The sequence below is a fragment of the Elephas maximus genome, chromosome 8, assembly GCF_024166365.1.
Source record: "Elephas maximus indicus isolate mEleMax1 chromosome 8, mEleMax1 primary haplotype, whole genome shotgun sequence".
Taxonomy (NCBI): domain Eukaryota; kingdom Metazoa; phylum Chordata; class Mammalia; order Proboscidea; family Elephantidae; genus Elephas; species Elephas maximus.
In genome coordinates this window covers 87,268,862-87,413,040 of record NC_064826.1, presented here as the reverse complement: position 1 = coordinate 87,413,040, position 144,179 = coordinate 87,268,862, and the positions used below count along the sequence as shown (strand labels likewise).

Genomic DNA, 144,179 nt, shown 5'->3' with positions numbered 1-144,179 from the left:
CATGAGACTGGCCTGTGATTTTCCCGTCTTATACTATCGGTGTCTGGTTCAGGTATCAAGGTTACACCAACCTCACAGAATGAACTGAAAAGTGTTCTTTTTGTATTCATTGGAAGACTTGTATTAAATTGGAATTACCTGTTCTTTGAAAGCTTAGTAAAATTTTCTTGTAGGACTGGTGATTTATTTTTTAAGCTTTAACTTTTTGATTTTAAATAGTTTATAGAAAGTTGTAGTACAAAGAACTCCTAGATACCTTTTACCCAGATTCCTCAACTGTTAACATTTTACTATGTTTGCTTTATCACTCTCTCTATATGTATATATACATATGTGTGTGTGTGTGCATATATATACATACACGCATATGTATATATGTTCTGAACGGTTTGAGAATAAGTTCCAGGTGTGATGTCCTATCACACTTTAACATTGCAGTGTTTCTTTCCTGAAAAGAAAAACAGTCTCCTACATAACCACATGTTGTTGTTGCTAGGTGCCACTGAGCCAGTTCCGACTCATAGTTACCTTATGTACAACAGAACGAAACACTCCCCGGTCCTTCACCATCCTCACAATCATTGTTATGCATGAGCCCATTGTTGTAGCCACTGTGTCAGTCCGTCTCATTGAGAGGCTGCCTCTTTTTCTCTGACCCTCTACTTTACCAAGGATGATGCCCTTCTCTGGGGGAGTGGTCCCTTCTGATTAACATTCAAAGTATGTGAGAGGAAATCTCGACATCCTTGATTCTAGTGAGCATTCTGGCTGTGCTTCTTCCAAGACAGATTTATTCGTACTTCTGGCACTTCATGGTATGTTCAAAATTCTTCACCAACACCATAATTCAAAGGCATCAATTCTTCCTCAGTCTTCCTTATTCATTGTCTACATGCATATGAGGTGATTGAAAACACCATGGCTTGGGTCAGACTCACCTTAGTCCTCAAAGTGACATCTTTGCTTACATAGGAAGAAGGACCTGGCAGTGCATTTTTGAAAAAATTGGCCACTGAATACCTTATGAATAGCAGCGGAACATAACCACATACAACAAGCAAAATAAGAAATTAAGGAAGATGTATTATTTTCATCTATCCATTCAAATTTCATTGGTAGTTCCAGTAATATCCTCTTTAGGCCCAGGAGCCAATCCTGGGTCACGATTGTACTGAGTCGTTGTGTCTCTTTGTTTTTTCAATCTGGAACAGTTCCTGGTCTTTCATGACCTTAGCATTTTTAAAAAAAGAACAGCTTAATCACTTTGTAGGATGCCACTCAATTTAGGTTTGTCTGATGATTGCTGCTGATTAGAGCGAAGCTCTGCCTTGGCAGAAACACACAGGTGACGTGCTATTCTCAATGCAATGTATCAGAAAGCACATAATGTCTATCTGTGTCATCACTGATAATGTTTACTTTTATCACTACATTAAGGTAGTGTCTCTCATGTTTCTCCATTCTAAAGTTAAATAAAACCACGCATCTCTCAACATCCACGACATGTTCTGTGAAATAGGACATTATGTGATTTGGACATTGTGCGAACATACTGAAATAGCATTCGCTGGTTTTCCACCTTCGTGTTGTTTAATAACCTTTTGTTTCACTTCCAAATCAATACTTCTTCTTTGCCTCTCACTGCTGCTATCGCTACCAGTGGTTTTGCTGTGTTTGGGTGCCATGATGCACTTCATGGTAATATTTTCCAAAGAAAATTAAATAGAGGGATCATGCTACAGCCATCAAGAGACACATGATACACAAGATTGGATGCTCCTGCCTGTGAGTCGAAGCTTACACTGTTTGTCATGAATTGAATTTGTGTCCCCCAAAATGTGCGTATCAGTTTGGCTAGGCCACGATTCCCAGTATTGTGTGATTGTCCACCATTTTGTCATCTGATGTGATTTTCCTATGTGTTGTAAATCCTACCTCTATGATGTTAATAAACCAGGGTTAGAGGCAGTTATGTTAATGAGGCAGGGCTCAATCTACATTTGGCATTTCAACATTCTTCACATGTGCAGTTCAGGGACATTAACTTATGTCATGTCATCATATTATTCAACCATCACCCTTATCTGTTCCCAAATTTTTCCATCACAGAAACTCTTTTCTTTACCTGACCAAGACTTTATTCCCTTTCCACTCTAATGCAGGTACAAATAAGACTCGTTACTATAGATTTAATTAAGATGCAAAGATGGATGTACAATGGTCGAAGGCAGTTTAAATGATAATAACAGAGTGCTGATTAATTGCTTATGGTGTATTATATAATGGGATACTGTGTACCTTTCAAAAACAATTATACAGATTTATGTTTATTGATATGAAAAAAGAAATACTTAGTACATAAAACAATATTTGGCACATTGTTAAGTATTCAATATATATTAGGTAAAAAATAAGTTATACAATTCTCTATCTATGAGTCCTGGTGGTGCAATGGTTAAAACACTTGGCTGCTAACTGAAAGGTTTGTAGTTCAAACCCACCAGGTGCCCCCCGGGAAAAAAGAACTGGTGATCTGCTCCTGTAAAGATTACAGCCTAGGAAACCCTATGGGGTTCTACTCTGTCATATAGGGATGCTATGAGTCAGGTTCAACTCAATGGTACACACAACAACAACAGCTATCTATACTTCTAATTTTATTTTTAAAAATCTGTCTTATCTGTGCTTCTCTCTGTCCTTCTGTTTCTCTCCTCCATCCACCATATAAATCTGAAAAAATCCTGGAAAGATAATGACTAAACAGTTGGAGAAGGCACCCTGGAGTGGCACAACAGTCAAGCACTTGGCTGCTAACCAAAAGTTTAGCAGTTCAAATCCACTCAGCAGTGCCTTGGGAGAAAGACCTGGCGATCTGTTCCCGTAAAGATTACAGTCTACGAAACCCTATGGACAGTTCTACTGTGTCACTTAGGGTTGCTGTGAGTCAAAATCAACTCAGCAGCACCAAACAACGACACCAGACAGTGACGGGTAGAGTTCGGAGAAGCAAGACTTTCACATTCCACTCCCTGGACTTCAGTAACAGGGGACATATACATTTTTTTATAATTAACGTGTATCAATTTTGTAATTTCTTATTTCAATTTTTGAAAGAGTTAATGTTGTGGTAGACTTTCAAAGAAATAGGAATTCTTATGCATGGTGGAGATAGAAATTGTTACAGCGTTTACAAGGGTAATTTGATATTATCTCTCAAAATCCTTTAAAAATGTGTGTATCATGTGATGCAGCAATTTCACTTCAAGGAAATTTTCTAGGGAAGAAAATTAAAATGCCCATCAAAATGTCCAATGATAAAAGGTAGTTAAGTAAATTATATCCATATGATGGAATACTATGCAGCCAAAATAATGTGATGTAATTATATTTTTGAGATAGTAAGAAAGGGTTCCCTACACTTCCTAGAACCATTTGCTCTCTCTCTGTTCAGTAAATGGTAGCCATTATCTCAGTGGAAAAGAAGAAAAAATATTTTCTAAGATTTAAAAGAAGAAGGGACTCAGGCAAACATGGCTCTAGTAGCTTGATTGTTCTTTTTCCCATTCTTCCTATTCTGTAATTTCATTGCATTCAGGCAAACATAGCTCTAGTAGCATGCTTATCTGTTTTCCCACTTTGTCTATTCTGTAATTTCCTTGGATTCGGGCAGACATGGCTCTGGCAGCATGTTTGTCCAGTTTCCTACTTTTGCCTCTTCAAATATATGCCAAATAAAACTTTCTTTTTGCTTTATTAATCTTTGTGATGTTTTTACCCTACAGCAATTAATGACACAGTCATTGCAGGATATTTTGAAGCTATGAATCCAGTGGACCTCAAGGAGACCTGGACTGCAAAGCAGAAGCAGGCAAAGAGAGGTCCTGTCTTCTGGACCCAAGCGTTTGCACTCCATGTCCCTTGGACACCAGCGGGGTAAGTGCTCTCGGAAAACGAGCCTTTGCTTACTCTTTTTTGTTCTCTTTCTGATGTTTTCTCAAGTTTTGTTCTGCATATTTGTTTGAAAATCCAGTTGTTTGATTAAGGAGAATCTTTCTTAGATTTTTGCTTCATCATTTAAAGAGTGATATCTAGTAACTATTGGTGACCTACAGTTCAGGTCCAGATTTGGGCATTTGAAACATTAAAGAGGTAATTCTATTTTCAAAGAGTTTTTGAGTCACTATAAGCTGCAAATTCGGGCACAGGTAGACGAATAAAAGCCTTAGGGGGGCTGCTGGCACTCATCATGAGCGTTAAAGACTCCAGTGACAGGATAAAGTGGTCCTGAGACAGGCTAGAGTGCTAGGCTGACTGCCACCTGCAAGCAAACTTTCACGCAGAGCAGGTACAAACCCTGTGACATTCCCCATTAGTTTTCTTTTTGTGGTTCAGAGAAAACCTGGAAAATAGTGCTCTTTTTTGCCAAATTCGCAGGGGGAGGTGGCAGCTCCTGAGACCTGTTTTGCAGAATTCTCAGGGGGAAGTGGCAGCTTCTGACCTGTTTTATGAATTCACAGAAAGAAGTGGTAGCTCCATACTTGTTTTATGATAGTTTCTCAATAAAGAACCACAATGTTAAAATTAAAATCATCAGTAGCTGTTGTAAAGTACTTTCCAAATCAGAGGAACTAGTGTATTTAAGGTTTAAGATAAGAGACTAGGTCTCTAGCCAGCAGAACGAATTAAGTTCAAAAACAAGGAAACCAAATACTTAAACCTTAGAGCTTAACATCTTCGATAAAGGAGCCTGGATTTCCCCCCCTGCTACCAAAACACTGGTTTGGGGTTCGTATTTAAAAACACTATAAACTGAGTCTACTAGTAGTATTTGGAATTTCAGTGAACACTTGGGAAAACAAGCTTTCAGTTGTGTTGCTTTACCTTTTGGGGGGAACTTTTGCTTCATGCTCAGGTTTTGTCAAAAGGTTTAATATTCCTCCATCTGAAGCTCTGGAATGTTAGTTTCTGTTGAGTTGATCTTACAGAAAATTGCTATATACACTTTAAGAAACTAGAATCCCCACATCCTTGCTTTGTGTTGTATTGTTCGGTGGTTTGTTTGGTTTTTCTTCTTTTGTTCCAAGAGCTTACTTCTCGTCTAGAGCATTGTGTCTAAGTTTCAGTCTTGTCTCAGGTTGGAGGCTATGGCTGAGAATTGGTGTTTTTTTAAGGTTCTCTTCCTCATCCAGAAAAACTGTCTTGTGTCTGTCTTATGATTTAGACTTTTGGTACCTACATTGAAAAACTTTATGCTTAAGTCAATCTCGAAAGCAAAACCTTTTAAGTAACTTAAGCTAGATATTATATGAAATATGCTTTATTTAAGGAAAAAGAATAATTTTGTCTTAAAATAAAAGTTCCAGAATAGTAATGGGTTTTTTTTAGTGGTAATGGGAAAGAAATTAGTTACCTTTTGCCTTTCAAAATGTCTAGGTGAACTGAAACATGTAAATGAATTGGAATGACCTAATCTTTCCTCTGCCATGAATTAAAAAAATAGGGAGGGTGGGGCAGGATCAGGCTTCCCCAGACCCCAGTCTCCAAGGTCGTATAACTTTTGAAAGACCCTTTCCAACTAGGTTGAGTCCTTTTTAAGACAAAAGAAAATAAGAAAAAATTCTGCTTTACTATAGTTATCAGAAATTGGGTGGATCCCAATCATAAAAGAACTGTAAACAAGTTCTCTCTATTGTAGGGGAACTTTAAGATGCCAAAAAATAGAAATCACAATGAGACACACCTGAAATGGCCTGGAAACTGTTTCCAACCCTAGCTAGAGGCTTACAGTTATATCCATATCAATGAATCAGTCAATTGAGCAGATACTTTGTGCTTTCCAAAGCCAGTTGATAAAATCTTTGAGGGCTAAAATTAGATTGGGAAAAATATTAGAAATAGTAAAAGTTGAATGAAAACAGAATGTTTAAACATACTTTCTTTCAACAACAGTTATGTTTTACAGTATACAGGCTTAAAAGAATTTCTAAGACCTTTTAGGTAATTTATTGATGTTAAATTGAGTAGATAGTCATCATAATTTAAGCTTATATACTTTCGCTTTTTATGCCACAAGAGAAAGAATAGATATACATATATATATACTTCTGCAAATAAACATGTTCATTTTTGTCATTTTAAAAGGATGCATTATAAGAGATATGCAACAATGACAACGTTTAAAAGGTTCATTAAAAATAAATTTATTTGATATGGTCAAAAGTTTTATCTGACTGAAGTTTAATGGTTTAATTTATGAAAACTTTAGGAGTTTAATGTTAAAATGTTAAATAGCATGTAAAAAAAAGAACTGGGCTTCTCGCTGTTAAAATAACAAAATTTTCTTTGATTTCTGAGTTAAAGGGTTAATTTATTCTTTGTGTAATCTGCCCTGAAGGCAAAGATTTGGTATCTCAATAGAATAAAATCCCTGAGTTAAAAACCAAACCACATGGCTTTAGGAAAAAAAAAAAAAGCTAAGGTTTTTACCTTTAAGATCTTTGGTTAACTATCTTAAGTATTATTTCTCAGTAACCTATAATCAACTCCTCGCAGCTTTGAAACTTCATGGAAAGCCACAAAAAATTTTATAAAGGAAAAGTGCTAAAAAGTTTTATTTAATAAATTACGTGGAATGTGTTGTCAAAGTCAAGAGAAAAGCCTGATTCTCTTTGGGTTAAAATTTTTATGTTTGTATTTCCTCTTATGTTTTTGCCTAATATTAGACAACAAACACATAATATTATGTCATAATTTTGTTATTATTTCTTTATTGTTAACTTGGTCGAAACTTTATTTTTTTTTTAATCTAGCATCATCAAAGCCAATGGTCTGATCAGGGAATTCACATCATTTACCTATGAAGTTTTGTCATTACTAATCAGGTGTTTAGAGATTTGATAATCTTGGTATATCTTGACTATATGATATTATGTCTCAAGATTATTACGTGTTATATCTGAAGATCCTGGCTGAAAGCAGAGAATACCAGAAGGATGTTTACCTGTGCTTTATTGACTATGCAAAGGCATTCGACTGTGTGGATCATAACAAACTATGGATAACACTGTGAAGAATGGGAATTCCAGAACACTTAATTGTGCTCATGAGGAACCTTTACATAGATCAAGAGGCAGTTGTTTGGACAGAACAAGGGATAGTGATTGGTTGAAAGTCAGGAAAGGTGTGAGTCAGGGTTGTAGTCTTCCACTATAACCATTTAATCTGTATGCTGAACAAATAATACGAGAAGCTGGACTATATGAAGAAGAACGGGGCATCAGGATTGGAGGAAGACTCATTAACATCCTGCGTTAAGCAGATGACACAACCTTGCTTGCTGAAAGTGAAGAGGACTTGAAGCACTTACTAATGAAGATCAAAGACCTCAGCCTTCAGTATGGATTACACCTCAACATAAAGAAAACAAAAATCCTCACAACTGGACCAATGAGCAACATCATGATAAAATGGAGAAAAGATTGAAGTTGTCAAGGATTTCGTTTTACCTGGATCCACAATCAACAGCCATGGAAGCAGCAGTCAAGAAATCAAAAGACCCATTGCACTGGGCAAATCTGCTGCAAAGGGCCTCTTCAAAGTGCTGAAGAGCAAAGATGTCACCCTGAAGACTAAGGTGTGCCTACTCAAGCCATGGTATTTTCAATCACATCATATGCATGTGAAAGCTGGACAATGAATAAGGAAGACCGAAGAGCTGATGCCTTTGAATTGTGGTGTTGGTGGAGAATATTGAATATACCATGGACTGCCAAAAGAACAAACAAATCTGTCTTGGAAGAAGCATGGCCAGAATGCTCCTTAGAGGCAAGGATGGAGAGACTACATCTTATATACTTTGGACATGTTGTCAGGAGGGATCAATCCCTGGAGAAGGACATCATGCTTGGCAGAGTACAGGGTCAGGGGAAAAGAGGAAGACCCTCAACGAGGTGGATTGACACAATGGCTGCAACAATGAGCTCAAGCATATCTACAATTGTGAGGATGGCACAGGACCGGGCAGTGTTTCATTTTGTTGTCCATAGGGTCGCTATGAGTCAGAACTGACTCGACGGCACCTAACAACAACAACAATATCTGAAGATCTTTAAAAATGAAGTTAATGATTATATTTGGAAATATTTTTTATCTTAAGTTTTTTTTTTGACTGATTTGGCCTTTGCGTTATGCTTGTAATTAACTTCTATCAGGTCTTTCACTATGACAGTATTTTTTAAAATAATTTTTATTGTGCTTTAAGGGAAAGTATACAAATCAAGTCAGTCTCTTACACAAAAACCCATATACACCTTGCTACACACTCCCAACTACTCTCCTCCTAATGAGACAGCCTGCTCTCTCCCTCCACTCTCTCTTTTTGTGTCCATTTTGCCAGCTTCTAACCCCCTCAACCCTCTCATCTCCCCTCCAGGCAGGAGATGCCAACATAGTCTCAAGTGTCCACCTGATCCAAGAAGTTCACTCCTCACCAGCATCCCTCTCCAACCCATTGTCCAGTCCAATCCATATCTGAAGAGTTGGCTTCAGGAATGGTTCCTGTCCTGGGCCATCAGAAGGTCTGGGGGCCATGACCACTGGGGTCCTTATAGTCTCAGTCAGACCATTAAGTCTGGTCTTATGAAAATTTGGGGTCTGCATCCCACTGCTGTCCTGTTCCCTCAGGGGTTCTCTGTTGTGTTCCCTATCAGGGCTGTCATCAGTTATGGCCGGGCACCATCTAGTTCTTCTGATCTCAGTTTGATGTAGTCGCTGGTTCATGCGGCCCTTTCTGTCTCTTGGGCTTGTGATCGCCTTGTGTCCTTGGTGTTCTTCATTCTCCTTTGATCCAGGTGGGTTGAGACCAATTGATGCATCTTAGATGGCTGCTTGCTAGCGTTTAAGACCCCAGACACCACTCTCCAAAGTGGGATGCAGAATGTTTTCTTAATAGATTTTATTATGCCACTTGACTTAGATGTCCCCTGAAACCACAGTCCCCAGACCCCTGCCCCTGCTATGCTGCCCTTTGAAGCATTCAGTTTATTCAGGAAACTTCTTTGCTTTTGGTTTAGTCCAATTGTTCTGACCTCGCCTGTATTGTGTGCTGTCTTTCCCTTCAACTAAAGTAGCTCTTATCTACTATGTAATTAGTGAATGCCCCTCTCCCACCCTCCCACCCTCCCTCCCCCCTCTCATAACCACAAAAGAATGTTTTCTTCTCAGTTTAAACTATTTCTCAAGTTCTTATAATAGTGGTCTTATATGATATTTGTTCTTTTGCAACTGAATGATTTCACTCAGCATAATGCCTTCCAGGTTCCTTCGTGTTATGAAATGTTTCACAGATTCCTCACTGTTCTTTATCAATGCATAGTGTTCCATTGTGTGAATATACCATAATTTATTTATCTATTCTTCTTTTGGTGGGCACGTTGGTTGCTTCCATCTTTTTGCTATTGTAAACAGTTCTGCAATAAACATGGGTGTGCATATATCTGTTCATGTAAAGGCTCTTATTTCTCCAGGATATATTCCAAGGAGTGGAATTGCTGGATCGTATGGTAGTTCTATTTCTAGCTTTTTAAGGAAGTGCCAAATTGATTTCCAAAGTGGTTATACCATTTTACATTCCCACCAGTAGTGTATAAGTGTTCCAATCTCACCACAGCATCTCCAACATTTATTATTTTGTGTTTTTTGGATTAATGCCAGCCTGTTGGAGTGAGATGAAATCTCATTGTAGTTTTGATCTGCATTTCTCTAATGGCTAATGATCATGAACATTTCCTCAGATAGTATTATTTTTATAAATTAATCACAGGCATATTAAGTTTTGTCATCTGCAGATAGGTTGTTACTTTGCTGATTTGCTGAAAATGTTTGACCAAAATATCTCAACAAAAGGATGGACTATATTGGACTTATGAGAAAGCCTGTGACTAGACTCAATCAAGATTTCCAGAACTCCTATGCAGAAGTTGCTAGGTTCACAGACTGGCTGATCCAGAGTCACATGGAACAGAAATGAATAAATTAAAGGATTAGTATGGGTTTTATGTGGGAATATTGCTGATGTTTTAACATCTTATTTTCTGGATATAAGGAACCATTTTCCTCCTTTCTCCTAAATTATCCAACTAATAGGTTTAAATATTTTAACTCTCAAATTAGAAGTTCCTATTGGTAAACTTAGTAAAGTTGTAAAAATCATAATCAGAGAAGTGTCTGAAGTTTGAGCTATGATTTTACAAAGTAGAGCAGCATTAGAGTTCCTGTGAGTTCCCTCAGGGGACAGTTGGTGCCGTAGTAGATAAACGTTGCTATGTTTATATCAGTACACAGCAAGGGTTTGCAGAATGCAGCTGCTGTTGAGGCACATAAAAAGCAATTACTGACGCTGCTTTTGCATAAACAAACACCCCATGAGATTTGTTTCCTTGGTTCAAATATCTTAGGGTCATAGTTTCATTGCTTATTTCAGACAATTGGCCTAATATTGTTTAAGTGTTTCAGTTCTGCTTCCTAGTTCCCTATATGGTGCCTAGGATCTTAAAAGCCAGAAGGTGCCCAATTATCATTTACTGAGCATTTTTGATCAAAGATTCTATAGCAAGATCGTGATCCAAAGGAGGGAACCGTAAGGGTTGTGTGTAATTCTCCTGGAATCCAGATTTCGGGCTTTTCATGGAGGCTAGCGTAACCGACACAGGCTACTGCCTTTGGGTGTCCTTTTTATCCTCGAGTTTGAGAAAAAAACTGGTTCCTGAAGCCGCTTTGAGTCAAACAATGAATGGTCTAGATAAAGTAGTAAGACCATTTTGCTCTGGGCATTGTGCTTTTTTTGAAAAGTTCAGTCTGTTTTGGGAAACTGACTGCAAAGATTAGACTTAGAGCTAAGTTTAAGGTAAATCAGTAATTAGTCTTCAAGACAACGTAGTATGAAACACTTGTCTAATGTTTGTAATCAAACTGTCATCCTCTTACTACGCAGAAAATTATGTATCTTAAAGAAACCAGGTTCTCAGAGGAGGTTGACCTCGTGGCTCAGGCTCTATTTTTCCTTAGTTTCCATTTTTGCTTCTGAGAAAGTGACCTGTGACTCTTGATAGGTAAAACAAGGAGGGGCAGCTTGCCCTCAGGGAGAACACTTAGTATGTTTTAAAGAGATTAATTGAAGACTTCCAACAGAACAGGTCCATCTCATATTACCTTGCTAATTTATGAATTCACTAATGGAAACTTATTTGTCACATGTAAATTTTCTATATTTTCTGTTTTCTCTAGACAAACTTCGCGTGCTCTTTACAGATATATATTTTGTGTGGTGTATCCAACTATACTACTTTAGGTGATCCCTTTCCAAATGACAGTGAAATTACATGGGCAATTTCTTGTTTAGATTCCTAATGAATGTGTGAGCTGTGTGCTTTGGGAACTTTAGGATTACCTTTAGATATTCATAGTAATGATGTTAGTAAATATTGGAAAGGTAATATTAACTTGTTACACATTTTAAGATGAGTCAGAAGAAAACTCATTGGTCTAACACTCAGGATATGGTTGGTAGCTTTAATTCTTACTTACGTATGGTTGAATTGGAGAAATCTTTAGGAAATTTATCAGTCACTATGGGACTAATAGCAGACGAATTTGCTAATGGAATAAAACACAACAGTCATCTTTGATCTCCCAAGTCAAGGTAACATGAAATAACAGAATAGCCTAAGATTTTATTTTTATTAGCTTAAGAAAGTGTAGTCTGTGCTGTAGCAAATACCTCTTGTTGCATTTGAATAAATAGCACAACAGAAGTAAAACAGGATATACATAGAATTAGACAACAGGCTACTTGGTTACACACTGTAACACCCTTACAAACACCAGATTTATTTAGTTGGTTACCACCAGGAATAAATACAGGGGCTAGATCACTACTGCAAAAAACTCCCCCCCAAAAAACCCCAAAACCCACTGCCATCAAGTAAATTCTGGCTCTTAGCAACCCTATAGGAGAGAGTAGAACTGCCCCATAGTTTCCAAGGAATGCCTGGTGGATTTGAACTGCTGAGCTTTTGGTTAGCAGTAGTAGCACTTAACCACTATACCACTGGGTTTCTAGATCACTACTGCAAGGGGTAGTAATATTCTTAGTCTGCATCCTGATAGTACTAAGCACGATCAAACTTATCTTCTATTGTTTTACACACCTAAAAGGCAAAAGAAGGCCTCAGGCTAAAATGGTGATGTACATTGAGTCTGCTCACTTCAACAGTGCACTTGGTGAAGGCATTGCTCTTACTTAAGATCCTGGTGAAGAACCAGATAGTATCCAGTGGAAAACCAGCACCATGAATTTAAACAGCCTGCCATGGTTGCCATCTAGGAGCTCCGCTACCTTCAGGTATCGGTCATCAAGGTGTTATATCTCCAATCTCTGATCAACAGGAGGGAATGATTTAGGAAATAATATTGGAGTCATTATTCTCTGTCCTTGAGCATAGAGAATGTGACCCAGCTGGAGGTGGAATCACAAGGACTCACAAGGACACTTTACCTGGGCACTGAGGTATAAAGACAATAACTAGGACAATTTTAGAATATATCTTTTAGGGAACCTTTCACATAAACCAATGAAACAGAATACAAAGGACTTCCCACTCTTATCTTTTTCTATTAGCATTTAGTGAATAGAAAATTTGTTGGACCAGTGAAGACCCTCCTGACTGTCTACTGAGACCTGTGCCAATAAAGATTGTTAAGAAAGACAATTCAAAATATAGGATCATAATATCTAGCCAATCTGTGAAAAGGTGAAGTTTTCAATGGTTTTGCCCATTTTGTAATGTTAATATATACTGATGATTCTGTAACATTCCTCAGACTCAGGCAGACAAGGCTGTAGTAGCACACTTGTCTGTTTTCCCACTTTTGTCTACTCTGTAATTTCCTTGGATTTGGGCAGACATGGCTCTGGCAGCATGCTTGTCCGATTTCCTACTTTTGCCTCTTTGAATATATGTCGAATAAAGCTTTCTTTTTGCTTAAAAAAAAAAAAGGGTTCAAAAGGTGAAGAAGCCAGTGTGGCTAGATAAAAATGAACTCACACCAGACACCAACCTCTTTCTGCCTTGCTCCACTGCCCCACGTACCTGGGCAAGAAAATGAGAGCAAGATTTAATTGACTGAATTTAATTTCTACTCCCAGATGGAATCGGGCTTGAAAAAAAATTAAGATCAGTTTCAATGAATAACTTAAAAAGTTGTAATTCTCGTATACCTGAGTTTGTGTCCAATATGATTCTAAGATTTTAAGAAACAATGTATGCATGAAAAAAATTGGAAGACTATATCCCAAAATATTCACATAGGTGAGTTTTTTTTTCCCCCTTTCTTTTTCATTTCGTTTCTACAATGAATAAATGGTACATTTGGAATTGGAAAAAAATAGTTCTTTAAAAAATACTTCTAAGCGTGACTTTTCCTGCTTTGCTTTTTTAATAACATACTGTAAATGCCAAATTCCCACTCCGCTGCAGATACAACAGTATTTGTACTAATAGATATTGACTTTGCCAAGCATATCTTTTTTACTTTGTATAAATCTAGTTTTCTGGGGATTTTTCTCTCAGTTATGCTTGTGTTTTTCCGTGTTCCCATGGTGAAGGCAGAAGTCAGCACTGGAGCCTGTTGTCATGGATATAGATGACACTAAGTTGGCTTAAATGTATGCAATGACAAGATAATGTAAAGCAATTATATAGTCTATGAGACAAAGTCCATTTTAGAAGAAAAATCAAGTCAGTGAAAGAAAATCTGACATTGGTTTCCACAGAGTATTTTATGCTTTCATTGTTCTTTATTTTAATTATATGGCTATGAGGACAGATGACTGGTGGTATGAAGGTTAAACCTTAAGACGACACAAAGCCCTGGACTGAATTCTGATCTTAGCTCTGTCACTAATTTACTGTGTTCAAGGCCCTTTGAGCCCATTTCCAGAAAAGTTTGAATCGGATGACAAGGTGAGGCTTTCAAGTATTTGGAATAGCGCCCTAACCCAAATTTGGAATAGTGCCCTAGATCTGAATAATACTACTTAACATCTTTCAAAATCCTTTTATATGCAGGTTAACTTCCCTACAACCACAGAGGCTGAATGAGAATTTTTATTCCCATTAAACAGATAAAGAAAGTGAGGCACAAAAAGCATTTGTGACTTCCATATAAACTACAGTTAATAAAGGCCAGAACTCAAGTACAAAACCAGGACTTCAGATTCTGTGTCAGGTGTTCTTTAGTGGAATCACTGTTTAAATATTTTAAACAACCATTAAAAACAGCGACATTATTGTTAAAGGAATATCTTCTATGGGCCAGGTGGTTGTTACCTCTGAGGTGGGGCTTGGGAGTTGACTAGAAAAGGATATGAGCGAACTCTGGGAACTAGGAAATGTTCTCTGTGGTTATCATATAGTTGTATACATATGCAAAATGTCATGAGCTGTGCATTTAAAATGTATGCATTTTATTATATGTACCCATTGTCCTGCCCCCAACCCTTTTTTATGTAATTGTCATCATTGCATATATGTGAGTACGTGGTGTGTTATTTTTCAGGTAACTTTATTTTGAAAACACTTTTTCCGTTTGTCTCATAGTCTACATATCTGTCATTTTAAAATAATGTGTTTTAGAAATACTTTCCTGTTCTTTCAGTTGATTCTTAAAGACTCCTGCCAGGTGGGAAAGACAAGCATCATTATCCTCATTTAGCAAATCAAGGGAAGTGTGAAAGAGCACTCTAAAACTGAGGCACTTGGCATAACTAAAATGACTGACACAAGTTTGGATCTGGGACTCCATTTTGTTTTAAACCCCTGTTGCTGGTGTGAAAGCATGAGCACAATTTTCAGGTAAACATGTCTTGTTTTGCAAACAAATGTGGTTATGATTGCTTGACTATGATTCCAGGAAGTGCATACAGATTCTTCTTGGAAAAAATGCTTGCCTCAGGAGAAATGTATTTGAGAACACATTAACTGATATGAAGAAATGTTTGTAGTTGCAGTCATGCTAGCCTTGTATAAAAACCCTGCATTCCTTTATGAATGTCAGAGGACTTCATATTTTTTACTTTGCAACTCCCAGCTTGAGCTGTATAATTCTTCAATAAAACTCTTCTTTCTCTCCTAACAGAGTACAAGATTTTCTTCCTTGGCATTTCTGGTGTTGGAAGTGGGACTTCAAAGGTGCATTATCTTTTATGATCCCTGTGACATCAGGAACTCAGACACAGTTCCAGTGAACCTCTTTGGGCTCTCCACCTCTGAATCCTCAGGAATCATTTAGGGTAACAAACAAACAAAACTCTCGAATCCAAGCTCTGCTCCTTTGTTTTGATAGCATTTTGAGTTTTATTGTGAAATTTGTTTTGGTTCTTGCAAGTAAAAATTTGTTTTGCTACAATTGTCATTGTAAAATCGGGAATGCTATGGAAACCCTGGTGGTGTAGTGGTTAAGAGCTACAGCTGCTAACCAAAAGGTTGGCAGTTTGAATCCACCAGCCACTCCTTGGAAACTCTATGGGGCAGTTCTACTCTGTCCTATAGGGTCACTAGGAGTAGGAATTGGCTCAATGGCAACGGATTTGGTTTTTGGTTTTATGTCTAACAGAGATCTGGAACAACCTTCTGGGACTCCCAACCACTACATGAATAAGGATTTTGGTCCCTTAATGTGTGTGTTCATCAAGTGTTTGGCATAACCCCATTTGGGACAGATTGGAAAATCAGTGGCCACTTTTGGATACTTTCCAATCAGAGAGATTAGTATGTTTAAGGTCTAAAATAAAAGGCTAGATTTCTAGTTGGCAGAATGAATTAGGTTGAAAAGAATGAAACCAGGTTTTGTATGGTTGTTATTAAGGAATCCCAGAGTTTCTTAAGTTACAGAATATGTGGACATGGATTTGAGCATCTTAAAAGTCTCCAGGGCACTCCCCACCAACAGAAAGGCACCTATGAAAGGATAAGCTGGAATATGAGATGGGCCATAGCATTAAGCTGCCCACCAACTGCAAGACAACTTTCATATAATGGAGGTACTCTGTGAAACAAAACACCGACAAAATCCCATGACAGACTCCCTGCTGGAATTTTATTTGACTCTGGGGAACCAAAGTTTCAACTTAATTCTTAACATTCTTGATAAATTAGACTGGATTTCCCCTCTACGAGGATGCTGTTTTGGGGTTCATGCTAGAAAACAAAAACTGTTAGCTGAATATATCCGCTGCTGTTGAGTCGATTCCGACTCATAGCAACACTATAGGACAGAGTAGAACTGCCCCCATAGAGTTTCCAAGGAGCACCTGGCAGATTCGAACTGCTGACCTCTTGATTAGCAGCCGTAGCACTTAATCATTTCACCACCAGGGTTTCCAAGCTGAATATACTCGAAGTAATTTAGAATTTCAGTGATCATTTTGTGAAAATGAGTTTCCGTTTGCTCTTTTCCCTTCCATTTTGGGAAAATGAGTTCCCATTTGTGTAGTCTTTTCTTTCCTTTGGGGAACTTTGTTTAATGCCCAGGTTTTGTCTGAGGGTCTAATATACCTCCATATGAGACTCTGACAAGAAAATAAGTTTTATCTAGAACCTCTTTTTCTGTTGCATTGGGTTGATATTACCAAAGAATTGCTGTATATATTACAAGAAGTTGGGTTGATTGTATTGTGTAGCATTGTATGACCCTTGTTTTTGAGCTGCCCTCACAGATCAGTGAGTTTATGTGGTTTTTCTGTTTTGTTTTGTTCTGAGAGGTTGCCTCTGGTCTAGAGCATTCTGTCTGAGTTTCTGTCTCTTATCAGTTTGGAGGACAGCTGGCATTTGTTGTTTTTCATGAGGCTGTTTTAAATTTCAATTCTTTTCTAAGAAAAATTGCTTCTTGCACATGGGCTTTATGATCTGGGCTTTTAGTAGCTACTCTGAAAAACTTTAAATTGGTCTGTTTCAAAAGTGCACTGAAAAAGGATGAATTGCTTATTTCGCTTGGTATAACAAGGCTTTTAAAAAGACAAATCATTCTAAATTTCTTCTCTAAAGGATCCTAAACCAAACCCACTGCTCTTAAGTTGATTCTGACTCATAGCAACCCCATACCGTTTCCAAGGCTGTATGGAAACCCTCTATGGAAACAGACTGACACATCTTACTCCCATAGAGCTGCTGGTGGCTTCAAACTGCTTACTTTTTATTTAGCAGTTGAGCTCTTTAACCAAAAGATAGGGTTACAAAAATGTAATCATTTCCTACCTCCGGATGGTATTATTAAATTAGATTATAATATATCTTCAAAAAAACATATTCTAATTGGTTTAATGATAAATAAGCACTTATATGATTTAATAGTCCAAATATCCCCAGGACTTAATGAAAGTGAATTAGCTCTGACAAAGATTTTTATGTTCTGTAATGTTAATCTTAAAAGCAAAACCTTTCTAAGTAATTTAAACTAGATGTTATATGAAATGTGTTTTATTTAAGGAAAAGGGGTAATTTTGTCTTAAAGTAAAACTAGCAGTTCCAGAATGAGAAGAGGGAGGCATAGGACAAACCTAGGGGAAAAAATGGCTAGCAAGAATTTATATACAAAATTGCTAAAGAGCTTTGGTATTTAGTGGGTAGATAAAACAGAATGTAAAACTTGTTTACCAAAAGAATAGTAAAAGGGAAAGAATTTGGTTATCTTTTGTCTTTCAAAATACCTAGGCCCGGTTAAACATAGGTAAATGAATTGGAAAGACCACTTCTTGTCTTTGACCTTGAGCCAAAACATAGAGAGAGTGGGGCAGGATCAGATCTCCTTGGCACCCAGCCTCTGAGGCCAGGTAGCTCCAGAGAAGCTGCACAGGCCCATAAAACAAACAATAATACACTAGCTCAACCACTAAAAAAAAGACTAGTTATTAAATAGTATTAGTTATCTTCTGCTGCCTAACTTAGATCTTAAAACAACAAATATTTGTCTCCACAAAGATTGAGGAGAGGAATTTCAGAGGGTCAGGAATTGGGGAGTGGCTTAGCTGGGTGATTCTGAGTTCTCACACAAGGTTGCGTCATCTCAAAACTTGAATGGAGTCAGAGAATCTACTTCTAAGCCTAGTCACATGGTTGTCGGCAAGCCTCAGCTCCTTGCTGGCTGTTGGCTGGAGGCTTTAGTTTCTTACCAGGTGGGCCTCTCCATAAGGCTACTCACCACATGGCAACTTGTTTCCCTCAGAGCAAGTAATCTGATATTGGACGGTCAGGAGGGTGGACAGAGAGCACCCAAGACAGATGCTACAGACTTGTTTAACCTAATCTTGAAAGTGAAATACCATCTTTTCTGCTGTATGCTTTTGATTACACAGACCAAAATGTGGGACTACACAAGAGTGTGAATATCAGGAGGCAAGGTCTTGGGGTGGGGGACCATCTTGGAGGTGGTTACCACAGCATCTAACCAACATATACTGCCTCTGCAACCTACTCATACCTCCTGAATGAAGATCAGTAGAAACAAAGGAAACACCATTTCATTTTTAAACAATGAACGTCCTACCTAAACCACTCTGGGGATTATAAATGTGCCCATGATTTTCCAAGCCCACATGTGATTTGTAGAGGCATATATTGCAGGGAGTGGAATGTTCTTTGGTCTCTTGGTGATATTAATTGGCATTTTACCATATTTTCTGTTGTGCTTTTCTGACATTCAGACATTGTACACAATGCACTGCCAGTAGTATTAGTTTCTAGCTATTACTCCATTGTCACTCTTTATTTCTCTATTGAAGTAATTAACTTTATCTGAAATTTTTCCAGCTCTCTACTTACAGAATTACTGGTGTTTCTGACATTAAATGCTTTTAATCCCTGAGGGTTTCCAACTTTATATTAACAATTATGACATATTTTCATAGTCCTTGTTTTACTGTGGGCTCAAATTCACATGCCCTAGCATATATTAGAAATGAAACACATACATCAATGTGGGTGTTTGAATGAATATAAAAATGCAGCTATATAATTTACTTCTAAGTTTGCCTATACCTGAATAAAAGCTTTTAATAGTTAACCTACAATTTAACTCAAAAATGTAGGGATAAAAAGTATTTACAACTAATATCCAACAAAAATGCATTTTAAGGAATAAAAGATCATGAAAAAAATAATAACACTTTTGCTTTCACATTGTATCATATGGTCCTAAGTATTTGGTTTCTCAATAAAAGATACCAATACTAAAAAAGTCTATTCGCTGTGATGGTAATAATGCAATCTTGTGTAATTGCTCTTCACAATTAAAAAAGGAACCTATAAGTAGAAGCTAAGACATTATTTGATTTATGGTTTAGTTTCCTCTTCTTTTCCTTACAAAGATTTTTGTACAGCTCAAGTACTATTCCATACTGGCCAGGAAAGTATACACAATGCTGCAGGCCTCAGTGAATTCTTTCCTTGGCCTGTATGCAAATGGAGAAGTGACTTCTAATGCCTTTTGAAACACTGAGCTGTGTCCCAGGTCTGGAGTTCTGTCTTACAGCCAAGAGTTTGTGGCCTTCCACACCAGAGTGGGTCTAGTAGGACACCCACTCCTCTGAAAACTGAAACAACCTACAATCATCATCCACTTTTAGCTTTTTCTTCCACTCCCCCATTCCTACTTTCCTCACTAACTTTAATAACCTCATCACCCCTTCACTCTGCCAAATCATCCTAAGATGAGGGGGTAGAGGAAGGCAACTTGCGGTCTTCTGCTTTAGTTTCCACCCTCCCTATCCAGTCATTAGCAGGTCTCAAGGATCCTTATCCATCCCTGCCTCCAACAACTAAATCCAACAACTAGAGCTCTATATTCCCTCTTTCCTCACCCCCCCGCATTGTATTGCAACTACTTGCAACACAGTACGTGTAGTCCCCAACTTACCATGTATTCCAGTTACAAAGAGCCACGCTTAGGACCATCTGGTTTTTGTTTTTTGTACACCTTATTGTTAGTAATATGTACTACAATGTTGCGGCACATAAATTTGCTGATGTTATCACTATCTGCAAGCTTATATGTAACATTTCCAACCCCCAAAGACAAATAAAGTTTGGATTTAGAAAGATACTGATAATAAAAGGCAGTAATAATGAAAACTAAAAAAAAAAAAATGGGGTATTTGACTTATGTCAGAACCGACGATGGAGTTACAATGGAGTTGTAGGAACTGGTATCTGTACTCAGTGTACAATGTTCCTCCAACTCCAAACTCAGTCTGGCCTCCTCATGATGGCCATGCTGACACAGTTCATACCTGTCTTCCTGCCACCACAGAACTCATGTCCTCACTTATGATGGTAGATACACAGCTTGGTCCTGCCTTTCCTGTGTGTTCTCTCCCATAAACTAAGCCATGGTCTCTTCAAAGCAAGAAGCATTAAGAGAATACTACAGGCCAGGGGCTGTGATAGACATTTCATATACACCAGTGTTTCTCAATCAGGGAATATTTTGCCCTCCGGGGAGATTTGATAATGTCTGGAGATATTTTTAGTGATCACAACTGGGGAGAGGGATGTTTCTAGTATCAAGTGGTTAGAGGACATGGATGCTGCTTAACATCCTACAATGCACAAGACAGCCCCCACAACAAAGAATTAAAAGGCCAAAAATGTTAATAGTGCCAAGACTGAGAAGTTGTGATATACACTGTCTCATTTCATCCTCACAAAAACCCTGCAAGGATATTATTATTCTCCTATTTCAAATCAGGTTTTCCTTTCTTCAGTTTCCTCTTTCAGGCAGCTGAGGCTGAGGTAAATTCTTTGTCCAAGGTTACCCTGCTAGTAAGTGGTGGAACTAGAATTTGCACTCAGGTCTGTCTGTGTAGAGAGACCATGCTCTTTTTTTCTACTACCTCATGCCTGGCACAGGCATCTACTAATGACAATCGGGAACAGTTACGGCAGGATTGAGCATGCTCTATGCCTGGACTGTTAAAACTGAAGGTTCTGATCTGTTAGTGGGTTGTACATGAAATTAGCGGTGGTCTGGAAGGAGCAAAAAAAAAAAAAGAAGAAGAAGAATAGCAACAATGATAACAATAATGAAAGACAAAAAAGGTTAGAAAATATCAGAGTACAGTTCATGTAGCAGTGTTGTCTCATGAAACTTTGGTTTCAGTTATATATGTGTAGGGTATATACTGTATTCTAACGTAAAATGTGTTTGCTGTTAAGATCAGCCATCAAAATGTTTGAAAAACCTGCTTTATACAGTTGCAGAGTTGGGAGTGCTTCTGCATAATCTATTAAGAAAAACTCGCTTAGCCATGATCCCTGAGGATATATGATTTTCTGCACCCTGAAGCCAACTTGATCCAACCCATGGTATGTAGAAGGAAAAGGTGAAATTGAGTTAATTTTGTGCTGGAGACTCTATTTCCCCAGTAATCATCCAGTCATCTGGGTGAATTCTAGGCAGTAAAGATATGGTGGAGAACAAAACAGTTAAGCTGTAATGGAGTTTCTGTTCTGGTGGGGGGTAGGCAGGCAACAGTCAGGTAAATAGACAAAGAGAAGAAATGATCCACCTAATAGAAACTGCAGTCACTTCCAGAGCTGCTGTCCACGTGGGCACCTCCTGTTCCAACACTCCAGTCAGTATTCTATTCACAGGCTATACATTGGTTTCTAACAATTCCAATTCGTATCTCCCTTCAGAAGCAAAGCAGTGATTGACTTCAGCATGTGCAGAATTTAGAAACTGGAAGTTTTTTTAAATGAAGAAGGGCTGGGGATAAGGGAGATCAGATAATGATATAATCCTCAAACTCTACTATATGCTAGAGCTTTCGAAATACTGTAAAGAAGCTCCTGAGTGCCCATGAAGAGATGGCAACACTTCATGGGGCTTTTAGCTCCATAGTGAAAGTATTATATATTCAAGCAATGTATCTTGCCTCCCTATTTGTTTTATTGAATAGTGGGTAAGATTTTTCTATAGCTTTTTGGGAATCCATTTCATGTTTATAGATGTTGGTGCTTCCTGAACAATGGACTCTGTATGTTGCAGCAACTGGGCTATGAATTACTGATATGGAGTCAATAAGTAATCACACTAGTGCTTCCTTTGTTGCTATGATATAGTTACACAGTATAATACAGATTAACTGTTATGATACAATTATTGTTAGAGATATTATTTGTAATTTTACCAGATGTCATGTACATACATGGACCCTGTCTGTCTAAGGATGGAAGAGTCCAATTTGTGAAATGAGTTGACTTTTTGGCCAATGGAAGGTTAGAACATTGCACAGAATCAACCTGTGAACTTAGGTGGAAATGGCCATTAGGCTCTGGGGACACATGGATGTGACTAGTGACTGGTTGAGATTTCATTCATATCATCATCAAACAGTTAAAGAGAACTGACTGTGTATATACTGGGAACAGAGGCTAAAACAGTGAGCAGGACACAGGCCCTTGCCCCAAGGAGTTTATGAGGGGAAGACAGGTGGATGAACTGGCAATTATAATGCTGAGATAAGAAGTGTGAGGGAACAGAGACAGGGAGCCATGGAAGCTCATGAGAGGAAGTCTCATAAATTTCTTTCTGGGGGAAAAATGTAAATTACTAGGTAGATGGTGATTGAAGGCAGGAGGTATTAAGAAAGGAGGAGGCAAGTAAAATGGAGAAATCAGAGGAGAGCAGCAGGACAAGTCTAAGAATAAGGGACTATATGAGTGTTCTGAGGGGCACCATGAGCCCTCCAACCTAACAGAATACCTGTCATTCCAATGGTATCATTATCAGAACACTGTTAAAGTGATACACATTACGGAGACAGGGAAAGAGGGCAAAGTAGCTCCTTAGCATACTTATTTTACCTTGGCAAGCAGAATCCACAGTTCTGAGAAGATGGGAAACAGGACAGATGGGTTTTGAAGAATGTTGCAGAAGAAAACAAAAACAGCGGTTTTAAGCCAACTTTAGGCCATGGAATTCCTTGAAAATATGTTGCAATTATGGACCATTTTCCAAGAAAAAAAATAACACATACACATATGCCCTAAAGTTTTGCATTAAATTTCTTGGGGCCTCTGGTATCATCAGCTTAAGAATTTCTGGTCTAAAGCATAGGGATTTTCTTGCTATGTGTACTCTCTAGAAGAGTACCATGGGAGGAGTCCCTGGGCAGCTGGGGGAGACAGTGAGAAATAAGGAAATTTTCAGGAAGAGAAAAGGAGGGACTCAAAAAGAAACATCACAATATTCCAAACATTGGACCTGGCTAAGGACCATAGTCTCAGGTGGCATCTAGGACAATTGGCATAACATAGTTTATAAAGAAAATGTTGTACATCCCTGTTTGGTGAATAGCATCTGAGGTTATAAAAGCTTGTGGGCAGCCATCTAAGATACATCTACTGATCCCATCCCATCCAGAGCAAAGGAGAATGAAGAAAACCAAAGACACAGGAAAATATTAGCCCAAAGGACTAAAGAACCACATGAAACAGAGACTCCACCAGCTCAAGACCAGAAGAACTAGATGGTGCCCAGCTACCACCAACGGCAACTCTGACAGGGATCTCAACATAGAGCTCTGGACAGAGTGAGGGAAAATGTAACTCAAATTCATGAAAAAAGACCAGACTTACTGGCCTGACAGAGACTGGAGGAACTGCCAAAATTATGGCCCCTGGACACTCTGATAATGCAAAACTGAAACCATTCCCAAAGCCCACTTTTCAAACAAAGATTAGACAGGTCTATAAAACAAAAAATAACAGATGTGAGGAATGTGCTTCTTAGTTCAATCAAATATACGAGACCAAATGGACAAAAGCAAGACGAGAAAGCAGAAAGGGACAGGAACTGGATGAATGGACATGGGGAACCTGGGGTGGACAGGGGGAGTACGCTGTCACACTGTGGGGATTGCAACTAATGTCACAAAACAATATTTGTATAAGTTTCTGAATGAGAAATTAACTTCAGCTGTAAACTTTCACCTAAAGCATAGTAATAATAATAGTAAAGAAGGTAAAACAAACAAACAACAAACGAACATTGGCGCTGGAAGGTAATGGTGTACTGTGACAAAAAGGAGTTATACCATGTTGGTAGTGTAAGGTAAAGATTTCTTTCTTTTTTTTCTTCTAAATTTTATTTATTTTGTTGTTGCTGAGAATATACACAGCAAAACATACACCAATTCAACGGTTTCTAAATGTACAACCTAGTGACATTAATTACATTCTTCAAGTTGTGCAACCATTCTCACACTCCTCTCCTGAGTTGTTCCTCTTTCACTAACACATACTCACTGCTCCCTGAGGTTCCTATCCAGTCTTTCGAGTTGCTATTGCCAATTCAATCCCATATAGATAGTTCTTAAAAGAACATAATGCTCAAGGCAGGCTTTTTTTTTTTTTTTTTTCTTACTAGTTTAGCTAAGCTATAGTTCAGTTTTAAGATGACTTCAGGGGATATTTTTGGTTTAAGGTTTAGAGGTTATCTTAATGCAATAATTTCAGGGGTTCATCCACCCTCCATGGCTCCTGAAATTCTGGGGTCCATGAAAATTTGAAATTCTGTTCTGCATTCTCCCCCTCCCCCTCCCTTTGATCAGGACTGTTCTATAGAATCTTTGATCAAAATGCTCAATCATGGTAGCCACCACCATCCAGTTCTTCTGGTCTCATGGCAAAGGAGGCTGTTGTTCATGGAGGTAATTAGCTACACATTCCATTTCCTCCCCCTATTCCTGACTTTCCTTCTTCCTTTGTTGCTTAGGCAAAAAAGAGACCAGTTGTTGTACTTTGAATGGCCACTCGCAAACTTTTAAGACCACAGGCACTACACAACAAGCTATGAAGTACAACAGAAGCACTAAACACGTTATTAGGCCAATTAACTAGGATGTCCCAAGAAACCATGACCCTAAACCTCCAAACCAAGGAACCAAATCCCATGAGGTATTTGGTTGTACGTAAGCAGCCTTGGCAGCTACCCCCACTCCTTTTTTTTGGAGGAGGGTCATTGTTGTAAATACATCTATCACACAACTTTTGCCAATTCAACTTTTTACATGTGTAAAACTTATTGATAGCAATTACAATAATCTGCTGTGCAGCCCTACCCTTAATCAATGTGATTTTTCCATCACTGCTAACTGCGCCTTTCCCTGACCCTGTCCTTGGTAATCAATAACATCTGGTCTCTATACATTTGCCTTTTCTTGTCTTTTTATATAAGTGAGGTCATAAAATATTTGTCCTTTTGTGATTGGCCTATGTCTCTCAGCATAATGTCTTCAAGCTCCATCCATACTGTAACATGTATCAAGACTTCAGACTACATGAAAGATTGGAGGAAGACTCATTAACAACCTGCATTGCAGATGACACAACCTTACCTGCTGAAAGTGAAGAGGACTTGAAGCACTTACTGATGAAAATAAAAAACACAGCCTTCAGTATGGATTACACCTCAACATAAAGAAAACAAAAATCCTCACAACTGAACCGATAAGCAACATCATGATAAATGAAGAAAAGATTGAAGTTGTCAAGGATTTCATTTTACTTGGCTCCACAATCAACACCCATGGAAGCAGCAGTCAAGAAATCAAAAGACACGTTTCATTGGGCAAATCTGCTGCAAAAGACTTCTTTAATGTGTTGAAAAGCAAAGACATCACCTTGAAGACTAAGTTGCACCTGACCCAAGCCGTGGTACTTTTAGTCGTCTTGTATACACGTGAAAGCTGGACGATGAATAAAGAAGACCAAAGAAGAATTGATGCCTTTGAATTGTGGTGATGGCAAAGAACACTGAATATACCACAGACTGCTAAAAGAATGAACAAATCTGTCTTGGAAGTGGTACAACCAGGATGCTCCTTAGAAGCAAGGATGGCGAGACTACATCTCTCATACTTTGGACATGTTATCAGGAAGGAACAGTCCCTGGAGAAGGACATCAGGCTTGGTAAAGCAGAGGGTCAGTGAAAAAGAGGAGGACACTCAATGAGATGGATTGACACAGTGGTTGCAACAATGGGTTCAAGTATAGCAACGATTGTGAGGATGGCGCAGGACGGGGCAGTGTTTCATTCTGTTGTACATAGGGTTGCTATGAGTTGGAACCGACTGGATGGCACCTAACAGCAACAACATTTGTCTGTTGTTGGGCATTTAGGTTGCTTCCACTTTTTGTCTATTGTGAATAGTGCTGAACATTGATTACAACTCTCTTTTCGAGTCTTTGCGTCTTAGTCATCTAGTGCTGCTATAACAGAAATACTACAAGTGGATGGCTTTAACAAGGAGAAAGTTATTTACTCACAGTCTAGTAGGCTAGAAGTCCAAATTCAGGGTATCAGCTCCAGGGGAAGAATTTCTCTCTCTGTCAGTTTTGGAGGAAGGTCCTTGTGATCAATCTTCCCTGGACTAGGAGCTTGTCTGCACAGGAACCCTTGGTCCAAAGGACACGCTCTGCTCCTGGCACTGCTTTCTTGATGGTATGAGGTCCCCAACTCTCTGCTTGCTTCCCTTTCCTTTTATCTCTTATAAGATAAAAGTGGTGCAGGCCACACACCACAGAAACTCCCTTTACATTGAACCAAGGATGTGACCTGAGCAAGGGTGTTACATCCCACCCTAATCCTCTTTAACCACAGGCAGAGATTATGATTTATAATGCACAGGAAAATCACAAAATGGAGGACAACCACACAGCCCTGGGAATCATGGCCTAACGAAGTTGACATATATGTTTTGAGGATACAATTCAATCCATGATACTCTGATTTCAAGTCTTTTGGGTGTATACCTAGGAGTGGATTTGCTGGATCATATGGTAGTTCTATTCTTAGTGTTTTGAGGAACTGCCACACTATTTTCCACAGTAGTTGTATCACTTTGCATTCCCACCAGCAATGGTTAAGGCTTTCAATTTCCCTACATCCTTGCCAACATTTGTTACTTTCTTTTTTAATCTTAACCATCCTAGTAGGAGTGAAATGGTATTTCCTAGTGGTTTTGATTTGTATCTCTTTGATGGCTAATGATGCTGAGTGTTTTTTCATGTGTTTGGTGGCCATTTGAATATCCTCTTTGGTGAAATGTCTATTCAAGTTCTTTGCCCATTTTATGCTTGGGTTGTTTGTCTTTTTGTTGTTAAGTTTTTGGAGTTTTATATAAATTTTGTTTATTAGATTCTTGTCGAATGTACTGCTTCTGAAGATATTCTTTCATTTGGTAGTTTGCCTCCTCACTTTTTTGGCAAAGTCTTTTGAAGAATGAAAGTTTTTTAATTTTTACAAGGTCCCATTTATTTATCTTTTGCTGTTTGTACTTTTGTTATTATATGATTCATTGTTGAAAGCAAGGCCTGACAGTGTTGCCCCTCTGTCCTTCTAAGAATTTTATCATTTCAGTTTGCACATTTAGGTCCTTAATCCATTTTGAAATTTTTTGTATGTGTTTGGTGTGAGGCATGGATCATGTTTCATTTTTCTGCATATGAAATACAACTTCCCAGAACCATTTATTGAAGATACTCTTCTTTCTGCATCAAATGTACTTAGCACCCTTGTCAAAAATCAGTTGACCATAAATGTGTGGGTTTATTTCTGCACTCTCAATTCTATTCCCTTGGTCTATGTGTCTATTGTTATACCAGTACCAGCCTGTTTTGATTACTGTAGCTATATAACAAACAAACAAACCCTTTGCCATTGAGTCAATTCCAACTCACAGCATCCATATAGGACTGAGTAGAACTGCCCCATAGGGTTTCCAAGGAGCGACTGGTGGATTCAAACTGTTAACCTTTTGGTTAGCAGCTGTAGCTCTTAACCACTGCACCACCAGGGCTCCATAGCTGTATAAAAAAAATTAAAAAACCCATTGCCATCAAATCGATTCTAACTCATAGCAATCCTATAGGACAGAGTAGAGTTTCCAAGGAGTCCTGGTGGATTCAAACTGTTTTGACCTTTTGGTTAGCAGCCATAGCACTTAACCACTATAGATAGCATCAAGGTTTCCCCATAGCTGTATAGTAAGTTCAAAATCAGGAAGTGTGAGTCCTCCTATTTTGTTCTTCTCTTTCAACTTTTTTTTTTTTTTTTAGCTATTTGGGGCCTCTTGCCATTACACATAAAGTTGAGGCTTCGTTTCTCTATTTCTGTAAAGAAGGCTGTTGGAATTTTGCCTGGGATTGTGTTGAATCTGTAGATTGCTTTGGGTAACATTGACATCTTAAAATATTGTCTTCCAATCCATGAACATGGAACATCTTTCCATTTATTTAAGTCTTCTTTAATCTTTTCAACAGTGCTTTATAGTTTTCATTGTATAAGTCCTTCACATCCCTGGTTAGTTGTATTCCTAGATATTTTGTTCTCTTAGATGCTATTATAAGTTGAATTGTTTCCTTAATTTCCCTTTCAGATTTCTCATTGCTGGTGTATAGAAACCCAATTTATTTTTGTTTGCTGACCTTGTAACCTGCAACTTTGCTAAATTCCTTTATGAGCTCTAGAAGTTTTCTTGTGGACTCTGTCATTTTCTGTATTTAGGATCATATCATCTGCAAATAGAGAAAATTTCACTTCTTTTCCAGTCTGGATACCTTTTATTTATTTTTCTTGACTTGTTGCTCTGGTTAGGACTTCTAATACAATATTGAATAGGAGTGGTGAGAGCAGGCACTTTTGTCTTGTTCCAGATTTCAAGGGTTAACCATTCTATTAAAAGAAAGTCTTATCTACATACCTTAATCCTATAGAACAAGGACCATCAAATTTCCATCTTTGGGCCAAAGCCGACCCTCTGCCTATTTTTGTGCGACTTGAACGGAGAGAATGGTTTTTATATTTTTAAATGTTTGGGAAAAAAATCGACAAAAGAATAATGTTTTATGACATGTGAAAATTATATGAAATTCAAATTTCAGTGTCCGTAAATAAACTTTTTTTTTTTTTTTATAATAACTTTTATTAAGCTTCAAGTGAACGTTTACAAATCCAATCAGTCTGTCACATATAAGTTTACATACATCTCACTCCCTACTCCCACTTACTCTCCCCGTCTTGAGTCAGCCCTTTCAGTCTCTCCTTTCTTGACAATTTTGCCGGCTTCCCTCTCTCTCTATCCTCCCATCCCCCCTCCAGACAAGAGTTGCCAACACAATCTCAAGTGTACACCTGATATAATTAGCTCACTCTTCATCAGCGTCTCTCTCCCACCCGCTGACCAGTCCCTTTCATGTCTGATGAGTTGTCTTCAGGGATGGTTCCTGTCCTGTGTCAACAGAAGGTCTGGAGAGCATGACCGCCGGGATTCCTCCAGTCTCAGTCAGACCATTAAGTTTGGTCTTCTTATGAGAATTTGGGGTCTGCATCCCACTGCTCTCCTGCTCCCTCAGGGGTCCTCTGCTGAGCTCCCTGTCAGGGCAGTCATCGATTGTGGCCGGGCACCAACTAGTTCTTCTGGTCTCAGGATGATGTAGGTCTCTGGTTCATGTGGCCCTTTCTGTCTCTTGGGCTCTTAGTTGTCATGTGGGCTTGGTGTTCTTCATTTTCCTTTGCTCCAGGTGGGTTGAGACCAATTGCTGCATCTTAGATGGCTGCTTGTTAGCATTTAAGACCCCAGACGCCACATTTCAAAGTGGGATGCAGAATGATTTCATAATAGAATTATTTTGCCAATTGACTTAGAAGTCCCCGCAAACCATGTTCCCCAGACCCCCGCGCTTGCTCCGCTGAGCTTTGAAGCATTCATTTTATCCCGGAAACTTCTTTGCTTTTGGTCCAGTCCAATTGAGCTGACCTTCCATGTATTGAGTGTTGTCTTTCCCTTCACCTAAAGCAGTTCTTATCTACTGATTAATCAATAAAAAAACCCTCTCCCACCCTCCCTCCCTCCCCCCCTCGTAACCACAAAAGTATGTGTTCTTCTCAGCGTAAATAAACTTTTATTGGAACACAGTTCTCATTCATTCCTATATTTTCTATGGCTGTGTTCACGGTGCAGTGGCAACCAAGGGTAGTTGCAACCAAGACCACCTGGCCCACAGAAGCCTAAAATAAATACTACGTGGTTCTTTACAGAAAAAAATTGCCAATCTCTGCTTTAGAATAAAGCTAGTAGGCATCAAAAGACCTAAGTGATAATGTAAATTATTTGGGGGCTAATATCAATGAAATAATTATTCTCATAAAGACAGATCACTTTGTTTCTTATTTATACACCAGTTTGACTAGAGTGAGATGTTAAAAAGATCTTACCTAATCTTGACATTAATATTAATCTTTAAGAAAAATATCACTAAAACTAAGAGAATTTTAAAAAAATGCAATAAATCTACATATGAACTATTAATCTGGGTGATTCTTTACTTAAAATACAAGGGAGAAACAGGTGATATAAAAATTATGAGACATACTTTTATAGTTATCCTACCTATTCTTATATCCCTTTAATGGAATCGACTGTTCACTAGTTGGTATGTACAGCCTGCTAGACTTCAATAATGTTAAATTTATTTTAGCATTCATAGCATTTTCCACACTACAAAATCAGAGCAGTCTGAAGACCACACAAGGTTTTGTTTTTGTATTTTTTTTGTCTTCTAATATTTAATTGACCACTTTAGTACAAGAGTCCTTTCTATGAGCGGGAAACGTTGAGTCCTCTCAGGAAAATTTCTATCAAATTCTAACAACTCTTTTATGATTTACAGTCTTCCAACTTGAGAGCCTTTATCTTAGAGACATTCATTTCCTTGTTTGGGTCATGGGAACCTGTGTTTGGGTATTAAACTGCTGGGTTTTTGCTGCATAGGAACATATTGGCAATAATAGCTAACTTGTCATGTTATGAAAAATTATTTTCAAAATTTACTAGCTTGTTTTAGTAATTTATTTTAGGGTTTTTCTTTGGGTTATTTTATAGATTGCTTTGCAATTTGATTTTGGAATTTAGCAAGAGCGCTTTGTTTGCTGGAGGGCAGGGAAAAACCAGTAAAAATCAATCCGTAAACGTAGTAAAAAAAGGTCATAACCCCACTTTCTACTGAAAACCTGGAAAGCCTGCTAAAGTTCAGGTGCATATTATCTGATTTATTTCTCTTGACTACCACACGTGTTACCCAGCAGGGTAAGAACAGTCTAAACAAAACAAAACAAAACCAAAAACCAAACTTGTTGTCAAGTCTGTTCTGACTCGTTGTGACACCATGTGTTACAGAGTAATACTGCTCTATAGGGTTTTCTCGGCTGTAATCTTTATGGAAGCAGATCACCAGTCCTTTCTTTGGTGGTACTGCTGGGTGGGTTCGAACTTTCAACCTTTAGGTTAGTAGTGGAGTGCAAATCATTCACACCACCCAGGGATCTGAGCAGTCTTAAGACAAAACAAACAGAACAAATCAAACCTGCTGCTGTCCAGTTTTTCCAATTCATAGTGACCCTGTAGGACAGAGTAGAACTGGTCCATAGGGTTTCCAAGGAGCAGCTGGTGGATTCGAACTGTAGACCTTTTTGGTTACCAGCCATAGCTCACTGTAGCTCTTAACCACTGCACCATCAGGGCTCCAAACTAAAAGGGACCCTAAGACTGAACCTGGAAGTTGCAGTAATGAATCCTAGGAGTGATAGCTGGAATGTGGCTGCAAATGTGAAACAAAATCAGTCTTCTTGCCAGCCCCTACACATAGCCTCTGGGTTCTCAGGGCAGCACAAACTACGCTGCCCTGATTAAAAAAACAAAAAACAAACCTGTTGCCTTTGAGTCAATAGTTGCCTAGAAAATCTGCCTGTAATAATGTCTCTCGGCCGGAACCTGGCTTCCTGGAGCAGAGGGCATTTCAGGATTCAGATATTTACTCAGTCCAGGCCATTATGTGCCAGATGCTTTCATAGTCATCCCATTAACTCTGTGAGATGGATAATATTATGACTATTTTACAGATGTCACACCATAAAAGTGTGAGGCAGGGAAGACGTGGAGGCGAGAGCAGGAAAGCATCAAGGAAGTGACAGAAAATGATAACATGAGCAAATCAGAGTCTATGTTGAAGGAAAGTAAGAGGCATGACCTTCTAAAGTTTTTTTTTTTTTTCCCAGCTAAGAGCCTTACCATGGTCCAGCTTTTTGAGAAAACAGATTAAAATATAATTCACATGCTACATTCTTTACCCATGGAAAGTGTACGATTCCATGGCTTTCAGTATATTCATAAATTTGAGCAACCAAAGGCATGACTTTTAAATGTGGTGTATTCTCTTTTTCGATTGGCTGAACAAGGTGTCCCATTGCACATGTCTGTTTTATTCAATCTTTCATTTTCAGGTCAGTCTGAGTGAGTGCTGTCACCAGTGTGAATGCTACCAAGAAAAGAAATAAGCGTGTCTAAAATTGACCTGCATCCAGCACCTACTGCGGTACCAATTGCAAATACTTAACACTTGTTTCATAAGAATTATACCATTTGAAATTTGATCCTGCTTGTTTGAAGGAAGGATAGTAATTTCCACCATGGATTTAATTTATTCTTTAAAATAAACACGTTTACTCCCAATACTTACGTTCTTCTCACTTCACCTACTTTCTCCTCTTCCCTCAAGTCAAAATATCAGTGTAGGGGCCCATACCAGTCCACTTTTCTTGGAATACATATGCTGGATGGGGAATGCTATTTTCTACCAAAGATAGATGCTTAAGCTTTTTTTTTTTTTAATTGTCGTAAAATTTATGTAACAACACATTTGCCATTTTAATCATTTTTAAGTGTATAATTCAATGACATTAATTACATCCACCGTGTTGTGCGACCAGCACCACTATCAATTTCCAAATGATTTTCACCTCCCTAAACAACAGATTTTTTTTTTTTTTTAAACAACAGAAGCTCAGTACCCTTTAGGTAATAACTCCCTATTTCTCCTCCTCCCTGTTCCTGGTTTTTTTTTTTTTTTAAACAACAGAATCTCAGTACCCTTTAGGTAATAACTCCCTATTTCTCCTCCTCCCTGTTCCTGGTAACCACTAAAAAAATTTTGCCTCTATGTGTTTGCCTATCCCAGACGTAAGTGGGATCATGGAATACATTTTTTTGGGGGGATACAATTCAATCCATAACAGCACCATATGTATTCTCTAAAATGATAGAGAATTTCTCTGTGGCTCTCCTCACTTCCTTCTGAGCCCTCACCAGAATTGTCTTTGATATCTGTAATTCTACCAACAGGCTCTTCAAGGCAATCTAGGCTTTTACCTTAAAACTCTTCCAGTCCCTACCTGTTATTCAATTCCAAACCACTTCTGCATTTTAGGTATTTGTTAGTTATCTAGCGCTGCTATAACAGAATTACCGCAAGTGGGCGGCTTTAACAAACTGAAATTTTTTTCTAACAGTTAGGAAGCTAGAAGTTCGCCATCAGGATGTCAGCTCTAGGGGAAATCTCTCTCTGTCAGCTCTGGGGGAGGGTCCTTGTTCCTTGCTTGGTTCTTTGGCGATCTTCATGTGGGGTGGCATCTGTCTTCTCCCATCTCTGCTTGTTTCTCTATGCCTAATCTGCTCTTTTATATTTCAAGAGAGATTGATTTAAAACACAGTCTACACTAATACACAAATACTGTCTAATTATCTTAACAGAGAAAACCTTTCCCAAATGAAATTATAACCACAGGTATAGGAGTTAGAATTTTTAACTCATATTTTGGGAGGGCACAATTCAATCCATAACACCTCCCTTTTTGGCAGGTCTTTTTCTTCATTTGAGTTTTTGAATGGTAACCCAGTGCCGTCGAGTCGATTCCAACTCATAGTGACCCTATAGGACAGAGTAGAACTGCCCATGGAGTTTCCAAGGAGCGCCTGGCAGATTCGAACTGCTGACCCTTTGGTTAGCAGCCATAGCACTTAACCACTATGCCACCAGGATTTCCTTTGAATGGTAGAAACACTATATTTCAAGCCCAAATTTAAATCCAGTGCCCCTGCTCTGCCCATCACTCTTTTCCCCAGATACCAGGCCCTCTTCTAGGTGCTAAGGCTACAGCTGTAGAAAAGACAAGTCCTCTCTCCCATGAAGTTTCCACACTAGTGGAGGGGAAAGCAAAAGTTCAGAGTCCTCCTCTGTCTTTACTGGCATAACAACCATCTGTAGAAGGATCAGTATGCTGTTTATTCATGATAACCTAAGAGAGCAGTGTAATTTTTTTAAAAATCCTCTTCTATTAAATGTATGCTCTGGTGCTAGAAAGTTGTTAAGCATGGCTTTCTGTGGAGAACAACTAGGATTTCAGAGTAAAACTGCATTTTTCATTGTGTCGTCATTCTATATAGTCAACTACAAGAAAGCCATAGTGTTCCCACTACACAACATCCAAACTTTTATCCTTTTTAGCATGTCACAGAGATAAGTTGCTATTACTCAGAATGCTCTCCTGGTGTAGAGGAATAGGATATCTATAAAGCAAAGCAAGGAGAATAGAAGAGTGAGAATGTATAATAGGAACCTCATTGTAACACTTCGCTGGAAAGATAAGTTCACTTTATGATGAGTCCATCTTGGGTTCTATCCAAAGATGTTCAGTTACTGAAATACCAAAAAGGCCTTGTTAAGTACTGGCATGGATCCAGAGGGTAATATGAATCTTCTTTGGCTTGCTATAGTGTCGCTATGAGTTGGAATAGACTTGATGACAATGGGTTTTTGGTTTACTAAACTGATTTTTGATTTCCCAATACCCATTCTCCCCTAGACTTTTCCTCTGGGTATCTGCCCCTACTGTTCCTTGTCAAAATGATTAAGAGCTTTGAGACATTACTTTTCCTAAAAGTGCGTTGGAGCTCTAAAAATAATAGTTTAATTTACCAGAAAGGTCAATTCAGGATATTAAATTAGGATGTATTCAATAAATACATCAGGAGAATAGGTAGGAGTTGGTGGATACCATTAAGCTTGACCCTTACAGTTAAAACATTATGGTTACGAAAAAAAGTTGCTGTTAAAGGCCATTTAATATTAGTTTCACTGTGATAGTATTTTCTTATTTAAAAAGATGAAGTGCAGAACTTCTAACTAATGATAAAAGGTTGAGTCTATGGTTTTATCTGTTTAAAAGTAAACATTGTCCAAGCATTCATGGGGCTAGAAGAGTAGCTTTCAAATGGCAGTGTTCTTGTCTTGCCCTCCAAAGTCAATTTTTCCTCTCATACTCAAATTTAAGGAAAAGAGAAGACTTTAATCTTCATTTGAAAAGAAATAAGAGTTGGTAGGAAGTTCTAGAATGTTCCAGGACACTGAAAATATTCACATTAGAAGTTTTCTAAAAAGCAAGGACACAACGTATTTTAAGAAGGCATTTTCCAAATCTGCTTGAAGTCTGTGTGTTAGTTATACATTTTGTTTATGTAAGATGAACATCCTACCTTTGTCTGGAAAGCACTGTTCTGGTGATTGATCCGATCATAGTCCTCTACTCATCTGGTTACATTTGATTGTTCCAGGTTGGGCATCTGACCCAAGTCAGGACAATCAGAGGTCTTTCTTTTTCTTTTTTAAATAATATTTTATTGTGTTTCCGGTCAAGGTTTATATAGCACTTTAGGTTCCCGTTCAACTACTTCTTCACAAATTGTTCAATAACATTGGTTACATTCTTCACAATGAGTGAACATTCTCATTATGTCCATTTTGGTTGTTGTTTCTATTAATTTAGTTTCTCTGCCCCCTTACCTTCTCATCTTTGTTCTAAAATGACTGTTTGGTCTCATATGGATGAACTTTTTAAAGGTGCATAGTACCCACTAGTGATATTCTTTATTTTGTGAGCCAAACTGTTATTTATCTAAAAGGCAACTTCAGGGGCTTGTTTTGATTCAAGGTTTAAAGAGTATCTCAGGGCAATACAGTAGTCTCGGAGAGTCCTCCAGTCTCAATTGGTCCTGTAGGCCTGGATTTTTTAAGAATTTGAAGTTCTATTCCACATTTTTCTCCCATTCTATCAGGACCCGTCTGTTGTGGCCCTGATCAGAATGGTCAGTGGTGGTAGCTGGGCAACAATTAGAGGCCTTTTAAAGGGTGTCTGAACTGGAGAGAGTGAAACTCAGTGTCTCTTTAGAGACAGACCTGGGGACTCTGGAGCTGCCAGCAGCTCTGTGTTTGGTTAGTAGAGGAGGGCAGTTCTAGAGAAGAGAGCCATCAGAAAGAAAGCAGCAGGAGTCAGATGTGGCGAGTGTTGGGGGTTGTGCCAGTCCAGGGGTCCAGTCATTCCGAGGCTTACAGCAGAGACTAGTAACCTGAGGCTTATAGCAGAGACTGGTAATAACATTTATCTGGTCCTTATTGTGTATCATGCATTCAGCTATATGTGCTTTTCATGTTTTTCGTTTAATCCCACAAAACTATGAGGTAAATACTATCACATGAGAATACTGAGGCATAGAGAAGTTAAGTAACTTGCCTAGCTTCACACAATAAATAACTGAGCTGGGATTCCAACCAAGGGGGTCAAACTCCGGAGTTAGGGCTCTGAACCACCTTGCGATTCTGACTCTAGGCCAATGAGTAAATTCCTTTATCTAAGCAGGTTTGACTTGGGTTTCTGCCATTTTTAGCCAAATTATGTAATATGTACTGTAGGAATACTAAGTGATACACTGATCAAAGGACTCAAGGCAATACCCCAAACCACTCTAATCTCTTCCACCTCAAACTTGTTTCTCTCAGGTTTCTTTTCTCACTAAATGACATTTTCGTCCATCTAAGATGAAATCAGTGTCCTCTCAATTTTGTACTGCAAACCACTTTTTACAAACACTTATCAGGCAGGTATGCTTTGGACGAAAAACTATCTTCAAACTAGCCCCCTTTTCTTTATTCCCACAGCAAACACCCTACTTCATACTGTTGGTCTTGACCTCAGTTTACCATTTAGTGCTTCCTCACCTGTAAAACGGAGTTGATCATACCTACTACAGGGGGTTATTTTGAGGAGTAAAAGAAGTAAAGTATGAAAAACAGCACAGTACCTGGCAGACAGTGCTCAGCCACTCTTAGGTGTTTCCCTTAGGAATTGAACAATTCTTTTTTGTTTGTGCTTCTAGAGATTTTCATGATGTTTGTTTTTATGGCAAAAAAAAAAAAAAAAAAATTAGCTGGAATGGAAAAAGAAAGAATACAAATGAATGATTTCATATTTTTGTACTTCTCCAGGTACCAGTAAGCTATTTTTCTGCAGATATCTTCCAACATAACTAAATATTATAAATTCTCAGAACATACACAAAAAACCCCACCAAAAAACTGAACAGCCAACAATCCCCGCTCCCTAATTATTCTCTATTAGTGGGTAGGTTAATGACTTCCATGTGTCTGAAAAGTATAGCACATTCATAGGGGAAGCTACATTCAGAAGAGGGACCAAACTGTGAAGTATTATTAACAAGCTAGATTGGCACCTACTATTACTTCCTTGATTCTATTGACTACTGGAGCTGTTAAAATTCCTTTTGTTCAGTCAGTACCCAAAGGTGAAAATTCATTCATTCCACAGAGAATAAAAGATCTATTTATCATATAGGTCCTTGGGTGGTGCAAGTAGTTTGCTCTCAGATACTATCCTAAAAGTTAGTGATCTTGACCCGCTCAGTGTCACTGTGGAAGAAATGCCTGGAGATTTGCCTCCCTAAAGATTACAGCCAAGAAAACCCTATGGAGCAATTCTAGTCTGTAACACATGGGGTCGCCAGGAGTTGGAATCAACTCAACCGTAACGGATGTTTTTTGGCTTATGTATCATATAGGTTACATGCAAATATACCAACTAAATATTCACATTGCACTTCGTACTAGGGTATTTTATCTTTTGCTTTGGATGCAATTTTTATTGGCTTAATAGAACATAAAAATAATGCCTACTGTAAGGAGCAAAGAAAATGTAAGACAGCCTTTCACTTTATTAAAACAGACTCACAAATCTAAAAGTAAAATTAAAGCACTTACCTTCCCCTTAACCTCTGGGGGGATGTAACCATGCATATGAGCCCAGATAGAAGCCTAAGGGCGGGGTGTTAAGACAAAACAAACCCTTTCTTGGTGTGACAAGATGACAGAAACAGAAAATGAATAGCTAATAATGTTCAAGTTGAAAGCCACAGTTTCTTCACATTTTCCTTTCCAAGGAATGTCTTTATTGCCTAGTTAAGTTTCAAGACACCTTGCAAGGCTAGGGAGACAATAGGAAATGTCTTAACAATGGCCCGGAAGGAGGACTAGTTTCCCTTACTGATTTTATTTACTACACAAGCACCCTGTGCAATATCTGCCAATAACAAACATTTTAAAAACTACCTGTTATTAGGGTCATGGTTTCACATAACATTCCAATCAATTGGCCTAACATTGATTTTAGTGCTTTTGCTCTACCTCCTAGTTTACAGGGTAGTGCCTGGATTCTTCAAACTTGTGAGCGGCCATCCAAGGTACAATTGTTTGCTATTCACTTGCAGCAACAGAAGAAGAAGGAGGGTCAGGAATTGGAAGAGGAAATGAAATTGTGTCTAATTGCCTCCGTGAACAACTGCCTCCTTTGCCATCTGATTAGAAGAACTGGATGGTGCTTGGGAAACCCTGGTAGCATAGTGGTTAAGTGCTACTGTTGCTAACCAAAAGGTTGGCAGTTCAAATCCGCCAGGTGCTCTTTGGAAACCCTGTGGGGAAGCTCTACTCTGTCCTGTAGGGTTGCTATTAGTCAGAACTGACTCATTGGCAATGGGTTTTGGGTTTTGGATGGTGCTTGGCTACCATTATTAAAGGTTTTGATCAAAGATTCTATAGATGAATACTGATCAAAAGGGGGAAAATATGGAACAGAACTTCAAATTCTCATGGAATCCAAACTTTCTGGAGCCATTATGGCTGGATGACTGCCCAAAACTTTAACGGAAATCTTTAAACCTTAAGGTGAAACTACCCACTTAGTCACCTCTAAACCAAACGATAGTTTAGCTTAATTAGAAAAGAACGTCTGCCTTGAGTACTGTGGTCTTTTAAAGAATTATCTATTAAAAAAAAAATTGCAATCAGGTCTATTCCAACTCATAGCAACCCTATAGGACAGAGTAGAACTACTCCACAGAGTTTCCAAGGAGTGCCTGGTAGATTCAAACTGCCGACCTTTTGGTTAATAGCCGTAGCTCTTAACCACTATGCCACCAGGGTTTCTAGAATTATCTATAGGTGATCAAACTAACAGCAGCAACTCAAAAGGTTAGATGAGGAGCTTAGGGAGCAGTGAATTTATGTTAACAATGGTGAAACAATTTGGAAGAGGATATTGAGAAAGGTGATGTAACTTGAAGAATGTAATCAATGTCACTGAACTGTACACGTAGAAATTGTTTAATTGGTGGATGTTTTGCTGCATATATCTCCACCAAAAATTAAAAGAAAACCAACCAACCAACAAAAAACCAAGCTGTTAGCAGGTTCTCTCAGAATTACCAAGAATCATATCTCTGGCTTATAAATGTTATTGTTAGCTGCTATTGAGTCAGTCCCTTACTCTTGGTCACGCCATGCTCCTTAGGGTTTTCTTGGCTGTAATCTTTATAGAAACAGGCTGCTTGGATTTTCTTCCACAGAGCTGTTGGGTGAGTTTAAACTGCCAACCTTTTGGTTGGTAACAATTATGGACTGAATTGTATCCCCCAAAGATGTGTGTCAGCTTGGTTGGGCCATGGTTCCCAGTGTTGTGTGATTGTCCACCATTTCGTCTTCTGGTGTGATTTTCCTATGGGTTGTAAATCCTCTTAGGGTTTTTTGGGTTATGTTGTTAATGAGGTAGGATTGACATTAGTTGCACTGATGAGGCAGGACTTAGTCTACAGGATTGGGTTGTGTCTTGGGCTGGTCTCTTTTGAGATATGAAAGAAAGAAACGAGCAAAGAGACATGGGGACCTCATACCACCAAGAAACAAAAGCCGGGAGAATAGTGCATCCTTTCGACCTGGAGTTCTTGTGCAGAGGGGCTCCTAGACCAGGGGAAGATTGATGGCCAGGACCTTCCCCTAGGGCTGACAGAGAGAAAAGGGCTTCCCCTGGAGCTGGCACCCTGAATTTGGACTTCTAGCCTCCCGGACTGTGAGAAAATAAATTTCTCTTTGTTAAAGTCATCTACTTGCGGTACTTCTGTTATAGCAGCACTAGATGACTAAGTTTTTATTTTTATTTTTCAGATGACTAACACAGTAGCCAAGTGCAGACTGCACCACCTAGGGACCTCTGGCTTATAAATAAGTGTTGCAATTGTTTTCAATTACAAAAGCAAAGCACAGGAAGGGAAATAAAAGTAGTGAGGGATCACACTATTAAAACTTCAGGGGTTCTAAAAGTAGCTTATTGGTGATAAATTCTAGCAGGAAATGACACAATTTGTTCTCAATGGTATTAAACTCAGGGATTTTGTCAAACCAATACCTGTCCAGGTATTTGAGCAGATTCAAGTCCCTTTATGAAAAAGAAAACCTTCGGTTTTTGTCAGTTGGCCAACTTTTTTTGCACAGTGTTATTTTCTTTGATCCACAGGATTAGGGAAACTTTCCTACCTACACATCTGACTTCTAAAGCAGAGGCATTGGTGTCCATCTTGGGGGAAAAAAACCAAAAATCAGAAGCCTTTATCACAACATCCAACAAAATCTCAGCTAGATTAAAGACCTGACTATAAAAATGATTCAATGAAAATAGAGGAAAATTTAAAAGAATATTCGTATAACTTCACCTTCAGGTTGGGACACATCTTTTTAAACAGGACAGAAATCCAGAAGCCATAAAAGACTGACAGAGTTGACCACATAAAAATAAAGAATTTTAGTATAACGGAAAGTTATTGTAAGCCGTGTCAAAATACAAATACTGGGGAAAATATTTGCAACACAAAAAACGAAGTGTTAATATCCTTACTATAAAAGGAACTGCTACTAATTAAGAAAAAAATTAAATAAAATTGACAGTTTTAAGATGAGTAAATGCCAATAGCCATTGAGCATGAAAAGAACGCTCAACAAAAATATCAAAGACATGCAAATTAAAACAAGCTGCAATTGGATTGGCTAAAAATTAATAAGATAATAACATGCAGTACTAGTGAGGTTATAGAGAAATGACTGTTGATGGCAGAACAAATCAGTGCAAGCTTGACTTCACTGACTTCTAGGAATCCATCCGCATCTATTTAGTGTCACTGTGTACATTGGAGCCTCCGTGGTGCAGTGGTTAAGAGGTTGGCTGCTAACCAAAAGGTCAGCATGTTTGAATCCACCAGCCGCTCCTTGGAAAACGTATGGCGCAGTTCTACTGTCACATAGGGTTGCTATGAATTGGAACTGACTCAATGACAATGGTTTGGCTTTTTTTTTTTGGTTTATATATATTACTTACACCTACTCCTCACTCATTGATTATCTCATTATTCGACATTTTGCATTTCTGACAATAGTAAAATCTGCTGTCTGACTATTCTGCACATTAATGGCATGCAACCGGCAGTAACAAAGGCCAGGGTGAAAGGCAAGAGTAATGCTGGCTGCGATGGTTAAGGTCACGTGTCAACTTGGCTGGGCCATGGTTCTCAGTGGCTTTGCAGTTAGGTAGTGATGTTATTTGGCAGTTTTGTGTGATGCAGTCATCCTCCATTTTGTGATCTAAAGTAGCCATCTTCCATTTTCACATAATGCCAATTTTTGCATAATGGCCTGGTCTTTGGCACTTAACCTTGTTGGTAAGTGAGGAGTGGGTGTATAAGAATGTTTGCTACATTAATAGCAAAACCTACAAACAACCTAAACACTCACACCCAGCAATTGGTTGAATAAGTTGGGGAATATCTGTACAATAGCCTACTATGCTCCCACTAAGAATAATAGATCACACATCTGGATTACTAAACACAAGGCACTGTTCTAAATGTAAGGAGCCCTGGTGACATAGTGGTTAAGCGCTTGGCTGCTAAATGAAAGGTTGGTGCTTCGAACCCACCAGTTGCTCCGTGGGGGAAAGATGGAGCAGTCTGCTTCCACGAAGATTTACAGCCTTGGAAACCCTATGGGTCAGTTCTACCTTGTCCTATAGGGTTGCAATGAGTCAGAATCATCTTGATGGCGGTGAGTTTGGCTCTGAGTGCATATATCCTTACAGCAGCCTATAAAATTTTTTCTCTAATTTTATTGATGAGGAAACTGAAGCACCGACAGGTGAAAGTAACTTGTTGAAGATCAAACAAAAGATGGGAGATTCCATCCCAGGCAATTTGGTCCAAGTGGTTAGCAGCTATGCTAGTATGCTGCTGTTGGGTGCCATAGAGTCAACTTAAACTCATAGTGACTCCATGTGAGAGTACAACTGCCCCACAGGGTTTTCTAGGCTGTAATCTTTACAGGAGCAGATTGCCAGGTCTTTTCTCCTGTGGAGTAGCTGGGTGGGTTCAAACCACCAACCTTTTGATTAGCAGCTGAGGGCTTAACCGTTGCACCACCAGGGCTAGAATAGGGTAGAGATATATTTACTAGGTAGGGTGGCCTGAGATAATAATTCAGTGAAATGGAAAGTTGAAAAACACATAGTCTTTTTGTTAAAAACAACAGAATTTCAATGTATGAAGTAGTACACAAATGAGAAACCTATGCTAAGCCATATACATATATTAACCCACTTTGGGGTTGAAGGGAGAGATTGATTAGGTTTCACTTCTTTATAAACTTTTGTAGCATGACTTGTTACAGGAAGTATATTTTACATACAAAATTAGGCATTGAAGGGTAGAAAATGAAAAAACTGGTCTTTTTTTTTTCTTCAGTTAATGATCTAGAATTCAGGAATTCAAGAACTTGGTTTGTGCTCAATTCTTTCACACCCTGTGGTAGACAGAATGACATCCACAGCCTAATTCCCACAACCTGTTTGTGGCAAAAGGGGCTTCGCAGATGTGATTAAACTAGGGAATTTGAGATGAAAAGCTTATCTTGTGATATGGATTGAATTGCATTTCCCCAAAATATATGAAGTCCCAAACCCTGTACCTGTCAATGTGATCCTGTTTGGAAATAGTTCTTTTGTTGTTAATGAAGTTATTCTAGAATAGGATGGTCCTAAACCTAATCCCTTCTGAGTGTTTTATAAAAGGCAGTACAGACACACACACAGAGCGAGCAAATGAACACCCATGATTGCCAGCAGTCACTGGAAACTAGGAGAGGCCCACAGAAGGAACAGATACATGGCCGAGACCCTGACTTGGACTTTTGTTAGCCCCCACAACTGAGAAAATGTTTTTTAAAGACACCCATTTTGTTATTACAACTCTAGGAAACTAATACACACTACCTTACCCGGGTGGGCACAATGTAATTATAAAGATCCCTACAGGTGGGAGGCAGGAGTGTCAGGGAAGACGATGCTGGAAGCAGAGGTTGGGTGAGAGAGGCAGGGAGAGATTGAGATTAGAAGATGCTGTGCTGCTGGTTTTCAACATTGAAGCCTCCACAAGGAACCATCCCTGCTGACACTTTGACTTTAACCCAGTAAGATTCTGTACTTCTGAATTTCAGAACCTTAAATTTTTTTTTTTTAATAATTTTTATCATGCTTTAAGTGAAAGTTTACAAACCAAGTCAGTCTGTCACATATAAGCTTATATACACCTTGCTCCATACTCCCACTTCCTCTCCCTCTAATGACAGCCCACTCCCTCCTTCCAGTCTCTCCTTTCGTGACAATTTTGCCAGTTCCTCACCCTCTCTACCCTCCCATCTCCCCTCCAGACAGGAGATGCCAACACAGTCTCAAGTGTCCACCTGATCCAAGTAGCTCACTCTTCCTCAGCATCTCTCTCCAACCCATTGTCCAGTCCCTTCCATGTCTGATGAGTTGTCTTCAGGAATGGTTCCTGTCCTGGGCCAACAGAAGGTTTGGGGACCATGACCGCCGGGATTCCTCTAGTCTCAGTCAGACCATTAAGTCTGCTCTTTTTATGAGAATTTAGGGTCTGCATCCCACTTATCTCCTGCTCCCTCAGGGTTTCTCTGTTGTGCTCCCTGTCAGGGCAGTCATTGGTTGTGGCCTGGCACCATCTAGTTCTTCTGGTCTCAGGATGATGTAAGTCTCTGGTTCATGTGGCCCTTTGTCTCTTGGGCTCATAGTTATCGTGTGACCTTGGTGTTCTTCATTCTCCTTTGATCCAGGTGGGTTGAGACCAATTGATGCATCTTAGATGGCCGCTTGTCAGCATTTAAGACCCCACACGCCACATTTCAAAGTGGGATGCAGAATGTTTTCATAATAATTTTGCCAATTGACTCAGAAGTCCCCTTAAGCCATAGTCCCCAAACCCCCACCCTTGCTCCACTGACCTTTGAAGCATTCAGTTTATCCCAGAAACTTCTTTGCTTTTGGTCCAGTCCAGTTGAGCTGACCTTCCGTGTATTGAGTATCGTCAGAACCTTCAATTTTTGAGTTGTTTTAAGCCATTAAGTTTGTGGTCGTTACGGCAGTTAATACGATACCGATAAACCTGAGGCATCATAAATACACTGACAATATCCTTTTTCCAGAAATGCCCTTTCTAAAATTTAATGTAAGGCCATCAACTTCTGATACGAACAGAAGGCTCTGTACCACCTGTGGAGTCGCTATTAAAAACAGTGCTAGGTCTGTAACGTGAACAGTTTAGCACAGATGTAACCATCTCCCTCTTACTGTGGCTTTTGGCAATCACAGACATGTTTCTATCAACAGATCAGTCCTATCAGAACACTTACATACACTACAACGTTCCGTAGAGGATGGTTAGCAAACTAGAATCCGATTATTTCCCTACAACCTATGCCCCGGAAAAAATTTTCTGAGAAAAAACATGTTCAAGTTTAAAACTCCTAAGGGTCTAGGGTATGCTCTTTAATGCCTTAGTGATTATCATTTGATTTATAAACGTGAATTCAACGTGGGTTTCTATGTGTGCTGGGTGTTTATAATCCCAGTGTAAACACAATCAGATAAAGGAAAAAAAAAGTGTAACCACATAAAGGAATATAAAACTATTTATTAACCACTGTTCACCATTATTTACAATAAAGTAAACAATATACAATTGGATTAACATTGTGATTACTACAAAGTTGTTTTTCCTGGCTTCAACTGAACTAGTAACCCAAATACTGAGGAGGCTGAACCTACATGTAAAGAATGGGTTGGGGTAAAGAAAAACATGCAGGTCGATAATTTAGATTACAAATTTGTTCACCCATTTATGCCAGCAGGTCCTAATCTGCAACATCTCTAACCATCTTTTTTAGGTTTTCACCAGCAAGGTCTTAGACACTCCATGAATCACGGCCTTTCAGTCAATATAGCACAGGGATTTCAACTTTCTGTAAAGGAATGGCTCTCTAGAAGGAACAAATGTCCATTTAACTAAGCCTTGCTTGGCTTATTAAAATATATCATTATTTGTCTAATTTTCTTATCTGGGTGGAGTTTTTTTTTTAGTAGTGGTTAAGATTTTTCTTTTAGGAAATTCTGCAAATAAATGGTTTCACTTATATGACTATATAGATATGAATTTTGATATAGATATTTTAAATTTTCCAATTAATTACAGGATCATTTGATTCGAAAGCTATGGCTTCAAAACTTTTTAACTTGAGGTGATCTATTTCTTGAGTTGCTCATAAGGATAGCATCCCTGAAACAACATGGACTTACCCATGGTTGTGAAATACCATTTTTGTTTAGAAGAGTTTTGTTTTTGGTGAATGTAAAATAAAATAAAATTTACATATGTATTTATGCACACACACAAAAACAAACAAAAAACTCAAAATGGTCCTTAGGCATACATTACGGGTTAAACACAAGTTCTGATTCAGTAATGACTACGTAAATTTTTCCAATATTTAGAAAAGCTATTCTCTAACGCAGAGGAAATAACATACCATGGTATCAAATGTTCTTTTCTGATCAATGAAGCAACTATAGAAAGCTTTTATTTGTTCAAAGTAACCAGTGCTATTGATGCAACAACAACAAAAAAACCCCCAAAAACTCCAACTCCCAGTACTACTTCAAAACAAACATTATCAAACTTGATTTCCATTAGAATGTAGTTATTCTTCACACTAACAAATCAAAAAACCAAGACCCAGATTTTATATATATATAAATATATATAAAAAGCAACACAAACAATTATTGAGCTTCATCTTCTGGACAAGAATGCCAAGTTAGTCTCTCTTCATAAAACGCAATGACAATCTGAGGGCACTTCATGTTTGCCTCCTTCGCCAGCACCAAGTCTGCCTCATCGGAATCCTTCCTGTTGGGAGGAAAGAATATTCAATTTAAAGTCTAAACTGTTTCTGTCAACTCAGAACTGTTCATTTAAGAATAACTGCATCAAATAAAAAGTATTTAAGCTTAAAAAAAAAAAAGCCATTGAAGTGCTTCAGGAGGGTTATATAGCAGTTGTGACAGTGTCCCAATAAAAGTTTAGTTTCAAAGACAGGCCACAGTTTGCTGACCCCTTAGTAACAGTACCTAGAACCATTCTTTTAGCAGATTACTCTAATGATGGAAATTAGTATTTAAACTTTTCCTAGACAGGACTTCACATATTTAAAAAAATGTATCTACCCTTACTTTGGAGCCCTGGTGGCATAGTGGTTAAGAGCTTGGCTGCGCACCAAAAGGTCAGCAGTTTGAATCCACCAGCCGCTCCTTGGAAACCCTACAAGGCAGTTCTACTCTGTCGTACAGGGTCACTATGAGTCGGAATCAACTCAATGGCACCAACAATAACAACAATCCTTACTTTAAAATATAACAGCAACCACTTACCATTTCATGAGAAACATTAATTCTCCACTGCTGTCTGTGGCACCAATTATTCGCTCAGGATCAAGACCTCTGGCAAAGCCTCTTGGTTTGTCAGCCTGTTTAAAAGTAGTTAAATGATTATTTACATGAATACTTCCATGTATTTTTCCATACAACAAACTAAGAATATTAGCTTCCAGTAAAACTAATCCACTCACTTCTGGTAATTCTAGTCAATTAAAAACTATAAACCCTTGTAACAGTTAAAATTTCAAATCACCTCTAAGAATTAGTCTAAATTACCCATGTTATCATAAAAGCACATATAACATACAAACAGCAAAATAGTAAAAACTTTAGACTAATCAGTACTATAATATACCTGAAATACGGTTTTAGTAAAAACTAGTGGCTCTCAAAGGTATGAGAACCTGAGACCTTTTCAGGGGTCTGCAAGGTCCCCTTTTTTCTAACTATGTATCTGCATGATTTTGGATTGTCTTCCCAGACAGACTTCAACCAAAACAATATGCCACAACAAATCAAATGCAGAAGTAGAGCTGTCTTCTATTAAGCCATTTTTTTAATATGTAAATGTTAAATGCTAGTCTTCTCACTAAAATTTCTGTTTTGGCTTGCGAGAGGCCATCTAAGATACATTTACCGGTCCCATACCACTCAAAGGAAAGAAGCATGAAGAAAACCAAAGACACAAGAAAAATGGTAGCCAAAGGACTAAAGGCCCAAATGAACCAGAGATTCTACCAGCCTGAGACCAGAACTAGACAGGTGCCCAGCTACCAGCACCAACTGCCCTGACAAGGAGTACAACAAACAGTCCTGGACAGAGCAGGAGAAATATATTGAACAGAACTCAAACGCACATTAAAAAAACCGGACTTAATGGTCTGACAGTACTGGAGGAACCCCCAAAAATATGGCCCCTGGATGCACTGTTAACCCAGAACTGAAGTCATTCCCTAAGCCCACTCTTCAGACAAAGGTTAGATGGGACTATAAAACCAAAAATAATACATGTGAGGAATGTGCTTCTTAGTTCAATCAGATATACGAGACCAAATAGGCAGCTCCTGTCAAAAAGCAGGATGAGACAGGAACTATTCAAAGGGACACAGGGAACTTGGGATGGAAAGAGGGAGTGTGCTGTTACATTGTGGAGACTGCACGTAATGTCACAAAACAATACGTGCATACATTTTTGAATGAGAAATTAATTTGAGCTGTAAACTTTCACCTAAAGCACAATAAAAAAAAAAAAAGAACAAACGAAGGGGAAAACAAAGGTAAAAAGGAAATTTTTTTTTGGTTCTGGAAAAATCATTTTTCATGAAAATGCTATTTTTAACGTGTAAAACGATTTTGTTATTTTTAATCCATACACAAATATTTTAGAAACTTGTGTTTTATTTCCAATACAGTAAATATTGATAGCTATAAACCATATAACAAAAAGCTCTTTGAGATCCTCAATAATTTTTCTAGAGTTATACCGCTGACATCACCAAATCCTTTGTTTTTCCCACATGATTTTACAAGAATGCCCCGGGCCCTAAAGTTAGGCTGTCTAGATTAGAATGATGGCTCTAACCCTTAAGGGGTGTGTGATTCTGGGCAAGTTACTTAGCTGCTTTGTGGTTCAGGTTCATTATCTGTTAAATAGGAATAATTACTGCTGTCTATTTCGTAAACTTGTAAGACGCAAATTATTTAGAACACTCTTTGATACATCATAAAAGCTCAATACATGTGAACTATTTTATTAAAGCCATGCTTCTATTGAACATTTATTTTAATTCTTTTGGACTCTGATTCTAAACATTACCTACTTGTTTTGGCTGCTAAAGCATTCAATATCAAATTTGTGGCTGGCCTCGAATTTTCTCATCTGTAAAATGGGGTTACCTAAAACTGTAATTGCGTTGTCATAAGAATTTAATGGACTACTAGAAAGTACTTGACACCTAGTTCAAAAAACCAGAATTCACATCCAAAGTCCATATAAACAAATAAAACATACCTGTATAGAGTATGTTTAGTCGCCAAGCCCAGAAACTGATTCTCCATCAAGGCCTTCTCCCAAATTACCATGCTAGGCCAACAGGAAGGGCAAGTATAATCTCTGCTTTAGAGCTGAGATAGAAGTAAAGTTGCCTGATTTTCCCAAAGCCAGAGACATTAGTGAGGCAAAGAATGGAACAAAATACACATGTACGGAGTGAACCAAGTGTCTCAATCCATGCCAATTCAAGGATTTGTACTATCGAAGATCATATACTTTAAAAACAAAGTATTGTTTGGCAATACAAAGATTGTGCCAAAGTACCTTCTGGTAGTCGATGCCACTAATGGTCTACAATCAAGATGTGCTATGTGGATTGTTTTCTCTGTAGTGTAAATTTCAATAATCCAGTATTACTACTGTTTCTATTTAGGACTGCTAGCCTTAGATCACAGCAAACTGGTCTATCGGGATCAAACTCATGAATAAACACTTATTGGGTGGTACAAAGGGTTAAGTGCTTGACAACTAGCTGAAGGGTCAGTGGCTCGAACCCTGGACCCAGAGGCATCTCAGAAGACAGGCTTGATCTGCTTCTAAAAGGTCACAGCCTCGAAAGCCCTATGGAGCAGTTCTACTCCGCACATGGGGTTGCTAAGGTGCCTAACAGCAGGAGCACATTTACAGGGTGTAGGTTAAGCCATGTCTACTCCTCTCTGTCCTAAACACTAAGCATTTAAAAAAGGCTTTTTAATGGTATTTTAAATGTATTTGAGCTTTAAAAGTATCTTAAGAACATTTGAAAATCAAGCCATCAGTCTTTTACAAAAAGTCAGTTTGGTAGGCAATGTTTTTATACTTACAGCATCTCTTTTCTTCTTAGATTTGCTGTCATCAGATTCGCTGTCAGATAAAGATTTTCTTTTTGTACCATCTTTTTCTTTGCCAGCTTTTTGAGAATTAAGAAAAGCTTCAATTAATTCTGGACAATCTAAATTTTCTTCAGGTTCCCAAGTATTGTCAGCACTGTATTCAGTTAAAAAAAAAAAAAAAACAAACCAGAAGTCAGTTCAATTAAACATGGACTCATCCCCTTCATCTGAACCCACTTTATATATATGAAAAAAGTCTTCCGTCCTGCAGATGCAAATTATTCCTTCCAATCCCCCTACACCCTTAACAGAATCTATGTCTCTTTTCCAAATGTCGGCTGGCTTCATTTCTACTAAGTGGGCAATCTGCTGATTACGGAGCTGATATTTCTCCAAGCTCTGCAGACAATCCACCCAGGAGTTTCTTTAAAGTGCTTGTTAAAATGCAGATTTCCACTTTCTACCACAAATTACTGTATCAAATTATGCCTAGGGTTGGGGGCCTCCAATACCGTATTTTAAAACATAATGATTCTGATGCATTCTCAAATTTTAGACAATGTTCTCAGTCTTCAATTTCAGTTAGGTACTGAAATTGAGAAATGATACAAAGCAGGAATTGACAAAATCATGATCTGTAAACCAAATCCAGCCTTTTGTACAGCCTATGAGCTAAGAATTTTATTTAACAGTTTTGAATGGTTAGAAAAAAAATTCAAACCAAAAACTTTATGAAATTCAAATTTCAGTATCCACAAAGTTTTACTGGAACACAGCCATACTCATTTAACGTATCACCCATGGTTGCTTTCACACTACATCCGCATGGATAAATAGCTGCAACAGAGACCTTCGACCCACAAAAAACGTGAAATATTTGTTATGATTCTTTAGAAAATGTTTGCTGGCCCCTAAAGACAAAACAATCATTTCCAGGTGTTTTTCAGAAGGGCTGGAGAAAAAAATTGATCATGAAAGTATATTATCACCCAGCACTTACAACTGAGTCTGGAAGCCAGGTATCTGTTGATATCCCAAGACTCCAAAACTGGTAAACCTAAATTAGTGGATGGAGGCCCTGGGTGGTGCAAATGGTTAAAGTACTTGGCTGCTAACCAAAAGGTTGGATGTTCAAGTCCACCCAGAGATGCCTCAGAAGAAAGGCCTGGCAATCTACATCTGAAAAACCAGCCACTGAAAACCCTGTAAGGCAGTTCTACTCTGACACTCATGGGGTCACTGTAACTCGGAAGTGACTTGATGACAACCGGTAAATTAGTGGGTAGAGGAGGATAAAAGAGTTGAGATTGGAGTCTCTCTTTTCACGATGTAAGGTAAAAGAATCCAAGTGCAATTGTACGTGGTAACACATAAGAGTACATAATTTCTACACGTAAGTTATTCACAAGACAGCAAACATTAGAGAGAATGGTTACGAAAGCAATTCTTAACAAGGAATGTGACACTCAGTAGGTTAAAATGCCCAGGCTCCATTTCTTAGGGAAAAGGATGTAGTGCCTAGTATGGAGCCCTGATTGCACGGTGCTTAAGAGCTACGGCTGTTAAGCAAAAGGTGAGCCCTTCAAATCCACTAGCTGCTCCCTGGAAACCCTATTGAGCAGTTCTACTCTACCCTATAGGGTCACTATCAGTTGGAATTGACTCAACGGTAACTTTTTTTTAAATCCCAGTATACGGCCTGGATTACTATGAGCACTTCTGCTGAAGAACCCCACTGGTCTACACTGCATAGCTTCAATGTTTTTCAGCGCCCTTTTTATGTAGAAAAACAATGTATACGAGGTATTTTAATCAATACAATGTCTAACTACTTTAAAATAACTTATATAGAAAACTGAATACTTTAAGTTTGTAAATATGACTCTCCAGAGCAATAAACTAGTATCAATCTTCTTGATTTCAAGCACAGAAAAAGGACTTGGTTCTTTCTAAATAAACAACAAGTTATTCTGAAATTAAACTTGTCTTTACACTCTAAAAAAACCTATGGGAAAACTGATAAAAAAATCCCAAGTAAAACAAATTAGTGACTCTACAGGACAGAGCAGAACCACCCTACAGGGTCTCCAAGGCTGTAATATGTACAAGAGCAGACTGCTGCATTTTTTTTCCCACAGAGTGACTGGTGGGTTTGAACCGTAAACCTTTCAGTTAGCGGCTGAGTGCTTAACCACAGTGCCACCAGGGCTCCTTAAACCCCACCAAAATCTGGTTAAACACGTAATCAAAAGCACTGAAGTTTCTTACTCTGTAAATCCCTTCCACTTCAGAAAATACTCCACCTTCCCATTCACTACACGTCGGTCCAGCACTTTTTCCACCACAAATTCTTCAGGTTCTGCCTCTTCCACTTTTTTACTCTTTCCATTCTGTTTCCTTCCCATTTTTTGCTAAAATAAAACAGAAGGGAAATTTAAGAAACATACTCTCTGAATTTGAAGTACATTTTAAAGGCTAAATTGCTCATATTGTTGCTGCATTCAAAACATAAATTTTTACTTCTATATTCCAAGGCAGACACCTTCTGAAAAGATGAAGTCAGATAACAAGATAAAGGCATGCTTAATTCCATTGATTTGGCCCAAACCTATCACCCTTCACCAAAAGATACAATCAAAAACACTACCTGGAAAATACTGTTATCTTTCCTCAGTCTTACCTCTATATAGCCTACAAGACTAAGTTATCAGAGTTTTCAACTCATTTTAACTGCAACACAGCAAAAAATAACTAGAAAGTATTAAAAAGAGAGTAAGGAACAGTGGCACATGTCTTAAGTGAACCACAGACCTGTTAGAAACTATATCCCACAACCGTAGTAAGACTCCCTTTTCTTAACTCAAACTACATTAAATCACCAATGTTAAAAGTCCCAATGATATAGACAAAAGGTTTAACTGCAGAATGAAAACATGGTAAGAATAACTTTTATAAAATAAAACATAACAGCCTCAATACTTCAAAACTCCTTTCAAAATCCTGGTGATATGAATTGCAGGGTCAAGCATGAAACCATGAATAGGTTAAAAAGGACAAAGTTATTTTCCCATAATCTCTGGAGATAATACCCCTGGATCAGTTGGAAAAAACCTCTAATGCTGTCACTTCAAGAGATCAAAAGACCAGATCATTTTAGTTAATCTAAGGTGAAAAATTCTTCTTTCCTGGCAAATTCACTTTAAGTAGGCCTTTTCTGAGGAAAGAGTGGGGTGTGTGTGTAACACTATTTAACAAACTCAACCAGCTCTTTTCATTAACTCAAACATATCTGTTATGGGAGAATTGGGAATGGGCAAAAAAAAAAAAAAAAAAACCAAGTAAAATGTTAAATTAGAAGAGACTAAGGTGGATTAAAAAAAAAACCTCATGTTATGTTCATTTTAAAAGCATTTCTTCTTGCAACAGGTGCGATTAAAAAAACCCCCAAACCAATAGCCCAGTCACTAAGGCCATCCCACAAATATAGCATGCACGCAGAAAAAAAGTAATAGCTTCAAGATTGCAAAAGAATGTTTACAGGTATGCAAACATATGAGGTGTACACACAGGTATATAATAAAAATCGACTTGAATTTTTAAAAATACAGCAAACACCTGATTTTGTTGGGTATTATCTCTAAGTCCAGCCTTAAAATTCTCCTTAGTCAAGAGACTTGAGTATTGGGCCCAAACAGCTTTGTGTTTGTATTGTACAAGTTAAGAATGGGAGTGGGAGGAGCAAGGAGAAATTAGAGTAGACACAAACTTTTTAGACACTGACTATAAATGAAAAATACGGCTACTATCCATGAAGATTAGAGGTTAACAGAATAAGAGAATGACCAAAATAAATACAGAAAAAGAAAAGGACCCACACTTAAAAAAAAAGGGGGGGGGGGCTATATTATATTTATTATCTTGGGATACATAAGCTAGTTTCAAATGCCCTTCTTTTAAAATAGAAGTATTTATTTGGTTTAAGCCAGATTTATTTTTCCAGCACAAAGTGGATTTTGGAGGCAAAATGCACTTCCTACTATATAAAACTCAGTTTCCCATTTCAAAAATAGCTCACATCTCTCACATATTAAAAAAAAAAAAAACCAAACACACACACATTACAATTGCTCAATTTGTGATCATTTACAAAAAAATATTTATACACAAATAAATTACAAACACCAAGACTACCAAACTGTGCAAAAGCAATTTAATTTTAATGGGAGCAAGTGTGTGTTTTCTGTATGTATATTCATCCTCAGAACTTTCTGCCTCATGGACAGCTAATTCCTTTCCTACCCAATACTTATTTGATGAAGGATAAAGTTGACTGTAACCCAATTCTAGTACCTACATTTTGGTTGACTGATAATGGAATTTGAAGGCCAGCTCCAATCCTGAGGGGACACAGAAGATGCTTTCTCCACTAATGATTTTGAACTATATATGGAAATCATTCATGCCAGGGACTCACCAGATAGGCCTTATATTTCAATCTGTCCTAGTGTATTTTGACTTAAATGTGCAATCTAACAATGGCACAAATTCAAAATAACCAATTTGCCCTTTTTAGTGTAGAAACCAAGGAATGAATGCAGATCAAAACCAAATGTTTCCCTTTACTTAGATGTTAACACTCACCTTTACATGCTTATGATTACTATTAATGCAATGTGTTAGAATTAAATACTGTGGGAACCATAACTTTGAATTTCGTGATTTTTATGTGAACATTCCAGTTTTTTTTTTGATTTATAGTTTGATATGGCTGACTCTACATGCCTTTACACATTTGTTAAACTTTTAATCAAACCTAAAATACGTCAACTTTGGGTTTAAGATGCTGTGGCTGGAGAGAAAAAATTTAACTGCTCAAAAGATCCAGCAGATTTAGTATTCTCTCTCTCACACACATAGTGATTTGGTTCTTTTTGTATATTAAAAAACAACCACCGCAATAATGTAAAGGTCCTCATGCGTTTTAAACAAAATTGAAATATGACAAAGTGACCAGAGTAATCTGAAAAACTGAACAACATTTGCCCCAAACTAGGTGCACGAGATATCTGGTTCTTTAAACTGAATATTACTGAAAATACTTGGTTTCTCCAGAATTCAGGTACAGTGGTTTATTATACCAATCAACAGTGGCTTTACTGTTTCAACGGCCTATCCTTTTAACATATTTTTCCATGTTCCATAATTTTCTGTATTTTATTATCGCAAGAAAAAAGTACTGGGCAAAATTCATACTGTACTGTCCTTCTAAACTCTTGAGAACTAGACAAGAGATTAGGTTTATTTAATTGAATTAGAAGTATTAAGGCAAGTCAGTAAGAATCTCTATGTAATTTTCTGCCCCTAATTCTCCCCATAATAATACTGGGGGCCTGGGGTGTGTGGGGAATATATGAATGTAAATTTCTCCAACCACAGAGATGCAAAGTTATAATTTTTGGGAAAAAAGCTTGAGTTAGATCCTTATGTATTTAGGTTTTCATTAACTTACCAATGTAGTTTTATTGGAGGCCATTTTTTATTGCAGACTTGAAGAGCTATTACTAGAAAAATGCATGACAGTTAAAAGGAAGTTTGCATGACACAAAAAAAGGTAGCTAAACACAAGTTTTGCTTGGATTCCAACCCCCACGTCGGTAGCGCACATATCAAACATGGATAGAAATCCATAGAGAAGCGGATTTAAGCTCCTGCGTGAATTATTAATGATATATGCCTTAAAGTAATATATCACTTTTATCCAAGTGGGGGAAGGGAGGGACATCTGCACCTGAGACTGAGCTTTACATGGTGCAAAAAACAGGAGAAATATTTTTTCCACTCTAAATCCCAGTTACACCAAATTCTATGTTTAGCTCTGTTTTTTTTTTTTATTCAAAGGCAAACCTTTTTGTTCAAAGTGAGAGAAAATTAGCCAACCAACCACACCGGTAAGCTATACTGAATTTTTCCTCTAGACCTCTTAACAGTCCAAAGAGTTTCCTATACAACCCTAACTTGACTTCTTCTCAGAAACCACCCCTCTTCCCAATTACTCGTTAAAAAAAACTAAAGGGAAAACACACCGTGAAGCCTCATTCCCATTTCATGACACTTTTAAAAACAAATCACCTCTTGCATATTCACCCGATCTCCCCTTGGCCCCAGGACCCTCCGAAATGGATTGGGGTGTGCAAAGGCCTAAGCGCCCGCCCCCCACCGAGAGCGCGGCCTCGTGGTCAGCGCATCCGCGGGGAGAAACAAAGGCCGCGGCGCCGGGGTTCAAGGGCACTGCGCCACCGGCCCCGCACCTGGGCGGCGGCCACGTAACGGAGCGTCCGCCGCCGTCTCTGGACAGCGGGCCGCGTGCAGTGCCAGGCCCCGCGGATGCGGGAAAATGCGCCGCCCTCCCGGGAGGCCCAACTCGCCGCCCAGGCCGGAGATGCGGGCGGGGGAGGGTCCCTCTTCTTGAACGTGGATGAGGGAGGAGGGGAAGAAAGGCGCTTTGTCTAGAAAAAAAGCGGCTGTCGCCACACCTCTCTACCCTCAGCAAACTACAGACGCCGGCCCTGAGCGCGGCTCGCCTCGGGCCTCCACCTGCCCTCCACACCTTCCCGCCAGATCCCGACTCTGGGTCCGGCGGGGAAGGGCGGGATCCAGGAGCTGGGAACTGGGAGGGGGGGGTCCCTGGGGCGCATGTAGCATCTGAAGCACCACCACCCAGTGAAAGCTAGAGAGAAAGAAAGACACCGACTTCACCGCCTCCGAGCTGCTCCACGTCCCGGGTCTGCGGCGTCTCCGGCCCTGCGCGCCTACAGCTCAAGCCACATCCGAAGAGGAGGGGGCTGGGGAGCTGCGCGCTGGGCCTCCGCCTGGGCCGGGGAGGGGGAGGGGAGAAACGCACCGCCCACGCTGGGCGGCGAGGGGCGGGGCGGGAGGGCGCGCGCGCCCGGCCGGGGAGGGGCCGCGCCCGTCGGGAGCCCTGGACCGTGGGAGGTTGGAAGGGAGGCAGGGAAGGGGGCGGTGACTGCGGCACCTACCGTTCGCGGCTTGGCGCCTGGTGATCCCCAGAGGGGAGGGAGGAGGAGGGGCGGGGACGGTGGTCGGAGTCTTTTCCGCGGAGGCTTTTCTGCTCCGCAGCGCGGCGGCTGGCGCCAAAACCGGACTCCGCCCACTTCCTCGCCCCTGGGAGTGGTTGCCTCCTTTGGAGGGAGGTGGAGAAAAACTTGGGGGTGAAAGGACAATTGGAAGCTAAGAGAAGTGTACCTCCCGGAGGACCTTCCTAAAAAACAAAAAACAAAAAAAAAAGTACCAAATTCTAGGGGCCGGCCCCAAGGACGTTGGCCAGTAATTTGTTGACTAGAAATCGCTTCGGGTGTTTCCGGAAGGGGCCGAGTCAGTCCTGCACAGGGGGGGAGGGAGTTGAAGAGGAAAACGAAGGGAGGAAGGCTACCAGTATTTTTTATGGTGGGAGAACCCACGGGCATTATCAAAGGTGCAGCGGCAGGTTTTACTTCTTCGGGCAGCTGACTGAGCTGCTCCCGACAGCGCTAATTTCAAACTGCGCGACCGTTTCTCACCTGCCCTGCGCTAAGGCGGGGGCTGGACCCGACTCCGAGGGAGATACGCAAGACTCGAGCCTTCCGCAATTCACTGAGTCCCATTTACGCTAGTAACGTCAAGCACCACCGCTAGCCGCAAGCAGGGGGAGGGGTACGTGTTTGGCGTAAGGCGGGAGCAGAGCGTTCCCGCCATTGGCGGCGGTTAGGGCGTTTACGCAACGAGCTGACGTAAGGGAGGACGCGTTAGTCGGAGGGAAGGTTCTAGAAAAGCGGCGGCAGCGGCTCTAGCGGCAGTAGCAGCAGCGCCGGGTCCCGTGCGGAGGTCCTCCTAGCGGTGTTGTTTCTCGAGCAGCGGCAGCTCTCACAACAGCGCCAGGACGAGTCCGGTTCGTGTTCGTCCGCGGAGATCTCTCTCATCTCGCTCGGCTGCGGGAAATCGGGCTGAAGCGACTGAGTCCGCGATGGAGGTAACGGGTTTGAAATCAATGAGTTACTGGAGAGGGCATGGTGAGGCCGTTGGCGCCTCAATGGAAGTTGACCACCCGCCTCCGTGGGAGAGCGGCAGTGAAGTCGGACCGCTCCCGGGGCGGTTGATCTTGTGACATTTATGTGGGGGATCTTAGCGGAGGCCTGCTTGTACACCACCGCCCTCGGCCTCCCGGCGCCATTTCCTTTTACTGGTTTGGGGGATGGGGAACTTTCACATGGCGGACGCAGTCCCACTTTAGTGAAAGTGGGGTGCAGAGGCGGGAGTTCCTATTCCCTTTTTAAAAACGCCAACTTAGGGGCCTCAGCGTCCTAGCGTTTCGGAGGGCTTGGGGCCCTCGTGAGTTTGCGGAGCTTCCCCTCCCCCTCTCTCCCGGGAACCGGATTTGGCGGCCGCCATTTTCATTTCTCTCCTTCCTCGCAGCGTTTTTGTTTTTGCTCTTTAAATTCTACTACTGTGATCACTTTGTTGCCGAATAGAAGTAGTTAACTGTTTCTCTCTCTTCTCGGGCTGTTTCCACGTCGTTTCGAGGTGAATTTCGTGTGTTTTGTGAGCTCGGATCTTTTAAGTCCTGCGCACCTCGTTAAAGGCGCTCTTCCTTCCCCTCGATGAAATGGCGCCATTGCGTTCAGAAGCCACAGAGAAGAGTGGGGGGTGGGGAGGAGGCTCGGCTGGGCCAGTTGGTACCGCGCGAGAGAGGGAAGGTGTAACAGCCGAGGGCCTTGGGCCTTGGGCCTGGCCTTTAGGCAAGCCATATTACCAAGAAACCGTTTCATGTTTTCCAGCTTGTGTTTCTTTTAATAACGGATTTTTCTGGGTTTGCAGTGATTAAAAAAAGACCGTTTAACCGCAGAAAACTTGGAAATATCAAAATTTAGAGCCATTAGATTAGTATCGATTACGAACGAGGTGGCAGTGGGGAAGATTATTATGTGGGGGAGAATATTCTTTCCAGAATCTTTTATTATTCTAAGGACTAATATATAAGTTGTAGGATTTATTCATATTCAGAATAGCAATTATGTGAAAATTCGATGTTTGCTGGGTGAACATGCGGATCTTCATGAACGACAAGCCAAAAGTTCAGAGCAAAGTGAAATAAAAATGACTTATTAGTTGTATCCTGGCTCGAAATTGTAATGCGTTGTAGTGCTATGCCCAAAACTGTCTCGGGCCTAGGTCGCTATGTGTTTGAACTTTGTTATTTGCTGTTCTTATTTCTGTTTGCAATCATGGTTGGTCATTGCATTGATTAAGCGTAAGGTCTCAAGCGAAGGGGGTCTACCTGATTATTTTCTTTGACCCTAAAGCACGTTTATAAAATAACCTTGTTTATAATCGATAGTGGACATCGGGTAAGTTTGGAACAGACCGAGGTAAGTAATGCGTTTTTGCCGTTTGTTACTGGTTTTTAAGGATTGTGGATGTGCTTTTGCATTAAATGTCCGTGATTGATTTGGGTTTAAAGAGATGTTTTTAGTGACAAGGTATAGAATAAAAAAAATTAGTTTGAGAATCCAAAATAGTTACCCGTTCTGACAGCGTGTTGTTGTTTCAGTAGCTCAAGGGCTTAGTTTGGTAATTTAAGTTAATTCTATTTTTCATTTTCAGAACCCAGAAAACACTTAACCATATTGGGGGAGGGGGAGTCCCTGACTGAATTGGCTTCTACTGTATTCTCTTGAGCAGTCGGGAGAATATCGTCTGCGTTAAGGAACTTCCATCGAATTGGTTGAAAGCAGTAATACTTGTTGGGAATAAAACACTTCCTGTATTTGAAAATATATTTGACCTTTTAGTCTGTTACACTTTCACAGTAGTTTGTCCTGGATATATAATCTATTTTCCTGGTTTATGAATATTTTTTCAAAATTAACAAGTTACCTACCTGTAAGGCAGGTTTAACGACCATGATTACCCCAGATAAAGGGGCTCTTAATGTAGCATGTTTGCAGGTGTTAAAAATTTCAGCTCAGATTTTTTTCTTTTCAACTTGTAAAATTTAAGACATTGTTTTATGCCCTAGTTTGCCAGATGAACATTAAAATCCGTATGCCCGAGCTTTTTTTTTTAAATAAGCCAGTCAAATGTGTTATTGGTAAATGTGGTAATAAGTAAAAACCAAGTAATTATGGTGGTGGTTTAAACATTTTTGTTTATTGTGGTAGAATGTATATAACGAAACATTAGTTATTAAACATTTTAATTGTATAGTTCAGACGTTACTTTCAACTTGTGCAATCATCAGAATTATTTCTAAGTGCATTTAAGCGTTCTTGTTGGGTTTTTTAATGTGAGATGCTTATGCTAAATAAAAATATTAATATATAAGGTGAATACATTTTTTTGTGGTTAGCAGAGTGGTCCAGATTGTTTCTGTACTGTCATTTAAATACAAAATACAAGAGCCTCCCCCCCCCAAAAAAAACTGCATTCGATTTTTTTTTTTTAAGTTGTAGAAGACTTTGGTTATAAAATCAACCTGCCTTGCTCAAGAGAGCTTATTTTTGTACCTATCTTAAACCTTTAATGCCCCGCAGGGGGCATATGGGGGAAATCCGTATTTTTTTTGGAGTTTTCTTGGATGAGATTCATTAAAACTACCACCAGAGGGGGCAGTTAAGGGAAAATAATTTAATTATGGCACTTTTCAGATACTGAATTCTGAAATACGTAGTCAACCACGGGTTGTAAAGAGCCAGAGTTATTTTTGAATTTTTTTGAAAGTGTTTACTTATTACTTAAAAGCAAAGTTTTATGTCTTGGACATAGGATTGTGTAAAAGTTTGGTAGTCTTTTAATAACCATTCAAGAACCGCAGAATATTTACTTTTTTCTCCCCAGAAAGCTTTTAAATAAATGATAATTACGTTTGTTTAAAATAAATTTATGTCAAGTAAATTTAGATCAGGCATTAATGACTTTGAAGCTTGTGTAGTTCAGCTGAGACAGTTTTTTTGGTGTAACACAACTAATATGCAGTTTAACATATGGTTTAAATTTGATGTAAGTTTTTTTTTTCCCCCCAGAAAACTTTAGAAACTGTTCCTTTGGAGAGGAAAAAGGTACTCTGCCAGCAGGTCACCTCATATTTAAGAATTTAATTTCCTGCATATAGAGAGAAAATGTAAATAAAAATTGAAATGGTGTTTTCCTTTCCAGAGAGAAAAGGAACAGTTCCGTAAACTCTTCATTGGTGGCTTAAGCTTTGAAACCACAGAAGAAAGCTTGAGGAACTACTACGAGCAATGGGGAAAACTTACAGACTGTGTGGTAGGTTAACTGTGAAAGATCCGATACTAGCTCTTAAACTGTTTGGCTTCTGGCTTAAAAGTGTTAAATGAATCATGCAGCCCCTCCCCATCACCATTTCTTAAATCAGTATAGTAAAAAAAAAATCATCATGATTATTGCTGTTAGTTTACAGTACAAGTAATGAGATTTAATGCTAAAATTTACTGTTTCGTTTTAAAGGTAATGAGGGATCCTGCAAGCAAAAGATCAAGAGGATTTGGTTTTGTAACCTTTTCATCCATGGCTGAGGTTGATGCTGCCATGGCTGCAAGACCCCATTCAATTGATGGGAGAGTGGTTGAGCCAAAACGTGCTGTAGCAAGAGAGGTAAGCAAAACATGATAAACGTGAGGAAAATGCAGTCCTGCTGAAGATAAATTTTTAAAAGAACTAAATTTTAAATTTTAGTTTATAGGCTGTTGCCTTATTAAAGCTGTCTTGGGTTTTTGAATTTTTTCCTCCTAAGTTACTTTTTTTTCTCCCTAACTAGGGTTTTTTCGTAAGTTACTACTTTATTTGGTATTTATCGTAGAATGTAAGTGATACGTGGTGCTCATATGGTATCTTCAAGTCATGCTTGTGGTCTTTTCTGTCGGTAATTTTTTGAAAATGTTATTTTAGGAATCTGGAAAACCAGGAGCTCACGTAACTGTGAAGAAGCTGTTTGTTGGTGGAATTAAAGAAGATACTGAGGAACATCATCTTAGAGATTACTTTGAGGAATATGGAAAAATTGATACTATTGAGATAATTACTGATAGGCAGTCTGGAAAGAAAAGAGGCTTTGGCTTTGTTACTTTTGATGACCATGATCCTGTGGATAAAATTGTATGTAAGTGTCTATAGGGCTCTAGATTGATGGCTCTTGTGTATATTTTGGGTTTGCAGATGTCTGTAATTCTATTAAAACGTAAATTCTGATTTACCATTTGGTTACTGTTACTGAATGCTGATTAAGGGCCTGTGAACTTTCCATTTCAGTGCAGAAATACCATACCATCAATGGTCATAATGCAGAAGTGAGAAAGGCTTTGTCTAGACAAGAAATGCAGGAGGTCCAAAGTTCTAGAAGTGGAAGAGGAGGTAACTTTTAAATTCAATTTTTCTTTCATTTACTTATATAAACGCTTGTTACTAACAGTGAATTTGTTGTAGGCAACTTTGGTTTTGGGGATTCACGGGGTGGCGGTGGAAATTTTGGACCTGGACCAGGAAGTAACTTTAGAGGAGGATCTGGTAAGCTCAAGTTTTATATGCTTAAAGGGTGAATGTATTTGATTGAAGAAATATGGCTTGATTACAATCAGGATATCTTAGTTTTAGGTAGTTGTCCATAAGATTATGTGAGATACTCTTAATAGTGAGCCTGTAGGCTTAAAGATAATCTGTCTATGCTAAGATTTTTGTCTTAGGTTTCAGATTTAACTGTGTAATAGGTAGCAACAAACTTTGGTCCTGTCCCGTGTCATGCATATGCCTAAATAAAGGCAACCTCTATTTGAAGGCTTGCCAAGTTAAAGCCCCAAGATTAGGTAGTATTAATAAACTAGAAGTTGTAGCGTTGCTAATTATCAGTTTCATCAAGAGGTGGTAGTAGGAAGTGTGGAGGAAAGAAGTGTTAGAAATTTAATAGGATTATAATCCTTTTTTCCTCCCCCTTTTAACAGATGGATATGGAAGTGGTCGTGGATTTGGGGATGGCTATAATGGGTATGGAGGAGGACCTGGAGGTCAGTTTCTTCCTGTTTTTTGGTTTATGTGAATTAGAGAATGACACTGTATTTGCTTACTCGTGTACATTATGTACATTAAATTTTTAAGTGTTTTGCATTTTACTGTATATATTTGTAAAAGGCCTAAGTAATAATGGGTTAATTATCCGGTTTTTCCTTTATAGTTTGTGTCTCAGCTGTAGGAAAGTGTACGCTTGTAGGTTTTAGTATAGTTTGTAAAGGGTGGATTTTAAATAAGGACTTAAACATGTTATTGTACAGTTTCTCAAACGAAAAATTTGGGCGTAGATGTGATCTAAATAATACTTCTCTGAAAAAATCATAAAACACTAGGTTTATCCAAGGTCACACAAGGGAAGTACATGAATGAGCAATTGTGTTAGATGATGGTCCCGTCCCCTAGGATAATGTTACAAAAAAATTCATCAGACTGTGCTCCTGGCTGATAAATGCAATTGTGAGCTGCTGTTGCGTGTCAAGTGACATATACTGAATGTACCATTTGTTGGAGTACAGAAAGTAATTGATACTTGCCCGCAGGTATCCTAATAGGAGAGGGATGTTTAAAGCTGTATTTGTAACAGAGCAAATTCTGGTTTTGTCACTCATTTGGTATGACTTGGAATTAATCCTACATATCTTTATTTCAAGCTTGCTTTGAAATCTAAATTTTATAACAAAGCTTGAGTTCTTAACATTTATAGTAAGTAATTTGAGATTTACTGTAAACAGTTTAAGAAGTTATGAATTCTGTAAAAGTTTGCTTATTTCTGGTCCTCCTCCCATTTCTACTCAGAGGGTAATGGGCATATTGTTTTAAGGTAGAGGCATGATAAATCACAGGAAAATGTTGAGTGGGAACTTCTTTGGACCAGTAGAAGAATGTAGCTCTTCTATTTTAAATCAGTGACCCATGCTACTTACTTGCCTTCACTACCCTTGCTCGTATTAAGTACACATTCAGAAGTATTTCAAGATGCCTTCGAGGGGACCCATAACATCTCTAGTGTTCAGAGAGCTGTGGCATTAATGGTATTTAAATCTCCATAAATGGTTTTATCCAATTGATTGTAAATAGGTTACCTCTGCTCCCAAATATTTACCAAGAAAAGAGGTATTCCGCCCTTGAGGCTGTCCTACAAATGTCATGATGAATATTTTTATTTATAGGAGTATATGTTTTTAGAAAGCTGGAAATGGGTGTGATAAGACAGTTCAAATGGCATTGAAAGTATTAAGTAATTACTTAAAAGCTTATTTTATAATAGGTGGCAATTTTGGAGGTAGCCCTGGTTATGGAGGAGGAAGAGGAGGATATGGTGGTGGAGGACCTGGATATGGCAACCAGGGTGGGGGCTACGGAGGTGGTTATGACAACTATGGAGGAGGTAACAAATTCACCTGCAACCTTTATGTGGGAATTGGATTGAGAATAATGACTTAACCCTTGAGATTTTTCATTTTGTTGTTGTAAGTAGTTGCCTTTAGAAAATCGTAGATAGGTATATCACAGTTATTCTGATAACTTTTTTTGTGGGAGATTTATTCTAAATATTTAGCATGTATCAGTGTTGTTTGTATTTTTTTCTGAGGTCTATTACGCAAAACTAGTAATTCCGAAATTTCCTACAGGAAATTATGGAGGTGGAAGTTACAATGATTTTGGAAATTACAACCAGCAACCTTCTAACTATGGTCCGATGAAGAGTGGAAACTTTGGTGGTAGCAGGAACATGGGTGGACCATATGGTGGAGGTAATCTATAACTAAAAATCAGATTCTTCAAATTTTTGGGTAGCCAAAGGAACAATCTTTTATTATTTGAAGAATGGAAAATAACATGTTAGCTGTATTCACATTTGGGTAATGTTCCTATTGAATGCTGAAATGAAGAAATTCTCCAGAATTACATCAGCAAACAATTGGGGCTGGCAATCAGATGAGGAGGTGAGGTGGTGGAGGTGGGTAATCCATGGTGCAAGATAGTTTGAAATGAGGAAAGTAGTTTAAATATTTCAGGTTACAGTTTTTTTTCCCTTTGTAATTTGTTGATTATGTTTTAGAAGGAGATGGCCAAGTGACATTGTTGAAGTGGTAGAAATTGACTGTTGAACTCAGGGTCTAAGGATCCTGAAAGTTTAATTTAGTAAATCCTAAACCTGTATCAGATAATTGTTTTTACTGGCAGTGAGTTGATTTTCCATGCCTTTCCTGCATTGTATACTCTTGCTCTTCAATCCCTTACTCCCAATTGTGGCAGAGGACCTTCTGAAGGACTAGCATTATGAATAGTCAGTCTCCCAAGTAATTGTTACCTGGAAACAGAATGATCCTGTGGTTTACTTGTGTTAAAGAATGGATAGTTACAGAACAGAATCAAATATAGTATGATGCTGATCATAGGAAATCAAAGTAAGCCTGCCTTCTCTTGCTGTTCCAACAATTCTAGGAAACTATGGTCCAGGAGGCAGTGGAGGAAGTGGAGGTTATGGAGGGAGGAGCCGATATTGAGCTTCCTCCTATTTGACATGGGTAAGTAGCTTTTGAGTTTTACAATTATTATTGTCTTGGGAGACCTAGCAGCAGGAGTAAAAGCATTTTAGGATGTTAATCTTTCCTTAAAATCTGGTTAGATGGATAATTTCATAACCTATTTTTTTTTTACTCTTTACTTCTGTTGAAACAGGCTTCACTGTATAAATAGGAGAGGATGAGAGCCCAGAGGTAACAGAACAGCTTCAGGTTATCGAAATAACAATGTTAAGGAAACTCTTATCTCAGTCATGCATAAATATGCAGTGATATGGCAGAAGACACCAGAGCAGATGCAGAGAGCCATTTTGTGAATGGATTGGATTATTTAATAACATTACCTTACTGTGGAGGAAGGATTGTAAAAAAAATGCCTTTGAGACAGTTTCTTAGCTTTTTATTGTTGTTTCTTTTTAGTGGTCTTTGTAAGAGTGTAGAAGCATTCCTTCTTTGATAATGTTAAATTTGTAAGTTTCAGGTGACATGTGAAACCTTTTTTAAGATTTTTCTCAAAGTTTTGAAAAGCTATTAGCCAGGATCATGGTGTAATAAGACATAACGTTTTCCTTTAAAAAATTTAAGTGCGTGTGTAGAGTTAAGAAGCTGTTGTACATTTATGATTTAATAAAATAATTCTAAAGGAAATTGTGTAATTATAGACTTTTTATTTTAAATAAGTTAAGGAGTGGGTAGTATAATTAAGGTCCATTGCAAAGTCATTGTTATATTTGTGTTAAGATAAATGCTGGTCAGATATGAGTGTGTTGTCTGCAATTCATCAGGATTAAATTATCTAGATAACTTAAGGGATATCTCTGCAAGGAGAAACACCTTTTTAGATCTTTTAGATGCCGCTTCTTCAATGCAAGGAAAGGAAATAACCCCAGCGAGGTACTCTTCAGGGACACAGGTCTAGTACAAGAGAACTCTTGACGGCTACTAAGTTCAGCCAGTATTAAAAAACTGTGCTGTTTCTACAAAGCTTTCTAACTACAGTAGTTTATAAGGATGCCAACGAAAGCTGAGGGTGTAGAGCAAAGTAGTTCTAAGCTTCAGTTAAACTTCTTTAGGTAAGATCTTATTTACTTTTTCTTTCTTAATTTTCCTCCCCAAAAGATAAACTAATACTCTTCAATGGTCTATTTCAGTATAGTGGTTCTTATGTAGTTTAACATAGCTATAAATTGAGTTTAACTATTTATAAACTCAAGAGAATAATTTGTAAACCCTGTTTTCCAATCTGTCATTTACTTAAATTATTTTGGTTGTTTTTTTTCCCTTTTTTTCCTTCTTTCCCATCCCCTCCCCCTCCATGAAGATTCAGGTGCTTAACATATCATTTTTTTCCCTGCTGGAATTTTAGCATTGATATGAACCATGGACAAGTATATTCTGCTGCCACAAAGGACTGTAAAGTTCTTCATTTCAACAGCTGAGGCAAGCCAAGTGATCATTAATAAAGCTTTTCTTGGTTCCTTCAGTGGTGTTGGTAGTAAAATGGTAGGTAAAAGTTAGGCTGCAAGTGCAATACATCATGAAATTTCCCATCGTTACAACCTTGTGAATTCACATTTCTCGGATCAAGCGTTTTGAGTGAACTAAGTTTTATTAATAAAGACATTTTGATCTTCTGTTACTGGATATGGTTGTTCTAGCTTTACATGCTGATCAGGATAAAGGAGAAGGTAGGGCAAAATGATTATCTGAAACTTTCAGATAATAGTGTTTATACCTTAAAGTGTCTGACTACATTATAAATCCTTATCGCATCCAACGCTAAATAGTTAGTTGGGTGTGCATGTGGTAATCATTTCCTAGTACCCTACCCTTTAGGAGAGATGTAGGTTGGCTGCTGAAATTCAGTTCTTAAACTGAATGTCTTTGAGGACTTCATTACCTGGCTTTATTGCCTTTTCAGGAATGTGATGATAATAAGGGCATATTCTACTGTATTCACCATTGAGTCTTCTTTGATCCTAAAACCACCACTGAAGTTATTTAGGCTCTTTCAACAAACATGATAAACTTCTTCAGATACTTTTTTTTTCCTTTGGCAGGAAGGTGTCTTGCTGCAGGTAACTAATGAAGAAGTGGTCAACCACAGAGTCTTCGAGAAATAAGAAATTCTGTACCATCTGAAAGTAGTTCTTGTTGGTGCCTTCATTTAAAAAGCACTTTAAGATTAAAGGGAAATGTTTTCTGACAAAATACAAACTTCATTTTAGTATAGGTTCTTAATATAAAACAATTACAAGTTGAGTATTGTTTGTAAAATAGTGACAAAGTCAGTTAGAGAAATGTATCATGTTTTAAATTAGGTTTTGTGAGTAGACAGATAATTCTATTTTAAATATAAAGTTTATAAAATAAATACTTTTGTATTGAAATACTTGGTGTAATGCTTACACATAAAATGTGCGAATCTTGTTCTATAAACAGTTGTCTAAAAGGTTGCCATCCCCTCAGTTTTTAAAGAAATTTCACAAATCTATGCATATTGCCATTTTCTTTTGATATTACATGAACGAGAAAAGCATTGTGGACATTATTGGCTGTCCCTAATAAAATGCCATTCCTTACCGTACATTGTATATTCAGCGTTTGAATACTGTAAATTTTCTCGGTTTACTTTGTATGTTTAACATTGCTGGTGTAGTTTCAATACCACAGATTTTAAGTCTAAATTAACTGGCTTATGCAAATTACTGAGGTGAAAAATGTCAAATGTCAGCTCTGTTCCCATTTTACACTAAGTGAATGGGTAGCAGTGGCCCCCCCCCTTTTTTTAAAATAAGGGGGTTAAACTTGGTTGAAACCTGTGATAACCATGACTTACTTGGACAGTCACTTGAGTTAACAGAGAAAACACAAACATCAGCAGTAAGGTTAAGCGACTTGTTTTAACTACATTTTGTCTTGGTTTTTACTTAGTTTTCACAAAGGTAAGTCAAACTGACGATGGAAATAAGGATAACAAGCCTAAGTTTTGAAGTACTGTAAGCTTTTTTTCTATTTCAGATAGCTACTTTGTCCATAGACTACAAACTTGTCAGGATACTTGGCTTCATTTGTTTGGGGGGAAAATGACTTTGAAGATTTCTAAAAAATGGTTTGGCTCTACCAAGAAGTTCAACGTGGATGACAGTAAATGAAATTGGTGTATTAAGAATAGCACATAACTTCAAATAACCAGCTGTGATTTAAGGGAATATTGCAAACCAGGGGGAAATGAAATGCTTAATGGCAAAAAATGGATTCAAGAAGAAAGGATGTTTCTAAAATGTATAGTAGACCACGTCTTCGAAGTGGGCCTTTTTTCCATGTGTATATAAACAAATTTAACCCTAGACTATCCTCATAATAGAATAAATAATAGAATAGGGTGCTGTATTTAAGCATAACTTCCATGTCTGCATAGCCCATTATGTTAAAAAAGTGAATAGTTGAGCCACAAACTCATTACTGTACACAATGCCTTTCGCTTACCAATTAAGTAAGACTTGATTGGTGCCTAATAGTTTACTTCCCAAGTTGTGTATGTGTGGGGCTGGTAAGTTGGTGCTGGGTGTTCCAAGAGAATGGGGAGAAGCTGCAAAAAATATATCACCTGTTTTTATTCTAATGGTCATAACGTAGGAGGGTTCTACTCATGATTACCAAGAGGCAAGGATAGTTGGGAGTCATCTTGGAGGCTGGCTAACTACATACAGTTTGAAGTGTCTCCCTTAGTTTGTAGAAGCTTTAGATTGTGCAATGGAATAAAATGACATTACCACTGCGTAAAGTCTTTGCTTATCCTACAGATAACTAAGGGATGTTTTAAGAGGGGAATCGTGTGTTAGTTCAAAAGTATGTGGGTATATGCCTTTATATGAAGTGGGAGACTAATTTTAGACTCAAGTGCAGGTACATGCATGACATCTTAATTACATTAAAATCTACATTTCAGGTCGGAAGCAGATGTATGTTGTGGCCAGATGTTTGGCATACCACACATAATTGTAATGTTGCAACTAACAAATGATAGCTTTTTTATGATTTAAATAACTCAAACCAGGGAGGTAAATGGATTGCTCAAGAAGGCAGAGACCAAACAATTTGAAGACACTGCCTAAGATGTATTTTATAAAGTACTTGTATGGTTAAAACCTGGATCTGGAGCTCAGTCTGACTGGAACAGGAACTCCACAAATAGCTAGATGCTTTTGCTTTGTACACAGTGTTTGGTGTTGATTATATATATGGCCCCTTTCATCTGTTAAGATGTTCATGATCTGGTCCAAAAATGAAGTTTCCAGGGATTTAATAGGAAAAGAAAAAGGTGTTCTACATACCAGCCTACTGACCAGATACCAAATTACATCGAATGTTTTGCTTTGTGTCTGAAGGACTATGTTAGGACCTATTCAAAATGAGATTTGGGCCAAATTCAAGAAGGAAAAGGCACATGCAAACTACATCAACTAATAAACTATGCAGTGCAGGATATAAAAGTTAATTTAGTCTAATGGTGTTATTACGTTTACTAGTGCAAAGGGGCCTTCGTTCTCTACTACATCCCATACCAAACATTTTGAGTATGACAGTCCATTCCCCCTTGTATCTTTTCTCAATCTCAGGAAATTTTAACAATGTGTATCTGTTGCTTTATCCTGGTCAGATTGAGGACTGATAAATGGTTCAAATGGCTGTGTGAACAGCTTGGCTCAACTTGGTAAGATGTGTAGAGCTTCAACTAGAACAGATCTCTTGAAAATTGAGTGGCTTCCTAAAGTGATCTGAAGCTGACTAGATGCCTTAGACTTCTGCACAGTATATGCACCTCTTCCTAACTTCGTGATAAACCTGCTTTTGTTTTTGTGTGGTTAAGACTTGAACTAGGCAGGTGATAATGGCGGCAAATCCTTACGAAAGTTCAATTTCTGAAGAGTTTGGACTAAAATCCCATGAGATTTCGGGGAAAGTAGGCTTCAGTTTACATAGAATCAAATACATGGCTTGGAGGAATAACTGTTAGGAAAAACCTATTGTTAGGAAAAACCTAGTTCGTGGTAAAATCATTGTGAAGCTGGGTGTTTGAATTACAGAACTTCAGCTGCTGTGCTACACCAGATACCTTCCAGATTGAGCTCTACAGTTTGGGTTACCATTTGTATACATTCTTTGTCCCGTTAGATGCTCTGTCCTATTGTCACATTAGTGGCGTGGGAACAAAGTGCCAAGTCCAACATGTGAAGGCTACTCTTGACAGGAAACTTCTGCTGCAGCGTGTCCTGATGCTGTATTATTAAAGCTGACACCCGAGATTTTTTGAAAACCCAAAAGCAACCTGTTAAGATTAACAAGTGATAAGTTTGTTTTTATCTAGAATTTGCTGCAACATAGGGCTTGTGAAATGTCTGGGACCGATTTAAAATGGAAAACCATGAAAATCCAGTTAACATTCTACATTGTAAGTCTAAGCACTTCACTCTTATTTCATAAACTTCTGACAGTCAATTCTGATAACTGGGAAATTGAACATGACTACCAGTGGAAACCATAATGGTGTAGTGGTTAAATGCTACAGCTGCTAACCAAAAGGTCTGCAGTTTAAATCCACTGGGTGATCCTTGGCAACTCAATGGGGCAGTTCTACTCTGTCTTACAGGGTCACTATGAGAATAGACTCGATGGTGATTGTGTGTGTGTGTGTGTGATTTGGACTACTGGTACATATTGTTAACGTTTTTAAAAACATTATTGATGTTCCCAAAACTTGGTAATTTGGGAATTGTCATAGCTATCTTAAGAAAATTCACAATCACTTGTTTTCTGTTAAATTGGTTTTATTTTAACTACTACTAGGATTGCTATTTGATTTTCAAATCCACCTTTTTCTTACTCTCCTGTTCTTAACCACATGGTTCTTTTTGCCCATTTTAGACATTTAAAAGTCTTTCAGATGGTTCCTATTTCTAGTTTTTGTAAAGTCTGTGTCATTTGCTGACTGGTAGGTATTCTTCATATGGCTTGTAATGTTTTGACAATAAGCTTCATGAGTTTTTTGGTGACACCTGTATGTTCTAGGATCTGGGAACACCTCTACCAGCTGGCCTTAGGGCTGCCAGGGACCCTATGGGTTTAATAGGCCAATATACCTTTTCTTGCTCGGAGTGAGTCATACCACACAGTGAATTTGAGGTGGCTATTTTTAACCCATAACTTCAGATGGCAGATTCCTTGCTGCTTCCTGATTGGTAATTAAAAAAAAAAAAATTCGTATAAGGAGCTCTATTTCCCTGTATGCAGGTTGCTCTGTTTTTTCCCTAGTTACGGGGGAAGGCCTGCAGGCTAACCTCTTCCAGCTATGACTAGAGACTTTGGAGCCCAGGCATTAAAGCCTAATATGCTAATATTTTAAAGCTCTCTTTGTTTTTTGACACCTTGATTTTAGAGCTGTCCAAGTAAGCAGTATATTTGTAAAAAAAAATCTTAATGATCACAGTGCTGCCCTGTCTGCTAGATATTCTGCTCTATTCCTGAATGTGGGTATTTTGGGAGAAAAATATCTAAGGTAAATTTGCTTAGAATTTCTGTATAAAATAGAAAAGAATTTTTTAATGATTTCAAATATAAAATTTATTTTCAGTTATAAATGTTCATAAAAATTAAATAGCTTTTGAAAAGCTTTCGGTATATTTCAGTGCTAAGAGACCAAATGAAAAAAGGCTACTTGCATTTCAAGTCATAAAAAATGAATACATCTTAATTTAGATGCAGTGTTTGCTCTTGTTGAAGTGACCATCTTAACAAAAATGGCTACCAAAGTGATTAGTCATAGCAGGTTTTCATGTTACCTGGTAACATGAGCATATTATGTGTAAACCTTATAGTAAGAGGACTTCGTGAAAAGTGGCTTTCCCCAAATTTCCCACAAGTCTGACCTTGAAGTCCTAAACTTCTTGACCATGTAAGCTTTAAAGTGTACTCTTAATTGGGTGATTTAAGTAGTAGTAATTGAAGATACTAAAACACTAGTTATATTTTGTATATAAAATCTCAACTCAAAAAGCTAAACTTTAGTTTCAGTGGTTTGTGATCCAGTTAACACCAGTTTCTCAATATTACTACTATATCCATAAAATGGAGCCCATCTTCAGTTTCTTCTCTCACTTTTTCTCTTTCCCTTTTGGTTTTCCTTTTTGTGGCTTGAGGTCACAAGTTCCTTGGGTACAATCAAAACACTTCCATCATGGCTGCACTGAAGAGCATACTGGTTTGGATTGACTGGCCTACCTTGGTCATCTCTTAACCTGCTGAAAACGTCATGATAAAGGTCATGCAGTTTCTGTTTCATTATGTTAATAGCTTTGTTACACTGGGCTCGCTCTCGCTTAAGAGTTTCCTTCTTTGCTTGTAAGTTACATACATCATCTTCTAGATTCAAGATTACATCTAATTTGCGTTTACGACAGTTCTGAGCGGCAACTTTATTTTTCCCTCTTCGTCTGATATCACGGATAAGTGATATTTGTAAGTCTGTCAGATAGCACCTGCTCAGCATTCTGTTGAAGGAATCAACAGGCATGCGAACAATTTCATCTACAGAAAAAGGAATACGCAGAGCTTTAGCACGTCGTTCATCACGGCTTAAGTTTCTATCTGTGTCATTGAGAAGCCTACTTATTTTCTGTGACTTCCCAGGCCATGAAAAAGATTCAGAAGTGGATTCAGGTACATTTGGCTGTAAATGGTAAGTATGGTTATGAAATACGTGTTGAAATGCAATTTCCTCATGAAGACCAGGATCACTCCTGTGATCCATGTGACAAAGCTTGCTAGGCTCTGGGGAGTAGCCTACAGCTCCTTCTAAGTCATGATGGGGAAAAGATTCAAGATCACTATAGCCTGTAGCCCCTTCTTCATACACAGAGTGGGAGGAATTAGACTTCGTGACTGAGGTACTACAGTGACTTGAATTTAAGGAAAGCCCAGAATCAGAATCTGGTTCTTCGAAAAGCTGGGAAACTTCCACTGGATCAAAACCTTCTTCCATGGCCAAAGACATCAAATTTATCTCACCAAATACGTTTACGTCAAGGTCATAAAGAAGTTCTTGGCTTGTTAGATTCCTCATCTGATTGTCAACGGGTGGAAGAAATCCTGTCAAATTAGTTCCAGAAAGAATCTGCTCAGGATTGGTGGTAAAATTTAACTGTAGAAATGGTTCTTGTGGCTGTGAAGTCCTTGCTACTAGATCTCTTCTAAATGTATTGTTGGGATACAGCAACATGGCCTCATGGAGATTCACATCTTGGCTTATAGCCTGGCTAAAATTTACATTGTAATGTGCTGAGGAATTCATGCCATCATTGCTACTGCCTGGAAGAAGAGAAATATCTCCCAGTGAAATGCCCTGAAAAGGGGAAAAAAAAGCACTTTAAACATGGATAACCCAACTATATAACACTTTTCTCCTATATTAACAGGAAGGGCTATGCCCTTAGCTATGAATCACTTGCCTTAATTAAATATGTGATGTGAGCCTAAATTAGAATATGCTAAACTTAGGAAAATAACTTTTTTGAATATCCTGAAGATTTAGAAAACTTAATCAGGTGAGTATAAAAGCTGGTCTCACTTTGCTATTAAATAAGTGGATTGAATGGTTCAATATTGTTAAGATGTCAATTCTCTCTAAATTCATCTACAGATCAACAGAATACCAATCATAATTTCAGCAAGCTTTATTGTATAAATTGAGAGGTCTATTTGTTATTTCTAAAAAATATTTATGAAGGAGAATTTTCAGTTTACCTCTGTCGGGTCAGCAAACTTTCCTTAAAGGAACATAGTTTCTTCAGGAAGAATAATTAGCATGCACACTTAAAATCTTAAAATATCACTATCTAAATCCATCAGTATCTCACTGTGTGTAATAAACTATAATGAAGACAAAAAAGCTACCGGAAAAATAAAGCTATGCCTTAGTTTCTCAAATGTTTACTGCTATTGTGCTTCAATACGAATGGTCTAGATTTGATTATACCTTTGATTATTATTTGAGAGAAGGAAAAGGTATAAATACTTAGTTCTCCATTTTCTACAAAAATGTACAAGTCTATATGCTTAAATAATGCACTTGACATTAAATATCATTATAAATATTAGCGTAAACTGCTATGTCACCAAAGTAAAAGCATTTATTCAGAGAGGTCAGTGCAGATGTGTTCCCATAAGGGTAACAGACAGCCAAGGTTCCAGTTACCTCCAGTGAAGAATGTTCAGGGTGTGATGAAAGCAACTGAAATAAATCTTGTAGACAAAAAGATGTGTCTGTCACATTTAGATGTCTCTGAAGAAGAACACAAAAACGCATGTCATTCTTCAGATAAATTAATCTTTAAAGATAACCAGGTCTTACATGCTGGATTTTTATCCCTGTTTTTCCCCTCGGAAGTTTTACTTTCTATTTCTCTTTTAGTACTGTTAGTATTTTAACATGCATAAAGTCAAAAGTTAATATCTCTATCTCCTTCCTAAACAAGGACCCTCAACTCCAAACTCCTCATTCACTCCTGCTCTAACTTATAATTTCTGGGTAATATTTTTAGTTCTGTATTTTGCCCCTCCACAGATGCCCCTCCCAATTGGTTACAAAATTATGAAATTTTTATAGTCAGTACTTACTGTTTTTGTTGGGTGCTGTCACGTCCGACTCGTGGCATGTGACAGAGAAGTGCCCAATAGTATTTTCTTGGCTGTAATATTTACAGAAGCAGATTGCCAGGTCTTTCTCCCCCAGAGCTGCTAGGTGAGTTGAACTGTCAACCTTTCAGTTAGCAGCCCAGAACTTACCAAAATGTCTTACCAACTTCCTTATTCATCATTCTTATATTTCACTCCTACTTCAGAAATTGGTTTCTTGTTGAAATCACTCTTCTGAAAATTCCTTTTAGAGAGGGTCTCATAGTGACAGTATATTTAACAACGTAACATTGCCCCATCCTGTGCCATCCTCATAATCATGGCTATTTTCAGGCCACGGCTGCAGCCACCGTGCCAGTCCATCTTACTGAAGGTCTGCCTCTTTCGCACTGACCCCGTACCAAGTGTGATGTCTTTCTCCAGTGATTAATCGTCTCCCCTGATGACATGTCCAAAGTAAGCAAGACTAAGTCTCGCCTTTCTCACTTTTAATGAGCATTCTGGCTGTACTTCCTCCAAGACAGATTTGTTCATTCTTCTGGCAGTCCATGGTATATTTAATATACTTAGCCAAAACCACTACTCAAATGTGTCAGTTCTTCGGTTTTCCTTTGTCATTGCCTGGCTTTTGCATGCATATGAGGTGGCTGAAAAGACCATGGCTTGGGTCAGGCACACCTTAGTCATCAAAGTGACACCTTTGTTTTTTAACACTTAAAAGAGGTCTTTTGCAGATTTGCCCAGCGTAATACATCTTTTGATTTCCTGATTGCTGCTTCTATGGGCACTGACTATTGATCCAAGAGGAATGAAATTCTCGACAATTTCAATTTCTTTGCCATTTATCATGATGTTATTTATTGGTCCAGTTCTAAGGATTTTCATGTTCTTCCATACTGAAGACTGTAGTTACCAGTACTTCAAGTCCTCTTTACTTTCGGCAAGCAAGGTTGTGTCATCTACATATCTCAGGTTGTTAACTGGAGTCTTCCTTCAATCCTGATGCTGCATTCTTCATATAGCCCAGCTTGTTGGATTATTTGTTCAGCATATAGATTGAATAAGTCATGTGGAAAAATATAACCCAACCACATACTTTTTCCAATTTTAAACCATGCAATATCTCCTTATTCAAATGACTGCCCCTTGATGCACATACACGTTCCTCATGATGGGCTGACTGAGGAGGGCCAACACAGGCCACTTTCCATCCTCTGAGGGTCTTCAAGGCACAGCACGCAAGCCCCACCTCACAGGGAGGGGGCGTGCTGAAGAAGGCCATGGCTGAGAGCACTCCCTGGGCCAGATTATAAAGGTGTGCCTTTCACGTGGAAGTGTCTGTGGGACCCTAGGCCTGTCTCTGGAATACTTGTGGGCAGGCCTGTGGGATGGCAGGATGTGGCCAGGTGAAAAAAGAGGCGCACAGGCTGCAGAAAGAATCCATCTGCGTATCAGCTTCCTGTGGCTGCCACAACAAAGCACCACAAACATGGTGATTTAAAATGCTTTCACACTTTGGACGCCGTAAGTCCAAAACCCAGGCATCAGCAGGGCCACATTCGCTCTGAAGGTCCTAGGGGAGAATCCTCCCTTTCTTCCAGTTTCTGGTGGCTGCTGGCATTCCTTGGCTTCCTAGGCTTGTGGCCACATCACTCCAATCTCTGCTTCCATCTTTACATCATCTTCTCTGTGTACCTCAAATCTTCCTGTGCCTTTCTCTTATAAGGATGTTTGTCACTGGATTTAGGGCCCATCCTGATAATCCAGGATGACCTAATCTCGAGATCCTTAATTATACTGGCAGAGACTTTCATTGCAAATAAAGTCACATTCACAGGTTCCAAATAGACATATCTTTGGGGTGGGAGGGAGGATACCATTCAACCCAAGGAGCCCTGGTGGTGCCAATGATTAAGCACTCGGTTTCTAATCAGAAGGTCGTTGGTTCAAACCCACCCAGCTGCTCTGTGGGAGATAGACTCAGTGGTCTGCTTCTGTAAAGATTATGGCTAAGAAAACCCTAGGGGGCAGCTCTACCCTGTCACATGGGGTCGCTGTGAGTTCAAACTGACTTGACAGCATTCAACAACAACCGTTCAACCCACTAATGCCTGAAGTTCATCTTTCTATACCTCTTTTCACCACTGAATAGGAAGGCTAGACACTTGAGAGGCTGCAGAGGTGGTCCTTGACCTTAGTCTAGGCCAGAGGTACAAAATGGCCGCCTGGACACCCAATGGGTTATTGTAGCTTGGCGCACTGGGAGACTGAGTGAGGATTTGGCCCAAGCCCCAGACGTTGCCTGTAGGGTCCTCTGCTCACACCCCTGGAACTGGCCAGCCTGGCTGCTCCGGTAGGTAGCTGGCTGAGGATTTTCGGGCTTGGGATGCCAGTCATCTCTATCCCTTGCCATGGCAAACACAACTCACAAAACTTGCCAGCAAGTTCCTGGAGATATATCTAACTTGAGTTTAACTGGAGATAATTCTATGGACTGACTCCTTTGTAAACCAAACAGCCACCCCCACATTTAAAACAAAATATGTATTTTCATATATCAAATTTGCTTACAGTAGGGCACACTTACATGCAAAATTCATTCTCAGCACAAATTGTCAAAGCCACAAAATCTACGTTATAGTCAAAGTGGCATGACTAGAATATTCCAGCATGCTTACCTCACTTCTAGATTCATTGCTCTTTTCAGATTCCCTGTCAGGTTTCTCTGCTATGTTATTCTCATCTTCATTATTCTGCTGTAGTGATTCCTCCTGAACTGACACCCTTTGCTGATTTTCCTCATGCTGGGAACTGTAACCCCCAGCAGCTTCAAGCCTCTCTCTCAGTACCTCAATCTCCCATAAAAGCACCAGAAAAATATGCTAACTAGAAATCCACATTTCGTCCAATAACCTTTAAAGCTGCTCTGTACTTACTGCTCAATGATTATGAAAACCAAGTCAAAAGTCAAAAGCCAACAGGCATTTCATTAATTCAGTACCAAAGAAACATTTAGCTCCTAAACAAAAGGTCAGTTTCATATCCTGACCTTGTTAAGTACTCACTGAGACAGGTCATTCTAATCTGCATAATTTAAATTATATGCATTTACAAGGCATCTGCATTTAAAATACTTATAAATTTGATTGGATTTGGACATCAATGTTGCCAGCAGGGAGTTTTTATTTAGTGTCCTGCTGAAATCAGATCAAACTCCTAAGCTGGAAGAAAACACAGAGTCTACATAGAAAAATCTGGAAGGTATTATTACAAACCATTAATTGTGGTACTCTCTGAAGGTGGGATGGGTATGGGCAGTGTAAATACAAAGAGCAGGCTTCCACTTTCTGCGCTTCTGCCTTGTTTGAATACTTTACGACAAGCACGTATTCCTTCTACAGTCAGGAAAAAGATATTTTTGTTTTGAAAAAATAAACACCAAAGCTTTAACATCTCCACAGATATTTTGAACCATGCTAACTTACACCGATGACTTTTTTTAACTTTTAATTTACTTTAACCGAAGAAAGACTTGAGTGATTAAAAGGCTAGGGAAGTCCTCTAGACACTCAAATAGTCACTATTTAGCAGGCATATACTGATATAGTCAATTATGACATTAAAAGCTCTGTGTGAGAGAACCCCTGAGGGAGCAGGAGAACAGTGGGATGCAGACCCCAAATTCTCATAAAAAGACCAGACTTAATGGTCTGACTGAGACTAGAAGAATCCCAGCGGACATGGTCCCCAAACCTTCTCTTGGCCCAGGACAGGAACCATTCCCGAAGACAACTCATCAGACATGGAAGGGACTGGACAATGGGTTGGACAGAGATGCTGAGGAAAAGTGAGCTACTTGTATTAGGTGGACACCTGAGACTGTGTTGGCATCTCCTGTCTGGAGGGGAGATGGGAGGGTAGAGAGGGTTAGAAACTGGCAAAACGGTCACGAAAGGAGAGACTGGAAGGAGGGAGCGGTCTGACTCATCAGGGGGAGAGTAAATGGGAGTATGTAGTAAGGTGTATATAAGCTTATATGTGACAGCCTGACTTGATTTGTAAACTTTCACTTAAAGCACAATAAAAATTATTAAAAAAAAAAACAAAAAAACCCTCACATCTAGACCAATAAGGAACATCATGATAAATGGAGAAGAGACTGAAATTGTCAAGGACTTCATTTTTCTTGGCTCCACAATCAATGCTCGTGGAAGCAGCAGTCAAGAAATCAAAAGATGCTTAAAAGCTAGCAAGCAGCCATCTAAGCTTCATCAATTGGTCTCAACCCACCTGGAGCAAAGTAGAATGAAGAACATCAAAGACACAAGGTAATTATGAGCCCAAGAGACAGAAAGGGCCACATAAATCAGAGACTACATCGGCCTGAGACCAGAAGAACTAGATGGTATCTGGCTACAACTGATGACTGCCCTGACAGAGAACACAACACAGAATCCTGATGAAGCAAAAGAGTAGTGGAATGCATACCTCAAATTCTCATAAATAGACCAGACTTAATGGTCTGACTGAGACTAGAATGACCCCGGAGGTCATGGTCCCCAGACCTCCTGTTAGCCCAAGCCTGGAACCATTCCTAAAGCCAACTCTTCAGACAGGCTGTGAGACTGGACTAGAAGATAGAAAACGATACTGGTAAGGAGTGAGCTTCTTGGGTCAAGTAGACACGTGAGACTATGTGGGCAGCTCCTGTCTGGAGGGAAGATGAGAATGCAGAGGAGGTCAGAAGCTGGCTGAATGGATGGGAATACAGGGTGGAGAGAAGGCGTGTGCTGTCTGATTGGGGGAGAGCAACTAGGAGTATATAGCAAGGTGTATATAAGTTTTTGTATGAAAGACTGACTTTCTGTGTAAATTTTCACTTAAAGTACAATAAAAACTTTTTAAAAATTAAAAAATAAATACCAGAAGAATATTAACGTTATCACTACCATTTTCTCTTTCTACATTTAAATCTTAAATACTCCCAATATTTAATGTCCAAGCTACATAAGCTAAGGATCTGCCCCTTTCTGTTATTTCACCAGAAATCCCTAGAATTGGTATCATATTGCTACATCTGGGAAAAAAAAAAAGGCCTATTCATGATATAATTCCAAGGGAAAATAAACTATTATAAGCACAACCATTGATATGGTTGAAAATGTATGAAGGCAGAAATTCCGTAAAGGAGAATATAAACTTAACTAGGCTGATACCATGTTTACATGGTATATTTATATTATCTGCTTCATCCCTGCAGTGTGAGATAATAAATACTTGAAGGCATCTTCTGTGCCTTTAAATAAGTAAGACACTCTACCAAGTTTAATAATCAGTAAAAATAATTTAGTATTACAGATGCCATTGAAAGTCCTTAAAGTGATTAGATCAGAGATGAACCACCCACTTTACCAGCTATAAAAAGACTTCCTCATGGATAACAACCTGAACACTCTCCTTGAAGGCTCTGGGCTCTGCAGAGTTGAAGGTTTACATCATGCCGCACTCTGCCCTCGAATCAAGTCTATGGCAATTACGGTCTGCCATGGAAAACGAAGAACTGTAGGGAAAAACTGTGGCTTAGGTGGCTTCTGAGGTGGAGGTTTTTCCACTAACTTTGGGGGTACAAACTTGGGAGAAAGTGAGAATGGGCTTCTCTCTGGTAATGACAAGGACACAATGCAAAACCTAGATGGCTGTCTGGCAGTTTACCTGGACAAGGTGCGGGCGCTGGAGCAGGCAAACAGTGCACATGAATCTAAAATCAAAGGACGGTTTAAGAAATTTGGGCCTGGGGCTAATAATAGTCAAGGAGAAAAACCAGGACTACAAGAAGTATTTCCAGATAATTGAGGAACTTAAAAACAAGCTTTCAGATGCAACCATGAATAACACCAGCTTCTTGCCAACAGACTGACAACGTGAAACTAGCGGCTAAGAACATCAGACAAAAAGCGAAGTGTTAAAACAGAAGATTTTCACTGCTGCTGATGGATGCATCCAATTCCGCTAAGACTGAGGTGAATGAACTGAAGCAAATTTTTCAGGCCCTGGAGATTGAGCTACAGGCTGCAGTAGCCCTGAACCAACAAGAATGTTTCAGTACAATTGCTGAAGAGCTGTTTGATAGCATTGTTGTCTCATCACAAATAAAAGATGTTCACCAAAGACCAGCTCAAGGAGCCATCACACAAATCAGCCACAAAAATGAATACAGTACCAAGAACCATTTAATCCTGATCATATATGTAAAATAAGCCCTGTGAGGTGTATAGAGTCAAACTCTGAAAAAGATATGAAAACAAGGGGACATATTTAAACAATACTGGTCTTTAAACAATGGGAAAAATAAAAGCCAGCAGGATATTTGGAATGTTTTTGCTCGTATGTAATAAAGTTATTAGAAAAAAAAAAAAGCTCTGTGTGAAGTTGTTTCTCCCCCTCCAACATCAAGGCTTCTCAAACTCTTTCAAAGGATCTATTTTTAATTTCTGAATTCAGCAACACTGTGCACTGGACCAACCCAAGGACAACAACGCTACTGCTACTCTAACCACAGAAATGCTAACCTTACAAAAAAAAAAAAAATGAAGGTCAAAAATGGAAATCTAGATGCCAAAAGCAAGGGGGTAAATCAAAGCAAAAGCGGAGAAAGGCAGCTGATGTCCTGGTGGCCCACCCGGTTTTTTACTTGTTTCTCTGTTAGACTGTACCTAGCTCTGATGCAAGGGCAGTGGTGGTCCAGTGGTAGAATTCTTGCCTTTCATGCAGAAGACCTGGGTTTGATTCCTGGCCACTGCACTTCATGTATACCCACCAGTTGTCTGTCAGTGGAGGCCTGAGTGTTGCTGTGGTGCTGAACAGGTTTCAGTAGAGCTTCCAGACTAAGACTGACAAGGAATAAAGGCCTGGTGATCTACTTCTGAAAATCAGCCAGTGAAAACCCTATGGATCACAATGCTTCGTTATAACCCCCAACCAACATGGGGATGGGGGCAGGACCGGGCTGCATTTCACCCCATTGTGCATGGGGTCCCCCTTAAGTGGGTGTCATGGACTGAACTGTGTTCCCCAAAAATATGTCAACTTGGTTAGGCCATGATTCCCAGTATTGTGTGGTTGTCCTTCATTTTGTGATTGATGTAATTTTCCTATGTGCTGTAAATCCTAATCTCTGCCTGTGGTCAATGAGGCAAGATTAGGTTATGTTAGAGAGGATTAGGGTGGGATGCAACAGCCTTACTCAGGTCACATCCCAGATTCAATTTAAAGGGAGCTTCCCTAGGGTGTGGCCTGCATCACACCTTTTATCTTACAAGAGATAAAAGGGAAGGGAGAGTTGGGGACCTCGTATCATCAAGAATGTAGCGCCTGGAGCATGGTGCATCCTTTGGACCTGGGGTCCCTTTGTGCAGAAGCTCCCAGAGCAGGGGAAGATTGATGACAAGGACCTTCCCCCAGAGCCAATAGAGAAAAAGCCTTCCCCTGGAGCTGGCACCCTGAATTCGGACTTCTAGACTCCTGAACTGTGAGAGAATAAACTCTTGTTTGTTAAAACCATCCACTTGTGGCATTTGTTATAGCAGCACTGAGGACTAAGACAGTGGAGGTGGTATGTGACTAGATGACAGCTAACAAATACAACTCCATGACACACTTAGCCTTCCTCCATCACACTGTGGATGACTGCCTTGTTCTGAGCTCAATCCATCTGTCCCATTTGTGCACGGAAACCCAGCCCTACTCCTCGACCCTCTTTTCTGTACCAACAATTGTTTCTATCAGATAATTGCCATCAGTCTACTAATACCTACAACAGTATCTCCCATTTAAAAAAACTCTTCTGTTGATTCTGCTTTGTTCTTTAGATCCTGTCCCACTATTCTGCTCCCCTTCAGAGCAAAATCCTCCAAAGAGTTACCTGGACTCAGAGTATTCTCTCTTGAACCTATTCCCATGAGAATTTGTCTCCACCATCCCACCCAAGACAGCTCCTCAAGCTCTCCCACAATCTTGCCCTCACCAAAACCTCATCTTACTCAACCTATCAGCATCATTTGTCTTAGGTTACTCCCTCTTCCTGAAAAGTCTTCACCTGGCATCCAAGCACCTCTCTTCATTCTTCTCCTACCTCACCAATCACTTTTCTTTTGCTCATTCTTCATTTTCCTGATGTCTACACATAGCAACGCCCCAAAGCTCAGTCCTCTGGCACTCTGGGCTCTCTCATCCACCTCGGCTTTTTTAGCTGCTCGCTATGAGTCGGAACACTGGGGTTTTTTTTGGTTCCTTTCCCTGTAAAGGTTTCCTCTGTACCCCTCCTCCCCTTTGCGGCTTCTTTCAGGTCTTTATCCAAACACGACCATCTCAGTTTCTTAACCACTCTGTATAAAAAAAGCATCTCTTCCATCAGCATCCATCTTCCTTATCTTGCTTTTTTTTTTCCACTGCATTTAGCATCGACCGATCTAGTACCATATTTATTTGCTGTATGTCCCATTAGAATGTTAAATTTTCTGAGGGCAGTGACTGTTTACTGTGTTCACCACTGTATGCCCACTGCCAGACCCTTAGTAAATATGTGTTGAATGGATCAACTCCTAGAAACAGCACCCTAAGTCTTTGGTAGGGATCCTACTTATGATGGGATGGGGATGCCGCAGTCTTGTTCTTTCCTGCAATTACAGTGCTGATTCCTACCAGTATTTGGGGAAGGAAGGAAAAGGGAACCACTCTTTGTCCTTCATCTTTTGCCAAGGCAAAATTTCTTTTGTCAACCTGAAGATAATCAAATTTTAAATTCTGGATTCCTGAGGCAGCTAACTTTGTTTGCAAATTTGCTTTTGGTGGGCAGAGAAACTTTTGATCTCTGTATCACATGATCTAGCTTAGCGCCATGAAGCAAGGCTTGCTGAAGTAATCTGCTACAACACACATGAACTTGCACATATGAGAATATGTTACCTTTAACTTTACACAAATAAGCAACATATGGATCCGTGGGGCTAATACAGGACGAGAGCAAACCCACAAGGAAATTGACCACATAAACATCAGCCTGGGAAGGTTTTATCGTGGGGAAAATTTTTAGTATATAATGAAGTCTGGTGGAATCCCTGGGTGGCACAAATGGTTAGCTGCTGTACTACCAACAAAAGGTCTTAGAAATAAGACGTGGTGATCTGCTTCCAAAGGTCACAGCCTTGAAGACCCTATGGAGTAGCTCTACTCTGCACACTTGGGGTCGCCATGAGTTGGAATCAATTTGATGGCAATTAACAACAATGAAGTTTGGTAATGAAAGGTATGTAAGGTGGTCTGCGTAAAAACTTAGGAGGAGGACTGAGGGTATCAGGGAAATGGTGTATGACCAGAGTACACCAGGTCCTCTCTTCTGTGGAGCCAATGGGAGTTCAAACTGCCAACCTCTCAGTGAGCAGCTGAGCACTTAACCATTGCGCCACCACTGCTCCTTTTATAGTAATGCTAAATTTCCTGATCACTGGCTACAGAAAAGAAAATCTTTGTTCTTAGGAAATACACACAAAAGTATTTAGGGATCAAGGGAGACAAAGCTCTGATTCACTCTTAAATGTTTCAAAACAAAAAAAAATTACATATATGTGTGTGTATGTGTGGCACAGTGGTTAAGAATGTGGCTGCTATCTGATAGGTTGGTAGTTTGAATCCCCAGCGGCAGTTCAAGTCCACCAGCCATTCCTTGGAAACCATATGGGGCAGTTCTACTCTGTCCTATAGGGTCGCTACGAGTTGGAATCGACTCAAAGGCAACGGTTTTTTTTTTGGTGTGTATGTGTATGCACATGCACACACACACACACATATACAGGTAGTCCCTGGCTCACAATGTATTTAAGACGAATAGCAGTTCAATTTTTTTCTTTTTTTGTACATCTTACTGTTACTAATATGTATTACATACAACTTTGCGGCACATAATTTGCTGTTATCATTCTCAGATGTCCACATGCAGATGTTCAAAGATTGGATTTATAAAGACCCTGACAATAAAAGGCAATAATAATGAAATCTAATAAATAAATACAGAGCTATTTGACTCACATTAGAACTAACTTAAAACGGAGTCATGGGAACGGAACCCCATCGTAAGTTGGGGACACATACATGTATAAAAACCAAATCCACTGTTACTGGGTCGATTCCAACTCATAAGAGCCCATGTGTGTCAGAGTAGAACTGTGCTCCATAGAGTTTTCAATGGCTGCAGTCTTTGGTTTGTGTGTGTGTATGTATGCATGTGTTGTTTAGGTGAAGGTTTACGGGGCCAATTAGTTTCTCATTAAACAATATATGTATTGTTTTGTGGCATTCGTTGCCAACCCCGTGATGTGTCAACACTCCCCTTCCTGACCTTGGGTTTCCCATTTCCATTTTCCCGGCTTTCCTGTCCCCTTCTGCCTTCTTGTCCTTGCCCCTGGGCTGGTATGCCCATTTATTCTTGTATACATGGTTGAGCTACGTGTATTTTTTTGTTTTATGGGCCTGTCTGATCTTTGGCTGAAGGGTGAACCTCAGGAGTGACTTCAGTACTAAGTTAAATAGGTTTCCAGGGGCCATACTCTTGGGGTTTCTCCAGTCTCTGTCAGACCAGTAAGTTTGGTCTTTTTTTTCTAAGTTTCAATCTTGTTCTACATTTTTCTCCAGCTCTGTCTGGGAACCTCTATTGTGATCCCTGTCAGAGCAGTTGGTGGTGGTAGCCAGGCACCATGTAGTTGTGCTGGAGGCTGTGGTAGTTGTGTTCCATTAGTCCTTTGGACTAATTTTCCCTTGTGTTTTTGGTTTTCTTCATTCTCCCTTGCTCCAGATGGGGTGGGACCAGTAGACATATCTCACATGGCCACTCACAAGCTTTTAAGACCCAGATGCTACTCACCAAAGTAGGATGTAAAACATTTTCCTTGTAAACTATGTTATTGCCAGTTGAGCTAGATGTCCCCCTGGATTCAATCGTAAGTAGACTGTCAGGCTTTTCTTCTGCAGTGTCACTGAGTGGATTTGAACCACCAACCTTTTGGTTAGCAGCCAGGCACAAACTAAAAATTGTACCATCCAAGAACCTATATATGTATATACAGAGAAGTAGTTATAAATGTGTCGTTGAGTGACATCAAGTTGATTTCAATTCAAAGCAACCCCATGCAACAGAGCAGAATTGCCTCATAGGGTTTCCTAGGCTATAATCCTTAAGGAAGCAAGACTGTCAAGTTTTTTTCCCAGAGAACCACTGGGTGATTTCAAACTGCCAACCTTTTAGTTAGCAGCTGAGCATTTAACCATTTAAGCGTTGCACCACCAGGGATCCTTATAGATTTATAGAAATAAATCAAATGGGGCAAAAAATATAAACAACTGGTAAATCTGTGTAAAGGACATAAATACTACTCTTGTAACTTAAAATCGCTGTGTAGCAAAGTCACTTTGGCTAAAGTAACAGCAAAGGGTTAACCTAGAAGAGTTTTTCTTCCATTTTATTTTCTCTTACCTAATTGTTTCCCCAAAGTCATATCAATTGTTTTAATAATTATTTTCACCTCCTTCCTTTACATTTTAATTTCATATTTCACTTTTTTGTCCGATTCTTTGGTTATGCTTCCAGAATACTGTCAAGTGATAATGGTGATAACCTGACATTCTTATCTTCCTCGTGAGATTAATGGGAATACTTTCAATGTTTTACGACTAAGCATGGCGTGCTGACTTCTGAGATACATTTTTCATTCATTCATTCAGACAATACATTCTGAGCGCCAACTACTACAGCAGTTGCTGAGGATACAATAGTGAAAAAACACATTCAGATCTTGGCCCTTCAGAACTTACATTCTAAAGGGAGAGGGAGGAAAAAATACAAGTGAACTAATAAATACAATAACTGCGAGTTACAGTAAGTTATGGAAAGTGAAAGAGGAGAAAATAGGGGACCTACTTTACAAAGACTGATGAGAGAAAGGAAGGGAAGGTTATATTTTAGCTAAGACCTAAGGGAAAAAAAGAGGGGAGGAATGTCGAAAGGATGCATTCCAGGCATCCCTAATATCCAAATGTTGTCCCCCTTTGCCTGTTACCATAATGCACTTAATCAGTGCCTTAATGATGCATATTTGTTTCCTACCTTTTCTTTTAACAAACAATATTAAAATGTCCTTATATATACTTCTTTGCATGCATGTGAAAGCTGGATAAATTCCTAGAATTTCTGCTGGGTCAATACACACATGAAGGTTTTATTTCCATGGTTACGGCCCAACAGCCCTTCAATAAAGTTTGTGTCAATTTAAATTCTTATCGACAATTTGATAGATGAAAACCCATATCTCATTGTAATTTTAAATTATATTTCTCTCATTATGAATGAGGCTGAACATCTTTTACAAGTTTAAAAGCAGCCTATATTTCCTTTTCTGTGAGCTGTTGGTGACCTTTGCTCATTTTTTTCACTGATTGGTAGTAGCGTGACATCACTCACTTTTACTCACGTCCTTCCATCCAGTCTCCACAGAGACGCAAGAGTGAACATGAGATCAGTTATGGGGCTACTGCAATAATTTAGATGATAATCTGAAAAAAAGGGTGGCTGTTTAACAGAAGTGGAGAAATTCATGAAATATTTTGGAAAAAAAGCACAGACAGATTCGTTGAGGGACTGGAAATAAGGAAAGGGCAGAATTAAGAATGACTTGAAGATTTCTGGCATAAATAACTTGGTGGATAGTTGAGGGGTGAACAGTTCACAGGGAAACATCAATTCTTCCATTTTGGATATGTTAAATTTGAGACATGACAAGTCAAGTAGAAAGATCAATCATACCTGTAGAGTTTGAGAATATGGAGTTTGGAGCAAAAGTCTGATTTGGAGGTATAAACCAGGGATACTTCAACCTAAATTTTTTTAAAAAATCCATGGGAACTGATGAGAGACCCAGTCAGAGAATGCAGAGCAAGGAGAAGGGGACTCGACTCAGCACTGACTCCCAAATAACTGTGACATGAAGGGTCAGGTAGAGAAGCCAGCAAAGCAGGCTGAGGGTAAAGTGCCCGGGAAACCAGCAACAGTGGTACTCCAGAATCCAAGAGTGTTTCAAGAAGAAGGGAGTGGTTGATTGTGTTGAATGCTGCTTGGAGTTTGCATAAGGACAGAAAAGTATCCACTGATTGGCAATATGGAAGCTGTTGGTAACCTTCAGAAAAGCAATTTCGGGTAGGAGCCAAATGGTACTGTACTGAAGAGTAAACGGGAGCTGACGAATTGGAAACAAAATTCTTTCAAGAAATCTGGCTATGAAATTGAGCAGCGAAATGGGTCAGAGCAGTAATTTCTTGTGTATAAGGTGTGAAATACAAGAGCATGTTGGTAAGGGAATGATTCAGGAGAGAGGATAACTGCAAAGTAACATCCTTTAGAAGGCAACAGAGGAGGGACTTCAAAGTACAAGTGGCAGGGCTGATTTTGGAAGAAGGAAAAATAAAGCCTTTATTTCAAGGTAATGAGTAGAAGGTGGATGCAAGAATATATGAGGATTTGTCAGTAGGAAGATCTATTTATTCTTATACTCGAAGAATATTTTTTAAAAGTAGAAATGGATACTGAACATTAAGGTGATTTTAAAATATGTCCACAAATTATTCGGTACTCCTGTCTTCAAGAGGTAGATCTTAACTCCCCTCCTCTTGAAAAAAAAAAAAGCAGGGGCTAAAGTTCATGACTTTCTTCTAACAAACAGAATATGGTAAAAGTGACAGTATAGTATATGACTTCAAAAGACTAGGTCATCAAAAGCATTGTGGCTTCCTCCTTGCTCTCTCTGATCACCTGCTCTGGTGAAAGCTCTCTCTCATGTTAAAAGGACATTCAAGTAGTCCTTTGGAGATGCCTACGTGAGGAGGAACTAAGGCCTCTTGCCAACTACCATGTGAATGATCCATCTTGGGAGTGGATTCTCCAGTCCCAATCAAGCCTTTAGATGACTGCAACCTAGCCAACATCTGTAATGGTTTATTTTTATTTTTTGTTGTTGAGCATACAGCAGAACACATACCAATTAAAGTTTCTACATGTACAATTCAGTGACATTGACTGCCTTCTTCAAATTGTACAACCATTCTTACCCTCCTTTCCAAGTTGTTCCTCCATCATTAACATAACCTCATTGTCCCCTAAGTTTCTTATCTAATCTTTTGAGTTGCTGTTGTCAATTTGAAACCCTTTAGAGATAGCTCTTAAAAGAGCACAATGCTCAAGGCCTTAAAAAAAAAAAAAAAAAAACCCAGTGCCGTCGAGTGGATTCCGACTCATAGCGACCCTATAGGACAGGGTAGAACTGCCCCACAGAGTTTCCAAGGAGCGCCTGGCGGATCTGAACTGCCGACCCTTTGGTTAGCAGCCATAGCATTTAACCACTACGCCACCAGGGTTTCCCGCTCAAGGCCTATAACCATTTATTTCCTCCTCCTTTTTATCCAGGGAGAGAGACAGTGAGACCTGGGGAAAATCCCTTCAGTGCTGAGTACAGGTAGTCCCCAATTTGTGATATATTTGACAATGAACCAAATTAGTGTGTTTTTTTTATATATAATGTTTCCAACCTCCAAAGACAAGTAAAGATCAGATTAATAAAGATACTGATAACAAAAGGCAATAATAATGAAAAGTAAACTAAAAAAAAAACAAAACAAAACAGAGGTATTTGACTTACATCAGAAACGACTTCCAACGGAGTCGTCAGAAGGAAATGCTGCTGTAAGTCAAAGACTACCCTACCTGGTTTCCTTTCCAACTCTGACATCCCAAGGGTCTATGAATAAGTGCCCATATAATTTATCGTCCAAACCAGCACACTTTTGAGAGGGTAAGAGGTTGCTATTAACAATTAAGGTGGAGCAATGGACATATATCAGGACTGTCCCATATGACCACCCCATCTATGAGGCTACAGGGAAAAGAGAAGGAGGCTGCTGCATAATTATCAAGAATCTTGATGGCAGACTGGAAAAACTTGCGCAGCCTAACAAAAAAAAACTCGTTGCCATTGAGTGGATTCCGACTCGTAGCAACCCTATAGAACAGCGTAGAACTGCCCCAGTTTTCCAAGGAGTGCCTGGTAGATTCGAACTGCCAACCTTTTGGTTGGCAGCCGTAGCTCTTAATCACTACATACAACCTTAGGTATTCAATAAATATCATCTAAAATAGTTCTTGGAAACCCTGGTGATGTAGTGGTGAAGAGCTACAACTGCTAACCAAAAGGTTGTCAGTTTGAATCCACCAGGTGCTCCTTGGAAACTCTTTGGGGGCAATTCTACCCTGACCTATAGGGTTGCTATGAGTCAGAATCGACTCCATGGCAATGGGTTTGGTTTTGGTTTAAGATAGTTCTTCTTTCATTCATTTAACTATCATTTATTGAGAGCCTATTATGAAGCCTATAGGAGCATGTATCCAAAGAAGTGATGAGTGAGAATAATAACCTTCCCCAGGTTATTGTGAGATGTACCACCCAGATACCCTTCAAGGCCAGCTGTCAGGGGTGTGCAGGGAACAGCCACCAGCTGTGCCCCTCAAGGAATGCCTCAGCTGCTGAGAGCAGCCTCCCCTAAGGTTATGGCCTTCCCAGGATGCCCAGACCACAGCTGATCAGGTAGGAAAGGTAAAAGGCTTAAGATTGGACAATTCTGACAGGACATTTTAGCCCAGAGCTTCCGGTTTTGTTGGCCTGCGTCACAGCTAGACTTTTTCTTCTGTCCAGTCCTGCTTTCTTACCCTTCCCTCCACACATGCTGATCCCAAAGGATATTCCCTTATAAACCTCCTGGAGGGGGAGAGGGGAGACCAGAATCTCTGGGCAGGGAGGGATGGGGGTTTCAATATTATAATATTTACATTTAGAAAATGAAAAGGCTTACCACATTTGTAATATGATTTGCAGTTCGCAAAGTGCCACAGAAACCTCCTGGATAGGAGGGCTCAGGTTCAAAGAGGCTGAGGAAAAAGATCCATCCTTCCCTTATCAGGCAGGAGTCCTCCCGGTGCAAATGCTTAAGTGCTCGGCTGCTAACTGGAAGGTAAGTGGTTCAAACCCACCAGCCACCAGAGGGAGAAAAGCTCTGCTCCTGTAAAAATCACAGCCTAGATGTAAAAATGGCCTGGCAGCTGAATTTGACCTCCTCCAATTAAAAAAAAAAAAAAAAAAATTTTTTTTTTTTTTTTTTTTTTTAATTTCACAAGGGGAAGGGGAATCAAGATCAACAGCCCAAGGCTGATTCCCATGTGGGCGGAGATCAGACATGCCTCCTCCCTCTCCCTTTTTTTTTAACCAATTCTGACACCAATGTCACTCCCACGGCACTCTCTACTTCTCTGCTGGGTTCCATAATTTGTTGCAATGGCCACACAGAACTCACAGACAGTACTCATGATTATGGGGTTTATTAGCGAAGTAACAAGTTACAAGACAGGCTCAAGAGTGCTCAGGGCACAGTTCTTCCATCAGGACAGCCTCTCAGCTGTGGCCACAGGCACACCTCTCTCTGGCTCCTGGCCAGGCCTCTGCCCTGCTCCGGCAAGTGTTACAAAGCTCTTTTAGCTCTGGCGATTAAGTGCCTGGAGGCACCCCACTCTGGCAGTAAGCCTCAAGCCTGAAGGCGCTCAGCTTTCTCACTCCCTGGGCCAGGGAACTCCACCTCAGATGCTTTGCACTGGTCTCCTGATTGCCGCCATCTTGCGCTGTCTTCTCTTTTACGTCTCCTCTCTGTCTCCTGGATCTAGAAGGTTCTCAAAGCAGAAATTCCAGGTCCAAAGGACACACGCCCCTCCTGGCTCTTCTTTCTTGGTGGTGTTGAGACCCTCCCTTCCCACTTCTGGGATGGCTCATTTTAAGCCTAGCAGGATGGCAAAACTGACCAATCCCCTCGTTAGTGTTCTATACTTTATTTGCATTGTCCCACCCCCACAAGGGTGTCATGTACCTTATTTATACTAGCAAGCTATCTAATCCCCTTGGTGGGCCACAGGAACTCATTTGCATACCCCCACCCAGTCTTTTGGTGGGAGTTACAAGACCATGGCAAGAATGACCACCTAAAAGCGATCCATCACACCGCATTGGGAATCCCCCTGGGGGCAGTTCTACTCTGTCAGATGAGGCGACTGTGAGCTGGAATAGACTCCCGGGCAAACAATCACCACAACGCCTACCAGCTATGTGACCTTGACCAGCTATGTGACCTTGGGCCAGTTCTAAACCTCTTCGACCCTTAGTTTTCCTGTCTGTGAAATGAGAGGGTAATATTATAGAATTCACTTTTTAAGAAAGTAGTTGAAGAAAAACATTTCATGAATTTAAAGATGCTATATAAAAAAAGAAAAGAAAATTTTCTTTTTATATAAATGTTAGTTACTCCTTTCTACTGCTTTTTGATTCTGAAGAGTTTTAAGTAATGATTGATCACTGAAAACTCCATCAGAATTTCAAGAGAAAGCCATAGCAGCCCCTGGTAGCCAGTAATTACTATCTTTTTGCTCTCTTCCTGTTTTTCCTGACTGAACAGCATGGCACTGAGAGATAGAGTGTAAGTGTTTTACAAGTACTGTTGTGGGTACTGGAGGTTTATGGACTATGCTCTTCATTTAAAGAGTGGACAGGTTAAACCCATCATTAAGTTACCTTTTATTTGTGTGTAGGTGGTTTTTACCCTTGTGGGGCAAGGATCCAGTAATGGAAATAAAGTTTCCATGAACCACAGAAAGCCTTTGTAAACTCGTGTGCTGGAACACTTAGTCACAACTAAAGCCCTATGACTTGTACAGAACTAGCACCTGCGGAAGGCCCACAGTCCTCCCCATCCGCCACCCCTTTCTGCTAGGCATCAACCCACCCTATCCTCTTCTAGGCCCCAAACCTACCCAGCTTGTGCCCCTTAGCCAAAACTGAACTCTGCCTCTAAAATCCCCTTGCTTCTAGGTTTTCTCTACAGTGCTTAATCCTATTCTATCTAAAATTACCTTTTGGGTCTTCCCTTTCCTTTGTTACTATTGTTAGATGTGCCAAGTCAATTTTCAACTCATAGTGACCCATGGGGTCTTATAGGCTGTAATCTTTAGGGAGCAGATCACCATACTGGGCTGTAAACTTAGGACACCTGCTCTCTAGCTAGTCACCTTTGTCACCTGTGTAAGGAGCAGAGAAGAGCCTTGCAAGGAGGTTTTCTGAGTTGATGAAGGTAAGGCAAAGGGAAGAAAGAAACAAAGCCAAGCTTTTCTACTTGCTAAGTCTCTGCCAAAGTGCCAGCCTGTCTGAAGCCCCCAGTAACTGGCAACATGATTCCCAAGTATACTTTCTATGTGTACAGTACTTATTATGCCGCATACGGATCTGGATGATGTGAGGAAGAGTTTGCCCCTGAAAACACTCTTTGTGAACAGTCCCAGCTGGCCTAGCTGGTGCCTTTCATTTATTCCTTTGCGGGAGTAAGGCCTGAGACCTTCTTTGACCTTTAGGTTGGATGAACCTTCAAGGACAGAGTACGGTGTGGTGCCTAGAAGAAGGATGACATCAGGGGGAGTGAGGTGAAGGCCAGAGAATTTTGAGGCCTGTCTCTAGGCTGGAGGCAAGCTGGAATCATCAGGTCTAGAAAGAAACAGGCTGACAGATAAAAAGAGATTGTGTCCTCCTTGGCCTGGATGGTTTTTTAAAATTGTGCTTTAAGTCCAAGTTTACAGTTCAAGTTAGTTTCTCATACAAAAATTTATACATTCATTGTTATGTGACCCCAGTTGCTATCCCTATAATGTGAAAGCACACTCCTCCTTTCCACCCCAGATTTCCTGTGTCCATTCAACCAGCTCCTGTCCCCTTCTGCCTACTCATTTCGCCTCCTGACAGGAGCCGCCCATTTAGTCTCATGTATCTACTTGAACTAAGAAGCACACTCTTCATGAGTGTCATTTTATGTCTTATAATTCAGTCTAATCTCTGTCTGAAGAGTTGACTTCGGGAATGGTTTTAGTTCTGAGTTAACAGAGTCTGGGGGCCATGTCCATGTTTTCTGGGGTTCTCCAGTCTCAGTCAGACCATTAAGTCTGGTCTTTTTACATGAATTTGAATTCTGCACCCCACTTTTCTCCTGCTCTGTCAGGGACTCTCTGCTGTGTTCCCTGTCAGGGTGGTCGTTGGTGGTAGCCAGACACCATCTAGTTCTTCTGGTCTTAGGCTGATGGAGTCTCTGGTTTATGTGGTCTGTTTTGTCTCTTGGGCTAATATTTTCCTTGAGTCTTTGGTGCTCTTCATTCTCCTTTGCTCCAGGTAGGTTGGGACAATTGATGCATCTTAGACGGCTGCTCACAAGCTTTTAAGACCCCAAGCACCACTCACCAAAGTGGGATTTTCTTAATAAATTCTGTTATGCCAATTGACCTAGATGTCCCTGGAAACCATGGTCCCCAGACTGGCCTGGGTGGTTTTTAAATTTTTTTTTTCACTAGTTTATAGTAATTATAGTCCACATTTATCATGCCTGCACCATAGGCCAGGCACCATACACATTATCTCATTTAAGCTGCAGAGCATGCCTGTAACATAGGTACTGTCATTATCCCCTCTTACAGAGGAGGCAACTGAGGCACAGAGAGGTTAAGCAACTTGCCTTAGGTCACACAGCTAGTATATGATAGAACCTGGACTGACTGCCAGGATTGTTATTTCATAGCTAGCTCTTAGCCACTGGGGTTAGTGTGTAACCACCCCCACCCTCGCCCCGTGTCTTCGTTTCCTAGTGCCGCCATAACAGAAATACCACAAGTGGGTGGCTGTAATGAACAGAGATTTTTTCACAGTTTAGGAGGCTAGAAGTCCAGATTCAAGGCGCTGGCTCTAGGGAAAGGCTTTTTCTCTCTGCTGGCTCTTAGGGTAGGTCCTTGTCTCTTCAGCTTCTGGTCCTCAGTTCCTGGTGATCTTCACATGGCATGACATCTACCTTTTCTCCATCTGCGTCTGCTTCTCTGCCTAATCTGCTCCTTTTGTATCTCAAAAGTGATTAGTTTAAAACATACCCTATACTCACATGGCCTCATGAACATAACAAAGAAAACCCGATTCCCAGAGGGGTTTACACTCACATGTGCAGGAGTTAGGATTTACAACACCTATTTTGGGGGGACACAATTCAATCCATAACACACCCCCTAGTGTGTGCCCCAGAAGCTGGCCCCTGCAAACTCTCGGGTTGCCTGGGCTGTCTGGCTTCCAGCAGGGTTCATGAGAGAGAGGCTTGAGCAGGGGATGGAGGGTGGGCACAGGAGGCCAGGGCATTTCCTTCCACTCCCTCGGCTTTGACACAGCACCCCTGGTGGTGGCTGCATCTCCCCATGGTCCCCTGGGAGCCTCCTCCAAGGCTCCAGCTGTCAGTGGGCGCTGGCAACACTCTTTCCACCCCTGCCCACCGGCAGTCTCTGGACACCTTGACATCCCTTGTCTACTCCTCCTGTAAGATGTCACTCACTCAAGTCCCTTCATTTGAGGCATCTAGGGTAGATTCTGTTTTCTGCTGGAGCCCAGCTATTACCACTGCAGAGGGTGGATTCCTACTGTGTCACACAGACTAAAGCAGCAGTGGTGGAAAGAGATGACTCCATGTAAATAAAATGAAGTTCCTGTCCGTCTGAGCGTTTCATTATCAAGCAAAAACAGCTGGATAAAATGCAAGGCATGAATCTCGTCTGGAATGTGATTTGAACAAACCAACCCTGAAAAACTATTCATGAGATAACTGGGGAGATTTGAACATGACTGGATATCTAATAATAATTAAAGAGGTACTGTTAATTTGTGCTAATGGTTATTGTGGTTATTTCAGGGATCTATACTGAAACGTTTTCAGAAAATTTTCTGAGTCAATGAAAGAAGAGAAAGAAAGGAGCAATGCTGGGCTTTTCTGCCTGTGAAGCCTCTGCAAAGGGCTGGCACAAGAATCCTAAGAAATGACGTCTGGGGTTTGTTCCAAAATAATGGGGATGGGTAGGGAGCGGGAAGTATAGATGAAACAAGATTGGCCATGAGATAGTAACTGTTGAAGCTGGATAACAGGGGCAGGGGGATTCGTTATCCTATTCCCTCCACTATTAATAGATGCTTGGAACTTTCTATAGTAAAACGTGATAAAGGTTAAACTCAGTCTTGAAAGACTCTGGGGGAGGCAGCCAAAAAACTGGCAAGCATTCTGCAGGTGGCTGGAGCTAAGATACAAGAGAGCAATGCTCGATGTGACTGCTCACCAGGAGAGGTCAAGTACAAAAATACCCAGTGGTTCCAAATAGGAGCCTTAACACCTAGCATCCAAGGACAGGATCTCCAAGCCCCAGACCTTGGTTTGAGATGGAGCTGCTTCTTGTGCAAGCAAGCGCCTGGCGCATGCTGAGGGGCCTGGGAGCAGTGCAAGGCTGTTTATCTAATGCTAGATTCCCCCAGCAGGCAGGACAGGCTAACTGTTGGCAAAACTCATGTGTTTTCGTACTTATTATAAAATTTTCCAAACACATATAAAGCAAACAGAACAGTACAGTGAACCTCCATGTACCCATCTCCCAGTTTCAACACTCATCAACATCTCCCTATCCTTGTCCCGGATACCACCACCCTTCCCCACTAAATAATTATTTTACAGTTCTTAGGTGGGATTTACTCACACCAAAATGCACAGCTCTTAACTGTGTGAGCTGACAAATGTAGACACCTGTGTAAATTTGGCTTCAACTTTAAAATACCTGGTAAACCAGAGCACTAGCATTGGCCCTGCTGCCAAACTATGTGTCTTAAGTCATCTCGTGCTGCTATAATAGAAATATCACAGGTGGATGGCTTTAATAAAGAGAAATTTATTCTCTCACAGTCTAGGAGGCTAGACGTACAAATTCAGGATGCCAGCTCTAGGGGAAGGCTTTCTCTCTCTGTTGGCTCTGGGGGAAAGGTAACCTTGTCCTTATCATCATCTAGGAGCTTCTCAGCACAGGGACCCCAGGTCCAGAGCATGCCCTCCACTCCCAGCTCTTCTTTCTTGGTGGTATGAGGTCCCTCTCTGCTCCCTTCTATCTCCTGTAGGATAAAAGGTCATGCAGGCCACATCACAGGGAAACTCCCCTTAGATCAGATCAGGGCTGTGACCTCGGTATGGGTGTTGCATCCCACCCTAATCCTCTTTAACATAACCTAATTTTGCCTCATTAACCAGAGGCAGAGATTAGGATTTGTAACACACAGGAAAATCACATCAGATCACAAAATGGGGGACAACCACACAATACTGGGAATCATGGCCTAGCCAAGCTGGCACACATTTTTGGAGGACACAACGCAATCCATAACCCTGTGTTACCCTGGCCCAGTCCTTTTGCTATTCTGGGTCCTAAATTCATAGAAAAAAGGTTCTTTGGCCAGGTACGCTATGTAGAGTTGGGAGCCAAAGGCAAGTGGGAGCAAGGCTACCACAGGGCTCCTAAGCACCAATCCAGAAGTGCTAATTCAGCAAGTCTGAGTGCGCCCAGCAATCTGCATTTTTAATTTTTTTTTCTTTTTTAAAAAATATTTTATTTTTGGTAAAAGTTTACATAGGAAATTAGATTCTCATTTAACAATTTCTATACATATTGTTCAAACCCTGGTGGCATAGTGGTTAAGAGCTACGGCTGTAACCAAAAGATCAGCAGTTCAAATCTACCAGGCGCTCCTTGGAAGCCCTATACGGCAGTCCATAGGGTTGCTATGAGTTGGAATCGACTCGACGGCAACGAGTTTGGTTTGGTTTGGGGATACATATTGTTCAGTGACATTGGTTACATTCTTCACAATATATCAGCGTTCCCGTTATTTCCATTTTGGTTGTTCTGTTTCCATTAATCTAGCTTTCCTGTCCCCCCTTGCCTTCTCATCTTTGGTATAGGGTAAATATTTACCATATGGTTTCATCTAGACGATTATTTGGAGGAACATGGTACTCACCGGTGATATTATTTATTTTATGGACCAATCTGTCACTGGCTGAAAGGTGACCTCTGGGAGTGGGCTGAGTTCCAAGTTTAAAGAATATCTCAAAGCAACAGTCTTAGGGGTTTATCTAGTCTCTACCAGTCCAGTAAGTCTGGCTTTTTTTTTGTTGTTGTTGTTGTTGTTTAGGGATTTGAGTTTTGTTCTGTATTTTTCTCCCATTCTATCCAGGACCATCTATTGAGTCCTTGGTCAGAACAGTCAGTAGTAGTAGCCAGGCACCATCTAGTTCTTCTGGTCTCAAGGTAGGTGATGTTGTTGTCTATGTACACTATTGGTCCTATAAACTAGTTTCTTCTTTGAGACTTTGGTTTCCCTCTTTGTCTTTAGCTCTAGATGAGTAGAGACCAATAATTGTATCTTAGATGGCTTCTCGCAAGCTTAGACCCCAGACGTTACTCACCAAACTAGGATACAGAACGTACTGTCTTTAAGGACTACATTATGCCTGCTGAGTTGCCCCATGAAACTATGACCCTAAGCCCTCAAACCCAGTAGACCAGCAGACCAATCCCATGAGGCATCTGGTTGTGTCTACATCCACAACTGTGCCCCTATGTGCTTTATTTTATACTTGAAAGTATATGCAGCACATATAAACATGTATATACATATGCCCACAGTTATTCCTATATGCCTTCCTGCACATACTTACAAATCTATGTAACCAAACATGTATTTTTTAGTTACTACTGTTGTTGCAAAATTGTATACCCCCAAAGATTTTTTTTAAACAGATTTCCATATAAACTGTCCACTGACATTAGTTACATTTATCAGTTTGTCAGCGTTTCTCTTTGTGTCTCTACCCTTCTATTTGTGCTCAAACACTCGTCTTCACTATGGTTGTGTACGCTCACCACCACTTCCACATTCAGAACCACATTTCCCCTCACCAAAAATAACAAGTCTCTAAGTTCTTTTTTTTTAAGTTCTAAAGCGTGCTTACCCCTTCCCCCCTCTTCACCCTGGTAGCCACCCATGAACACTGGTCTCTATTTATCCGTTCTAGGTAATCAGTATTTCAGCAAGCACCCCAGGTGACTCTGATGCCCTTAGAGACTCTCTGCTCTAAAGAAAGGCTGAGAAGCTAGTTCTTAGATTAGGCTTCAGCCTTCAGCGTTCTGTCTCCTGAAGAAGTCTAACAGCTCCCTCATGTGACAGCTCTTCAAATATTTGAGACTGGTGATCATGTTCCTCCCTCAGTCTGATCTTAGCATGAAACATCCTCAGTACCTTCAACCATTTCCAATATGATTTTCCCCTTTTGGAGGAGGAAGGAATCCACTCATATCGATGCAGTTCCCAGCATGACATAGGAGTCTGGTAACTTCCTCTAGAGGAAAGTAGTTAACTGGAGATTCCACCCTCAGTCCAGGAGCAATAAGAGCAAAATCATCTCTTGAATATCTATTATATGCCAGGAACTATATTGCCCTTTGGTGATCCAGTGGTAGAATTCTCACCTTCCTTTGCAAGAGACCCAGGTTCAATTCCTGGCCAATGCATCTCAAGTTCAGCCACTACCTGTCTATCAGCGGAGGCTAATAGGTAGTTCTGATGCTGAACAGGTTTCAGTGGAGCTTCCAGACTAAGACAAACTAGAAAGAAAGGCCTGACAATCTAGTTCCAAAACCTCAGCCAGTGAAAACCCTATGAATCACAACACTCTGATCCTGTTGTGTACAGGGCTGCCATGAGTTGGCGGTGATTCCACAGCAGCCAAAATGACAAACCTTTAATGGATGAGAAGCTGCTTCCTGTGGATGAGCAAAATGGTTTCTTGAGATGGAATCTACTCCTGGCGAAGATGCTGTATTGTTGAAATGACAAGGGATTTGGAATATTACATAAACCTAGCTGATAGTGGCAGCAGGGTTTGAGAAAGGACTGACTCCAATTTTGAAAGATGTCCTACTGTTGCTAAAATGCTATCAGACAGCATCGCACGTTACAGAGAAAACTTTCGTGAAAGGAAGAGTCAATTGATGTAGCAAATTTCCCTGCCGTGTATTTTAAGAAATTGCCACAGCCACCCCAACCTTCAGCAACCACCACCCTGACCAGTCAGCAACCATCAGCAGCGAGGCAAGGCCCTCCACCAGCAAAAAGATCATGACTTGCTGAACACTCAGATTATGGTTAGCATTTTTTAAGCAATATTTTTTAATTAAGGTATATACATTGTTTTTTTAAGATATAACGCCATTGCACATTTAACAGACTCTACTATAGTGTAAATGTAACTTTATATGCACTGGGAAACTAAAAAATGTGTGTGACTCACTTTACTGAGATATTCACTTTACTGTGGTGGTCTGGAACTGAACCTACGATACCTCCAAGGTATGCCTGTATTTCGTAGATATGGCTAACATCTACAATCAGTTGACCTTAAGTAAAGGAGATTACTTTGATAATCTGGGTAGGCCTCATCCTATCAGTTGAAGGGCCTGTCACGGATTGAATTGTGTCCCCCCAAAATATCTGTCAACTTAGCTGGGCCATGAGTCCCAGTATTATGTGACTGTCCACTATTTTATGTGATTTCCCTATGTATTGTAAAATCCTATCACTATGATGAAATGAGGTGGATTAGTGGCAGTTATACTGATGAGATATACAAGATTAGATAGTGTCTTAAGCCAATCTCTTTGAGATATTAAAGAGAGAAGCAAGCAGAGAGACGGGGACATCATACCACCAAGAAAGTAGCGCTGGGAGCAGAGCATTTTCTTTGGACCTGAGGTTCCTGTGCTGAGATGCTCCCAGACCAAGGGAAGACTGATGACAGGGATCCTCCTCCAGAGCCAATAGAGAAAGCCTTCCCCTGGAGCTGGTGCCCTGTATTCAGACTTCTAACCTACTGGTCTGTGAAAGAAAAAAACTTCTCTTTGTTGAAGCCATCCATTTACGGTATTTCTGTTAGAGCAGCACTAGATAACTAAGACAGGGCCTTACAAGCAAAACTAAGGTTTTACTGAGAAGAGAAGAAATTCTACCACAAGACTTCAGCATTAGCTCCTATCTGAGAGCTTCCAGCCTGCTGTCCTGCCCCACAGATTTCAGATTTGCCAGATACAAATATGTGGAGCACTGGTGACGCAAAAGGGTCATTATGAGTCGAAACTGACTAGATAGGAGCAGGTTTGGTTTGGTTTTTTTTTTGGTTTTGGTGGCACAGTGGATTAGTAACCAAAAGGTCAGTGGATCTGCTCCCATAAAGGCTACAGCCAAAGAAACCCTGCGGGGGCAGCAGGGTTGCTATGAGTCAGAATCGACTTGTTGGCACACAACAACTATATATATGTGTGTGTGTGTGTGTGCACATACATATGTACACACACACGCACACACTACATACACATCCTTACTTGCTCAATCATTCATTCTACTGGTTCTGTTCCTCTGTCGCTCTGATGATACAGATGGAAACCCAGACCTATCCAACTTTAGAAGGTCATGTCTTCCTTCCTCTATGCCACTGTCCATATCCTGCCAAACACCACCTGCGACTCAACCAAAAGCAACAACCCAGGCATATACCTGAGCCTCAGGAAGGTCCAGCTGCCCAGAAGGTATTTGAATATTAACTTAGGTCTCTAAGGAGTACATTTGGAGAACAAACGATTCCTACTATAGGTCGCTATGAGTCAGAATGGACTCGAGGGCAATGGGTTTGTTTGTTTTTTACTGTAAGGCTGCCACGAATAGGAGTTTTTACATCTGATGCTTTGTAGTGGGTGGGAGGTGTGGTTTACTGAGTGCTTGGGAACACTGACCAGTTCCATTCAGGGCAAGGTCACCAACTTGCTACATAACTTCAGGCAATCCCAAGTTTCACCACCTGATTAACTATCATGCCGACCTGAATGTCTGCTTTCCACTGCCCCCTTCCACTCAAACAGCTGGTAGCAACTGGTCAGGTGACCCATCAGGCTTTCAAATCTGACCTACTTTCTAGCTGGTCAGACTAGGAACTCGGCCTTAAAGGACCCAAGACATTCAAGCTCTTGGTATCCTGGAGGTTCTACAAATACAGCGTGGAATGATGGATGTTAAGTGCTCAATAGACGCTGGTTGAACTGACCCGCGCTCATAACCCTGCTGTGCATACTGCTTGCAGGTTAAAGCTAAGACCTGGTTTCCACACTCAAAACAGGACTACAGTTCAAAGTAGAGGATGCCAAGTCGCAGAGAACAGATGTTACAACGTGCAACAGAGTCCAAAAGAAAGAACAGATGTTTTGTAGATAAGGCGATAATTCCGATAAATCTGAGAATTTAACAGTAAAAAACTTAAAGGAAAGGAAGGCAGCATTCTGGGCAGAGGTAACAGAGGCAGGAAAGCATGGGGTCACTTGGAAGAAAATAAGGGAGAAAGTTTTAGCTGGAAAGTAGGCTACAGGAAGGGGATCAGTGGGGGATGGGCTCAGCAAAGATGGTTGGGGGTCAGGCCACACTGACCATGTGGAGAGCCTTGAAGGACAAGATATCTACCTGGCAGGTAACGGGGAACTAGTGGAGGCTCTCCAGATGCAAGTAAAAAGAGGAAGGAAGGCCTGCTTTAAAAAGCGGTCCCTGGCCAAAGAATGGATGATAATAAATTGGGGAGGGGGTCTTACTGGCCCCTGCTGAATTAATAGTAGTGGCTAACATTATTGAGGGCTTACTCAACGGCAACAGTTTTTTTTTTTTTTAATACCATGTACCAATCCTGCTGAATTTGACCTGTATTATTTTATTTACTCCTCAATAACTACCTAACGTACTATTACCATCCCATTTCACAGGTCAGGGAAACAAGTCCAAGGGAGGTTAAGAAGTGTGCTCCAGAGCATACGAGCAGTCTGCAGTGGAGATCTAACCTAAGTGGTCTGACTCTAGCGGCTACACACTTGACCACTAGACCACCCTGCTGCTGAGACGGGGCCTGGATCCTGCACACTCAGATCAAGTCTGACTTACCACTGTCTGAGCTAAGAAGTAGGAGAAATGGAAGCAGGAGAATGATGAAAGAGTCATGGCAGAGATGATATTCCTGTGACCTAGCAGCCAAGGGGAAGGACTGAAGAGAAATAGGTGGTGTGAACTAAAGTTCCCAAGGGTGGCACATCAAGCCAGTAAAACCCATGTCGCCTCATGAGAACATACCGAGACCTGCTGCAAATGATCCTACACACACAAACCAGCCGCTTCCAAAAACTTAGATGACTGTGCTTTTAACCTTACAGCCTACTTGCTAAGCTTAAGAGCTGCCAAAAGGAGATGGTGACCTACATCACTTTCCCCATCCAGTAAGAAGATCATAAGCGCATCTTCACAATGTCTTTTAGTAAGCAAAATGAAAAGCCTACCGTGAAACTTAATTGTGCTGTAATGTTTGTTATCATAAGACTATTTTCCATATCTGTGATGGTTAAGATTGTGTGTCAACTTGGCTGGGTCATGATTCTCAGTGTTTATGTGATTGCTCCTGTGATGGAATCTGCTGTGAGTAGCCAATTCGTTGAAGGGGAGTTTCCCTGGGGGTGTGGCCTGGATCAGGATATAAGCAGATGTTCTGGCTTTTTGCATGGTCTGGATCCTGTGGCTGTTTCCTGTTCATCTGACTTCCGGCCCTTGGGACTTGAGCTATCTGCTTACCTGCTAATCTTAGGATTCATCGATCTTCGCAGCCTGCGAATGGGAGCCCTGCCCTCCGACCTGCCGATCTTGGGTTTGCCAGCTCCTGCAGCTACGTGAATCAGGAGAAGCCTCTATCCTGATCCATGGACTTGGGAAGTTCTAGCTTCTGCAATCACATGAGCCATTTCCTTGATATAAACCTATCTCTACATATATTTATATGCTTTACTGGTTTTGCTTCTCTAGAGAACCCAGCTTAAGACAGTATCATAGCTGTGAGTTAAAAACAGGCAGGAGCCTGAAATTTCATTTATCCTCAAATGCCCAGGCATCAGGGACTGTCTTTGATTTTGAAACAACAAAACAATTTTTACTTTGGTAACCGAGGACTCACTTTCTCTTCCCTTTATTCCTAAAATTAAGTATGAATTGTGCCAGTATTTTTCCTGTGATCTGAAGAAATCCACCCCAATGGGCAGTGAGCCAAGACGGCCTGCTGAACCCGAGCCAGCAGAGGGTCCCTATCACTGGACAGGAAACCACATCAAGATGACCACAAGCCCTCTGGGTTTCAAAGTGTTAACAACTCTCTGAGATACATACTGATGCTGGCTGTCTGCAGACACCCCATCGTCAAATGTGTTCACACATTCAATTCTGCAAACTGTTCATTTCTTTGTTTAACCCATGTGTTACTCAGAAGAACCTGGGCTTCTTTGGTTGTAAGTGAATGGCTATGGTTACAAAAGGAAGCATGTCTGCCTTGGGTAATTCCGGATTCTGTTCTCAGGTAACGATTAGCCTCACTAAGAAGTGAAACCAAAGCAGTCCTTCTTTTGATTCTTGGAAAATCCCTTACTCCAAAATATTTTTGCATATGCACAGACATTATACTTTAAAGCCAGAATCTCTTATAACTTGAGAGTAAGCCACTGGAATTATCTATTTAAAAACAAAAAGCCTTATGATGCTCTGTCTCCCACTCCCACTCTTAGAATTAACAGTAGCTGCATTTATTAAGCATGTCCAAAGTAACCAAAAGGTCGGGAGTTCAAATCTAAACTAGAAACCCTATGGGACAGTTCTACTCTGTTCTATAGGGTTGCTCTATTAGTCAGAATTGACTCCACAGCAATGGGTTTAGGTTTTTTTTTTTTTTTTGGTGTAAAAGGTGATAGGAGGAGCCCTAGTGGTGCAGTGGTTAAAAGCTCGGCTGCTAACCAAAAGGCTTGCAGTTTAAATCCACCAGCCACTCCTTGGAAACCCTATGGGGCAGTTCTGCTCTGTTCTGTAGGGTTGGTATGAGTCGGAATCAACTCTCAGCAGTGGGTTTGGGGTTTCTTATCCGTGACCTTAAAAAATTCCTGACCCAAAATTAATCTGCAAGTGGTTTTTTTTTCTCTCTCACCCAAAGTGGCAATTGGACTTTTGTTTCCTGTTCCAAAGAGCAGACCATAACAAAACCATTAACTGTGATTAAATGAGAAAGACTTGGACTTCTTTCATTTAAATTTCTAGAGGTCTCAGAACAGTGAAGGAGTGAATCTTCAGCAAAGTTATCTTTTTAATGTTAACTCAGTAGCCATTAAGTACTTCTTTAAGCAAAAGTTTATTTAAGTCTCTGTGAATGCTCCATTCTCTGGAAGTGGTTTTCTCTTGCATGAGGGAATGTTACCCCAATTTCCCAAATGGTCATTGAATCATAGAGCAATCAAATATTGTTTTATTCATTTAAATTAATATATGATTACATTTTTAACAGAAGAGAACTAAGTACCACATAGCAGGCACAGCACTGGCACTTCGCTCATCCTTTTGCCATTTTATCAGCACAACATCCCTCTGGGGTAAGCATTACTTTCCCACTTGACAGATAAGACACTGAGGTTTGGATTGATTAAAGAACCTGTGCAAGGGCATATTTTAAGTGGTGCTCTCAACTCCCAGTCTGGCTGACTGCAAAGACCATGTTGTTCTCCCAGCCCATTTTCTCCCAGAGCCATGGTTCCAAATGGGCATTATGAATGGCACCATCTGCTTTTCCAGTGGAAACAACCCAGATGTCCATCCACAGATGAATGGAAAAACACAATGTGGTACAGACATACAGTGGAATATTATTTAGCCACAAAAAGGAACGAAGACCTGAAACATACTACAACATGGACGAACCCTGAAAATATTATGCTAAATGCAAGAACCCAGACACAAAGGAACAAATATTGTATGATCCTATTTATACAAAATATCCAGAATAGGCAAATGTATAGAGACAGAAAGCAGTTTAGAGGTTACCAGGGAGGAAGGGGGAATGGGGAGTTAGTGCTTAATGGGTACAGAGTTTGGGGTGATGGAAAAGTTTTGGAAACAAACAGTGGTGACGGTTGCACAACACTGTGAATATAATTAATGACACTGAATTGCACACTTAAAATGGTACATTTTATGTGACATATTATATTTTACCTTACCAAATGAAAACAAAACAAGTCAGTCAGTCCAGCATTGCAGAGCAGTGGTCCTGGGGCCAGGAGACTGCTGAGTGGGGGCATCACATTTCTACTCCATCCCACTTCCTTGTCCAGAGGAACCTGAGTTCAGTGTAAGTACTTCATTAACGTGCCTGGCTGGGAGTTAGGAGGCTCAGGTTCCAGTCCCACTTTTGGCACTAATTAACTATGTGGCTTTGGCTAAGTCCCCTAACCTCAGTGTGCCTCTATTTTCCTTCAGTACAAAATTGGATATAAGGATGCCTGGCTGCATATCTCACAAGGTCGATGTTATTGTTAGGTGCCCTCGAACCAGTTCCAACTCATAGAGACCCTATAGGGTTTCCAAGGAGTGGCTGGTGGATTTGAACTGCCAACCTTCTGGTTAGCAGCCGAGCTCTTAACCACTATGCCACTCTTAACCACTATGCCACCAGGGCTCCAAGGCTAATGTAAAAGGTGTTAGTAATGACAAAGGTGAACTAGCTTTGAAAACTATAAGGTCCTTGACAGCTTATCATTGCCAGAAAGAACATAAGCAGGCCATCACAGCAGCCAGGCAGCAGGTAGTGTGGTCCCGTAGGTCCACATGTGCCGGCCAGGGAGAATGGCCCTGCATGAATGTCACCCACTCCCCTAAGAAAGCTGGATTCAAGGCCTCCAAGGAGGTCTGGCTGGGCCAGAGGCCCCAGTGCTTCCTCCAAGGTAGGCCTACCTGTCTAAACAGTATCCACAAGATGATGCTGAAGGGAAGGCCTTGAAGAGGGAACAGCCTCCCCTCCCTCCAAGTCCCTGTGCACTTGCAAGCCAGTTGGCATTCAGCCAGAAGGGGGTAAGGTGCTACCTGGTACAGCATCTAGCATTGGCTTTCAACCCCATATACTACAGAACCAGGACTGGTAGAAGCACACATACCATTCATTTGCAGGCAGAGGACTCAGGAGAGACAGACCCCATGGGGTTGAGACTGGTTGAGTGACTGGTGAAAGAACCTTCCACAGTTGGTCCTGAACAGCCAGGAGGCCACCTAACCCCCCACTACCCTCTCCCCATTAGTGCTGGTCTCCAGGAAGAGGAAGGGATCAGATCAGCGTAACAATGAATCACTGAGCATTTGGACACAATGACCCCTCCAGAAGAGGGTGGAGAAGCTCGTCTGGCAACTGCCTACACAAACAGAGCAATTCTGAAGAGCAGCAAACAAACCAGTTTAGCCCTAATGCCCATTTCGCATAAGATTGCACTCCACAAAAACAACATCTAAGGGGCACTTGATCCATACCAATAGTTAACACTAAGGTTTGGGCCAAGAAAGAATTCAAAAAGGCCTTTTAGAAGGAACTTTGGATAACATGCTCTTGTGAACATCAGTGTTGTGTCCTTGGATTTGTCTGGGCCATTGGGAGCACCAGATACTTCAAGAGATCTTGGCATATTTTGTTTCCTAAGGAAGTTAAGGCACAGTAGGGTTTGAACGTATAAACCAAAAGGAACTTATTAGTAACTGTGAAAAAAAAAAACAAAAACAAACCCCGGTGCCATCAAGTTGATTCCGACTCATAGCGACCCTATAGGACAGAGTAGAACTGCCTCATAGAGTTTCCAAGGAGCGCCTGGCGGATTCGAACTGCCGATCCTTTGGTTAGCAGCTATAGCACTTAACCACTACGCCACCGAGGTTTTGTAACTGTAAAGGTACCTGTTATCTTTATACTAATAAGCGGTTACACATGCCCCAGGAAGGCACAGGGGCATGGCTGAATCACAGCGGAGCCATCTGTCAGCTGGCCTCAGAGTGACCAAACCAAGCTAAACCAAATTCGTTGCCGTCGAGTCGATTCTGACTCATTGTGACCCTCAGAAGTGACTCGACGGCAGTGGACACTAACCACGGATCCTAAATCCAGGGAAGTAACAAAAACGAACTGCAATTGGGTTAAATCAGGGCGGGTGCCATGCATCGCGTTAGGCCGGAAGTGTGGATGTTAAAAGTCCATCCCCTAAGTCGGGCTCGGGTCCCCAGAAAGAGACTTACCAGTGTACAGACGTACTGAATGAAAAGACAGTAGGCAAGGAAATTCCCCCACTCCTTTCCCCTCCCTACCCCCAAGCTACCCTCGATAGCCGTAAAACATAAGGAAAGGTGTCATCTACAACCAAATGAACGATTTCACCCTCTTTTCTCTCAAAAACCTAAAAACCTGTTCGGATTCACAAACAGGACAGCAGTAGAGTCGTTCGCGAACCATCAACTACCCAGGTGCTGAGGCAGAAAGGAGAAAGCGGATGTGCCCCTCCCTAGCTCCTCACAGCCCTCTAGGGCTCCGGGCCAGTTTCCCCAGCACCGGGCGGTGAAGACGCCCCTTCTCGCGCGCGTCCCGCTTCAGTTACCTCGCTCGCGCGTCCCCCGGCGTCCAGTACCTCTACCGTCGGTTCCACTGGTGCATTCTCCTCCTCCCCGGCGGCCAAAGGGCCACTTCGAGCCTCCTGGGGGTCCCCGCCGCCCGCTGGTACCGCCTGGCTGCCGCCGTCCACGCTGGCGTCGACTCCTCCCTCCGATGAGGCGGAGGCGGCAGCGCCCAGTAGCCCGTGGGCCCCGTCGGCGTTGCCAGCAGCCACGCTGTGCACCAGCCATGCATCCACCCGGGTGCGGGGGATGAAGGGGACCCCAAGCGCGCGCACCTCCCGGAGCAGCTGGCCCTCAGGCAGCGCCGCGGGGTCCAACTCTCGGCACTTGGGGTGCAGCTGGTCCGCGCGCCCCCACCCTCCCGAGGCCGGGAATGGCCTGAGCGCGTAGGCGGAGCTCGTCGGGCAGCCCAGGAGCAGGAGCTCATCCCGGAATAGGGTGGGCGGCGGGAGCAGCAGGTAGAGGTCCAGGTCTACGCGCAGCCCCGCCAAGCTCAGCAGGATGGTGAGGTGCAGGAGGCCCCCGCCGTCCGACCACCACCGCTTAAGGTACTTCATCTCCCGCCGCGCGCCCGGGGATGCCCCCCTGTTCGGCGCCGGCGGGTCACGATGCTCCTGTCCCGGCTTTGGCACTTGCGGGCCCCGCGCGCCTCCAGCACCTGCCCGGAAGAGAAGGAGAAACGAAACAGTGGACCAGGGTGCGCAGCGGCCGTCGCAGGGTCCCCAATCCCGGCACAAAGGCGCTCCCTCAGCAGCCGGCACCGAGCCTGGCGCGGCCGGGACTGCAGAGGGCGGAGGAGGGGCCACCTGCGCGCCGAGCCCGCCCTCCCGCAGCACCGCGCTGAGGCCAGGCCCCGCCCCAGGCCGGGAGCGCAGCCGCCGGGAACACGCCCATGGCTTCTCTGGGCCCGCGCCCGTGGGAGGGGCCTGCGCGGGGCGGGGCTTCCCGGGCTCAAAGGCTCTTTATGCTGGGGGGTGGGAGGGTGGAGGGAGAGGAGGAGTGGTAACGCAAGGCTTTCTGGGAGCTGAAGTTGTTTTGGGCCAGAAGTGGCTCCTTCCAACCCGGTGGCTTTGGGGGAGTGAGTGGGAAGGGATAATGTGTGTTGTTGTTAGGTGTGACCCTATGTACAATAGAAGGAAACACTGCCCAGTCCTGCGACATCCTCACAATCGTTATTATGCTTGAGCCCATTGTGGCAGCCACTGTGTCAGTCCATCTTGTTGAGGGTCTTCCCCTTTTTTGCTAACCCTCTACCTTATCAAGCATGATATCCTTCTGCAGAGACTGGTCCCTCCTGTTAACGTGTCCAAAGTACGTGAAACGAAGTCTCCCCATCCTCGCTTCTAAGGAGCATTCTGGCTGTACTTCTTCCAAGACAGATTTGCTCGTTCTTCTGGTGGTCCATGGTATATTCAATATTCTTCACCAACACCATAATTCAAAGGCATCAGTTCTTCCTCGGTGTTCTTTATTTATATGTGCAGACTGGGGGTAAAGTAACTGAGCAGCTGCAAGGCGCTGGGCAGCTTGCAAAGGACTTTCACCCATGTGAGTGTGTAAGAGTGAGCTGGGGAGTCTGACAGCCTGGATTCAGAGCCCAGCCTCACCACCTGTCAGTTGTGTGACCTTGGATGAGTTTCTTAACCTCTCAGTTCCTCAGTTTCCTTATCTGCAAAAGAGGGCTAATAGTACCTGTACAAGAGGAATGTAGTGAGGTCAGATGAAATACATGTGAAGGCCACAGTCTGATTGGGACCAAACAACACTCCCACTCATCCCCTACTAGGCCCCGTGCTGGCCTCATAGATGCCTCTCTGTTTCCTGGATATGCCCTGCATATTTCTAGGCCTTCCCTCACAGTCTCCTTTGCTCCTCAAATGAGGGTTAAGGGACCAGAGGGTCCCAGGGTGGCGGTTTGCGATTAGCTACTAACCTAAAGGTTGGCAGTTCAAACCTACCCAGCAATGCCTGGGATTACAGCTAAGAAAACCCTAAGGAGCAGTTCTACTCTGTGACACATGGTGTGACCATGAGTTGGAATTGACTGGATGGCAACGGGCTTTGTTATTTTTATTTGTGTTTAAAAGCACCAGCTCTGGAGTTAACCCTGTGTCGGTTCAGATCCCCTTTAACCACTTTAACCTGGATGTTGGGCAAATCACTCACTCTCTCTGAGCCTCAGTTACTTCACTGTAAAATGAGACCAATAATAGCATCTTCCCGGCAGACCGGTTGTGGGCCTCAGATGAGATAATGCATGTAAACCACTTGGTGGGTAATAAGGCTCTCTGACTGTTACCTGTTATTTGCATTACCCATCCTCCAGGCCTAACCCCAAAGCTACATCCTCTGAATTTTCACCAGTTGGAATTAATCTCTGTCTTCCGTCTGTTCTTCCCCAGTGCTTTCTCCAAATGCCAATGTTGTAACGCTTAGCACATTCTAGTTTGTGTTGTAGTTGAGATTGGTCTGATCTGCCCATTGTAAATTCTTGAGGGCAAGGAACCTGTTTGGTTCACTTTTGTACCCCTATAATACCCAGCAGTGGGCCTTACAAATGTAGATGTTGCTGGGGATGCTGGGGGATATAAGGGTGTGTGTGTGCCTGCTCATGGGATATTCACCACCTGGAGGTTGGCGGTTGTGTAAGAAGTTGAGCAAGACCTAAGAATCTTCTTCCTCCACCTAGTTTTCCTCCTCTCTCCTGGGCCTAAGTGTGATAAGGATTCCAACTTGACCAGTGGGGGCCAGGGGAGTGGAAACAGACTTCCTGAAGTTGCTTCTGCTTTAAGCCTTGGAGGATGGACTAGGAGGTGGTGAAGAGGCTGGAATTGCAGTGCTCACCAGGTTAGCAAGATTTGGGACTAAAGCTTTATCCAAAGCACTTAGTCCCTGGACAGGGGATTCAGGTTCCAGGCTCAGTAAATGCTTGCCGAATTCAGGTTTTTCTGAGGACTGACGTACTGCTGGAAGCTGTGAAGAATGTGAAATGAAGTTCTTTTGCTAGGTAAATTTACAGTTTCATTAGGGAGATTAAATATAAACTGGTGAAACACTTAGAAACAAGGGAAAGAATGTACTCGGATGCCAAAATATTGAGGAGATAGAAATCATGTCGTAGTTCATAAAAGAAATGCTATAAACCAGTTAAGAACAGCAGCAGTGCCTTCTTCCATATGGCATTTTCCAGAATCTTGCACGCAGTTGGTAATCAAAAATAAAGCCTTTTTACTTAAATTGAAGAGGTTTCAGCTGAGATGAGTTTTGAGCTATTTGAACAGAGACCAGAAAGGGCATGCAGAATTCCTTTCTAACGTTAGTTGGGGAGGGGGCTGACCCCTCATCCTTTTACAATGTGAAATTGATCATTGCAATATCTATCAGAATGCTCAGTTCCAAAGCAAGGCTGAACTCTGTAGTATACAAGCTGATGGAAAGGACATAAATGGACCTCTGGGTAAAATACTGAACACGAGACTCATATCAACCCTGTACGCCCTTGATCTTGCTTTCAACAAAGGGTCCCATTTTTAGAAGTGCAGAGAAAGTAGAGTAAGCTTAGGACAGACTTCTACTTAGGTTTATTTCTAGAATTCCTCCATCCAGGAACAACCAAATGAAAAGTCTAGATCATTGTTCTTGTAAAAGCCTTTAAAAATCATCTGCATTTATTAAAAATCCTTAAACCAGTGCTACTCAAAGGATGGTCAGGAACTGGTACCAGGCTACACGCTTATTTTTCCTGATCAGATGAGTTAGGTAACAGAAATGAGAGTGTTCAGAAACTTTTTCAGCAATTTGGCATTGTTGTGACATCCAACCCATGATCAGTGAGTTTGTTTTTGTATGCCTTCGCTATTTTACTAGAAAGCAATTTTTATTGTATTTTACTAAAGTGCTGACCTGTGACAGATGGCAAATTAAAAGAAAAAAAAGTTGATTCTTCTCCAGGGTTACACTAATAAGCACTGTGAGGTAGGCAACTTCTAAAATGACTTCCAGTGATCCCCTGCCATTGAGTGTGGGCTGGACCTAGTGACTTGCTTCTATGGCAAAGCGATGTTACTTCTGAGATTGTTGTTGTTGTTGTTGTGTGTCGTCAAATTGACTCCGACTCATAACAACCGTATAGGACAGAGTAAAAACTGTCCGTCCCATTGGGTTTCCTAGGCTGTAATCTTTACAGAAGGAGCCCTGAGGACATAGTGGTTAAGCGCTTGGCTGCTAACCAAAAAAAAATTTTTTTTAATTTTTTTAAGAGATCAGTAATTCAAACCCACTAGCCGCTCTACTGCAGAAAGATGTGGCAGTCTGCTTCTTTCAAGATTTCAGCCTTGGAAACCCTATGGGGCAGTTCTGCTCTGTCCTATAGGATTGCTAAGAGTCAGAATCGACATCACAGCAACGGGTTAATCTTCACGGTAGCAGATGCCAGGTCTTTTTTCCCTCACCGCCAGTTGGTGGATTCAAACTACCGACCTTTCAGTTAGCAGCTGAGTGTAGGTCACAAAAGGACCCTGAGTAGCTTCTTTTTGTTCATCATCTCTTTTTATCTCTCACTCTCACCCTTGTAAAGCAAGCTGCCATGTTGTGAGTAGCCTTATAAAGAGACCCCTGTGGCAAGGGACTGTTGTCATTGTCCAACAGTCAGCAGGAACTGAGGCCTGCAACAATCGCTTGATGAGCTTAGGAGCAGATCTTTCTCCAGTGGAGGTTTAAGACTACTGCAACCCTGGTCAACCCCTTGATTGCCGCTTTGAGAAAGACCCTGAGCCAGAGACCCATCTAAGCTGCATCTGGATTCCTGACTCAGGAATGACTGTGAGATGAGTCACTACATTTAAGTCACTATGTTTTGGGGTAATTTGTTATGGAGCCACACATAATTAATACACCCTGTGTCAGAAGTGGAAACCCTGGTGGCGTACTGGTTAAGTGCTATGGCTGCTAAGCAAAATTTCAGCAGTAGGAATCAACAGGTGCTGCTTGGAAACTCTATGGGGCAGTTCTACTCCGTCCAATAGGGTTGCTATGAGTTGGAACCAACTCGACAGCAAAGGGTTTTTTCTTTTTTCTTTTTTTTTAAACATCAGAAGTAGATATCTGACAAAGAAGGAAGACTAAAAATGCAACTGCAGTTGTCCGGTATGCTTGGTGATATATGCAATGAATAATTTATAACTATGGAGTAACATTGCAGTAGTATGTTCTGGTTCCTAGATGTAATTATCAGGCTTAACTCTTTAAAATTGTAACCTGGCATGAAAGATGTTGTTGTTGCTGTTGTTAGGTGCCATCGAGTCGGTTGTGACCCTATGCACAACAGAACAAAACACTGCCCAGTCCTGAGCCATCCTTACGATCGTTGTTATGCTTGAGCTCATTGTTGCAGCCACTGTGTCAATCCACCTCGTTGAAGGTCTTCCTCTTTTCTGCTGACACTGTACTCTGCCACCAAGCATGATGTCCTTCTCCAGGGACTGATCCCTCCTGACAACATGTCCAAAGTGTGTAAGACGCAGTCTCGCCATCCTTGCCTCTAAGGAGCATTCTGGCTGTACTTCTTGTAAGACAGATTTGTTTGTTCTTTTGGCAGTCCATGGTGTATTCAGTATTCTTTGCCAACAGCACAATTCATAGGCGTCAATTCTTCTTCGGTCTTCCTTATTCATTGTCCAGCTTTCACATGCATATGATGCGATTGAAAATACCTTGGCTTGGGTCAGGTGCACCTTAGTCTTCAGGGTGACATCTTTGCTCTTCAGCACTTTGAAGAGGTCCTTTGCAAGAGATTTACCCAATGCAATGCGTCTTTTGATCTCCTGACTGTCGCTTCCATGGCTGTTGATTGTGGATCCAAGTAAAATGAAATCCTTGACAACTTCAGTCTTTTCTCCTTTTATCGTGATGTTGCTCATAGGTCCAGTTGTGAGGATTTTTGTTTTCTTTATGTTGAGGTGTAATCCATACTGAAGGCTGTGGTCTTTGATCTTCATTAGTAAGTGCTTCAAGTTCTCTTCACTTTCAGCAAGCAAGTGACATGAAAGATAGTAGCTACTAATTATAGCCACAAACTAGTGGGAGATGAGAACAAATGCTTTCCTTTATGGCCATTTCTTATAAGTGTCCATCCAAAATCAGCAAGAAAGATAATAGGTCAGAACCTTGACATCTTTCTTTTAGAAAGTTTCTGCTAATATTGGTGTTGTTGTTGCTACTTCCCCTTGAGTTGACTCCAACTCATGACGACCTTATTTATAACAAAATAAAATGTTGCTCGGTCCTGTGCCATCTTCATGATTGTTGGTATGTTTGAGCTCAATGTTGCAGCTACTATGTTAATCAATCTCAATGAAGGTTTCCCTCATTTTCACTGGCCCTCTACTTTAGCAACCATGATGTTCTTTTCTAGAGGTTGGTCTTTCCTGATGACACGTTCCAAGTAAGTGAGCCAAAGTCTCCCATGCTCACTTTTAAGGAGCATTCTGCTTGTAGTTCTTCTAAGACTGATTTATTCCTTCTTCTGGCTGTCCATAGCATATTCAATATTTTTCACCCACGCCACAGTTCTAATGCATCAATTCTTCCTTGATCTTCCTTTTTAATTGTCCAGCTTTTACATATACATGAGACGATTCAAAAGATGATGGCTTGGGCCAGGCATACCTTAGTCATCAAAGTGGTATCTTTGTTTTTTAAAATTTTAATGAGGTCTTTTGCAACAGATTTGCCCAATGCAATATATCATTTGATTGCTTGACTCTTACTTCCATGGACATTGATTATTGATCCCAGTAGAATAAAATAATTGACAACTTCAATTTATTCATTTATAATAATGTTGTTTTTTGGTCTAGTTCTGAAAATTTTCATTTTCTTCACTTTCAGATATAATCTATATTGAAGAGTGTAGTCTTTAACCTTTATCAGTAACTTCTTAGGGATGGGAAATTAAACTGTGGGTGGGAATCCCAGGATTATATAAAATAGCCTATGTGATTTTATATTTTACAAATACGATTTCCTAAACTTGATGAAAAGATTAAAGAACAATTTTAACAGTCCAAGATAATGACTGTTATAGATTGAATTATGTCCCCCCCAAATGTATCAGTTTGGCTGGGCTGTGATTCCCAGTATTGTGTGGTTGTCCTCCACTTTGTGATTGTAATTTTATGTTTTTATGCAATTCTGTGTTAAAGAGAATTAGAATGGGATTGTAACACCCTTACTAAGGTCACATCCCTGATCCAGGGAGTTTCGCTGGGGTGTGGCCTCCACCACCTTTTATCTTACAAGGAAGCAAGCAGAGAGTGGGAGACCTAACACCACCAAGAAAGCAGTGCTGGGAGCAGAGTACGTCTTTTGGACCTGGGGTCCCCGTGCAGAGAAGCTCCTAGTCTGGGGGAAGATTGATGAGAAGGCTGACAGAAAGAGAAAGCCTTCCCCTGGAGCTGACACCCTAGGCTTTTAGCCTACTTTACTGTGAAAAAATAAATTTCTTTTCATTAATGTTATTCACTTGTAGTATTTCTGTTATAGCAGCACTAGATGACTAAGACAATGACCAAATTAAAAAGTTCAAGACATAAATTAAGGCATAAGTTTTATATCATCTAGGAGGAAGAGTTAAGTAAAGCGCGTTTCAAAACAGGGATAACCAAAACCAAACCAAATCCATTGCTGTCGAGCCGATTCCGACTCATAGTGACCCTACAGGACAGAATAGAACTGCCCCATAGAGTTTCCAAGGAGCTCCTGGCAGATCTGAACTGCCGACCTTTAGGTTAGCAGCCGTAGCACTTAACCAGTATGCCACCAGGTTTCCAAAACAGGGATAGTCACTAGAATTTAAGTGACTCTGTAATTCTAAGGTATTTTGCCAAAGGCTGTTCTGCAAAAAGGGATAACACTTGTTAGTGGCTTAATTTGTTAACTAGTACTGATCTTGGTGATGACGAATCAACTGATACTTATTGAAGAGGAAGAGGTTATCCTTTTTCTCTTGGTATTTCATAGTCCCACCACTTGTTTGTCAGTTTGTTGTTCTATGGTGACTTGGATATTGCTATGATGCTAGAAGCAAATGCTACCGGTGTTTCAAATACCAGCAGGGTTACCCACAGGGGACAGGTTTCAGCTTAGTCTTTAAGACTAAGACAGACTAGGAAGAAGGACCTGCTGATCTACTTCTAAAAAAATTAGCCAGTGAAAACCTTATGAATAGCAGTGGAACATTATCTGACATAGGGATGGAAGATGAGCCCCTCAGGTTGGAAGGCACTCAAAATATGAATGGGGAAGAGCTGCCCCCTCAAAGTATAGTTGACCTTAATGACATGGATAGAGTAAAGCTTTCGGTACCTTCACTTGCTGATGTGGCACAACTCAAAATGAGAAGAAACAACTGCAAAAATCCATTAATAATTGGAACATGGAATGTGCCAAGTATGAATCTAGGAAAATTGGAAGTCATCAAAAATAAAACTGAGTGCATAAAGTTCGATATCCTAGGCATTAGAGAGCTGAAGTGGTATTGGCCATTTTGAATCGGACAATCATGTGGTCTACTATGCCAGGAATGACAAACCAAAGAGGAATGGTGTCAGATTCATCATCAAAAAAAAATTTCAATCTGGAGTCTTAAACACTAGCAAGTGGCCATCTAAGATGCAACAGTTGGTCTTAGCCCACATGAAGCAAAGAAGAATGAAGAACACCAAAGACACAAGGTAAGTACAAGCCCAAGAGTCAGAATGGGCCATATAAATCAGAGACTACATCAGCCTGAGACCAGAAGAACTACATGGTGCCCGACTACAACTGATGACTGCCGTGATAGCGAGCACAACAGAGAATCCCTGAAGGAGCAGGAGAGCAGTGGGATGCAGACCCCAAGTTCTCATAAAAAGACCAGACTTAATGGTCTGACTGAGACTAGAGGGACCCTGGAGGTCATGGTCCCCAGACCTTCTGTTAGCCCAAGAGAGGAACCATTCCCAAAGCCAACTCTTCAAACAGGGATTGGACTGGACTATAAGACAGAAAATGATACTGGTGAGGAGTGGGCTTCTTGGATCAAGTAGACACATGGGACTATGTGTGCAGCTCCTGTCTGGAGGGGAGATGTGAAGGCCGAGGGGGACAGAAGCTGGCTGAATGGACATGAAAATACAGGGTGGGGAGAAGGAATGTGCTGTCTCCTCAGGGGAAGAGCAACTAGGAGTATATAGCAAGGTGTATATACAGTTTTGTATGAGAGACTGACTTGATTTGTAGACTTTCACTTAAAGCACAATAAAAATATAAAAAGGAAAAAAAATTTCAAGCTCTATCCTGAAGAACAACACTGTCAGTGGTAGGATAATATCTGTATGCCTACAAGGATGACCAGTTAATACAACTGTTATTCAAATTTACACACCAACCACGAATATGAAATATGAAGAAACTAAAAATTTTTACCAGCTTCTGCTGTCTGAAATTGATCAAATATGTGATGAAGATGCATTGATAATTACTGGTGACTGGAATGCAAAAGTTGGAAACAAAGAAGAAGGATTGGTAGTAATGACGCTGGAGATCACATGATAGAATTTTGGAAGACCAACAGCTTATTCATTGCGAATACCTTTTTTCAACAACAGAAACGGTGACTAAACACATGGACTTCACTGGATGGAAAACACGAATCAAATCAACTACATCTGTGGAAAGAAACAATGAAAAAGCTCAGTATCATCAGTCAGAACAAGGCCAACTGTGGAATAGACCACCAGTTGCTCATATGCAAATTAATGTTGAAGCTGAAGAAAATTAAAACAAGTCTGCGAGAGCCAAACTACAACCTTGAGTATTTCCCGCCTGAATTTGGCTACTGTCTCAAGAATAGATTTGATGCATTGAACACTAATGGCTGAAGACCAGGTGACTTGTGAGATGACATCAAAAACATACATGAAGAAAGCAAAAGATCATTGAAAAGACAGGAAAGAAAGAAAAGACCAAAATGGATGTCAGAAGAGACTCTGAAACTTGCTCTGGAACATAGAGTAGCTAAAGAGAATGAAAAAAATGATGAAGTGAGAGAGCTGAACAGAAGATTTCAAAGGGCAACTCAAGAAGACAAAGTAAGGTATTATAGTGAGATATGCAAAGACCTGGAGTTAGACAACCAAAAGCGTAGACCATGCTCAGCATTTCTCAAGCTGAAAGAAATGAAGAAGAAATTCAGGTCTCACGTTGCAATTTTTAAGGGTTATATGGGCAAAATATTGAATGATGCAGGAAGCCTTAAAAGAAGACGGAAGGAATACGTAGAGTCACTGCACCAAAAAGAATCAGTCAATGTTCAGCCATATTGGGAGATAGCATATGATCAAGAACCAATGGTATAGAAGGAAAAAGTCCAATCTGCACTGAAGGTATTGGCAAAAAGCAAGGCTCTAGGAATTGATGGAATACCAACTGAGATATTTGAACAAAGGAATGCAATGCTGGAAGTGCTCACTTGTCTATGTCAAGAAATTTGGAAGACAGATACCTGGCCAACTGACTGGAACAGATCTATATTTGTGCTCATTTCAAAGAAAGATGATCCAACAGAATGCAGAAATTACTGAACATTATCATTAATATCACATGCAGGTAAAATTTTGCTGAAGATAAGTCAAAAACGGTTGAAGCAGTATATCGACAGGGAACTGCCAGAAATTCAAGCCAGATTCAGAAGAGGACTTGGAATGAAGGATATCATTGCTGATATCAGATGGATCTTGGCTGAAAGCAGAGAATACCAGTAAGATGGTTACCTGTGTTTTATTGACTATGCAAAGGCATTGGACTGTGTGGATCATAACAAATTATGGATAACATTGCAAAGAATGGGAATTCCAGAACACTTAATTGTGCTCATGTGGAACCTGTACATAAACCAAGAGGCAGTTGTTCAAACAGAACAAGGGAATACTGCGTGGTTTAAAATCAGGAAATGTGTGCTTCAGGGTTGTATCTATTTACCATACTTGTTCAATCTGTATGCTGAGCAAAAAGTCCAAGAAGCTGGATTATATGAAGAAGAATGTGGCATCAAGATTGGAGGAAGACTCATTAACGACCTGTGATATGCAGAGAACACAGCCTCTCTTGCTGAAAGTGAAGAGGATTTGAAGCACTTACTGATGAAAATCAAAGACTGCCTACACCCTTCAGTATGGATTACACCTCAACATGAAGAAAGCAAAAATCCTCACAACTGGACCAATAAGCAATATCATGATAAAAGGAGAAAAGATTGAAGTTGTCAAGGATTTCATTTTACTTGGATCCACAATCAATGCCCATGGAAGCAGCGGTAAAGAAATCAAATGACATTACATTGGGCAAATCTGCTGCAAAAGACCCCTTTAAAGTGTTAAAAAGTGAAGATGTCACTTTGAGGACCAAGATGTGCCTGATCCAAGCCATGGTGTTTTTATTTGCCTTATATGCATGTGAGAGCTAGAGAATGAATAAGGAAGAGTGAAGATGAACTGATGCCTTTGAATTATGGTGTTGACGAAGAATATTGAATATACCACGGACTGCCAAAGAAGGAACAAATCTGCCTGGAAAGAAGTACAGCCAGAATGCTTCTTAGAAGTGAAGATGATGAGACTTTGTCTCAAGTACTTTGGACATGGTATCAGGAGGGACCAGTCCCTGGTAAAGTAGAGGGTCAGCGAAAAAGAGGAAGACCCTCAACAAGATGGATTGACACAGTGACTGCAACAATGGGCTCAAACATAGCAACGATTGTGAGGATGGTGTACAACTGGGTAGCATTTCGTTCTGTTGTACCTAGGGTAGCTATGAGTCAGAACCAACTTGACAGCACATAACAACAACAACAACAACCATTCACAGCAGTCTTCTGAAAGTTTGACTTTAAAGGTGCTTCAGACATTGTGATGGCGAAGATGATTATCACCTATGTATTTGCAAGTAACATTCACAATACCCGTAAAACCCGTCGAGTCAATTCCGACTCATAACGACCCTATAGGACAGAGTAGAACTGCCCCATACAGTTTACAAGGAGTGCCTGGTAAATTTGAACTGCTTACTTTTTTGGTTAGCAGCCGTAGGTCTTAACCACTATGCCACCAGGGTTTCCAACATTCACAATAGAAGCTATGATATAGCTTTTCATGCATAACCTCATTTAATCCTCACAGCAACTCTATGAAATAAATGTTACCTCCATTTCATAATGTCTATCTGAGGACCCTGATGCTTGGGGACATGACACCCTGTCCTGAAGGATGTGTCCTCTGTAAATGGGAGAGTCAGGATTCAAACCCACAATCCTTCCATTTTGCACAGCAGTCTCCCCTTCCTCTGCACTGTTTTGCTTGTTTCTTCATTACTCACCCTCCTCCTCCCGCAGGAGGGAATGCCCTTCTTCAATAATTCTTCCGCCAACTTTGAAAGTGTAAAAATCTGCTAAAATCTTCTCCTCTCTTCACAGTTTCCAGAGAAATCAATATTGGTTTTGTCCCTCCATACGATATTTCTCTTTGTTGATCTTTTACACAAAAATAGCCAGCGCTGTTTTATCTTATTTAGAAGTCGCTGGCAGCACAAGCAGTTTGCACCTGACTTCTAACTGAATTTTGGTCATTCGAACTCACCCAGCAGTGCTGCAGAGGAAAGGCCTGGTGATCTGTTTCCATAAAGATCACAGCCAAGAAAACACTATGGAGCAATTCTACATTGTAACACATGCGGATGTCACAATTTTTTTTTTTTTAATCTTGTTTTGGGATTTGGTGATCCTGTAAAGTTTTCATTTCTGTTGATTTATACCATCCTCATTTACCATCAATGACACGTACTAAGCACCCACTTGGTGACAGTTACTGGGATACAAAGACCTTCAAAGCAATGGTTCTCACCCCTATTAAGGAAGTAGGATGTGCATAGGGTAAAATGTGTGCCACTCATTTAAGAGACTAAAATTACTCCTGCGAGAAATATGTTTATTTAAGGCCAGGCCTGCACCAGGGAAATCATAAGCTAAGTAGGTGTACTGCCTCCCACCTACTCTCTGCAGTGTGTATTAGAATTCCAGAGTAGGTAGTTGCTGTGTGTGTGTGTGTTTTGTGTGTGTATAGGAGTAAAGGGATGCCAAAGGACAGAAAGGGCATTAGGAAGAGAGATCTAGGGGACATTGATGAGCAGGGAATGAGAAGCCTACAACGCACATGCATTTGCCAACCTTTGTCGTATCCATCACATCCCAAATGCTGGACTCCTAAACTATTCTGGGCCTGGTTCTCTTTAACTACCTACACAAACCTGGAATATTAGTCATGGTGGGCTAACCTCTATAACAAAAAAACAACCCCCAAATCAATGAAAGTTTGCTTCTTGCTTATTTTACAGTCCAAGACAAGGGTGTGGGATAAGGGAAATGTGTGCTCTTTGGGGTCATTTGAGGACCCGGGCCCTTTCCTCACACTGGCTCTGTCCTCTAGGTTGTCACAGTCCCCTCCATTCAACTGCTGGATGGAAAAAGTGAAGATCAAACATGGAAGATTTTATGGGCCAGGCCTGGAAGTGGTACTCATGACTTACATTCCATTGGCCAGAACTCGGCACATGGCCACACCTAACTGCCACAGAGGCTTTTGGGTGGGGCCTAGCTGTGCGCTCCAGACCCAGAGGAGGGCATGGAAGGCTGCCTCAGCCACACCTGGTGAGCCACTGCCTATCAGTTTTATTCTGCATTTGATTCATTCAAAAACTATGTATTCACCACCTACTGTGTATTTGGTTCTTTTTGATTAAAAATATTATTTTAGCCAGTCGTAGTGAATTAATAAATGAATGCAAACCTAGAGCAGCTTGTTCAAGGTAGAACAGCACTCTACCATGACAGTCTAGGTGTTTAAGGAATGCTGCCTGGTGAGAGTGGTCAAAGCAGGTGGCGTGTATCATGGAAAGAGCCCGGGAGTCCTGGGTCTAACCCTAGCTTGGCCCAAGCATGTCGCTTTGAAAAGGGCACCGACATCTTGAACCCCAGGTCCCTCACCTGCACATGAGATCTTGAACTGAGTGGACTTGTGAATTCCCTTCTTACCTTGATTATCTCTGAAAGTATGAGAAATTATGTTAGATTATTACTCAACTCCAATGTTCTCAATTAACTCTAAAGTTTGCAGTTCTAAAAGCACCATCACACAGCCATGGAAAAGAAAGAAAAAAAACAATAGACTCCACTCAATTGATTAAATCTCCAAGTGGAAGCTGAATCTGAAAGGCATCTCTCTCTCTGACTTTGGGATGCATCCTCCCTCTTTTTTGACTGTAATGGACTGGCCTGATTTTGAACTTTATTCCCCAACTTCACACTATTTGATAATAGGTAAGCAGCACATAAGGAAGTTGGATTGTCCACAAAGTAGAAAACCGATAACTTATCCACAAAGTAGAAAATCTGTAACTTGGAATTAGTACAAGTATGGTTTGCAGAGGCCCGATTTATTGCTTTTTGCAATTAGAAATTTCAGTTTTGATGCCAATGGCCCTGATCATTATTGAATGAAACAGTTGATGGATTTTTATTATCTGAACTTACAATTTAACACCTGAAGTTTCTCATTTGCTTAATCATCTCTCTTAAACACATTTGTATTTTTGGTAGCAGCTATAATGTTCTCTTTATTAATTCACATCATTAAATAATCCCTGTTTAACTGCTTCTTTGTCCCTGTTGTTTTTCTTTAATTTCCAGTTTTATCTTCCTGCACTGCAGAATCTCTATCTGGTCTTAACTCGTAACAGCTTTCTGGTTGCCAATTGTTGTTAGTTGCCCTCCAGTTGGCCCCCAACTTGGGGCAACCCCGTGCACAGCGCAATGAAAAGTTGCCCGGTCCTGTGCCATCCCCATGATCACTTGGGAATCAGACTGTTGCAAACTTTAAGTACACAAGGCAGGACGTCTTCTGCCATCTAGGCCCACTTCTGAGTCCCCTCCCACCCTTGCATGCCTTCCTCCCACCTTTAAAAAAGGTAAATACTAGTAATAATTTTTGCTTGCCGAATGAATGTGTCTATAGTATGTTTTTTATTTTCCCTCCATTTTACTTATGTGGCGTGGAGGGGTGGTGGGAATTGCACCACAGTGGAACAACTCATTTCAATTGTTTTATTCTTATTGCTAAGAACTGTTTTTTTCCCTGAATAAAGACCAGGGTGCTGTGACTACTGACAAGTTCATGACAACCTCAGAGCATGAGCATGGAAGGGAGCCTTGTTGGAACAGAGTTATTATGGTGTTGGAACTCAGGAGGCCAATACTTTGTCCACATGGTGGAGCATGTGACACAGGAGAAAGCTTTGTTCAGGTAACCGGAGACACAGTGGTGGTTCAGTGGTAGAATTCTCACCTTCCATGTGGGAGACGGGGGGTTTCATTTCTCACCAATGTACCTCACGTGCAGCCACTACCCATCTGTCCGTGGAGGCTTGTGTGTTGCTATGTTGCTCAGAAGGTTTTAGTGGAACTTCTAGAGTAGGGTGGACTAGGAAGAAAGGTCTGGAGATCTACTTCTGGAAAAATCAGCCAATGGAAACTCTATGGATCACAAGAGTCTGACCCCCAATCGATCGTAGGGATGGCGCAGGACCTGGAGGTGTTCTGGTCTGTTGTGCATGAGATCACCGTGAGCTGGGGGCCCACTTGACAGCAGCTAACAACACCACAAAGAAAGGTGGGCGAGGTGGCTTGTCTGGGGAGGCCTCCTGCATTCTCTACCTTATCCCTGCATCTTACCTTTAAGGCTCAATCTAGGCCAACCCCCCTTGTATAACTCTCCTGTCACCTGCCTGCAGCAAGTTCCCAGCAAGACACCACCTCAGGCTTTTCTAAGAGAAGTTGATTAAAAGTTATCTGTGACTTACTTTTTACAAACTGGAACCCAAACTTGTTTTTTGGGTTCCAGTTTGTAAAAAGTAAGTGACTTTATTTTCTTCCTGATTATAGGAGTAATATATGCTCATTATAAAACAACACTAACAGACAATACAGAAAGGAAACAAGAACTTAAAACCACTCAGAATTCTACCGCCCAAAATTTTTCTGTGTATTGTACACACATATAGATATACAGGAAACCCTGGTGGCTATGTCTGCTAACCAAAAGGTTGGCAGTTTGAATCTACCAGGCACTCCTTGGAAATTCTGTGGGGCAGTTCTATTCTGTCCTATAGGGTCACTATGAGTCAGAATCAAGTCGCCAGCAATGGCTTTTGGTTTGGTATATGTATACAGGTAGTCTCCAACTTAACGGTGTAGTCAAATTAAGACAAACTGCTTATGACTATTTTGTACATCCTATCGTTTTATCGTTAGTGTGGTTCACTGTATCCAGAACATTGCATTTTCTCGGGAGGAAGTTACAGGAAAATGCATTCAGGAGATATGGAAAAAGTTGCTGAATTACATGAACATTCTCCAAGCATTTAATCAGGATATTATGATGGACGAGATCAGTGGAAGAATCACCCATATGGCAGGAATGCTGAATTAGAACTTGATATCACTGATGTGGAATGGCTCATAGATCATGAAAAGGGAAACTGACAGATCAGCACTTAATGCATTTTGAAGAGGAAAGAAATGCTGAGGAAGAAAGAAATAATGAAGAAGAAGAAGGAGAGAAATTGTCAAAAAATTTTTACGGCGAAAGGATTAGCTGAAGTCTTCTCTAAACTAAATCAGAGGCTTCAGTTGCTTGAAAACATGGACCCAAATGCTGATCGCTTTGCTAAAGTCAATAGGCAGACTCAGGAAGCCGTGAGATGTTACCGAGAAATACATGAAGACAAAAAGAAAAGGACCATGCAGCCAGCTCTCACTGATTTCCTGACTAGAAGCACCATCCAGAGGATAATCCAGAGGACTGAGAACCTTACACAAGTAGAGTTATTATCACAACTGACAAAATGCTGACATCATCCAACTCTATTTCATTGTCAGAGTAAATTTTTATGGTTTATGTATTATTATTAAGATATATTTGTAAGTTTTTATGAAATGTTTCCAACCCATGGAGATAAAGATCGGATTTATAAAGATATTGATAGTAAAAGGCAATGATAATGAAAACTAAAAAAGAAAATTAGGTACTTGACTTATGTCAGAACCAACTTATGATAAAGTCCTGGAAGCAGAAACCCATCATAAGTTGGGGACTACTGGTATTGTTTTTATCAGAATGGGACATTACACAGCCTTTCTGTAACTACCTTTTTTTTTAAACCACTTCTACTGAGTACATCTTCTTTATTAACAAACATAGCTCTATTTCATCACCTATATATGCTTCGAAGTATTCCATAATATGGATGTACCTTTATTTATTTAAACAATTCCCTACCAATAAATGTTTAGGTTATTGTCAAGTTTTCACTATTATAAGAAACTCTGTGATAAACTCTTACACATATGTTTGGGCACATATCTGATTATTTACATAGTATGATGTTGTTAGGTACCGTGGAGTCAATTTCGACTCGTAGTGAACCTGTGTGATACAGTGGAACTGGTTCATCGGGTTTTCTAGATGGTAATCTTTACGGGAAGGAGCCCTGGTGGTGCAAGAGTTAAGCACCCTACTGCTAATCGAAAAGGTTGGTGGTTTGAACCCATCCAGCGGTTCCCCGGGAGAAAGACCTGACGATCTGTTCCTGTAAAGATTACAGCCAAGAAAACACCATGGGGCAGTTCTACTCTGTCACTTGGGGTCACTATAAGTCAAAAACTGACTCCATGGCACCTAACAACAACAGCAACAGCAACAAATCTTTACGGGAACAGATCGCCAGGTCTTTCTCCCATGAGGCTGCTGTGTGGGTTTGCACCACCAACCTTTTGGTTAGCAGCTGAGCACTTAACTGTTGCACCACCAGGACCCTGTTGCTATTGAGTTGATTCTGGCTTATAGTGACTCTATAGGACAGAGTAGAACTGCCCCATGGGGTTTCTAAGGAGCGGCTGGTGGATTCGACCTGCTGACCTTTTGGTTAGCAACTGAGCTCTTAATCACTACACCTCCAGGGCTCCTTATAAATCCCTCCAAAATGGAATTTCTGGGTCAAAGAATATAAACTTTTGAGGGGTTTATGTACATTATGCCAATTGCTCTCCAGATAGAACAGTATATGGAGACTTTCAAACAGTTTTTTTTAAACAGTATACCTGTCATGGATTGAACTGTGTCCCTCAAAAATGTGTGTATCAATTTGATTGGGCCATGATTACTGGTATTGTGTGATTGTCCACCATTTTGCCAGCTGATGTGATTTTCCTACATGTTGTAAATACTGCCTTTATGATGTTAATGAGAGGGGATGGGCGGCTGTTGTGTTGATGAGGCAGGGCTCAATCTAAGGGACTTGATTGTGTCCTGAGCTGGTTTCTTTTGGGATATAAAAGAGAGAATCGAGCAGAAAGATAGGGGGACCTCATACAACCAGAAAGCAGTGCTGGGAGCAGAGCACGTCATTTGGACCTGGAGTTCTTTCCCGGAGAAGCTCCTAGTCCAGGGGAGGATTGATGAGAAGGACCTTCCTCCAGAGCCGACAGAAAGATAAAGCCTTCCCCTGAAGCTGATGCCCTAAATTTGGACTTCTAGCCTACTACACTGTGAGGAAATAAATTTGTCTTTGTTAAAGCCATCCACCTGTGGTATTTCTATTATAGCAGCACTAGATAACCAAGATGATACCCCAATTTTTAATTAAAGATTCCCTGATTTTCTGAGCAAAGCTAATATAACCTTGATGTTGTTAACATCTGGATTAGAAAGGCTCTTTTAAAAAAGTTTCATGTGATAATCTGAATTTTTTTGGTGAACATTTTTCTTCAGTTATCTCTTCCTCTCTCCCTTTCTATCGTGTATCATTTCTGTTTGAGCGGGCTTTGTGATCATGAGTCCCGGTATTATTTACTACCCTGTGACTTTTACAAGCAGCAATTAACCATGAACATTACTCTCCATGAAGTATGTGTTTTTATAATTCAACGGCAAGTGCGTTTTCCCAACTCTATTGGACTCTCTCTCTCCAAACCTTCAGGATTGCCAAGATGAGTTAGGAAGAAACAAGATCTGGATCTGTTTCCTACAAAAGTGTCAATATTTGTTAAAACAAAGAGCTGGGAGTACCCCCAGTGGAATGCCATCTGTCTTTGAGAGCCCGCCGAAAAATTAATTCACAGCCAAGAGATGATTGCTCGGCATAACTGGCAATAGAATTCAGCAGGTGGCTTACAGATCAGATACTGCTTTATGTAAGAGATGCTTTGTGAAAACAGAGTATAAAAATATGTTGTTCTTTTAAAAACTATAAAGGTTGCTTCCTTTATCAAAGTATTTCCCATGCAACTCTTAATCAGTAATATCAGCTAGTTAATTTAAATATGCAAATCATTGACAACAAGTTATCGTGTACAACTTTTTAGAAAATGAGCAATTGACCAAATGAGACACAATTCTCTTCACTTATTCCGGTTATTTCAACCATGTGGTCTCTTAAGCAAATAAACTCACTGCTTTCTTCTATTGCATATGGAAACTCAGTTCTGGGGTGGTTTTAGGGATGAGACGTGATACACAAACCCCAGGAGATCAGAGTTCCAGGCCTCAGCTCTATGCCTGGATGTCATCTTCATCATCAATATCCCTTCCTGTTAAGAGGAAAGAATATCCAACCTGCTTCTGAACTGCAGTTGGTTACTCATATTTCTGAAGGTGCGTCTTAGTTTGATTCCTTTGAGGAAAGCCTATATCCTTTGAGCATCAACCTGAAGACTAATTCAATAGGTCATCCTGGTAGGAGTGCTGGCAGCTTTCAGGGCCAACTCTCTTTCTTTAGAGTATTACTCAGTGGATTGTTCACTACTCAGAATTTCTAAACCATTTGTGTTTGGTACATCTCTCCCCTGAAAACAAACGTGTATGGAATTTGGCTCCATAACATTCTTATGACCCAAAAATATTAGCCACTCCATTCAGCAATTTCATTTCTTCCAAGTTTATTTCCAGCAGATAGCATCGTTCCTCAGTTGGACCTTCATCTCATCTTGCTCTCCCCAGGAAAAGAACAGTGATCCCAGCCTCAATAGGGCTTTAGGCCAGCTCATCCAGCTGTCCCGCTTGGGTTGGAATGGACTAGGTAGGAGTTGTATACCTTCTCTCATTGCAAGGTACTGGACTACTCTGCAGACATCTTAGCACAATTTAACTAGATACAGCTAGTTCAGTAGGGTCTGGCAATGGCATCACTACCCAAAAAACCTATTGCCATCAAGTGGATTCCTACTCATAGTGATTCTGTAGAACAGAGTAGAACTGCCCCATAGAGTTTCCAAGGAGCACCTAGTGGCTTCGAACTGCCGACCTTTTGGTTAGCAGATATAGCTCTTAACCACTCTCCACCAAGGCTTCCATACCAAACTGCACCCCCTGACACTGGCAGAGAGGGTAACACCAAAATCATCCCAGGATCCACAGCAGCTGGAGCAGTGTCGGCAGTGGGTGGGCCTGTGTGATAGGGGAGGGGCCGCCAAGGCAGTGGCATCACTAGGGTTGGTGTCACCCATCACCCAGTGCGTAAATTGTCACCACCCCTCCCCTGCCGCTCGCCAGTCAGGGTGCAGGTGCAGGGTCTAGTCACCTGCCACTGAGTGAAGAAGAGGGTCTCTGCTTTGGCCAATGGGAGAGGGGAGGAGCTGTGGGCAGCTGGCAGCTGTGTGGCAAGATGCTCAGCCCTGCAGGGGGTGGAGCTGGCCGGGCCACTCTGCCCACGGCAGGGTGGGGGTGGGGTTTCGTTGGCAGCCCAGGCCTCCCTGGATTAGGGGGCAGGGGTGACACCATGAGTTAACTGCACTGGGTGACACAAACCCTAGTGAGGCCACTGGGATCTGGACCACTATGAAAACACATGACCCCAGCCTCCATAGGTGCGTGAGCATGCTTATCTCATAGGTTTTCCTGTGTGGGCTAAGTTCATTCATTCTTTCAATAAATATTTAATGAGTACTTTGATTCAAGCCTTACATGTTTAAAATCTGGATCTTATAATCTTTAGGTCCAATTTTAACATCCTATGTCTACAAAAGATTTGATTATTAGAAAAATCAAGATTTTTAGTTCATTCTGCTACTCAGCAATGTATTTTTTAAAGCATTTTATTGTGGGTATTTTCAAACTTAATGCAAAATTGGACAGAACACCCAGCTTCAAGTACTTATCAATTCATGGCTAATCTTGTTTCATCTATACTGCCATCCGTTTTATCCCCTTCTGTTATGGAGTGCGCTGTGTCCTGCCAAAATATGCGTTGTGAATCCTAACCCTTATATCTGTGAATGTCATCCCATTTGGGAATAGGGTATTCTTTCTTATGTTAATGAGGCCATATCAATGTAGGGTGTGTTCTAAACTCAATCACTTCTTAGTTCAGTTGGCTTCAGATATCCATCCACGATAAAGTTCCCAGTGGGCCTTTCATCTAATGGCTTTAGATGCCATCTACTACCACTGCCTATTCCAGTAAGGTTCCAACAGCTCGCTTTTCATAGAGGTCAAGGTGCTTGGACCTTTTTGCTCTCAGCTACCATTACATCAACTCTGTTCTGGGCAATCAAGATTTGAGGGAAAAAGGGGAGGGGATGGTGACCAAAAAAGTTTAGGAAAAACTGCATTCCACGACCCCTCTTGCTGCAGATGCCCACTCGTGTATTAAGGCTCTTGGGAAGTCCTGTGATAAAAAAGCCTGTTTAGCTTTCTTTTTTTTTCTTATAACCAAATATTTTTCATTTCAACATTTTTTACACATACAATTTAGTGACGTTAATTTTTTTGTCATCACGTTGTGTAACTATCACTACTATCCATTTCCAAATTTTCCCATCACCCTTAACAGAAAGTTAAGCAATGACTCCCCCTTACCTCCTGTCATTGCCCCCTGGGAACCACTAATAAACTTTGGTCTCTATACTTTTGCCTATTCTGGATATTTCATGTAAGTGGGATTATACAATATTTACCCTTTTGTGCCTGACTTATTTCCCTCAGCTTGATGTTTTCAAGGTTCATTCATGTCATAGCATGTATCAGAACTTCATTTCTCTTTGTGACTGAGTAATATTCCATTGTATGTAAACTTACCACATTTTGTTTATCCATTCATCTGTTGATGGACATTTGGGTTGCTCCCACGTTTTTAGCTATTGTAAATAGTGCTGCAGTGAACACTGATGTATAAGTATCTGTGTCCCTGCTTTCAAGTCTTTTGGGTATATACTTAGGAGTGGAATTGCTGGGTCACGGTAATTCTATGTTTAATTTTTTGAGGAGCCACCAAATGGCTGTACCATTTTACAATTCTACCAGCAATGGCTGAGGGTTTCAATTTCTCAAATCCACACCAACACTTGTTTTTTTTTGTTTTCTGATAATAACCATCCTAATGGGGGTGAAGTTTTGTCTTGTTGTGGTTTTAATTTGCATTTCACTAATGACTAATGTTGTTGAACATCTTTTCACGTACTTATTGGCTGTACGTCTTCTTTAGTAAAATGTCATTCAAATTCTTCACCCATTGTTTGATTGGGTTGTCTTTTTGTTGTTGAGGTGTAGGAGTTCTTTATAAATTCTGGACATTAAACCCTTATCAGATACATAGTGTTATGGATTGAATTGTGTCTCCCCAAAATATGTGTCGTAAACCCTACTATAAAACCAAAAAACCCATATTTACTCTTAAGTCAATTCTGATTCATAGTGACCCTATAGAACACAGTAGAACTGCCCTAGAGTTTCAAGGCTATAATCTTCAGGGAAGCCGACTACCACTCCTTTTTCACACAGAACAGCTGGTGGGTTCCAACCACTGACCTTTTGATTAGCACCTGAGTGCTTAACCACTGCACCACCAACCAAAAAACCAAACCCTTTGCTGTCGAGTCGATTTCAACTCATAGTGACCCTATAGGACAAAATAAAACTGTCCCTTAGGGTTTCCAAGGAGCGGCTGGTGGATTCAAACTGCTAACTTTTTGGGTCAGCAACTGTAGCTCTTAGCCACAAGGGCTCCCCAAATCCTACTATACCTGTGGTTATAATCACTTTTGGGAATAGTGCTTCCTTTGTTATACTAAAGAGGCAGTATTAGTATAGGGTGTGTCTTAAGTCAATCTCTTTTGAAATATGAAAGAACAGATTAAGAAAGCAGCAAGCAAGCACAGATGGGGGAAGATAGATGCCAGGTCACACGAAGATCACCAAGGAGTCAAGGAATGGAAGCTGAAAAGAGACAAGGACCTTCCCCCCAGAGTGGATAGAGATAGACAGCCTTCTCTTAGAGACAGTGCCCTGAATTCACACTTTCAGCTTCACAAACTGTGAGAAAACAAATTTCCATTTGTTAAAGCCACCACTGTGGTATTTCTGTTATAGCAGCACTAGATAACTAAGACAGAATTTGGTACTGGAGAGTGGGATGTTGCTGTAACAAATATCTAAAATGTAGCAGTGATTTTGAAATTGGGTAATGAGTAGAGCCTGGGAGAGTTTTAAGGTGGAAACTCTGGTGGCGTAGTGGTTAAGAGTTTGGCTGCTAACCAAAAAGTCAGCAGTTCGAATCCACCAGGCACTCCTTAGAAACCCTATGGGGCTGTTCTACCCTGTCCTATAGGGTTGAGAATGAGTCGGAATTGACTCAACTGCAATTTTTTTTTTTTTTTTTAATATTAAAAGCAAGGAGCCTTGGTGGCGTAGTGGTTGAAGCACATGGCTACTACTAACTGAAAGGTCCTGATTTGAACCCACCGGCCACTCCATTGGAGAAAGATGTGGCAGTCTGCTTCTGTAAAGATTTACAGCCTTGGAAACCCTATGGGGCAGTTCTACTTTCTCCTATAGGGTCTCTATGAGTTGGAATCAACTTGACGGCAATGAGTTTAATAGTAAAAGTCTTGAAAAGACTGTTGGTAGAATTATGGATGTCAGAGACAATTCCGATGAGGACTCAGAAGGAAGTAAGGTGAGCCATGAAGTCTGTACCGTCTTAGAGAACACATATAGTGCCAGCAACAGAATGTTGCTAGACATGTGGATGTTAAATGTGCTTCTGATAAGGCTTTAAAAGGAAATGATGAACATGTGATGGGACAACGGAGGAAGGGCAATGCTTTTTATGCAGCGGCAAAGACCCTGTCTGAATTACAGAAGTTAGAACTTGTAAGGATAAACTTGAATATTTAGCTGAGGAGATTTCTAAGCAAGACCTTAAATGGGCTGCATGGTTTCTCCTTGCTGCTTATAGTAAAATGTGAGGGGAAAGAAATGGACTTATAAATGAACTGTGCAAAATGAAAACAAAACCTAAAGATTTGGAAAATTCTTTTGTACAAACTCAGGACACGTGTTTAGAATTTTCTCCAAAGACATGGCTGCACAATCTTTTGTTAAAGAGATATTAAACTTGTGACTGATGGATCTAAACAACAGCAGAAAACCCATCAGCTTAGACTGAAGGGGACAGAGATGGGACAAGAGCAAAGGAAGCTGTCTGCCTCAGAATTCTGTAGGCGGGAAACAGGCCAAAGGAGCTATATATGTTGTTCTCCAAGGAAATAAAAGGATCATCCCTAGAGTGGCTGGGAGATCAACAGGACTGTTGGAAGGAACACAGGAATAAAGGCTGACTCGTTTTCAAAAGGTGGAGCCACAACCTCCTAGATTTCAAAGGGTGGAACCACGGTTTCCACAGTTTTGAAGAGCCGGATCTCCGCCAACTCTGTTCTGGAGTATGGGGCTGCCGTTCAGGTGACCCAAGGGGATGGGGTCACTACCCAAAGATGAGGGGGCAGGCTGCCATGCCCAAAGGGCAGGAGAACAGAGCCTTCTGGGGTAGAGTTGCCACTCAGATGGACTAGGAGAACAGGGTCACCCAAAGCAGAGTTGTCTCAGTGGGCCTGGAGAGCAGGGCTGAAACCCTGGGCCAAAAGTCCACCACCTAGAATCCAGAGAACATGGCCAACACCCAGAGTCTGGAGGGCGGAGCCATTGCCCAGGTGATTTCAGAGAACAGTGGGCTATTTTTAAGCCTTGAGAGCTAGTGTAATGTGTTCTGCTGGGTTTTGGATTTGCTTGGTGCCTGTTAGCCCTTCTTTCCCTCCAATTTCTTCCATTTGTAAAGGAAATGTCTACTTTGTGCCCGTACTACCGTTGTACTTTGGAAGCAAATAACTTGTATTTTAGGTTTCACAGGTTCACAGATGAAGAATTTTGCACCAGGATGGACTATGCCTAAGGCCTCACCTGTATTTGATTTAGATGAGTCAGAAGATGAGCTTTTTGGACATGGAGTTGATTTAACACTTTTGGGATGAGGTGATGGAGTGAGTGTGTTTTACATGTGGGAAGGACATGAATGTTGGTGGGCCAATGGGTGCAATGTTATGGATTGAATTGTGTCGCCCCAAAAATATGTGTTGTAAATCCTAATCCTATACTTGTGGATATAACCCCATTTAGAAATGGATTTTCTTTGTTATGTTAATGAGGCAGTATTAGTATAAGATGTGTCATAAGTCTATTTTTTGAGGTATAAAAGAACAGATTGAGCAATCAAGGAAGCAAGCAAGCAAACACAGATGGGGAAAGATGGATGCCACGCCATATGAGATCTCTAAGGAACAGAAGCTGAAAAGAGACGAAGACCTTCCCCCAGAGCCAACAGAGAGAGGAAGCCTTCTTTTAGAGCCAGCACCTTGAATTCAGACTTCTAGCCTCCTAAACTGTGAGAAAATAAATTTCTATTTGTTAAAGCCACTCACTTGTAGTATTTCTGTTATAGCTGTACTAAATAACTAAGACATATGGTTCCCAACTATTTGTTTCCATTCTGTAGGTTGTCTCTTCACTTGGTTGATAAAATCTTTGGATCAACAAACTGTTTGACCTTCTTTAACTCCGTATTTTCCAAGTTTATTTGACTACAGACATTTTTTCTTCACTGTACCTCTTACTATATTGGAACCTGCTTTGGTGAATATCGTTTTATTTTCTAGGCTACTTGTAATAAGAAAGGTACCACTTACGAATAAATGCGTGTGTTTCTTAGCTGTCTGGAGCCAACTTAACAATCTTCTGAAACATATTCACTTAGTGGCATAAGCTGACTGTATTACTTGAAAGTCTGGACAGAAGAATTGGCAATATTTCTAGCAAAGCTTACCTGGAAACTGAATTGTGAAGATTGTGTCCCCAGGGAGGAATGATTGAGCCAAAGAAGAAAACAACAATTTCACTTATCACGTCAGTCTTATAGCGTTTGATGGAAGCCCCACAGTGCATCTTAGAGAAATGTCAGATTGGTGTGGAACCAAGGAAAAAACTAGTTGCTGTCGAGTTGATTGCAACTCATGGTGACTCCCTGTATGTCACAGTAGAACTGTGCTCCATAGGGTTTTCAATGGCTAATTTTTCAGAAGTAGGCCTCAGCCCTTTCTTCTGAGACACCTCTGGGTGGACTCGAATGTCCAACAGTTCAGTTAGCAGCTGAGGCATTAAGCATTTGCACCGAGACCAATGAAGCCAGTACTAATTACCCTCTCAGCCTTTCATTGCTTTAGTCCACACAAGGTCATTCTCCTTTTACGTTTCCTTGGGTCACACTGCTGTTAACTCTGTCCCACCATCCACACGGTCCAGTGGTAAGATGATGGTAAATAGAGAGGTCACAATGGACAGAGGATCCAGCTAATTCCTTGACTGACTTCCCAAAGCTAAGGGTTTGACGGTACTCCTTTCACGTGAACTTTTGGAAGAAGCATCCATTTTCTTTATGTTATACTTACCTGCTTGCTTTTAAAAAGCCATCCTGATCAGTTAACTGTGCAAGTGCTGACTATGTGATCTGCACCTTTGGGGCACTATCAGAAGCAGAGATGGACTGGCTCTCATAGAATGTTTGAGCTTGTCATAATTAAGGGGTCTCATAATGTGGAAGCAGGGGCTTGTGGGGAATGGGAGAAAGCTGAGGGAAGCACAAGAAGCGAGTAGCCTAGTGTGAGACCCTGGGCCTTCTCACCATCAAGTGGGCCCAGTCCCATCACTGGTGTACTGTATCTGGGGTTTCAGGTAAGATGCAGTGTGGTAGTCTCAGGTGAGAGGTTTGAGTTAAATAGGACCCCAGCCAGTAGCTGGGGATATAGAGTTCAGAGTCAAGCCTCAGGGGATGGGGCCTGGTAAGATCTAGGAAGGGTCCAGGATCCTGGCCATCAACTGCCATGGTCCAGGAATTAGGCAGGGCCAGTCTACATGTGGAAGGCTTAATTGGCTGCACCAGTAGGGCCCAAAGATGAACTTTTTCAACCTAATATCCAACAGCATAAACCAAAAAAACCCACTGCCATAGAGTCAACTCTGACTCATACCAACCCTATAGGACAGAGTAGAACTGCCCTATAGAGTTTCCAAGGAGCACCTGGTGGATTTGAACTGCCGACCTTTTGATTAGCAGCCGTAGCTCTTAACCACTAGCCACCAGGGTTTCCTTAACAGCACAGGACAGGTCATAATTGAGAGGCAGGTTAATAGAGTGCTTCAAAGTGGACCCTAGGGCCAGGCTTCAAGCTCTTCTGTTCACTAGCTGTGTAACCTGGGCAAGTCCCCCAACCTCTCTGTGCCCCAGTCTCCATATCTGTAAAATGGGTATAAAAATAATACCTTCCTTGTAGGGTTGTTATGAGGATTAGACGAGTTAAGATATGTAAAAATATCCAGAGCAGTGCCTGGCACATAGTAAAGCACCGAGTGTTTCCTGTTCTTATTAAATTGTGGAGTTAGAGGAAAGATGAGTGATTTTAGTCAGGTGGGATCCAAGGAAAGGGGTGAAGGTCAATAAGACCCCAGAGAGGAGAGTGAGAGCTGGATCAGCAATGGGGAAGGGGGAGGGCGCTTGCTCCAGGGCAGGTGGACGGGCGCAGAGGCTGGGAAGGAATAAACGAAACACATTGCTGAGTCTTGAGGGAGAGAGCTGCACCTTGTCCTCACCCAGACCCAATAATTTTGGAATGGGGGAGGCTATAGCATCTCCTTCCCATGCTAATAGAATAAGCCCAAGTCATGGTTTACCTCAGGTAAAAAGGGGGTTGGTTGGTGGCCGGGTCCCCACCTGTGTTCTTAGGTTACTTGGTTTCCCCGTTTTGCCTCTTCTATGTATATGTCTCTCATCCTGTTCTCTTTAGACAAGTCACAGAAGTTTCACCTGTACTTGGTTGTTGTTTGGTGCCGTCAAGCCGGTTCTGACTCATAGTGACCCCACCACGTACAACAGAATGAAACATTTCCCCTCCTGCGCCATTCTCACAACTATATTCGATATTCTTTGCCAACACCACAATTCAAAGGCATCAATTCCTCTTTGGTCTTCCTTACTCATTGTTTTATGCACTTGAGGCGACGGAAAACATCATGGCTTGGGTCAGGCACACCCTAGTCCTCAAGGCGATATCTTTGCTTTTTAACACCTTAAAGAAGTCTTTTGCAGCAGATTTGCCCAATGCAGTGCTTCTTTTGATTTCTTTTTTAAAATTTTTATTGTGCTTTAAGTGAAAGTTTACAAATAAAATCAGTCTCTCATACAAAAACTTATATACAACTTACTGTATACTCCTAGTTGCTCTCCCCGTAATGAGACAGCACACTCCTTTCCACCCTGTATTTCTGTGTCCATTCAGCCAGCTTCTGCCCCCTCGGCCTTCACATCTCCCCTCCAGACAGGAGCTGCCCACATAGTCTCATGTGTCTACTTGATCCAAGAGGCTCACTTCTCACCAGTATCATTTTCTATCTTAGAATCCAGTCCAGTCCCTGTGTGAAGAGTTGGCTTTGGGGATGATTCCTGTCTTGGGCTAACAGAAGGTCTGGGGACCATGACCTCCGGGGTCCTTCTAGTCTAGTCAGACCATTAAGTCTGGTCTTTTTTTATGAGAATTTGGGGTCTGCATCCCACTGTTCACCTGCTCCTTTAGGGATTCTCTGTTGTGTTCTCTGTTGTGGCACTCATTGGTTGTAGCTGGGCACCATGTAGTTCTTCTGGTCTCAGGCTGATGTCGCCTCTGATTTATGTGGCCTTTTCTGTCTCTTGGGCTCATAATTACCTTGTGTCTTTGGTGTTCCTCATTCTCCTTTGCCCCAGGTGGGTTGAGACCAATTGATGGATCTTAGATGGCCACTTGCTAGCATTTAAGACCCCAGATGCCACGCTCCAAAATGGGAGGCAAAATGTTTTCTTAATAGATTATGCCAATTGACCTAGATTTTCCCCAAAACCATGGTCCCCAAACCCCTACCCCTGCTATGCTGGCCTTCAAAGCGTTCGGTTTACTCAGGAAACTTCTTTACTTTTGGTTTAGTCCAGTTGTGCTGACCTCTCCTGTATTGTATATTCTTTCCCTTCACCTAAATTAGTTCTTATCTACTATCTAATTAGTGAGTCCTCCTCTCCCTCCCTCCCTCCCTCTCTTGTAACCATCAAAGAATATTTTCTTCTCTTTTTAAACTATTTTTTGAGTTTTTATAATAGTGATCTCATAAAATATTTGTCCATTTGCAACCAACTAATTTCACTTAGCATAATGCCTTCCAGATTCCTCCATGTTATGAAATGTTTCACAGATTCATCGTTGTTCCTTATCAATGCATAGTATTCCATTGTGTGACTATAACATAATTTATTTATCCATTCATCTGTTGATGGGCACCTTGGTTGCTTCCATCTTTTTGCTATTGTAAACAGTGCAGCAATGAACACGGGTGTGCATATATCTCTGTTTGTGTAAAGGCTCTTATTTCTCTAGGATATATTCCAAGGAGTGGGATTGCTGGATTATATGGTAGTTTTATTTCTAGCTTTTTAAACCAAACCAAATTGATTTCCAAAGTGGTTGTACCATTTTACATTCCCACCAGCAGTGTATAAGTGTTCAAATCTCTCCACAACCTCGCCAACTTGTATTATTTTGTGTTTTTTGGATTAATGCCAGCGTTGTTGGTGTGAGATGGAATCTCATTGCAATTTTGATTTGCATTTCTCTAATGGTTAATGATCATGAACATTTCCTTATGTATCTGTTAGCTACCCGAATGTCTTCTTTAGTGAAGTGCCTGTTCATATCCTTTACCCATTTTTTAATTGGGTTGTCTTTTTGTTGTTGAGTTTTTGCAGTCACGTGTAGATTTTAGAGATCGGCCGCTTATCAGAAATGTCATAGCTAAAAACTTTTTCCCAATCTGTAGTAATCTTTTTAACTCTTTTGGTGAAGTCTTTGGATGAGCATAGGTGTTTGACTTTTAGGAGCCCCCAGTTATCTAATTTCTCTTCTGGTGTTTATACATTTCTAGTAATGTTTCGTATACTGTTTATGCCATGTATTAGGGCTCCTAGCATTGTCCCTATTTTTTCTTCCATGATTTTTATCATTTTTTATTTTATATTTAGGTCTTTGATCCATTCTGAGTTCATTTTTGTGCAAGGTGTGAGGTATGGGTGGTTTCATTTTTTTGCAGATGGATATCCAGTTATGCCAGCACCATTTGTTAAAGAGACTGCCTTTTCCCCATTTAACTGACTTTGGGCCTTTGTCAAATATTAGCTGCTCATACGTGGTTAGATTTATGTCTGGATTCTCAATTCTGTTCCATTGGTCTACGTATCTGTTGTACTAGTACCAGGCTATTTTGACTACTGTGGCGGTATAATAAGTTCTAAAATCAGGTAGTGTGAGGCCCACTTTGTTTTCTTTTTCAGTAATCTTTACTTATCTGGGGCCTCTTTCCCTTCCATATGAAGTTGGTAATTTGTTTCTCCATCTAATTAAAAAATGTCACCGGTATTTGGATTGGGATTGCATTGTATCTATAGATCGCTTTGGGCAGAATAGACATTTTTACAATGTTGAGTCTTCCTATCCACGAGCAAGGTATGTTTTTCCACTTATGTAGGTCTCTTTTGGTTTCTTGCAGTAGTGTCTTATAGTTTTCTTTGTATAGGTCTTTTACATCCCTGGTTAGATTTATTCCTAAGTATTTTACCTTCTTAGGAGCTATTGTAAATTGTATTGCTTTGGTGATTTCCTCTTTGATGCTCTCTTTGTTGTTGTAGAGGAATCCAGCTGATTTTTATATGTTTACCTTGTATCCTGATACTCTGATAAACTCTTCTATTAGTTTCAGTAGTTTCTTTGAGGATTCTTTAGGCTTTTCTGTGTATGAGATCATGTCATCTGCAAACAGAGGTACCTACACTTCTTCTTTACCAATATGGATGCCCTTTATTTCTTTATCTAGCCTGATAGCTCTGGCTAGAACATCCAGCACAATGTTGGATAAGAGTGGTGATAAAGAGCATCCTTGTCTGGTTCCTGTTCTCAGGTGGAATGCTTTCAGTCTCTCTCCATTTAGGATGATGTTGGCTGTTGGCTTTGTATAAATGCCGTTTAAAATGTTTAGGAATTTTCCTTCTATTCCTATTTTGCTGAGAGTTTTTATCATGAATGGGTGTTGGACTTTATCAAATGCCTTTTCTGCATTAATTAATGAGATCATGTGGTTCTTGTCTTTTGTTTTATTTATGTGATGGATTACATGGATTGTTTTTCTAATGTTAAATCATCCCTGCATACCTGGTATGAATCCCACTTGGTCATGGTGAATTCTTTTTTTGATATGGTGTTGAATTCTATTGGCTAGAATTTTGTTGAGGATTTTTGTGTCCAAGTTCATGAGGGATATTGGTCTGTAGTTTTCCTTTTTTTGTGGCGTCTTTACTTGGTTTTGGTATCAGGGTTATGCTGGTTTCATAGAATGAGTTTGGGAGTATTCCATCCTTTTCTATGCTCTGAAATATCTTTAGTCGTAGTGGTATTAACTCTTCTCTGAAAGTTTGGTAGAATTCTCCAGTGAAGCGTCAGGGCCAGGGCTTTTCTCTGTGGGGAGTTTTTAAATTACTTTTTCAATCTCTTCTTCTGTTATGGGTTTATTTAGTTGTTCTGCCTCAGTGTTAGTTTAGGTATGTAGTGTGTTTCTAGAAATTTGTCCATTTCCTCTAGGTTTTCAAATTTGTTAGAGTACAACTTTTCATACTACTCTGTTATGGCTCTCCTAATTTCAGTTGGGTCTGTTGTGATATTGCCCTCTCCTGTTTTTGTCAGTCTGGCCAATGGTTTATCAATTTGGTTAATCTTTTCAAAGAATCAGCTTTTGGTCTTTTTAACTCTCTTTCAATTGTTTTTTTTTCTGTTTTCTATTTCATTTAATTCTGCTATAATTTTTATTATTTGCTTTCTCCTGGTGCCTGAAGGTTTCTTTTGTTGCTCTCTTTCGATTTGTTCAAATTGTAGGGATAATTCTTTCATTTTGGCCCTTTCTTCTTTTTGTATGTGTGCATTTATTGATATAAATTAACCTCTGAGCGCTGCTTTCGCTGTGTCTCAAAGGTTCTGATAGGAAGTGTTTTCATTCTTGTTGGGTTTTATGAATTTTTTATTCTGTCCTTAACTTGTTCTATAATCCAGTTGTTTTTGAGCAAAGTGTTGTTCGGTTTCCATGTGTTTGAGTTCTTTTTCCTGATTTTTCTGTTATCGACTTCTAGTTTTATGGCTTTATGGTCACAGACGATGCTTTGTAATATTTCAATGTTTTGGATTCTGTCCAGGCTTGCTTTGTGGCCTAATATGTGTTCTATTCTAGAGAATGTTCCATGTGCACTAGAAAAGAAAGTATACTGGGATGCTGTTGAGTGGAGTATTTTGTATATGTTTACGAGGTCAAGTTGGTTAATTATGGCATTTAACTCTCCTGTGTCTTTATGGAGCGTCTTTCTGGATGTTCTGTCCTTCACTGAAAGTGGTGTGTTGAAGTCTCCTACTATTATTGTGGAGCTATCTATCTCACTTTTAATGCTGTTAGAGTTTATGTATCTTGAAGCCCTGTCATTGGGTACATAAATATTTAATATGGTTATATCCTCCTGGTATATTGTCCCATTAATCATTATATACTGTGCTTCCTTATCCTTCATGGTAGATTTAAGTGTGAAGTCTGTTTTGTCAGAAATTAATATAGCTCTTTTTTGATTGTCATTTGCTTGATATATTTTTCCCATCCTCTGAGTTTTAGTTTGTTTGTGTCTTTAAGTCTAAGGTGTGTCTCTTGTAGGCAGCATATATACAGATCATGTTTTTTTTATCCATCCTGCAACTTTCTGTGTCTTTATTGGTGCATTTAGTACAGTTACATTCAGCGTGATTATGGATAGGTATGAGTTTAGTGCTATCACTTTGATGCCTTTTTTTAATGTATTGTTAACAGATTTATTTTTCCACTTTTTTTTGTGCTGAGTAATTTTTCTTTGTAAATTGTGTGTTCCTCTTTTTTCATTGTAGTTGATTTTGTTTTTGCTGAGTATGTTTTTCTTGTTTTTTATTTTGATATGTAGGATTGTTGGTCTTCTTTGTGGTTACCTTAATATTTACCCCTATTTTTCTAAGTTTAAACCTAACTTGTATCTCCCAATATCCTGATTTCCTTTCCATGTGGAAGATCTATGCCTACTTTATTTAGTTCCTCTTTATTGATTTAATGTTGTCATCTTTTACATAATGACATCACTGATTTCCCTGTTTTGATAATTTTTTTTTTTTTATCTTGGTTTATTTTTGTGATTTCCCTATCTGGGTTGATATCTGGCTGCTCTGCCTTGTGTTCTAGTGTTGCTATCTGATATTATTCATTTTCTAACCAGAGAATTCCCTTCAGTATTTCTTGTAATTTTGGTTTGGTTTTTGCAAATTCCCTAAGATTCTGTTTATCTGGAAATGTCTTAATTTTGCCTTCATATTTGAGAGACAGTTTTGCTGGATATATGATTCTTGGCTGGCAGTTTTTCTCCTTCAGTGCTTTATATATGTTATCCCATTGCCTTCTTGCATGCATGGTTTTTGCCAAGTAGTCCGAACTTATTTTTATTGATTCTCCTTTGTTGGTGACTTTTCGCTTATCCCTGGCTACTCTTAAAGTTTTCTCTTTATCTTTGGTTTTGGCAAGTTTGATTATATGTCTTGGTGACTTTCTTTTGGGATCTACCTTGTATGGGGTTTGATAAGTGTCTTGGATATATATCCTTTCATCGTTCACAATGTCAGAAAAGTTTTCTGCCAACATGTCTTCAACAATTATCTTTGTATTTTCTGTTGTCCCTCCCTGTTCTGGTATTCCAATCACTCGCAAGTTATTCTTCTTGATACAGTCCCACATGATTCTTAGGGTTTCTTCATTTTTTAAAATTTTCTTATCTGATTTTTCTTCGAATGTATTGTTGCCAAGTGTTTTATCTTCAATCTCACTAATTCTGCCTTCCATTTCCTCAATTCTGCTCCTCTGACTTTCTATCCAGTTGTCTAATTCTATAATTTTATTGCTAATCTTCTGGATTTCTGATTGCTGTCTGTCTATGGATTCTTACAGCTTATTAAATTTTTCATTATGTTCTTGAATAATCTTTTAATGTCTTCAACTGCTTTATCTGTGTGTTCCTTGGCTTGTTCTTTGTTTTGCCTGATCTAATCCCTGATGTCTTGAAGAGTTCTGTATATTAATCTTCTGTATTCTACATCTGGTAGTTCCAGGAATACATCTTCATCTGGGAGAATCCTTGATTGTTTGTTTTGGGAGCTTGTTGAAGCAACCATGGTCTGCTTCTGTATGTGATATGATATCGACTGTTGTCTCCGAGCCATCTATAAATTATTGTATTAATTTATTTTATGTTTGCTCACTGTGCCCTAATTTCTTGGTTTGTTTGTTTTGATATACCCAAATAGGCTACTAGAGTGAGCTAACTTTGACTATTAGAGCCTTTGAAGCACTAATGTGCTGTTACCGGATGGTTAGAGCTGTTATCAGGTATATGAGCCTAGGAGTCCATTCACTATTCTTGTGTAGATTCAGCTCAGGAGTCCTGATAGTAAGTCACCTAGTGTGTGGTGTAGGCTCTCACCTACTATCTTAGAGGAGCAGTGGTGATTGGTGTATGTACAGGTTTCTGGTAATAGCAGGCGGTCACACTCTGAGGAAGGCGGGGGGCTGACAACCTTCCTCCAAGTGTCTGAGAGGAAGGTATGTCCCTGTTCTCTAGAACGCTTTGGTGGGTGGGCTCTGCAGCCATACCATAGGCACCCAGTGCTTTTACCTGTAAGGACTGGTAGGCACCACTTATCCTTGGAGCCCTTTTGTGGGTGGCTAGGTGGCATGGTTGGAGCCTCCAGTCGTCAGGCCCCTGCTGTGGGTAGGTGAAGGCCTTGTTTAATAGGCAGAGCAGTATCAAACGTCCAAAACCTGCCTCTCCGTC

At 40.5% G+C, this 144,179-nt stretch overlaps 3 protein-coding genes across 10 annotated transcripts; 1 reads left to right on the top strand and 2 right to left on the bottom strand.

Moving 5' to 3' along the window:
* Positions 1–45,135: 45,135 nt before the first annotated feature.
* On the bottom strand, positions 45,136–56,697 carry CBX3 (chromobox 3). 2 transcript variants are annotated; one of them, XM_049894092.1, is made up of 6 exons: positions 56,571–56,697; positions 55,329–55,380; positions 52,088–52,230; positions 49,811–49,973; positions 46,949–47,043; positions 45,136–46,427 (listed from the first exon to the last, which is right to left on the bottom strand). In XM_049894092.1, the coding sequence occupies exons 2-6, from the start codon at positions 55,350–55,352 to the stop codon at positions 46,301–46,303; spliced, it is 552 nt and encodes a 183-aa protein (XP_049750049.1). In that variant the 5' UTR covers positions 55,353–55,380; positions 56,571–56,697; the 3' UTR covers positions 45,136–46,300. The 2 variants fall into 2 exon arrangements, with proteins under 2 accessions (XP_049750049.1, XP_049750050.1); XM_049894093.1 differs by lacking the exon at positions 55,329–55,380.
* A 919-nt stretch (positions 56,698–57,616) lies between these two features.
* On the top strand, positions 57,617–68,008 carry HNRNPA2B1 (heterogeneous nuclear ribonucleoprotein A2/B1). Of its 6 annotated transcripts, XR_007518391.1 has the most exons (13): positions 57,617–57,845; positions 60,895–60,930; positions 61,028–61,138; positions 61,340–61,486; positions 61,781–61,991; positions 62,141–62,242; positions 62,315–62,395; positions 62,827–62,889; positions 64,161–64,280; positions 64,525–64,647; positions 65,342–65,424; positions 65,579–66,924; positions 67,482–68,008. XR_007518391.1 is itself a non-coding variant. In XM_049893221.1 (12 exons), the coding sequence occupies exons 1-11, from the start codon at positions 57,840–57,842 to the stop codon at positions 65,401–65,403; spliced, it is 1,062 nt and encodes a 353-aa protein (XP_049749178.1). In that variant the 5' UTR covers positions 57,617–57,839; the 3' UTR covers positions 65,404–65,424; positions 67,482–68,008. The 6 variants fall into 6 exon arrangements, 5 of the variants coding, with proteins under 5 accessions (XP_049749178.1, XP_049749177.1, XP_049749176.1 ...); XM_049893221.1 differs by lacking the exon at positions 65,579–66,924; XM_049893220.1 differs by having other exon boundaries at positions 66,788–68,008.
* NFE2L3 (NFE2 like bZIP transcription factor 3) lies at positions 67,536–109,579 on the bottom strand. Of its 2 annotated transcripts, XM_049893218.1 has the most exons (5): positions 108,695–109,579; positions 83,186–83,194; positions 77,793–77,963; positions 74,675–74,761; positions 67,536–73,822 (listed from the first exon to the last, which is right to left on the bottom strand). In XM_049893218.1, the coding sequence occupies exons 1-5, from the start codon at positions 109,265–109,267 to the stop codon at positions 72,563–72,565; spliced, it is 2,100 nt and encodes a 699-aa protein (XP_049749175.1). In that variant the 5' UTR covers positions 109,268–109,579; the 3' UTR covers positions 67,536–72,562. The 2 variants fall into 2 exon arrangements, with proteins under 2 accessions (XP_049749175.1, XP_049749174.1); XM_049893217.1 differs by lacking the exons at positions 77,793–77,963; positions 83,186–83,194 and having other exon boundaries at positions 108,695–109,577.
* Between the last annotated feature and the right edge of the window lie 34,600 nt (positions 109,580–144,179).

Excerpts from the sequence above, each read along its gene's own strand:
- NFE2L3 (XM_049893218.1), bottom strand. The coding sequence starts at position 109,267 with ATGAAGTACCTTAAGCGGTGGTGGTCGGACGGCGGGGGCCTCCTGCAC. Across the intron at positions 74,762-77,792 it reads GCAATGAATCTAGAAGTGAG|AGACATCTAAATGTGACAGA; the intron begins GTAAGCATGCTG and ends GTTCTTCTTCAG. Across the intron at positions 73,823-74,674 it reads CTGAACATTCTTCACTGGAG|GGCATTTCACTGGGAGATAT; the intron begins GTAACTGGAACC and ends TCCCCTTTTCAG.
- CBX3 (XM_049894092.1), bottom strand. The coding sequence starts at position 55,352 with ATGGCCTCCAATAAAACTACATTG. Across the intron at positions 52,231-55,328 it reads CCTCCAATAAAACTACATTG|CAAAAAATGGGAAGGAAACA; the intron begins GTAAGTTAATGA and ends GTTTTATTTTAG. Across the intron at positions 47,044-49,810 it reads CTAAGAAGAAAAGAGATGCT|GCTGACAAACCAAGAGGCTT; the intron begins GTAAGTATAAAA and ends ACTTTTAAACAG.
- HNRNPA2B1 (XM_049893221.1), top strand. Across the intron at positions 61,139-61,339 it reads GAAAACTTACAGACTGTGTG|GTAATGAGGGATCCTGCAAG; the intron begins GTAGGTTAACTG and ends TTCGTTTTAAAG. Across the intron at positions 62,396-62,826 it reads TAACTTTAGAGGAGGATCTG|ATGGATATGGAAGTGGTCGT; the intron begins GTAAGCTCAAGT and ends CCCTTTTAACAG.